A 137,118-nucleotide genomic window follows, 5' to 3' on the forward strand; every position below is an offset into this window, starting at 1 on the left:
GTGAATGCATGTTAATGGTAAGCAGAGCGCTTTTAAATGAGAGAAGTCAGTACTAGATAGTTTATCCTATGTAGATCATATAAAGAACGAGGGGGAACGTTGTGAGTTGCTGCGGACACCGCAACTCTACAGTTATACCCGATACTAAGTCAGTATGGCTTTCCTCCGGCAGACGCCGCTAATATTAAACGACACGACAAAGAGTGCGTGCGAGAGAGACAGAAAATCAGTCTGAGCGTGACGTCGGGCGCTGCGTAGCCACTGCAAATTGATTTGTTCCTTTTGGCTACAAAAATTATCTGATCTGATCCAGATTCAGCAATCTGATAGATATGGTCGTTATCTATGATTCTCCGTTTTTAGTTTTTCTCGAATCTGCAATATTGTGGATGCAACAGATTTTCGTCCTTTGTGTGGGCGGAAGGGGGTGGGGCGAAATTTTGAGATACACGTTTTATAGTGAGATCTAAGAGAAGTGCGGATTCCAAATTTGGTTACTCTAGCGTTAATAGTCTTTGAGATTTGTGAATATCCCCAGATTTGCATCCTTTGCGGGGGCGGAAGGGGGTGTGGCGAAATTTTGAAACAAACTCGTCTCGGTCTGATATATTAGGAGTGTGGATACCAAATTTGGTTGCTCTAGCTTTTATAGTCTCTGAGATCTAGGCGCTAATGTTTTACTCTAAGCAAAGCCGCCTATGCTACCTGTGTGTTAGAGAGAGACAGGGCGAGAAAAAATGAAATTGTTTTCTTGATGCTGGCTATAATAGTAATACGATCCAATTCAGATTCTGCAGTCTAAAAGATATGGTCATTCTCTACGATTCTGCGTTTTTTGTTTTCTCGTATCTTTAAAATTGTGGATGCCACAGATTTTCGCCCTTTGTGGGGGTGGAAGTGGGCGGGGCAAAGTTTTGAAATATTTTTGTAGCAGTGACATATCACAGAAGTCTGGATCCAAAACATCGTTGCTCTAGCTCTTATAGTCTTTGAGCATTAGGCGCTGAAGGGGACGGACAGACGGACAGACGGACAGACGGACGGACGGACAGACGGACAGACAGACATGGCTCAATCGACTCGGCTATTGATGCTGATCAAGAATATATATACTTTATGGGGTCGGAAACGATTCCTTCTGGACGTTACACACATCCACTTTTACCACAAATCTAATATACCCCAATACTCATTTTGAGTATCGGGTATAAAAATATAAATATCCCAGCTAAATCGACAGAATATTAAATTTGGGCAAACTCTTAAACTTACCATTCGCTCTAACAATTAGTTGCAACAAATTCAATCTGCAAGCAATTCACAAAGCAATAGATTTCAGTTTAGGTCCATATAATAAGAGCACGACACCTGCAATAGGTCTTCAAGAACCATCAGGTTTTCCATTTAAAAAAAGCCAAACTCTCTATCTGCAACAAAATCCCTTACCAACCATAGCAACCATGCTACTACACCCTACTAACGAGAAACATAATTACTAAATATTACAGAAAAATATCAAAGGCAACGAAAAGAGAGATCAAACTGCCAAGCACACCTATAAATCGCCTCTCATTTATACCCCATTATATATATATATATATATATTTATACTAATAACAACAAATACATAACTTACTGCTTTAGGATGCACCTCAATAAAGAACACAAAAAACTAAAAGAAAAACTTCCTTCCTTTCTGTATCCCAAAAACAATATCCCCAGAAGACATCATTTACTAATAAACAGAATCCGGCTGGGACACACTTAACTAACAAATGCCCATTACTTAGACAAAATCCTAATCAGCTGCTGTCCTTTCCGCAATAGACCAAACACTAGCTTTATAAAATACTGTCTATCTTTCTCCCATAACAGATCTTCCACCCTTGCCAATTATAATCCAGTGCCTCTTCTTGCAAACTCCACTATTCCCATTCATAATCTTATATTAGATTTCTCAAGCATAGAAAAAATATATATATGGATATTAAATAACAGTAATAAAATTTAAAAATGCAAAATAAATTGTCTGTAAATATGCCATGTAAATTAAAAAAAAAAAAAAAAAAAAAAAACACCAATCGCTTCAGCTCGAAGTAGTAGTGCCCAAATAACTACTGTTAAAGAAATCCCAAGTTAGCTCATAGTTATACACTTTAATTAGCTCCATATAAATAAATTAAATAAATTTTTGCATACACATACATGTTTCCTTTGAATGACTGACACTTTGATAATATTTAAAATCAGCCAGTCTCTGTTTTTCACATGCACAAAAGTTTCCGATTTACTTTTAAATAAATATAAATTTATATAAATTGGGACTCCCGTTTTCACATTCCGCAGATTTATTCGTTTTCAAAACGAAATTAAAATGACGAAATTAAAAGTAAACGGCTCTTTATACATCGAAACGAACATTAAATGCAAAAAGAAAAAATAGATGACTTATTAACATAACATAAACTTGACACCTATATCAGGGTAATTTAATTTTTGCTTTCTTTATAAATAATTTTATGGCCAGGGCAACAACAACAACACTTTAAAACGAAAATTAAACGTTTTGGCTGAAAAAGTAATCCGCAAAAGTAAGTGAAAAACAGAGCCGCCTGAATGTCCTTAATTGTTGAAAAGGTGCTTTGAGTTTCTGATTTTAGAAGACAAGAAACACTTCAATAAATTGCATTGGGCTTTGGCAACACCTGGGCAAGCCCTAGTGCACAGTTCTTTTCTTGTCCTTATCTAACCAGTTTCCCTTTTGGATGCCCAACAAATATTCAGAGTTCCTCCTTTGAAACAGCATCCTCATCCAGCCGCCTCATTTAAAAGACAAATCATGATTAGCGTGGTCACATTTCCCATTTTTGGCCAACAAAAATCGAAAGAGCTAGATACATATATATGGAGTAAGAGAGAGAATGAGGCAAACCCACAGCAGTATACAAAAATTTTCTGCCACGTTGCCGTTGAAATCCTGCCATAAATTATTGCAACTAAACGCAGCCAAACAATGCTCCATGCTTCAGAGTCCCCGAAAATACCCAAAATTATGATGTTAGAGAGAGGATGAGAGTAGGGGGCCGGTGACTGCTCTGCCAACTCGGGATCCCGGTGCGGCGCCTGCTCCTGCTGCAGCTCTTCATTGTCCTGGGAGATGGTCGTATAATAGGGCCAGCCATAATGTCCATTAAGTGAGAACAAATGAAGGAATGTCCGGCTCCAGCTACGACTATGGACCCGAGTAAGAGCTCCTCTGTCAGCAGACGATAAGGAACGCCGACTGCAGCATCTCTTTCGGACACCAGTTGCTCGCTCTGCCACAGTCTCTGCTCCTGCTCCTGTATCTGCCTCTATTCCGACTCCTGCTCCAGCTCTAGCGCAGTGCTTCTTCTATTCTCCTTTGTTTTGGCCCTGTCTGGGATGGCTTTTGGCCAATAAAATGCATTCCATTCGCATGCAAAACAAAAACGATAAAAAGCACGTCGCCATTGAGAACGCTTCTAAGCAGCCGCCCGCCCCCCAAGGTCCACGACACACACCCATCCCCCGCCCAAGGGGACCGAGCATTGTCTCCGCCATTGGTCCAAAGGCAACTTCAGAGAACAGGCATCGACATGCGCGCAGACACAAGGGTGGAGCGGGGTCCAGGTGGGGGGCTCCGAGCGCTGCCATTTTTATTGTTGCGCGGCTTTGACTGAGCGGGAGGGGAAGAAATGCGGCTGTAGCCGCCAAATGGGTTTCCTATTTAACATTCGTTCTGTTGAATGTTGAATGGAGTGGCGGGTGCCGGGGGAAACTATTTGACGACCAGAGACTCTCCAAAAAGAGCGACTCTCCAAAAAGAGCGACGCCTGCGCAGAAGGCACTCAATGAAAGGGCGCCAAAAATATATTTTTGTTTGAAAGGCGCCACGAAGACAGAAAGCCAATGTCAGATCAGTTAGAACCCAATTATTTATAATTAGAAAAAATTTTAAAATAATTTACAGAAACTCCAATTGGAAGATGGTAACTATTTATGTACATAAAGACCTACACCACAGTACCCTCTAGTCTATTTACATTACAAAATAAATAGATGTAAGCCTGCACAAGTTCTCAGTACTCGGCAAGGGAGCTTCCTAAACTCAACAATTGAATCGCCGAAACCCCGATTATAAAGAGGGTCATTTATAAGGAGTTCCATCGGCAAGTCCCTTCGAAGGTGTCTCTTCTTAGGGCAATTTATGGTTCCAATTATACAGATACATATATCGGTTATATTGGAACAACAACAACTCATTTTGGAATTTCCTGTGCAATTTGTGAGACATACAAGGAAGGCAATGAACCTCCCCCCAGTCAACAATGAGGGACAACCTAACGCGAACATCGACTGCAGCTAAGGTTTGTGGCAAACAAAAATATATGTATCTGGGACCCAATCGATCGATTGCGGGAGCAAACATGCCTCAGCACTGATAGTGCAAGAACCAAGACATTTTTCGGCTCGAAGATAATTGTGTGGAAGTGCAGATACTATTACCTATCACCTGGCAGGGTAAGAGAAGCAAGAGCAGCAGCACCACATAGGCAAACACATAAACCAAACCGAATGAAATCCTAGAGAACTGGGAAGACGACTGCAAGATACCTCGTACTCATGGAAAACGCGATCAGAATGCAGATACACAACAGCCCAATGTATGTATAGGAACTCGTTTTCATCATTCTAGCTATAGTGGATAGTGGATAGTGGATACCAAATCGCAGTATTTACATATCAGAATGAAGGGGTATTCTACATTTACTGGGAACATCTTCTGATCAAAAACAATTCGAGTATACCCCTACGTTTCCTTAGTACCTGGTGTCGTAAGACAATTGTCAGCAAGCACAAGATACAGATACAATATGCAGATACAACGATACAAAGCGTGGTGGCAGCGAACTGTTTATCACTTAGCCGCCACGTTGACGCGTCTCCTTTTTGTTGGTGTCCTCGCGAATGTGTAAAAAACTCTACAAAGCACTTTCTATCTCGCTCTCTCTCTCTCTCTCTACCACTCTCCAGATTACTCTACTCTCTCTCTCTTTCTCTTTCTAACGCACCCACACAGGTTAGCTCGCTCTCTTTCCCTCACCCACGCACTCGGTCCTGTCTTTGGCCAACCGAACATGCAACCACTACAAACGCACTCACACTCGCACACATAAGCACACACACCCCTCTGCCACGGCCGCTGCCTCTTGTGCTTCTTCTTCCCCGTCGTTTTTTGTCGTGTTTGTTTGCCGTTTTTGTCGCAAGTTTTCGAATACCCATAGAATGTGTTTTCAAATCTAAATTGTCGCGCACTCGACACGGACGCGCAGCGCTTCCTCGCTCGAAACGGTAAACTGTTCACTTTAACGGCCACCGACTCCGACTCGGCTTAAATCCGGCACGGCCATTAATGCAGTGTTCAAGTATCTCAAATCGAACTTAAAATATTTTTATTGAGTACGATATTTTTTTTTATCAGTGTTTGTGTTTGAAAAAAATGATAAACGATAATCTTTGGCAACGATCAAATCTGAAATAAATTAGCGAATGGAACACTCGTTGAACTTATCCTAAGCCCTGACTTATCATAAACTTTATCCTGAACCCAAGACGAGAATCAAATTTCAGTAGAGGTAAGTAAATCAAATCTTAACTTTAAACTGCACTGTCATTAAACAGATGGAGGAACTTTTGGACTTACTCTTTTAAACTCGCGATTTATATTTGAGGTCCCTCTCTTTTTAACTTTAAAAATGTAATATTTTTGCTAAAAATAGCTACAAAAATATAGCTATGAAGCTCGGATATTACGCATCTAATCATACATGATTATACAGCTTATGCTGGCATCTTTATACTAGTTGTAAGAACTTTGCGATCTAAACCTTTAAACTCGAGAGTTATGCAAAAAGTCCCTGTTTTTACCCTAAAAATGTCATATTTATGTTTGAATTAGCTTAGGACGTATTAGTCTTTATAGCCTCGAAGTGCAGATATCATATGTATTAAGCATATCATAAATATAATATATATATCATATCATATATAATTGTACAGCTAATGCTGGAATTGGATTTCCCTTCTGAATTGCAAGACCAAATGCAATATCCAATTAATTTAACTGATTTAAAAAATGGCTTCAAAATGTTATATTAACGATAGAAATAGATTTAAACATGTTAGTTTTTATAGATTTAAAGAGCAGATATCATGCCGCTAAAATATACGATTATAAGCTAACGCTGGACTTATATTCCACTCTGAGTTGCAACTTCAAATGTAATATTCAATTGATTTAACTGATTTAAGAAACGATCAAACTTTTCCAGTCGGTGATGTTCTTATGTTAGAAGTTTGGATAATAAAACAAAACCAATACTTTAGCATTTTTGAAAAAAGCCGCAATAGATTTCGAACGATAGTCTGAAAACTTATATTGAACTGTGATATTGAAGTGTGTACATTGATTACTCATTGACCAAACCCGTTTTCAAGCGATTCTTTAGCAACCCTCTTTGGACATTTCGGATTTCCTTGAAAGATACTCCATTCTGCTGAATTTTGAGCGAACTCTTTACATAGGCATTAGAATTAGTCCCCAGCAGTCCCCCCTGGGAAGGTTCAAGCAAATGACTCATGCGAAGAGTGCTAAGGAACAGACAACCCCCTAGCTAACAAGGGATATCTATTGAATACCATTTCCGTTGGCATTGCAGAGCGCCCACCTGAAAATTACCACCTGCACGCACAAGCACACGCATCCCCACCGAATCATGACGAGCATCTCGACGCTACTACACCGGAGCCACAGCAACGGGTACACGAGCAGTGGGAGCAGCAATCACAGCCACAGCAGTAGCCTCTCACCGCAGTTGCCCGGCCTGGCCCTGGGCCTGGGCATGGGAATGGGAATGGGAGTGGGAGTGGGCCTGGGAGCCACCACAGCGCCAACACCACCACCGCCGCCAACTGACCTCGCCATGCCCCCAGCAGCACCAGCTCCCGCTCCAGCACCGAAGCTGCAGCATCATCAGCAACATCATCATAGCCACTCCAATTCCCACTCCACAGCCACTTCCAATTCCCATTCAAATTCTGGATCCCATCACAGCAGTCATGACCACATTAAGCGACCAATGAACGCTTTCATGGTCTGGTCGCGGGGACAGCGTCGCAAAATGGCCCAGGACAATCCCAAAATGCACAATTCCGAAATATCCAAGCGCCTCGGTGCCGAGTGGAAATTGCTCACCGAAGGACAGAAGCGTCCATTCATCGACGAGGCAAAACGATTGCGGTAAGTACATTTCTCTGGGGGGAAGAGGTGTATGGGAGGTGGTAGTGGGAGTCCGAGTGCGACTGCGACTGCGAGGGCGAGGGCGAGGGCGAGTGGAGCTTCTGGCTGGGTTTCAGTTACAGTTTTTCCCAGTTCTCTCTGTCTGGCCACAAAATTTGATCGATTAGCTAAGACAAAGGCTCACTATTGTGAGAGTCTCCCCAGCATTGGGGAGCTCCAGAGCCCCGGATTGTGCTCGCTCTGCTTAGTCAGAATTCCATTGGCACTGGGCATATCTTGGGCAAACATTTCATTTCAAATTGTCACACAAAAGCGAGACACAACGCATGAAATGCTTCAATCATTTTGCATTTCTATTCACCCTTTTTGTTCACCCTCTTAAAGCGTACCCTATCCTACCACCTAAAAGTAAAATGTTTAGGAGGCTCATATATTTATTGGCTTTACATTGCGATCTATAATAATATTTATGCTCCTATTATTAAGGATTGGAGGGACCTTTGAGCTTAAAGCGCTGATTTTTTACCAGAGTAGAATTTTTGAAACAATCAACATCACTTCAAGATTTACCGTCCCGGAAAATACAACCAAGATATCAGGCGACAGTCAAAATTGTGTGGACAATGTATAGTTTATCCCCAAAAATTTAATCTATTCAAATTAAATTTCCATAAAACTTGTTTCGTATGAATTTCGTTACAAAACTATTCAATAATGTTCTATTTACCTTAAAAAACTTAATTGAGGTACCAAAAATACAAAAATAATATTTATTATTGGCTTCATACTTTTTAAAAAAAATTGGTTACCTTTCTTATGCCCTGCACTATCGATGATATTGGGTTCGTGACACTGACATGCCCTAATGTTTGCACTGTCATAATCCTTTTATTGATTGGATTTGACTGCCAAAACGGTAATGTAAAATGTATATTTTGTGGCGACAGTTATAAATGAGCAGAGCTCGTTTGAAGGGGCTTAAACTAATGGCCATTCGGGGTTTTCGAGGGAACAAATTGAAAGAAAAGAAGCAAGAATGTTGTTCAAATATTTGCCAATGCGCGGTGATAAGGAATACAAAATTTTTTTGGGTAGAAGATAACGCAAGGAGGAATAACTGACCAATTAGGGTAGTGGAGGAGAAAAGAAAACTAAATAAAGGAACGGAGAGCGAAATCGAAAGTACAACAAGAAGAAAAGAACACACCTTTTATCGGATTTTATCGTTTTGTCCAACAAATGTCAACAATTGCGCATTGTTGCAGCTGGAACTGAGACTGGGACTGGGAATAATAATGATAATGGGAAAGGTAGAGGGAATCCGTCGGGGTCTTCGCTAAATTGAGATAAGCAGACAAGAAAAGTCATACATACATTTGTACGAGCATATATACTTTTATGGAAGGGTTCCATTCGGTTGGGAGTTTATGGCCAGAGAGAGAAAAAGAGAGAGAGAGAACTCCGCCAGACATTTGGTTGACTTAGTGATATCATCGAAGTTTAAATCGTTCGATCTGTTGATCAATGCTCCAACGTTTACTCAATTTACAGCGCCCTGCACATGAAAGAACATCCCGACTACAAGTATCGACCACGTCGCAAGCCCAAGACGCTCAACAAGTCGCCAGTGCCGGGTGGTGCTAATGGTGGTGCCGCTTCTGGTGGTTCCAGTAATAACAGCAATGGCGGAGCCCCTGGAGGATCGTCCGCGCCTAAGGACATACAGTCACAGCTATCGCCGCTGGGCCAGACGTTGCCCCATCTGCATGGACATGGACACCACCACCATCACCACCACCTCACGCACCCGCACCACCCCCACCACCAGCACCCCCATCCGCACCACGTCCAGCTGGCGGCCGCCGCAGCAGCCAACACCCTGAGCGCCAAGTACGGCTTTGGGTCCCCCTTAGAGCTCTCCCTGCCCCGCCTGCCCAACGCCTTTCCCGGCCTCGCCCACTACCCGTTGGACCCGACCCTGGCCCTCGATCTGCAGGCCCGTCTTCAGGCCATGTACGCCGGCAGCCTCTACCAGCCGTGGCGCTACCTGCCATTGATCAGTCCCGAGACGCCTCCCTCCCCGCCCAGCAGCAGCGGCACTGGCATCTCATCCTACGGCTGCGTGAAGTCGGCAAAATCCTCGCCAGTCGCGGGAGTGGTTCCTCCCAACGTGGCCACCACACCGCCGAACATCATTTGACCGACTCCTCTGCGCTTCGGCGCCGGCACCGCCGCAGAGCACGCGGTGTAGACCTGGAAAAGATGATACTGAGTAGATGGACGCTTACGGTCCCAGCACATTCACCCACTGGTCATGTGGTCACCCAGGACCCCACAAAACTGAAGATAATTGTTAGATCCTAGTGCTAGTTGAATCCTTGTGAGTTTTGTGTGTGCTTTGCTTTGAGTTTTGCCTCTCGTTTTACGTTCCGATTCTGTTGCGGGTCACATTTGATGGAGGTAGCAGGAAAGAAGCCTATTAAATCTTTAGAATTGAATAAAAATAATTTATTTGTTATTATGGAATATTTTATGATCGTTAATTTTGTAACTGCTCTGCAAAGTGTTTTTTAGTGGATACATGTATCGAAATTCAACTAAATAATACCATATTGAATTCCTTCGAAACGGTTTTACTTTTGCAAAACTTCAGTTGTTTACTATTTGAAAGTATTTTTTTTTAATTTTTTCAGGGTTTCAAACAAATTCCGAGATATGTACCTTTTTTCAACCAGATCAGACCGTTCCAAATCGAATTAATCGAATTAGTGATTATTTGGAGCTCATAGAATGTGTAAAATATACCCATTGATGGCATAATAACCAAATGTATTTGGAGCAAAACTGAAGATAATGTGACTCCTCAAAATCATTTGAATCATTTTCATTTATTATTATCTGACCTTTCGAAATATCAGCAAATTAATATACATTACTTTAAAGAATCTTTGAATTGATTTTTAGGTTTTAGTGCTTTAATTTGGTTGAGGCGCCATAGAATGCCCACAATTTTTTTGGATAATATATATACATGTATTAAAAAAAACTACATTTTTTTGTGATAAAAATAAAACGAGTAAAACCCTAATTAAAAAACAAAACTGTAAGAAAATAAACGATTTTCAAATGGTTAACAAACACACACACGCTCGTATCAAGCAGTTCCCTGATTGACGATTTCATTTCCACTTTTACCCCGTAGCTCTTCAGAATGAACGAAACTGAACGCCGACGAGAACGAGGACGAATATGCAATCTGTCAAGAGTCAGTGGCAATCGCCTGTGGGCGACACAGGGGTCTGAATAATAACGACAATGTTTGGTGATGCGTTGATTATTAGTTTAAATTTCCGCAGATCGCAGCGGGGGCTGGATCGGGTTGTCTGCCGTGTCGGGTGGGTGTGGACAGTGTTTCGGGATGGTTCACAGTCTGTTAATGGGATTCCCGTACGCCCACTTGTTAATGCGACCAACTGTGAATCCTTCGGCGATGAGGCGTGTCAATAAATGCGCTCAGGCACAAAAACAATTGACACTTTATTCGGTGGCACAACAAAACAAAGAAAGCAACCACCACTAGGACGGGGTGGCTGTTTCAGTGTGGGTGGAGTGGTTCGGAATGGTTGGGTCGGTTGGATGGGCTGGATGGGTAGCAGGGAATCGCGACAACATCGTAACCAGCTGAAAAGCCGCACATAAAAGTCACCGAAATGCCACGCTGCAACGCAACCAAACTGCTGATAAGGAGGACCAAAGAAGAAGACGACCTCGTCCAACCCAAAAACCCAACTCGGGCAGGTCCTCATCCCCTCTACCCCTCCCTGGCAGGCAAAAGTCGTGCAATGATTGTCTGCGCCCACAGACACAGGGCAGGGACAGAGAGAGACAGAGATAGAGAGACAGAGACAGATAGAGAGAGGCAGAGACAGAGGCAGAGAGAGAAAGTGGGAGAAAGAGGGTAGTGTCTGTCTGCCTTTTGTTGCCCGCAAGGTCGTTTTTATAGTGTCCTGGTCCTAGTCACAGTCCTCGATAGAGCTGGAATACGCATTTAATGTTTGCATTCTGACCTCTCACCTCCGCAGACAATGAACCAGGCAGCCGGGCTGCCAGGCTGCCAGGCAGCAGAGCAGCTTCCACACTGTACTGTCGAAAACACTGTGGAATGCTACAACAATATTTACCCAATGAAATGGGGAGTACTTGTACGCATAGCAACCCCCAAGAGAGCAATGAATGAAATCGTTCAACTGTGGGAACGTACATACAGCATATTGAGACGTTTCCGAGATCATGCCGAAATAATTGAAGCTAATTGAATAATAAAATACTTATTCGTTTGATAGACCCCAAAAAGTAGACAACATTTTCACTGAAATATTATTAGAAATAAAGTCTAGAGTGACTTCGATATTGAAACGGTAACATAAATGAGTTAATCGAACCCAGAATTATATCTCATTAAATTTCATCGATTCCAACTAGTCTCAAAACTACTTATCTTGCACTTTTCCTCCGAAACTTTCGCGCGATTGTCTTCTGCAGCAATTATCAAAATTTCACGGGTCAACTGCTCGGTTGGTCCCGGACCACCCTCCTTGGCAAAGTCAATAGCTATCAAAACTAACAGACACGCGTAGACACGTGCGACCAGACCCCCCTACCTTATTCCACCCATCGTCAAACCACACCATACCACATCCCAGCAATCACTTGTTTCAAGACAAACAAGAAAGACAGGCGAATTGCTGCAGGAGCCGAAGTTATATATACCCTTCCAGATACACACTCTTACCCCGACTGCAGTAAGAAAAATTCAGCGCAATGTTGCACAGAAACGGACAGACCGGTGGAATATTAAAGACGTATAAGAATACTATAGCCCTGCATGAATCCACAGTATATTTACAGATATATTCATGCCTCTTCAAGGGTTTCGATCATTACGAATACTGCCTTCATTGAGATTCAGTTCGAGCGAGTCACTTAAAACCGAGTGCAAGCACTGCGGATGAAAGTCAGTAAATTTCGTTAACAGTCTCTGTAATGACTCAAAACATACATATGTACGATGGAGTTTGTGTGCGCTATTGCCAATTATTGCGTTACTTGCTTATTCTTTCTGCCAGAAAATTAAATGGAGAGTGAGCGCGAACAAAAATTCGAAATTTTCAGATCTAACACAGTAAAAATGACGATGATGGGTTCAGTCCGTTTCTATGCGATGTAATGAGAAAGCTGAGAGGCTGTTCATGCAGGGCTCTAATATATGCCTATATACATTTACGTATGATACGTATGATTTAATGATACGTTGCACAGGTATGGAAAAAATCTGAATATCCGCTGGAAGGGTATAAGACAAACATTTGCGGGAGAGAAGTGGATAGTAGAGCGAGAAACGTGTGAAATAAAAGTTTGTTTGATTTGCTTTGTATAGAGGAGGGGTCTGTGGGAGGGGAAGGACAGGCAGGGCAGGCAGCGCTGGTGACAAAAGTAGCAATGAGCCAGGCAGGGTATTCCCCGTTCCCCGAACCTTCCTTTCCGCTCCTTTCCTTTTCCTGTCACTACTCGAGGCGGGGAATTTTTTGTTTTATTTGGAAGGATGCTGGCCGCTCCTTCTCCACCTCCAGCTCTATCACCCACTCCAGCACTCGAACACTCGAACAACCTCCGCCTCCCCCTCCGTTGCTATTTCTCTCGTGGCACACTCACATCCGCTCTGATAAAAAGAAATATTTTCTTTTGGCTTTCGACTTTTCTTTTTCCCCCAATGCTTCATTATTACTATATTTATATTTATTTGCTGTACTTTTTCTTTCTTTGGCAAGGTTTCCCTCTCATCTCATCTCATCTCATTTCGATTCGTTTCTTTTGGTTTCGTTTTAGTTCATTTCATTCTGCTGACTGCTCTGCTGTTTAAGGTGGCCCTGAGAGGCCGAGAACCATTACGCAAAGGATATTGTGGGGCCATGAATCAATTGGGCAATGTCCACAGAAAAATAAATATGCCCGGAAATATGTTGAAGCGCCAAACCGATGACATTCCATTTGCATTTTCTTCTTTTGGGGTGGAGCTGTGAAAGGCATCCAAGGCCCCAAGGCATCCAACATAATCGCTTGTAATAAATTTTAATTTTTTAAGCATTTGTAAGCAGTTTTATCAACCCAACAAAGGACGACAAAATATTTTTTAATGTCGAAAAAAGCAAAATAGCGAAAAAGCGAAAAAAAGCAAAAAGGATATAAGATTAAGACGCCCGGGCCAAGTTAAGACATAAAAAAAAACAACGTCAGGCAAATTAGCGACCCAGTGACGGGGGATGAAGACCGGGGAGGAGTCTGCCGGCCTGCCTGCGGTTTATCACGCCCACAGTGCGAACGTCGAACGGATATCCGACGCATGGAAGACAAACAAAAAAGGCATTAAATCGCATTTAAGTCAAAGCGCCCGAGCAGCGACAAAGCCAAAATCCGAAAACCGAAGTGAAGCCAGAAACCATCCACCACCTTGAGTTGGCTGCGGCTCTGACTCCGGCTCCGGCTCCGGCTCCTGCTCCGGGTCTGTCTCTGGCTGTGCCTGGGAGAACAAGGACAACTGGCACGTCTTGGGTGCTGACAATCCACTTGAGACAAGGATATGTCGTCGAGCTTATCACGTTGGGCTTGCTCTGTGTTGGGGGTTGATGAAAGCCCTCTTTAAATCCATGGGATAATCGCAAGGGGAGGGGATAGATAGAGACAACCAATTGGATATTCATTTCGATGGGTTATTCGAAGAACAGCTTTCGAATAAGTACTCGATTATCACACAAAGAAAGTTTCATTCATGGACTATAGAGTGTTGAATCATAGGTTTTCGCCAAGGCCAACTTCCACTGTGTGTTCAAAGCGTGAACTCTAATGCGATAAGAGCTCTGTACACAATTTAATAGCTCAAACACCTAAAAGATTACTTTAATCGCTTGTTTCCAAGCCAACTTGAAACAAATTTACATATATGTACATATGTATGTACAGGTGTGTGTATGTAGATGCACTCTTTTGGAACTGGGATTAAGGGGATTAAATATTCAATGTGTATGTAGGAGTATCGATTGATCCCGAGCAGCACGAATAAATACCGACAGGAAGGAACTCAAAAGAGCCCGAAAACGACTCCAAAAAATCATGAAACAGAGTGTGGTTTTTATCGCCGAAGCGAATAAAATTGCATATTGAAATAATGCAAATTGTTGCACAGTTGATGGCATTACCATGCACAGAAAGAGGATTCCTGGACTGGACCCCGAGATTCCAACGAGTGTCCAAGACCAGGAGCAATTAAAATGAGCACCAGCTGACGGTCCGGCCTCATAAATGGTGGAGCGGAACAATGACGGATGGTTTTTTTTCCAGAGCTTACACAAGCGATACAAAAAAATAGGGACCCATACCCGCTCCGACGAGACTGCAACGCCGGCGCGCCCGGACCGGACGAGCGGGCAGCACAAAGGAGCAATTAATGCGAAATTGTAGCTGCATAATTGCTGAACATGCAGCAGGGGGGGTGGGGTGGAGGGACGGCCGCGTTATAAAGAAGCAATTACTGCCGCACAAATGCGCTTGGCATGCACAAAAGTGGCAAGTCGAAAAAAGTGCAAAGCGTATACGTAAAGTGCAGCTAGGGCAAATCAAAGGCGCCTTTTACTGGCCATTTGCTGTCCGAGATGAATGCCGAACGGCAGGACAGGGCCGGTGCTGGCAAACAATTGCAATTACATTAGAAAAGGCACAGCAGTTGCAGAGTCAGAATCAGAAGCAGGAGCAGTCGCAGTGGAAGTAGCAGCAGCAGCAACAGCAGCAGCAGCAGCAACAATGACATCAGTTAGGACAAGCCACGGCCACCCACGTAGCGCGCTCGGCTTCCGTTGCATGCCAGGCACGTTGCAAAATTGTCGCAACGCAAAGAGTCACAGAAAAAAACGGGCCATAAAAATGCTCGCCGCACACAAAAGCCAGGGCCAAACGAATTGCCAATTTAAATGTGAATAGAAAATTGCAATGACGTAGCGCCAGCACCCACCAGCACCCGCCATCGCCCTTTCGTCGGGAGCCATAGAGGTCTGTCATCGCCATCCTTTTATGCATCTTTTCACAATCGCCAATCACTCACTCGCGCAAACAATGGCGCTGCCACATGCCACCCAGTCAGTACCCAGGCGCCCGGGCGCCCAACCGAAACTTGACTCAATGTCGAACACGGCCACAGCAAAAGCAAAAATTGCACTCGAAGACTGTGTACATTAGCATCACCATGTGCACCATGAGCACCATGAGCACCATGAGCATTTGTTGTATAACCAAGAGCACATGCTCGCGCTTTAAGCAGTTCGATCACACATAATAAACTTCAATGAAGAGCGCACAGAACTGTAAGGGATCCATTGCCGCTCTCAAGCACTTAGCAAAAGGGTATCAAACCCATGCGAGTGTATACAAAGAAATACCAAGGCAAAGAAATAAGTCTAGCTTATAAATAAATACAAATGTTTCTAAACAAAACTGACTCAACATACGTACATACAATTAGCGAAAACATGCAGAAAATTAATTTTGAGCGGCATTACCAGTAAAATAGGTCGTTTGAATGATTCATTCATTCTATGCTTATCACTTTATACATATATAAATACCTACTAATTCTTATCAGCTTTTGGACAAATTATTCCATTCTTGGGCTATTTTTGGGCCGTTCTGAGAACTTGGTAAAGGTACGAAAAGGTACCTGAAACTAAGCGATTCCTACTGCAGTTGCGATAGCTTAAAGTTCGATGTTCGATTTGGCAGTATTCAAATTGAAATTGAATTGTTCGCAAACACGGACAGCCTGCAAGGGTCAGAGATCATGTTGGGACTGGGAGGGCAACAAACCAATTAAGATAGATCTGCGATCATGTGACCCACAGCAAACCACAGGCCGCCACAGCAAACAACAGCCATATCGAGCCCGAGACTAGGTCTCAGACTGAGTCTCAGTTTCCAGTACAATCTGTGCATGGGTGACCTTATGCCTTACAAAAAACAACAAAATTTTAATTGCATAATGAACGTGCGGATTTCACAGCTTCTGGACCGGACTGATAAACATATTTTCGCCCCGCGAAAGGCATTCAACCCAACCGAAAGTCCAGCGATAGGCCTATGGATGCACTGCCGGTAGATAGGAATTTTGGGTATAAAAGAGGCACCGAATTCCGATGGAGTATGCAGTCACCTTCTGGTCTGTGTTTTAGCATCGTGCCAAGTGCCAAGCCTACAGAAGTGAACAACACTCGTAATCCAGAGACCAATCTGAGAAGCCAGCAAGATGAACAAAATCCTGCTACTGATGGCCTGTGCGGTCACTCTGGTCGCCGCTGGACGTATTGCTGTGAATCCAGGCACGGCTCAGGGTATAGGTAACGTCTGATTCCGCTGAGTCCTCCCCAGATTCCACTCTCCTTCCTTTCACATCCATTTGCTTTACAGGACGCATGTCTCTTGGGGATGTGCAACGTCAAAGGTTTATCCTGGATATTGTGCAGAACATCCATGAGCCACTGCAGAATGATGAACTCATCCGACTGGATCAGGGTTTGATTGTGGAACCTCAGCGTTACCGCGGCGGTATTGATGGAGAGATGCAGCACGTTATTGACTTGGATCGCCAGCGGCGTCTCCTGGACGAGCATCAGATCTGCTCGGTTGTCCGCGTGGAGGACGTGCAGCAGCTTCGTGGCATTTATCGCCTGCTGGTCAGGGCCGTGGACTTCGAGACTCTGCAGCGCAATGTCGTCTACCTACGGAGGAACATCAATCCCGTCCTGCTGATTAATGCCTTGGTTCGAGCCATACGCGATCGCGAGGACACCCAGTCCCTGATCGTGCCCGCTGTCCAAGAGCTGCTGCCCGAACTGTACCTGGATCCCCAGGTTATTGAGCGTGTTCAGCGCATTCAACTGGAGCAGACCCAGCGCCCCACACTCATCGATGTCGTCGGCTTGGGTCAGCATCCCATGAATCCCATGATGAACATTTTCAATCCATTGCGGCAAATGCGTATGCAGATGGCGTTGGCTAGGCAGCAAGCACAAAAGTCGCGTCTGTCCTTGCTTGGAAAGAACCGTGTGGTGATCCCCATTGAGGGACAGGAGCAGGGCCAAGGCATTTCCCTCCTGACCGACGATATCGGCCTGCGCAACTTTGTCCAGAACCTGATTCAGGAATTGGCCCTTGTAGAGGGTGAGTCGCAAGAGGTTCCGCAGCAACGCATTCCCCAAGAGTTGGAACAGGATCAAGATATGGATATCAATACTGGACGATTGCTCTATGTGAACCGTCGTCGCCTCCAGCAACAGCAGCAGGAAGAGGATCAGGATCAGCAGGAGAACATCTATGGCAGCGAGAGGGCGCGCTTTATGCGTGTTCTGCGTCGTGACAACAACGATGATGATGATGAGGACGATGATGAAGACGTGATTAAGATGGGTCGTGTGCCTCTGCACCGTGTAATCGGGCAGCGAAACATTAACTTGGGTGGCCGCAACGATTTGCCCACTGTGAATGCTAACAGCGATCGCCTCTTGCACGTCAACCGCCGCCGAATGAACAGCATCCAGCAGGAACAAGTGCAGCAGTCAGGAGGTCAGCGTTTGCCAGGATTGATGCGCGGTAGCCGGTACAGCGAAGGACGTCGAGTAGTTGAAGAGCAGGATCAGGATCAGGATCAGATCCAACATCGGTATGGAAATCAGGTGGAAAGCTATGCAGATCAACTGGAGAGCGTCAGCCGCGACGATGAGCGTCTGGTGCACATCAATCGTCGTCGCCTCAACCATGCCGGCGTCAGCCAGCAGCAGAAAATGGTCCCCCGTCGTGTGGCCTCCATCGGTGAGGTACGTCAAGTGCTCGATCGGCCCATCCAAGATGAGGACATCCTGAAGCTGATACGCAGCGATCATCGTCTGTCCATCATGAGTGACGACGAGATCTTGGCCATGCTGCAGCGAAACCGTGAGAAGCGTCTACATAATTTGACGGACAACGACGTCGATGACGAGCAGTTGCAAGGTTTGAATGAAGAGGAGAAGCTGGAGCAGCGCGTCAGACAGGGCGAACGCTTCCGCCGAAGCCTCACCAGCCATCGCCAGGAGCAGCAGGGTCAGGACTCCCGTCGGAGCGAGATTCTTCTGCACAATCTGCGCCAGTTGGTGGCTCGCCTGAACCAGGAGAGCATTGGGCAGGGGCAGACCATTGATAAAATGAATGTGTGGCTCAACAATCCACACCAGACCACATCCGACCGGTATGCCCTTCGCTTGAACCAGATCCGCATCGATTCCCTGCGCAATCGTCAGCTTTTGGAGCAGATCAACCAAATCAAACAGCACATGCAGCAGGCCATTGACCAGCTCAACATTCACTCGATCCGCGGTCAGTTCCAGGAGCAGCGCCAAGTGGAAGCTCTCATTGCTGATGTCCTGTTGGGCCACCTCGGCCAAGTCGGCATCCTGCGAATTGTGCGTGAGTTGATCCAGGAAAACAGCCAGCAAATCGATCGCTCTGGCCTGGGTATTCGCCTCAGCGATCCTCTGATCCGGTACACACTGCGCCGGATTGTCAACATCGTGGATGATCTGCGCGAGCAGCTCTTGGATGGGTACAGGAGGGACCAGCTGGGCATGCACGGTGTGTCCATCAATGATGTGCGCGTTGACAAGCTGCGCACCCGCATCGAGGAAGTCGACATGGACCTGACGAACCTGATTGGACAGCAGCAGCAGCAGCAAGGTCGACAAATACAGCAGCAGCAGATTATCGTGGGCCGACAGCGCCGCCTGAACAACAAGCCCTTCCTCATCGACATGGACATCAGCTCGGAGCGAGCCCAGGATGTCATCATTCGTGTGTTCTTGGGTCCCAGCCTAGACTCCCAGGGTCGTGAGGCAACCTTGGACGAGCGCCGACGTGATTTCCTCCTGCTGGACGTCATCAACGTGGAGCTGCAGTCGGGCACCAATCGCATACAGCATCGTTCTATCGACATTCCGTGGACCAGCCGAGATGTCACGCCCCTCAGTGAGATCTATCGCCGTGTGATGATGCACCTGCGTGGTCAGCAGGAGTTGGATATCCAGGAGTTGGTCGGCGAGAATGGTCGTTTCCCACAGCGTCTTCTCCTGCCCCGTGGCCGCCCTGAGGGCCTGCCCATGCAGCTCCTTATGATTGTCTCCCCAGTTCTGGAACAGCAGGAAAGGAGGATCATTCCCAGCATCAGCTTGGGCATTGGCTCTGCCTCGCTGCAGGACGTCCGTCCCCTCGGCTACCCCCTGGATCGTCCCATCACTAACGAGCAGGAGCTGCTCCAGCTGCCGAATGTCCACCTGCAGGATGTGGTTATTGTCCAGGAGAACTAAGCTTGAACGGATTACCAACCGACCGACCGACCACCCGCTCTGTACCCCACTTGGAAGCCCACGAAACGAACCTTAGCTTTTAGTTAAACGAACCTAAATCAATTTACTGTAGCAACAATTTTTTTTTTGTATAATCTTGTAATCGTTGTACATTTATAACTATATTAACTCTGAGTAAAATCTTTGCAATCGATGCAAAAAAGCATTAAAACTTCATGTGTTCCTAATCAAACCAATCAAAAGAGCAGGGCAAAACCATCAACTAAAAGACCCAACGATGTGGTTCACTCTACTTTTTTTATTTTGGGCACTATAAAAATCCAAAGAAGTTTGCCATGCCTTAAAGGAAGGCTTTTTGTCTCAAAATTAGAAGCCGTTATTTAATTTAATTAATAATTGAGTTATGAATATATAGCATTAAAGGCCAATAGAATTTCCCACACAAGCCGTAAATACTTATCAGATACTTTTCGGTCAAGTTCCAACTAACCATCACATTCCATTCTTGGCCTGTAGATATTTAAGCTGCCACAGAACTCTGTCCGCAAGAGTATTAGAAGCAACGGTGCCCGAAAGCAGCCTTTCACATCGTATCTGTTTGGAATTCAGTTTCTTTAATAGTCCTCAAAGTAGTTGTATGTATCATCGTTTTATCCTCCTCATACTCGTACTCTTTTCACGTACACTTGACTGGCTTTTCTAATTTCGGAAAACAATTTCAATGCAAATTGCATGTCCGTCGGGGCTGGTAGGGATTAAAGGCAGTCCCCACGCCCCCAAACAATGGCCGCCCACAAAACGTATCGATGTGGGGCTGGCCAGACAATGCAGCTACAAAATGGCTAGAAGGCAGTCAGCCAGCCCATCCTGGCACTATAATAGACTTTTCTTATTCTTGCCACACAACTCAATTTGCAACAACGACAGAGATCCCATCCTATCACATTGAATCCCGTTCCCCCTCACCTGTGCATATCTGCCATGGCGCAGACGCCCAGCGAAGCGTCAATTGCCAAATTAATTGGCCGTAAAAAATTGAAAATGAAAATATAATCACACTTTCCGTTGTCGAGCTCACGTTGTCACTGGCTGGCAACAGCTCCACACGGAGCTGTCAGCCCTTAACCCTCTGTTTGTGCGAGTGCCAGGCTATAGAAACGTTTTTCTCATCAGGGCAGACCCTGGATGCAGACCGAAGCGGTTAGCCAACCAAGGAAAGGCAGACGTATTTTGCTGGAGGCGGTCAAACGTTGCATTTTTCCTGCTCCCAATCCCCCCGTTCGGATGGGATATACCCTATGGAACGTAGCGGGCATGCTGCTATGGCACATTGAAAGCTCAGTGATGGTAATAATAGGTATATAATAATATATAGAAACCAGCTGATCCGGCGAACCATTTGTCACATTTGTGAACTATTTATGTTACTTCCAACGATGTCAGAAGGTTGAATGGAATGTACGAATGGTCTACAGAACAGGCCTAAATGTGTATTCGTGCCGATGAGCAAACCATTTAATGGTTCTGTTTCTGGTGTCTCAATTTCAGGTAGTTGCACTTCTCCTTATGCGCAACACATATCATCTGACTAATGTTTGAATTTAAGCGCATGACATTTTTATCCATGGCACCAATCAGCACTTTTGGATGAGCGGAATGTTCAATATTCAATAATTTACATACGATTAATGTAAGGATGGAATGCGTCTTACCTAGCTCTTTTTTACTCCGGATCTTACAATTTGTGGCGATTTTCTCTGATCCATTTCGATAGGTTTATATTTTCCTTTGCAATTAGGGTACCGCACAGTCGATCACGTTCTCCATGCCGTCATTTGCTGTTGTTCCTTTTAAGGGCACAGAATGTGGCACGAAGCATAATGGAAAAATGTTCGCACTCGACCTGACACTGTTCCCGACTCCTGCCGCCTCAATGCACTTTCATTATCTTCGAGTGGTTTGTCGTTCGTTTTATTTCACTTTACGTTGTAGCTGCCTCTTTTTTGTATTCTGTATTTTGCAATTTTGAATTTTATTTTATTTTCTCTCGTTTTTTTGTGTCTGATGAGCTGATTAGAGCCCAGAACAAGTATGGGATTACACGGGCTATTAGCCAGCCGCTTAATGCAAAAATAATTATGTCTTGTTAATCAGTCTGAGGCTGGGTCTCGGGGCCAAAGTGTATTTAACCCATAAGTTGATCGCCCCGCCCCAAGAAACCCTTTCCTCCAAGGAAACCGCATTGAAGGTAGCTGAAAACCAAAAACTTTTGTGATTAGCGAGCTCTCCTCGCCCGGCACTGATAGCGTCTTCAGAGGAACAGGAGCTGAAGCAGGAGCAGCTGAGGCGGAAATACTCCCATAATTTATGTTGTGCCTTGCCACTCTGGCAACGGAAATGCCGTCGCGTAGTTTTGCCGCGCCTACACTCTATCCCCCTCTCCCTCTCCCCATCCCCATCCCCATCCCCATCTCCATTCCGGCTGAAATGCCATAGCATACCATTCAGCGATGGGAGACGCTGCAAAAGTTTTTGGCACGCAAATTAGCGGCCACGTTTGTTTCGCTCTGGGAAGTGGGGAGACGGGCGGACTCGAACCATTCCTGGAAGCAAAACTTTTTCAGTTATGAATATAAAGTTTATTTATTAAGCAAACAAGTTGGCAGCCTTATCTCTACGGTGTTCGTCGAGGCTCCTTTCTCTCCTTTCCCTGTCTGTCAGTTCTTTTTTGTGGCTGGCAAACAATTTCGCAGTTAGTTGAGCTCTGCTCTCCAGTGGAAACTGCAAATATTCGGTTGAACGGTGAGGGGCATTAACTGAAGGACTCTTCCGGCAAGTTTGGATGAATGGAACGTGAAGGATTTTGTGCCATTTGCTGATAATTTGGGCAACACCAAAGAAGGCGAACAAGAACGACAAATGGAGATGGAATAGAACAAGACATTAAATAAGTAAGACTTAAGATTTTTCAATTTTTTTTGGGTGTAAATCTTTCAACAACCAACGCTACGATTTCATAGATGGGGCTATCAAAATTATTGGTTTATTGACCGATAGAAGCATAGAAATTCCATTATTGTCGTTGTATTGTCATTCGGCATGGTCTTGAGAAGATACGTTACACGACTATGTGGCTCATTTAGCTATATCTTAAACCGTCTGAAATGCAGGGTTTTTTCGTTTTAATCATCAAAGAATGCGAACAAATCTTTGCAAATTAAAAAGAAATCATGAAAGTAAATGCTGCCCAAAATCCTTTGTTGCATATCAAAACATTTGGATAGCTGTCTAAGGGGAACCCCATGTGGATGTGGGCCAAATCAAAGCAAAAGGGTTTGTCCCTTGGCCACCTTTTCTTCTGGGTAGACGTGTGGAAAATATTGGACGGAAAGGAGGCGTGAGCTGCCTGCCAAATCAAGTCAGGGAGAATGAGAATCCTTGCTTCTATACGCAAGACATCCCCCACCCGGGTATTCAAAACTGTACAATAAATATTTTTACATGAACAGAACGGGGACTGGGACAGGAACTTGGGAATGGGGCTATCAAGTTGAGCAGAAAACTTCTCGCTATTCATGCAGATGTACACAAAAAATTGCTAACAAACGGAAATGTGATATACGCGAGGCAACCGAAACACACACAAAGGCTAATGGAGGATGGTAGACGGGTAGGGGGATGGGGATTGGAAGAGGGAGCGGGAGCGGGAGGTCCTGCCAATTGCTTCTATGAAATGTATTCAGAACATCTCCATTTATATATAGGTGAGATCTTGTATTCTTGTCGCTCTCTCGCTCGTCTATTCAATTTGTTGTGAATTAAAAAGGAGGAGGAAAAAAGGAAAACCTGGCTAAAGAAAATACATTCATGCATTGCATTGTCAAAAGGATTTTCGTCTCTTCTTCAGCTATTGTATGATTGGAAGACGCACTTTCCCGCACTCCCCCAGCACTCCCCGACTCGACTCTGACACGCTTTGGCGCTTCGTCTGATAAGAAGAGAGAAAGAAGGGAAAGGAGTTCTTACTGGAGGCTTTGCTTCGAGTGGGATTAAAAAATCCTTATATACAGAAGCGGAAAACATTTTAATACCCACAAAGTCTAGGATAGCAAGGGTATGCATAGATTAAGCGAACAGGTGTTATATGTAGGGGAGACTCAAGTGGAATCCTTACCACAAAGGCAGACATTATTTCTTTCGTTCTCTTTATTGGAATACCAAAGTGTTTTGTATGGCTACCAAATACTCGTAATTTTACAACAATTTTTACAGCATAATTCAGATAATATGTACGGTATATGCACTTACAAATAAGGAATAAGGACCAAGCAATTCAAGTGGTATTCCTATAGGTTTATCTATAACTGTGGGAAAATTTCTGATGGAAATACCCTTCACCAAAATAAACTTAAGATCAAAAATCTCAATAATAACTTAGAATATACTCGTATTTGATATTACTGATTCAATGATATTAATGATTCAATTTGAAGAGCGATCCAATTAAAACAGATCATTATAGGGTATCCACGAGTAGTACTTCATCACCGACAATACCCACGATACCTACGCACCTGTCATAGCTAGGTGGCTGGCAGATCCGGCTACATTCTGAGGGGTATCCTCTGAGAGTGTTGGGAGATTACGGAAACAGGAAGGGACCCTGCCCTGACACAGGTGAAAAGCATGGTGTTCCCGCATCGACTTGTCAGATCCTGCTGGCAAACTAATAGTTTACGAAGAATATTTTCAATTACTGTTGCTGTCACAGCAAAATCAATCAACTAGCAGCCACAGACACGAAAGCCATTTAATTTCTATCCCCACAAACAGCCCTCTCGGAGCTCATCGCCTTCCGTTTGGTGGGATATATTTTAAACGCAAATTGATTTTGTGGCCACAGATTGCAGCGGTAAATGCATTTTAGCCTGCATTTCTATTAAGGTTTTTCCGTATATTTTTATTTTTTTTTTTTCAGCTCCCTCGCACTCTGATTTTGTCAACTAATGAAGTGTGAAAATGTGGGAATATGCGTATAATTTCTGCTGCGTTCGCTCAATGCATTGCAATTAGAATACTCTTGTGGGCGAGGAGTATGTGTGTGTTGGCTGACGTGGGAGTGCTGGTGTTTAGGAATCAGAGCAGGGAGACGAGACGCTGCAAAGTATGCTATAAAAGTGGGATTTCGCCCGAATTGGTTGCCGCTTATTTGCTATTCTCACCACAACAATGTAAACAATGTCCGGCCAAAGGACCCTGGACCCAAGAAACCACCACCCACCACCCCGGGCAAAGCCTGGACCCCTTCCTCGTCTCCAGCCCACAGGCGACAGCAAAAAGCAATAAAACGCTCAGCCCACACACTGCGAAGCAGAGGGAATCTCCACAATGCTGAAGCAAATTTGTTCCAAATCAAAACAAATTCCAAGCAGTCGACACCCGACACACAAAAAAAAGAGTGTCACAATGTGATTAGGATATATTCCCCCCACGACGACTAAATACCCTTGTCTTGATATTATAATTAATAGCAAATTTCTGCGGAAGATACGAGTATATTGCATGAAAATAGTTATAAAAATTACTTTGCCTAAGAATAAATATAACTACAACCGAAACTCAAGGCACACTCACAACTCACGTTCAATTTGTAGAGCATCGGTTAGTGACTACGAAAAAGAACCAAAAAACAATACGAGTACAACAATAGTCTCACAGAATAACCGCATCACACCCGGCAGCCCACCCCTAATAAAGAGGTATTGGTCCATCAACTGCGAGTATATGAAAATTCCACAAGTAGAAAACAAAAAATAATACAGAACACAATAAAAAAGTGTCCACTGAAGGGGACGAAAACTGTTAACTGTTTCACGCTGCACTGAAGCACAGAAGCACCCTCATCACATCCCAGCCCATCCCATCCCATCCCAACCCATCGTAGTCGCAGTCGCAGTCGCAGTCCCATCGCAATCCAAGCACAATCCCTCTTAAGCCTTTTTGAATATTTTTGACACGTGCGCTGCAATTATTTTATTACAAAATCCATTCCCCTGTCATCGTCCTCTGCAGCCCTCCATTGGGTCGTGTGCAGCGTGCCACGCCCACGCAATTGCAAATAGAACGACAAAAACAGGAGTCATACTCGTATAAAAATGAGGAGGAATCACACTGAGGGACTGCCAACAATGGACCGGCAATTGATGCAATTCATTGAAAATTTTGCTACCAACTGTTTAGACTAAAATTGCATTAGGTCTCTGAATGCTTTTGTTGCTAGATGGATGATAAGTGGAAATGGAAATGGAACGGGAATGGGAACGGGAACGGCAACGGCAACTAGAACTGGCATTGGCATTAGATCTCCTCCGTATGAATGACTGAATGACTGAATGAATGAATGCCGGGCCAAACAATTGCCAATCATTTTCGCTTTCGCGCAATTGCATTCGAAATTTCTGAACGTGCCCGCTGAAAAAAATGGAAACCAAACCAAAAATGTTGTTTTAAACTCGAGGCGAGGAGGTGAGGCGATTCCGAGCGATTCCTATTCCTATTCCACGCTCAAACAATCTATGGAAATTATGGCTGGTTTATGCAAATTAAACAACTGCGGTAGCGGATTGTGTTTTTAAAAAGTTTTTATTTTACTTCGAACTTCACTGATATAGATTTAAGTAGAGGGTCACAAAGGAATTCCGGGCCAAGGGATTGCGCGATCTTAATATTTAGCTAGACTTTGCGGTGTCGCTGCTGGATCAAGACTGATTTGAACTTTCTGATCTTTGCATCGTTGATCCCTTTCGGGAATCGTTTTTCTATAAACATTTCAATTGATTTCGCCATCCCGAGTATTAGATTTCGTCATCCAAAGAGAGAACTGTAAAAGGCCTAAAGTGCAGGATCTGCAGAAAGCCGGGAGTGAGATTGTTTATGAGAAGCCGGGTGTGGGCAAACATTGGTTTTCCATTTAGGCGAGTGTCAAAGAATGGGATTGCGGCGGGGGCGCTTGAGATTGTACATCTTAGAAATCAATTAGGCGGAGGCCCAAGATTGAAATTGTTTTCGTTTTGGAAAACCAAAGATTGTTTACAACTCGTATAAGAGCTCAATGGAATTGGGTACGTTAACTCCCCCCATTCTTAAATGTTTCGTCCCGATACATTTTGAAGTTCTGATAGAGCTCTAATTTCTTCTGACAGTATTTGAATGTTGCTTTCCACTATTTCTTCTGACGGTATTCTTATTGATTTAATAAGTACAAATTTGGTTAATTTATAGCAGAAGTAAAATAACATTAACAATATCAAAATGATTAAAAATAATGTTGTTAATGGTAAGGCCGTATTACCTAATGTTATAAGGGGATTTAAAATATTAACATTATCAAAAGAAAATTGCTTATCATTTGATTGTATATAATCAACTAATTCAAAATCGCTATATCTATGATGCGATATATATTTTAGAATTTTACCCTTATCATTTATGTGGCTTATATTATTTATTACAATTGTGTTGTTGAATATAAGGAGATACGATCCTAACAAAGTAGTATTGTCTACGATATTTTTGCCTGAAACTAATATGGCACCATCCTGAATGATGTCTATTTCTTTGTTTTTTTTCCCTTTTTTTAGTGCAGTTGGCTTTAAAGCCATTAAGTAAATTGGTGAAACAGGTACTCTTTAAATTTATTTGTGCGTAATTGTTAAAAGTTTCACTTTTAAAATTATTCATTAAATAGTATTTCTCCTTACATTCACAAACTTTTTCACTTATAACTAACATTCCATCATTTTGTGAGATGGCTCTTGCATGGTAAAACTTGCAAATATCTTTAATTTGAGGATATTTTATGTAAATGATTATTAAATCTGCATTTCGAATTATTTTAACCGTTGCAATGTCCAACAGATCAGACAGTTCAACATTATGTTTTTCATGCTTATAAATGTCCTCTATTTCGTTTTTATTTAAAATTTTTGTATTGAAAATGTTTACTTTTAAGAGGGTTATGGTATCAACTAAATTTAGTAGGTCAAAAGTTATTAATTTTAAACGATGCTTTCTCAGTATCGTTTCTTCATTGAAGATGACATTCTTTAATGAATTTGATAGCAATTCAATTTCTTTGAAAAATTTGGAATTTATTACAAATTGTTTATTATTATTTTCAGTTAATTCATTTACTTTATTTTGTATTTTCAAAAAGTCGTCATGATCAGGGCTGCCTGCTATCCATTTCCAAATGGTACCTAATTCATTTATTCCCCTTTCTTTCCGTTTTGGAACTAATTCTGAAATCATTAATTTTAATAGACTTAAGTCCATTGATATTTCCCACTCATCGTCTGAATTAATTGATTTGTTGACATATTTGGATTCTTTATCAATTATCTCTCTATAAAAACTCAAATTAGTAATATGGAAAAGTTCAGCGTATGTTTCATAAGTGTAAACGTCTCTGTCGTCTTTGAGCAATAGATAGTCACTATGCGTATAGTCAATTACTTCCGCAGTCGTCAATATAACAAAAGTCAGTATTAGTATATTCGCATACATTTTCTGGAAAAAATATTTAATATTTGATGTTATCTTTATGTATAATTCTGTTTCTATTGTTGATTATAATTTTATTCGGTCGATTTTCCTTAACTACCTGCTTTTTGTATCGGGATTGAAGTTTATTTCTTTCCCCGAATTTCTTTTCATAGACTACTTCTCCTATTTTATAATCTTTTTCTCTTCTATCTTTGTTATGTATCTTAAGCATTTTGGTCTGAGCTTCCTTAAGTAATATTGGATTATGTTTGTGTTCTATTTTGTTATACAATATGTCATATGGCATTTGATTGGTCGTTGAATGTATCGTCAGGTTATATTTCAGTGCCGCCCTTATTATTATTTCTGAATAATCTGTTAGATTTAGTTCATCCTTGATGCACCGCGCTATTTCTGTTAGTGTGGAATGTACCCTTTCTACCTGACCATTTGAGGTGCTGTGTCTGGGATCAGCATAATAAATAGTTAAGTTACTTCTTTGTATGAATGATCTAAATTGTGCTGAAGTAAAGCTTGGTTCGTTGTCAGTCATTAATGATGTTGCTAACGGAAAGTGTTGTAAAATTTCCATTACCTTATTTTCAATGTTTAATTTACTTTGAATTTCCTTGACCACCAAGTATTTGGAATAAGAATCTATACAAGTTATGAATGTTAGGTTTTGGGCATAGTATATGTCTAAGTGTAATTGATCTCCTTCTTTTGCTGGAATGGGAGCTTCCCCAATTGGAATTTTTACAGGGTGTCTCCGATATTTGTTTTTGTTACAGATCTCACAATTTTTTATATATTCTTTTAATTTTTTGTGCAGGTTTGGCCAATAATACAGCTTAGTTATTTGTTTGTAATTTTCGTCTAGTCCTCTATGGGCTCTGCAATGTGTTTCTTCTATAATTATAGCTTTATCTTCTGAATTTACTACATCTTGGAGGAACTTTCTTGTGAAGAGAAATTTATTTATGAAGTTTTCCTTTAGCTTATTTTGGATAAGGTATAAATCTTCTAAAGTGCAGTGTATTCCTGTGGTTAAGTGAGGCTGAATAAATTCTTTTAAAATGATTAGCAGATTGTCAACCGTATCAAATTCAATAATATGTCGGGTATTTTCATAAACTCTTACTAACTCATGAACTGTGAATCTCCCTTGCGCTAATAGTAGCTGCTGTTTAAATTGGTTTAGAGGCTTGCTAGTCTCTTGAATGACGTTTTCGAAACTACTCTCTGCTGAATGCTGAGTATTTATGTCTGATTCTGATTCTGTCTGGTCGACATCACTATCTGTCATATGATTTATTTTAATCCGAGATAACGCGTCCGCTACTACGTTAGTTGAGCCTGGCTTATAAATGATTTTTGGTGTGAAACTTTCTATGAAGTAATACCAACGTTTCATTTCAACATTTGGATTTTTTTGCGACATTGCAAAGGACAAAGGTTGGTGATCTGTATGTATTTCAATTCCACTCACTCCGTATAAATAATTTCGCAAATTTTTTAATGCCCATACAATAGCTAATAATTCTTTTTTATTAGTAGCATATAATTGCTCGGTTTTACTTAAAGTTTTAGAAATAAATGTTATGGGATTCCCATCTTGCGACAAAACTGCACCTATTGCTATGTCCGATGCATCTGTGGTTAATGTGAATTTTTTATTGTAATCTGGTTGTACTAATTCAATATGTGCTATTAAACTGTCCTTTAAATTATTAAATGCTCCAATTGCTGGTTCATCCAGCTGTATTAATGCTTTCTTGGATGCCCTTCGTGAAACTTTCCCATTTACTCCGCTCAGATATTTTGTTAAAGGTTTGGCAATTGTGGCATAATTTCGGACAAATTTTCTGTAATACCCTGTTAGTCCTAAGAAGCTACGTAGCTCTCTGATATTTTTAGGAATTGGATAGTTTTGTATTGTGGAGATTTTGTCTGGATCTGTTTTAATGATATTTTGGGAAACAATGTATCCCAGAAATTTGGTTTCCAATTGAAAGAATTTAGACTTTTCAAGTGAAATTTTCATGTTAGCGTTTTGCAATATCTGAATTATATGAATTAGATCTTTATAATGTTGTTCTATAGTTTTTGAAAATATTATTATATCGTCCATATAAACGTGACAAGTTTTCCCAACTTGTTCTCTAAGTATATCGTCCATTGCCCTTTGGAAAATTCTGGGAGCGTTCGTCAATCCCATAGGCATTCTTAGAAATTCATATTTGCCGTTATTTATGGAAAAAGATGTTTTTTCAATATCTGATTCCCTCATTAAAATCTGATAGAAACCTGACTCTAAGTCAATGGCCGAGAAATATTTCGCTTTACCTAAATTGGCAAGGATTACTGAAGGATCTTGCATAGGGTATCTATCCGGTATAGTGTTTTCATTAAGTTTCTTAAAGTCTATTACTAATCTATGCTTAGGAGTTCCGTCCTCATTTACTCCCTTCTTTGGTACTACTATTACCGGTGAATTATATGGGCTTTTACTAGGTCTGATTATACCTTCATCTAACATTTTACTTATTTCGTTATTAACGAAATCGTTAACCGAATAAGCGTATGGATACTGCTTGCCATATACCGGTCTATCGTGTTCAGTGTTAATCTCTCCTTTTATATCCGTTCTGAACGGTAACTGTAAATTTATATTGGCATGGTCTTCTTCGATGATAGATACCATTTTCTCTCTGAGATTTTCTAAATTGTCCTCTTTGTAGGTTATTGTGTTATACAATTTCATTTTTTTCAATTCAGAATTTGCATAATTTTGAATGTCGGATATTTCTACGACGGCGCGTTCAGGATTTTTGCATCCCAAACTTTTAAATTGTTTATTGTCGGATAATTCAACGACGGCGTGTTCAGGATTCTTTAATCCCAAACTATTCGAACTTTTAGTGTCGGATAATTCAACGACGGCGTGCTCAGGATATTTTAATCCCAAACTATTAAAACTTTGGATGTCGGATAATTCAACGACGGCGGGCTCAGGATATTTGAATCCCAAACTATTGACGGATAATTCTTCGTCGGCGTGCTCAGGATTTTTTGATCCCAAGCTATATAAACTTCCTTCTACCTTTACTGAATCGCTTTTCATTTCTTTTTCTTCTTCAAAATATTTTTTTATTATATATTCCTTCAACGGAAGGATGGTTTTTCCTTCTATAAAGGTTAATTTGTTTAAAGAAAGGACCTCGTCATATATTAGTTTCTCCTCATTGTCTTTATAACTTAAAGTCCCCTTTCCTGTATCAATAACCGCTCCGATTTTCTTTAATAGGTTAAATCCTATTAGTAAATCTGCCTCCATTCCATCTATTTCATAAAACACTTGCTTTGTGTTGAAAATTGTTATATTATGGAAATATTTAATTATTGAAAACCCATTCACTGTAGCAACTTTCTTATAGATTGGTAATTCATTTTTATTGTCGTAAATTCCTTTTTTTATATAACAGGAAGTTGCTCCCGTATCTATCAAAACTTTTAATTCTCTGTTTATTTTTTTGTCTACTCTTTTTAGGTAGGGCAGACCTACTTCGGGGGCTGATCTAAAAAATGATCCTCCTCAATGTTATTTATCCTCATTGCTTTATTAGCCGGTTGTTCCGACATTTCGTTTAGTTTTCGTTTCTTCTGCGCTGGATTGTCGTTAGACTGATTATTCGGGACTACGTTTGCCCTAAAATGCTGGGCTTGGCTATAATTGTTATTATTTCTCCTAAAATAACCGTTAGTATTCTCCCGATAATTTCTATTGTTATTATTTCCCCTGAATTGATTGCTGTTCTGTCGGTTCCGGATTTGTATAGATTCGTCTACCTCCATTGGTTCTGGGGCCTGATTTTGTTGTCTATTACCCAAGAAATAGGGTTGTCCCCAAGACATGTTATTCCTCTGCAAATCCCTTTTTTGGTCGAATGGTGAACTGTTAGTCCTAGGTTGTCGTTGGTTGAATCTTAAGGTATTAAAATTATTATTCCCTGAATTTCTGGGACCGCTGAATTGGTAGGCAAATTGGGCCCGAATGTTATTAGATTGCAATTCCTGTACCTTTGCTAAGGCATTCGGTAAATCTGGGGGATTCAATGAAAATAGGATTTCAGCAATGCCGCCGTTTAGGCCAGTGACAAAAATGCGTAAGGCATTGTCTCTAATTTTTTTATTTGATTCCTTGGTGATCTCACTGTCCTTTCCGTGAGTCATTATTGTCTTATTTATTAACAAGGTCATTTTCTTGTTAACCTCGTTATAGAAATCTATAATTGAAAGGTTCCCTTGTCGGAGAACGCTTAATTCCTGTTCTATTATGTAAATAGGTCTCTTGTCACTGTAAACAAAGTCAAGCCGTGAAAGTATGGCATCAAAATTTAGAACTGTCCCGTGGTTGGTCAGTGCGTCATGTGCTGGTCCTGTTATTTTGTTTCTCAAAATTGTTAATGCAATATAATATTGCTTACTTCCTTTCTTATATAACTTCACTGCAGTTTCTGCAGCTTCCCTCCATCCTACATATTGGTTTAATCCACCATTAAAAATTGGTAGGGATTCTATTACCTTCAATGTGGTGTCGTCTCTTATTGTCTCGTCTATTGTTTCTGCCTGATAATCCGATACCTGATCGGATTTAGTTTCTATTTGCTGTTTTAAATTTACAATTTGCTCTTGTACTTGTGAAATTTGAAGTGCTATCAATTGTTTGACCAGATCTGCTGTGAGATCGGTCCTTGCTTGAGAGTTAATCATTTTTAGTTTTTCAAAATCTAAAGTTAGCTGATCCACTTTTAATTTTTCTTATATGTTAGTTTTTATAATCTTATATATCCTAATTGAACTTATATATTTATTAATACAACTCTTGCTCACGAAATATCCGGTAGGGGTCGTCCTTCTTAGTTTGGCAGATCTTCGAACGGGTCTTCCTTCTTAAATTTCTTTGCTCAGCTGGGTCTTCTGGGGGTCTTCCTTCTTTGGCTTCGCTAATCGTTTCACTTTCTTTGTATTTTGGTTTTGTCGGTTTTGTTGGTTTTGTTTTTTAAAAACTTTGGGTTTCTTTGGTTTTTTTTGTATTTACGAATTGCCTTGATTAGCTTTTTGTTTTATTTGTATTTTGCGTTGTATTTGTATTTGTATTTGTATTTGTATTTGTATTTGTATTTGTTTTTGCACACCCTAAGCTCCGGTTTGTTTCCTTTTTATCTCACTTTTTTTTATCTATATCACACAGTCACTCCGCGTTTTTAATTTTGAAGGATTTATTCCATTAATTAATTGTCCTTCGGGTTTCGGCACGACGCAACACTTTTATCATTCGGTGTTTTTTATACAACGTTGCCCCACGTTGGGCGCCAATTAAACAACTGCGGTAGCGGATTGTGTTTTTAAAAAGTTTTTATTTTACTTCGAACTTCACTGATATAGATTTAAGTAGAGGGTCACAAAGGAATTCCGGGCCAAGGGATTGCGCGATCTTAATATTTAGCTAGACTTTGCGGTGTCGCTGCTGGATCAAGACTGATTTGAACTTTCTGATCTTTGCATCGTTGATCCCTTTCGGGAATCGTTTTTCTATAAACATTTCAATTGATTTCGCCATCCCGAGTATTAGATTTCGTCATCCAAAGAGAGAACTGTAAAAGGCCTAAAGTGCAGGATCTGCAGAAAGCCGGGAGTGAGATTGTTTATGAGAAGCCGGGTGTGGGCAAACATTGGTTTTCCATTTAGGCGAGTGTCAAAGAATGGGATTGCGGCGGGGGCGCTTGAGATTGTACATCTTAGAAATCAATTAGGCGGAGGCCCAAGATTGAAATTGTTTTCGTTTTGGAAAACCAAAGATTGTTTACAACTCGTATAAGAGCTCAATGGAATTGGGTACGTTAACTTGCATACAATATATACTCGTATATAATATTTTAATAATGATGCCATTTGTTTGGCCATAGAATTGTTGTCGCTGTGTATGTGTGGCGTGTGTGTGTGTGTGTGTGTGTTTTGGCAATAAAATTTGGCTTTGCCACATAATTCAAATTGTTAATCGCGTTTAATGGCGGGCATTTATCAATATTTTGCCTTCATGTTGTTGTGGAATGCAAATTTCTGGTTTCTGGCCTAGCGGGATGCCCTTTGGCCTTTGGGAAGGTGTGAGAGAGAGAGAGAGAGAGCGATAAGAACAGGGCGGGGGGGATGGGTGACGTTAAAGAGAGGGAATGCTCCTAAAGCAACCCCATAATGTAGCGGTCCCAACTTCAATCCAAATGTCGCTTTCACGTTGTCTTCAATATTCTGTGGACAAAGCAAAAATGGCGTCTAATAGCCGTATTGGCTAGAGCAGTAAAGCAACACACGAATTGTTGGCCAAGAATGGGGCGGAAATAAAAGCGCAATGGTCAAAGCTGCAACAGCGATATTCGGGGGCAGCCCCCATTCCGTGACTCTCCACAAAACCCGCCCTTAGTTATGGAGTTTCCCCTGACTCCTGACTCCGGACTCCTGACTCCTCCTCCCTCTCCATCATGGTTTTAATGCGCACCATTGTGTCAAGATAAAGAAACGGAAATTAGCACGATAGCAGGATGTTGGCATCGTCGTTGACGTTGTTCTTGATTCTCTTCTCCGTTCGCTCCACAAAAAGCCAAGGAAGAAGACGGACACGGAGACGGAGAAGGAGAAGGAGAAGCAGCGATAATAAAAAAAGGGGGCAGTGGAGACACCAGCTGAAGAGGCAGTGTTGCAGCTGAGAGGCCAGGCGTGTGCGGAGCGAGTCGGATACGGAATTGGAGTCAAAGTCGGACAGCCACAAATAATAATGAAAACGGAAATGAAATACAATACCCAAGGAGTGCCATGAGAGAGTGCTGAATGCTGAGTATGGGTCCGATGGCCAGCTTTTGCGTCTGGCCTTTAGCGAGAAAAACAGAAAGAAGGCAAGAACATATCTCTAGGTGCTGAAGGAGGATACACTCATATGCAACGTTGGGCAAGGAAATCGGACTCAAAGATTAAAGACTTTTTAAATATGTTAAGTAAGTACTTTCTGCCGCCCCTAACAGTTTGCCAGGTCAGCAATTTGGCAACATTTTCCAAGTACCCGCCGCGCTTCCCGGTCCCCGCACTCCATCTGGTTGTAACAATTGCAAAAATTAATAAGCCCTGCAGTGTTATCCAAGTTTTAATTTTTCCATTTTTTCATTTGTGGGAATTTGGGAGGAGCTTTCGTTTTCTTTTTTTTATAAACCGCATACAAATTAGAGAAGAAGAGAAAAGAACCCAAGAAAAGCAAACGCTGATTGTCGTCTATTCAGTTTATTTTTTCTTTATTACCATTTTTCGGAGGGAAATGGCTGAAAGGGAAGGCAAGGCATGGCAAGGCGTGGCACAAAGTCAATTAGGCAAAGCGACGAAGGCAACAAAGTGAAAACAATTCGCATTTAAATTTGCGCATTCTTAGAAAATGCTCACTTCACCGAGGGGGAGGTTGATGATGAAAGCAAGGACTCTGATGGGATGGATGGGAATATGAATGGGGGAGCGGGGCGGTGTGTGTAAGTTGGCGTAAAATACGTGCATATTATTGCGCTTATCTAGGAACAAACACGCCCAGGACTCTCCTCTCCGGGCAAACCATTTCCATACCCAGACCGACCACCCACCCACAACCAGACCAAACACAGACCGAAGGCCTTCCTTCTAGTTGATGAGAACGAGCATGTCTCTCTCTCTCTCTCCCTCTCTGCTTTTGCCAGCTTTTTGTAGAGGGAATTGAATGAAATCGTTGCCTCTGTTGTTGCTGGTATTGTGTGCATTTGTTTTTATGCGTATACGTACGGGTACGGGTAGGGGTATACGGTTATGTGCCACCGACAAACCATCCGCAGGAACAGCCTCGCCCCCAAACCACTTGGTCTTGGTTCCTCTAAGCAACACATCCTTCCTTAAACGCTTCTTGTCTGCCAAATGATTGTGTGGCTCCTGGGAGAGTACGAGTATGGTTGTGGGTGTGTGTGTGTGTGTGTGTGTGTGTGAATCTGTGCGAGTGCGGTTTTATGTGTGCATTGTATTGGCTGGCATAATAGACACATTTAATTTTACTATTATGCCTTTTTGTTGTCATCGCATTCACACGCGTATAATAAACCGTTCTCATTCTAGTTCCGAGTCTATCTTTGGGCCCTCTTCCTCCACTTATTGCACCATTTTGTCAGACATTTTATTTGATTTTCGAACTGTAAGGATAGCGGATATTTGTGTGTAGCATGTGTGTGTGTGTGTTTTGTTTACTGAACAAATTGGAGATCATCATGGGAGAAGGTTAAATAAATATTTTCAACTTTTGCGGATGTTTCGATGCTTTGAAACCAGTTAACTGAATGACATGTCTGACATTTTGTGTTTAGGCCGAGGAGGTTTTCACTCTACCCATGTTCATTTAAATATGCTTGTATCGAATAGTTATTGTCTCCCGCCATCACCCAATTTTAATTCGAAACGTGTGCGTGCCCGGAAAACTACATTAATACGCCTCAGTCCCATTGTCCTTACATGTAGATCCGTTTGGCCTCAAATAGGTGTGAGATGGAGTTTATTTGGCATTCAATTCATTAACAAACACTTAGCATATATTACAGATTAATCGTTGATTGCTTAATGATGAAAGATTACCACATCCCTGGCCGCCTTGTGCAGCATAGCCCCAGACCACTCATTTTCTAGGCCTGGTTCAGTAAGCTCTATGATCAATTGAAGTTTCAGGCCCTCTCTTGTTCCCCGTGGCACCCGGAGATGTGAAGGAAGCCCATAAGAGCGGGTACCATCTGAAGTTCGGAAATTGGTCTCATAGAGCTCACTGACTGTGGGACTACTTCCATACGAGGATGATGAAAAATTTCGTTGGAATACGTTGATTCCCTTTCTCAAAGAGCTGACAAACCCATCCAGATGCAGTCGTGGCCTTGACTGATTCCGAAGAGCCAGATAGAGGTCTGTTTGTACCAACATCTCGGCTGGAGCCGACACCTCAAGGGCTATATGAAAGTTGCCATGATTGAGACGACGTTGACGGGCCACAAGACGACGTCGTAAAGATTTCAAGTTATTACGCTGCGTTTGGAGCAGCTGTTGGTCCATTAGATTGATGAGATCCGTGTCGACAATCTGTTCAAATGTGTTCATCCGGCTGAAAGAAATCGCTTCCAATGATGGCTTCTGCAACGGACTGCCGGAGGGCGCTGGCACTTCATAGCTAGACACCAGCCTATTCAGGCGAAAGAGCAGTGATCGAAAGATGGGATCTCTCAGGTTGGCTGTGGCCAACCCCAGCATGTTGGGTTGACTTGTCGCACGTTCATTTATGGCCAGACTCAAGTCCCGACAGATAGATAGATACCTCGAGGCCATCAAATGCTGAGCAACAAAGATATTGTCAGAAGAGTTGAAGTCGTTGCTCACTGCATCGTTGATCTGTGCCTGCAGATTTTCAATAATTAGGCTAAGCATACGGCTCACACCTTCTTTGTCCATGGAAGTGGCTTTAAAGGGAACACCCCCAGTTGTGATTAGCGGAGGATCAATCAGCTCCATTGATCTTTGGCCGGTGGCAACGTCTTCCATCATTGAGGCCGCCACGAATTGCTCGATACTGTAGTAAAATAACTGAGGGAACTTAGAATATAATCCATTTTGCAATTGATATCCAAATCGGAGTTCATCGGTTGCTCCCCTAAATGCCATCAGCCGATCCCCGTCTATAATCCGCTCATGCCCTTCCGACTCCTTCCACTCCTCCATTGAGATAATCAACCGATTAACCAGATTGTTCCAGTAAGAGTTCAGCTGCACATCAAAGCTGAGATGGGCCACTTTCCTCTCATCGTCGATGACTACTGGATCCGCCGGCATTAGTTCCTCTTTGTCCAAAGGTCGCCTGTAACTGTGACACCCCCGGAGGATGTCCATCCAACTGCACTTGGGACTGACAGTCCTAGTGGGAATTAATTGCTGCCAGACCACCTCCTCGGCAGCCAGTATCACCTCCTTCTCGAAGTACAGTTGCGGCAGCACTTCATACATGGCTGGCAGTCTCAAGTCCTTAGTGTCCTCCCGTTCCTCCACTGCCAATTGCAAGGCATTCACAAAGAGAATGGGATGAAAGTGTATTCTGGCATAGCATGCGTTTCGCTGGAATGAGTACCAATCCGTGGCGAGGGCCAGAAACCGATAGACGCCCAACAGGTGCTCGGGCATCTTCTTATCCAGCTGACTGAAGATTCCAAAGGGCCGCGGGACTTTATTCTCATGTACACTATCCAGGAAGTCTTTGAGACGCAGCATGGCACCCTGTAGGAGAAGTTAACTTGTGACTTTTGACTTCATTACTTCTGACTTTCGTACTCGCCTCTTGGTAATCACTTGGTTCCTGGTTGAGACGACTACCCATGGCTATCAGCTCTTGATGGAGCAAAGGTTTGTGCACTTGCAGCAGCAAATCGAGCAGGAAACGTTGACGCTCCCCCTGTTGAGTCGGTTTCTCTATGAGATCTTCAGGCTCTCGATTCCGCCACAGTGGCAGGCTGCGGCTCCAGCCACCACAGAGGGCGAGACAACAGAGCCAAACGAGTGTCAAACGCAGCATTTCGCTCCTTACTGATCATTCGGTTGGAATCTGCACTCAAAATATACACGAGAATGTTCTTTCTATATATTTAAAGCCGAGCCAATGTCAGCGACAGATAAGATTGCCCCAGACGAGATTCATTGACCTTTCAGAGCTGGCTTGTTCCAATTCTCGACACTGCGGGCATGCGGGGAATAATAAATGTCGTGGATGGATCCTTTCTCATTCTTTAAACAAAATTCGTTTTATTGCCTCAACAACAAGAAGAAAAAAAAATGTGTTAAATATACAAAACCCAAATACTTGCGCCTCACTCCATGTACAAAGATACAAAAAAATACAGTTAAAGATAAACAGAGTTCTATGCTAATTTAGTCTTTGTCTTTAAGCCAAAGTAGCGCGCTTAGCCACAAACTCCCTCGAGCTTTTCTCCTTATTGGTGAAACGGGTATAACTATAAAGGATTGAAACATTAACTAATGTTGAGGTGACAAAATGATGCAAAAGCTACTCACGTTTTGTGATATTTGGCCACATCGGAGGCGCTTAGTGAGGGCCGAGTGGTTTGGAAGGACTCGATCAGATGCTTCTGCTTCAGCGATATTTTCTTTGGCAATTTCTATGGGTAGGAGGGAATGAAAGTTGATTAATCCTGCGGGAAGTACTCGATGGGATAGGATGGGTAATATCGATGGGATTTTATTGACTCGCTGGAAGTTCTTGGTTGCGGTTGTGCCTACGAGTATTTCTAGCTCTAGTTCTAGTTCTAGTTCTAGTTAAACTTATACGTATATTGATATCTAAGCGGTAAAGTCTCTCGGAATGTTTCTGTTTCAGAGCTATCGTCCTCATCCCCTGACGAGGGCGGTGTCTCCAGCATGGACATGGATACATCCAGGTAAGCATCGTTGGGATTGCTGCTCGCCTGCTGCAGTATTCCATCGAAGCTCTCCACCAGCTCCGAGAACGTGGGCCTGGCACACGACTCAAAGTGCCAGCACTGCCGCATCACCACGTAGATGTTGAGCGAACACTTGGACGGCTTCTCCATGCGCTGCCCCGTGATCAGATAGCTGTAGAGCTCCTCGGCGGACATGATTTGCGGATAGGGCTGCTCTCCGTAGGTCATGATCTCCCACAGCAGCACACCATAGCTCCACACATCGCTCTGTGAGTCGTACTTCTTTTCTTGCAGCGACTCGGGAGCCATCCACTTGATGGGCAGTCGTCCGTTGGTGTTCTTCCTGTAGTAGTCTGTGTCCTGAATGTCTCTGGCCAGGCCAAAGTCGGCTATCTTCATTACATAGCCATCGCTGACGAGCACATTTCGGGCTGCCAGATCGCGATGAATGCACTACAAAAGGGAGTTCCAAATGAAATGTACGACAATCTCTCTACGAAGACAATCAACCTACCCGTCGCGAGGCCAGATACTCCATGCCGCGGGCGATTTGAAAGGCGAACTTGGTCAGCTCCTTCTCCCCCAGATGCTGCTGCGGCATCAGCGGCTTATCATCCAGATACCCATCGCTGTCGCTGCGTCGCTGCGGTGCTCCCGGCCGATTCTGCTTGAGGAAATCCTTGAGATTGCCGTGGGGCGCGAACTCGACGATGACCCAGAGGGGCCCTCCCTGGCTGCAGCAGCCGAGCAGATTAATGATGTTGATGTGCTTGCCAATCATCTTCATGACCTCCATTTCCCGCACCAGGCTGGCCATGTCCGCGTCCGTGTGCTCCTCCTTTACCATCTTGACGGCCACGATGGTCTCGGCCATGTTGGGGCTACGTGGCAGGCCCTCGGCCTCGGCCATCACCACCCGGCCGAAGGCGCCCTCGCCCAGTATGGAACCCAACGACAATTGTTGCCTGGGAATCTCCCAGTTGGAGTCCAGCGGGAACTCGTACTCGTTGAAGCCCTGCGAGGAATCGGCACTGCCCGGACCGGTTGTGGAGAAGGTGGTTCTCTGCTTCTCGATCTTGATCACCGGCATCTGAAGATTGCCAGCGGAACAGGAGCTGCCCTCCGCGCTGGCCGGCCGATAGATAATAACCTTTTTGGTCCACTGATGCACCGTCTCGATGCGATGCTTCAGCAGCTTCTCGCGCCTCAGGCGGCGCAGCATGTACACGATGAAGGCGCTGCCTAGCAGGAACAAGGCCACGATCATGACGGCGGCCACAGTGAAGCCCAAGGGATGGCTGTGCAGCAGGGCGTACACCTTCATGTGCGGCGAATAGTCCACCACGCGCAGATACACGCTGGAGTTGCTGGTCCCCAGAGTAGTGGAGGAGGTACAGGTGTACCATCCCTCATGATCGTGGGTGACATTGTTCAGCTGCAGGATATGCTCCTGGTCCAGTGTGGTGTTCAATGGGATCTGCACAACGTCCGCATCTTCCGACGCAGCCGTCGCCGACTCCACGCGACTCCCCGCCTCCGATCGATTCCTGGGCACTACTCGGATCCATCGAACGGTGGGGTTCAGATCGGACAGTACCGAGCACTCCATAGTCACGCTCCCATTCACCTGCACTGTCTGGTTCTGGGGCACCATGATGATCGGAGGGGCGCGGAAGCGATCGTTGATCTCGACACTGAAATCGAACTTGATGCAGCCGCGGCCGTTGCACACCTGGCAAGTGTAGATCCCCGAGTCGTCGGAGGTGGCATCGTCGATAAGCAGCTTCCACTTCTTCAGGACATAGCTGCCTTCGCGCCGCTTCAGGGGCTTGTTGTCCCGAGTCCAGGTGATGCTGGCATTTCCGGCCACTGGACAGGAGAGGGTGATCGTCTTGCCGGCCACCGAGTGCTGCAGGCGCTCTAGCTGCTTCTTGAACACCGGCGGACGCTCCCCGGCTGTCGCATCACCGGCAGCATCATCCGCCTCATCGTCTGTGTCCAGGGTGTTGGCGCGCAAGGACGTTGTGGTGGTGGTGCTCGCTGTGGTGTCCACCCGCATCGTGCTAGTGCTCAGGGCGGTGTGCAGTTCCAGATAGGCCGCGCCCACAGTGCGTCCAACTTGGTTCTCGGCGATGCAGATGTACCAGCCGGCATCCTCAAACTGGACATGCCCCAGGCGCAGCACCTCCGGCTCGTCCTTGATGGTGGGCAATTGCTGCACATCCGGCGGCAGATCCTGCGACTGCTCCTTAATGCGCTCCACCAACAGCTGTATGCTGCCACCGATCTCCTGGTGGAGCCACTTGATTTGCGGCTGCAGCTGGGAGTCCTCCAGCGGGCACTGGAAGTTGACTGTGTCGCTCAGGGCGGTGCTGACATTCCGGGGATAGCCCGGTCGCAGGACTGGGGCCGTGTGGATACGACTCGTCACCTCCAGCTGGGTGGGATTGCTGCCGGTACAGCCCTGGGCGGAGCACAGCTGGCAGCGATAGGTGCCGGCATCCTCGGGCTGCAGCAGACCCACAGTCAGGGACCATCTCTTGAGCTTGATGCGGCCCCGACCGCCAAGCACCTGCGTGTCGTTGTGCAGCCAGGATATGTTCACTCCCACGGCATCCGGCTTCAAGGGGCTGCAGCTTAACTGGAAGAGGCCGCCCGCCGTGCGCTGGACGGAATCGGGCAATCTCTGGGCCATTTGTGGAAGGGTCAGGCTCACATTCAGTGGTTGGAAAAAGAGATCCGTGTCCGAGCTGCCGCTGGGAATTTGTTGGGGTATCGGATGTGGATCCACCTTGGCGAAGCTGGCAATGTCGTTGTCAGCCTGCTCCTTGGGGGAGCCAATTTTCAAAGTGACATTCAGCCACCGATTCAGGCTGTCTACACAGCCGTAGCTCCCCGATTGTCTGGACTGGACCCGCTCCAGTCGTAGGAAGGTGCCGTTGTACAGGGGCCTGTCCTGAAAGAACCATCTGGCCTGCTGACGGAAGCACTGCAGGGTTATGTCGACATCGGAGGGCACATGCCACAGCCTTGTGCCGCCCCCCTCCGCGGTAACATCGATGAGGCAGCGATGCTGGCTGAGATCGCAGGCATTCGGCGGCGCTGCATAGCCGATCCCAATGATCATCAGCGTGATCAGCACTTTTGCCATGGCCTCAAGTGGATTCTCTTGAGTTCAACAGCAGCTAAACGAGTGTACAAGTACATATGTAAGTGGTATATATAAGTGGATCGGATCGAAGAGTATTGCCAAATCTCTCCATCCTCTCGCTCGCTCTCTCTCTCTCTCTCTCTCCCTCTCTGTGTCATTTTATTTATTTATTATTATTGTTTAATATTTTATTGCCCGCGCGGCGCACACTCGAGACTCAATATGCAAAAATCCAAAGGGGAGAAGCATCAGCAAAAAACAACGAAGATTATGTGCCATGCCTCCGTAATGAGCTCAAAGACGACGTGGTCTTGGTATCCAACTGAATTGCCGGACACAGTCGCTCATTCCCTCCCACTCGCACTCGCACTCCTACTCCCAAGTCCCAAGTCCCACTCCCATGTCCCACTCCCAAAGAGAGCCCCCATTATAGCTTGTCTATATTCGACATTGGCCAAATGCGCTTCGACTGGCTGACTGGTACCCCGTTGCTGTGGTACATGTAATGGTTTTGGCGTGCGCTTCTTTCATTTCCATTCAACAAAAGGCGAACGGTTAGAAAAGCAGCCCACAAATTTGTTGAGCTCATTCAGCACCAACTAGACACAGTGGTTCCAGCTATATCTATCTATCAACACATAGTATATTTCTGTATACTATCTATCTCTCTCTCTATTTCTATTTATTGTGCATGCATTTGCAAATCAAACAATAAAGGTGCTAAAGATTCGCAAACTTCAATTGAGAAATTCCCAAATGATGCCATGGAATCAACAGGAATCGACGACTGCAGCGACTGGGGAATGCTCTGCAGATCAAGTGCATGTTATGGTACTTTAAATAGCACAAGTTATTGGCAACTACAAACGAAGTCTGCTTAACAAAATATACCATATATGTATATATTGATTCGAAATTGCATTCGCTTGCATGTTTATCTGTCATATGCTCTTTCAAAAAAATGAATACATCATATTTAATGATTCCAAAATGACATGCTAAACATCATAACATTTTTCAAAATACTGTACTGTACTTTACTGTAATGCATAATATTTAGATGCCGAAGTCAGCGGAATTCCGATTCGTTTATCCAATCAATGAACAATGAACGATTATTGAACCTTTGAAGCAATTAAATCGTCAAAAATATTCGCATGTGTTCATATTGGATTTAGGCCAGATAATTATAATGTGCTATAAGGTTCAGTCCTTGCGTCTAAATATCTTTTAGCGGCAAGCAATATCCCACCTTTGTAGAGGTAATCCTAGGGAGTAGATCTTACAATAGCGAGATATTATAGATCAGAGCTTACAGCTTAATCATTTTTCGATATCGACTATATACCATTTTATATGATCATGAATCTGTGATAAAATATACATTAAACAAGTGAATCCCGAGCCACTGTGCCTTTAATGAAATGCGACAACCGTTGTTGCTACTGTCATTGTCATCGTAGTGGCATTTGTTTCTATTATTGGTAGTGCTACCAGTAATTGTGGCTGTTTTCTTAGCTGCTTCGGCAACGGATCGTGTCCGACCGAGTATAGTATGTATGTACTCGCATGTGTATGCACACGCGTCGCAGATTTTAATTTATTCAATTCCTTTTTCTCCCATTTGTTGCCAAATACGCGTTCGATGTGTTTGAAGTATTTCTGATTATTTCTCTTATTTCGTTGTTTTTTTTCTCTACTCAGTTTGTCAGTCATTCAATATTGTTCGATTGGAAGCCGCCGCCACACACATGGCCAAAAACGTTTTGCTAACACCTTTTTATCGTATGAATTATTATCAAGCGCATGAATCTCGCGCATTCCCCACTTGACATTTCGATGGGGTCTCTCTGTGGGCCAGGGGAAGAACAGATTAAGGTGGCTTGGCCGATTTGTCACTTGACATTTCGCATATTAATATTATGTATTTCTTTTTGCAAAAGTCTCAATTTGGAAATAGTTGGCAAATGGAAATGGAAATGTGTTGTTTAAAAACTATTCAGATTTTGAATTGATAATTGATTTGCTTTTGATGAAGATGTCCATGCGGAAACTTTTTATATTATTACAACATATTGTTTCTACTATTTTGTTTTCTTATTTCTTCTTCATTTATGTATTGTTTGTTTTATTTTATATTTTTTAATGATATAAATAGCAGCAAAAAAAAAGATGTTTCAAAATTGATTTCTTTACTTCAAAAACTCATCTCGAATATATTCTCTTTTTTTTTTGGTAGGAACTTTTTTTTTGTCTTTATGCCTTTGGGTGAATTCGCTTATGTTTGGTTTTAATTATTTTTGGTGCACTTGACATATGATTTGCATTTATCCCACTGCTGGAACACTTCTCCTTCAAAATGTTATTTACTTTTTATCATTTCAGTTTTTGTTTCTGTTTTGCTGACATGTCAGAAAGATTGGGCATACACTCGTACAAATCTTTTCCTCCTTTTTTGACCAAAAAATCACGTTCTTTGTCTTTTATTTGCGAGCGAGGGGGAGAAACAAAAAAAAAATTAACTCGACGAAAGATATTGTCACAATATTTTTGCTGCGTTTTATTTGGCTGTCAATCGCGGGTAAACATCTCCGGCCTGGCGGGACCGGGACCTGGGGCGGGGCGGGAGCGGAGGCGAGTACCAGGCGCCTTGCATTTCCGCTTCGTTGCCAACTTTATGTCCCTTCCAAGGCACGGGAGCGGCACGGAAGCCCAGCACAGAGAGAGGAGAAGAGGAGGGGTGGGCAGGCAGAGGGGCAAGGCACAGAGAGGCCGCACTTCCGTTGCACTAACCGTATTCCGTGGCTCGATGTCCGTTGTCCGTTGTTCGTTGTCCGAGTGGGAGTAAGAGGAAGCCGAAGCCAACCGATTTGCTTGAATGTGCTCGAAGAACTGAAAGTAACGATCGAGCGGAGGAGCCCGCCACAGAAAGAGAAACTTTTGCCCGGACGGCGCGGAGCGGCGTGGCGCACCGAGTCAGAGTGTGTTAATACAAGGTGAGGCCTTCCCAGAGAGCTCTCCGCGAGCGAATGAGGATGGCAATCGGTACCAAACCTCGTATCGATAGACCTTGGGCAATGTTTGCTAGGATCCTTTGCGGTAGGGGAGAGGTCTCGGCTACCTGTTCGAGGTGGTCGCACACGCACGCGCTCTCCCGCTTCCTCCCGCATAGTGCACATTGTTTGTGCTAAGGGTATTCCACAAACAGATTTCTATCTGCTTTACAATATTCCAAAGAATATTTCTTCTTCCTTCGAACAGTTGTTTAGTTAGGCAACAATTTTCGGAATGGCAGCCAAGATTCCGTTAAGCCAAGCTAACTTCTAATTTTGTTTATTTTGTTTTACAGAAGTGGTTCGCTCAAACACTTCCCAAAGGATATATCGTCATTTGAGAAACCAAATCTGAGGCTATTCTAAGCCAATCTGAGCCAATTGCGAGTCTCTTCCAGCACTACCGTAGTTGTCTCCTTCTCCTTCGGGACACTCTCTCACTCTTTCTTGTTATTTTTGTCTTATTCTAAGCATGTTTGAGGTGGCTTCGTCTTTTTGAAATTCTTTATTATCTCTGCCCTTTGGTTCCTTTGTGTGTGTTGGTGGCGGGTCGAGTGTTTGCTTGGCGGCTTAATTTATGCAAAAGAAAAATGTTTCCATTGTCTTACGGCCTGCACTGCGCTGGCTGTTGCTATTGCTATTGCTGTTGCTGTTGCAGTACGTGCGCATGCGCGATAATCGCATATCAATAAGGAAATATCCGTTACGTGACTGATATCCCAAAATCCCATCCGAAGACTCGCGATCCCGCTGGGGTACCCGCATAGATCCTGATCCAGATGCCAGTCACGTAAGAAACCCAAAAATAGTTGAAAACATTTCGTTGCACTTGCTGCCGCGCGATGGGAAGCGAACCGAAACCGAAACGAATCCGAGAAACGGAAGGTCTCCACGACCACGACTAGCCTTAGCTCTAGCCCTAGCCCAAGACGGCAACCAAGAACTAGCCATAACTTAAGGGCCATTTCCGGCCAATGGAATTCCATGTAAATAATCCACTTACCTCGTGTCCGAACTGTGCCAGCGCCTCCTTAACCGCTGCCATGTTCGCCGAGGTCAGGATGCTCTGGATATCGGCGCCAGTATAATTGGCCGTCCTGCCCGCAAACCAGTCAAAGTCCACGCACTCGTCCAGGCTCAAGGTGGAGCTGAGGGCCTCGAAGATGCGCACCCGGGCCACGGCATCCGGCAGCGGGCACTCCACCAGACGATCGATGCGTCCCGATCTCAGCAAGGCTGGGTCCAGCAGCTCGGGTCTGGAGGTGGCAGCTATAACGGTGACCCCCTGGAGGCCCTCCACGCCATCCAGTTCGGTTAGCAGCTGGTTGACCACGCGGTCCGTCACCCCGGTGGAGTCGTGGCCACGCTTGGGGGCCAGGCTGTCGAACTCGTCGAAGAAGAGCACACAGGGCCGGGCGCTGCGGGCGCGATTAAACAGATTCCTAACATTCTCTTCGCTCTGGCCAATGTATTTGGCCAGCAATTCGGGGCCCTTGACGGATATAATGCGCAGATTCCACGAGGTGGCCAGCTGGGACACCAGGTAGGTCTTACCCGTGCCCGGCGGCCCGTACAGCAGCACTCCGGCCTGGTTGCGCAACGGCGAAGCATTGAAGATGGTTGGATACTGCAATATGCATACAAGATATAATAATATTTACAGATTTGGAACAGCTTTCTGATGCATTACCCTTGATGGCCACATAAGCACCTCCTCGAGCACACCAACAACCGACTCCAGGCCCGGCAGCTCCTCCACGCGCATCTCATTGGCCTCCGGATCGCTACCAGTCTTCTGATTGCTCTGGATGCCCTGCAGGCAGTAGGAATTGGTGTGCTCCAGGGACTCTATCAGCTGGTCGTTGGTCAGCAGGGGCTTTGTTTTGCCTGAAAGTGAAGGAGATCATCAATTGGAGCTTCCGGATTAGAGATAAGCGATTCGAGATTAGGCACTCACTGATTCGATAGGCGTAGAAGATGGCACGCTCCACAAACTGCACTAGATCACATTTGCGATAGCCCTCCGTCAGATTGGAGAACTTTACCAGATCGAGCTCCTGGGATATGTTAATGTGGCTGCACAGCTCCCGCAGTATAATCTCGCGATCGGGACGTTCCAGGCTGGGCAGGCGGGCAACCGTTTGAAAGACATGCCGACCCCGGGGCGAGCTGAGGCGCTTGTTGAGCGTCTGGAGTTCACTCACGGTGGCTATGACGGCAATGGCATTGCTGCTGGTGTACTGGACAATCAGTTGGTGCACGGTATCCGCCATGCGGTTGTAGTACTCGCCGTCCTGGCTGGACTGCTCGCCGGCGGCATGGGCCAGCACATCGAGATTCTCGAGGACCACGATGGCGGGGGCATGCTGCAGGCAGCTGGTGAATATGTTGCGTAGATCCTTCTGTATGGACTCGGTCTTGCGGCCCTTGCTGCGCGACCCGTAGAATATGTCGAAGTAGCAGTAGTCCGGCTTGCGGGACAACTGGTCCAAGATTCGCTCGACCAGAACCGTTTTGCCCGTGCCAGCGGCCCCGGTCAGTAGAACATTGCACTGCCGCATCACGGAATTGTCTGCATTCAGGCACAGATTCATGCGCAGCTCTCGCACCACCTGATCCACAATCTTGTCGTATTCTGGCAGTCGTATGAGATCCTTGACACTCAGCGGCGAGATGACCGGCGGCTGCTCCTTGATGATCTCGTTGACAGGACGCACCAAGTCGGCCGCATAAATCTTGGACTCCTTCAAGAACTGGGCATCGACCACGCAATAGCGGAAATGCTCTGGCAATATGCCAACGGTGACCAGCAGGTCGTCCTCCAGCCGCACAACCTCTTCTTGGTTGAAGAGCATAGGCTTTACTTGGGTACGCTCAATCACAAATCGCTTAAATGCATTCTCGATGATCTTGTAGTGCGTCTTCTTGTGGGCAAACAGCTCGATCTTCTCGACAAAGTTCACCACGATGGACTTGGGCCGCAGCACAACCCGCTCCAGTTCCTTGATCCCCAGCAGCTTCATCAAGTTGGCGTTCAGTTCAATGGAGGGATGAATGGTTCCGGGCAGATCGCCCTGCTGTTCCTCCTCAATTGTGCGCACCCTCACATAGTAGTCCTTGTCGCCAGCCGTGTGCATGCAGTAGAACTGCTCCAGATCCATGAACTCGGGCAAGTGCTTGCCATTCACATACACATCCGACTCTTGGGCCTGCTCCCGCCATAGACCGCGTATCACACGAAACTCGAAGCTGCGCGAGCTCTCCCTGCGCAGATCCTTCTTGAGACGCTCCATGTGATCCTGCCGCTTGTTGCGCTGCAAAGTATTCTTCACGTTGTACGCCGTGGCGGAATGACTGAGGGGCGTCGGCTTGCCATTCATGGATTCATCCCTGACCTGGGCACTCGTCTTGCTGCGCGCGAGTTTTGGGCTCTCCTCTTTGGTGTTGCCATTGGACGTGCCATTGGTCAGTCCTTTGTACAGATTGGGGGCAACTACCAACTCCGTGTTGTGGTCCATTCTGCCATAGCTAGTGTGAGGTTTCAGGCGATCTGCAAAGTGGATACTTAAGCAAAATGTTGTGTGCTTCATCGATGATATTTACCCACTGTCAGCGCCACCTGCATGGACTTGTTGATCCAAACAATCAGAATTTGCGTGGAGTTGACGATGCGCGTCTGCTCGAGGACGCTGCCCGAGATCTTCTCACTGCTCAGCTCCTGCCACAGAGAAAAGATTTCAGGTCAATAAGGAATCATGGAAGAATCACTTTGCATGCTAGGGTCAAGGATGCTTCTCTGGTCGGACCAGTGGGGTCAATGGCAATGCCGGCCAAACAATGCCCACACAAATGTGAACACTGCAATCACACGCCCGCGCCAAATGCTAAGATATAAATTGCCTATCTATTTTTAAGCTGGCCATACACACTCCCAGACCAGCCAACGAGAGAAGCACACCAGAGCACACCGCAGCACATCACATCACTCACAATGATCTCCCAGTCTTTGGCGGAGACGGGGGTAACGTGGACGCTGCGCAGATTGAGAACGTCAGCGATGAGCGCACACTTGACCATACTTGACTCATGCAGACCTACGACAAAAAGAGACCAATTTATGCACCGCACAGATATAGAGAGCGATAAATAGAATATCCAATTTTACGGCATTTTGGCAACCGATGCACTCGCACATCAAATCACATCCGCCTGTTAAGTAACTGCTTACCGATCTCCTTGGCCGCTCTGGCATTGATCCCAATTTCGTTGTCTTTGATGCCGCCGCCGCCCGCGTGCGGTGCCCAAGAGGCGTAGTGGACGCGCCCATTGTACTGCAAACTGAGGCAGCCCGTGTCCTAGTAGTATTAACGAATCGGATTAATCTCATCTCCCACTCACTGACCGACTGGCTGGCTTATCTAATCTGGACGCCCGGCCGCACGGGTGGACTTTTGGACACTTACATAGGTCGATACGACGCCGTAGTACTGGTCCGGCAGCAGCACAAAGTTGCTCTTTATTGGCCGATAAACCACCGTAAATGTGCGTTTGAACATTCTCGCGTCCGTCGTCCGTCGTGTGCAAAATCATTAATTTAAATCATTTTTAAACATTTACGTTTTGTCCCCCTCGATTTCCACCACCCCTCACGAATTTCCCAATCAGCTGTTGTGCTAAAGATGGGCGATATCCACCGGGCTGGAGAGGCAATTGCAACAGGTTGCTGAAATCCTGACAGAATACATTTACGGTGGCTTTTATCAATAAAACCCGATTAGAAAATGTTTATATTAACTATTTCCTGAGCAAGCAGTATTTGACTTGGGATTTACTTACTAAAAGCTGTCTGTAATATTCACAATCAATGAAAGTATCCCAGGTATCGCTCATCTCTAGTTTTCATCGCTGATGGCGTTGCCAGACTGGAGCATAGGAACAGCTGGCCTGCAGAACGTAACGCTATTTTAAATTCAAAAACAAACTATTTTTCTTTTGGCTAGTTTATTTGGTTAATAATATGTTTAAAATAGCTCGCGTGTTCAATATATTTATGTAGGTCTGTGTGTGTGTGTGTTTGTGTGTGAGTGTACATAAAATCCGACATTTCGATAATCGTGTTGCTGGCTTATCAAATTAAATAACATAATATTTTTAAGAACTATGCAGAGCGCGTGCTAATCGTGTATGTCGCCGCGTGTTCTAGAACGCTTCCAGTTTTTTGCTAATATTTTTTTGTTTTGGCATTGGCAAATGAAAGAGAATGTCTACTCTACTCAAAGGATATGCATAAGGATGCCAATGGCACTTGTAAAACTGTGCTTAAAGTTCAACTAAATTCGTTATTGCGTTTTTGCATTTTGCTTTTAAATGTATATAAATGTATATCTATGTTGAGAGAAGACACTATTCGAAAAAGATTGTTACAAAAGCTTTTCAATAATTGTTTATGTATAGTATGAATGTATATCCGAGTGTTTGTTTTTTCTTTTCTTTTTTTTTGTCTTTTAGTAAACTGCTCCATTTTCAGTCTTCAACAATTTGTTGTGGCTTGTGAGAATAAATTGGCGTATAAATGGAATACATATATATAAATGTATATTCTTATAGTGTGTATATCGTTCATATAAAAATTCCAATAAAATTGTATAAAATGTGTATTTCTGTAAAAAATTCCTAAAAATTAATTATTTCTTGCATGCAATATTTTGGCGCTTCTCTTAATAAAAGTATTGGGGCTTTGTGTGTGTGGAGTGGAGGAAAGGCGTAAAAAAAAATTAAAAATTTTAATGCATTTTACTCTCTCAGGTATTTATTTCTTAAATATAGTTGGAAGAGTTTCCATATTCATGCGGATAGAAATAATTTTAAATTGTTTACAACTTAAGCATCGACAACTAAATGATAAACTAAACATCATGTATACATGGATAAATGTATGTGTATACGCATATATATATGTATATACATACATACATATACATATGTATACATATATATATATATATATGTACACAGTTTAAAAGGTAAACCATTATTTAACAATTATATAAATGATAAATACACCGCTCGAATCAGTTCGTTCATCTTAAGCGCTAGCCAATAACAAATTAAACCAAACTAAAATGTGTTTTTATAAACAGCATTTTGGCGAAAAAACATTTCCCACAAAACAAGGCGAGATTCACGGATAGGGCGGGATGCCCTATCGACTGAAAATATTCGAGTCGAGGCACAGCATCAATCGTGCCTGTGGGAGGGAATGTGAGTGTGTGTGTCTGTTGCATGTGTCCAAAACAATTTAATCGCCCAATCACATATTGCAGTATCTCTATATATTTTTTTGTTTATATTCGTTTTGGAATTTTGATTCTCGATTCGTTTCTACTGCTGCTACCGTTGCCCAGTGTCGTGGTCGTCGCGTCTAGCAATCCATCTCCTCCAGGGTGCGCGACAGTCGATTATTGTCGATCCTCCGGCGCTGCGATCGCCGCACCGCATCCGCCCGCCGATACGGCTCGCTCTTCAGCCCCAGCAGTATGTCCTCCAGGGCCCCGTTGTAGACCTCGTCCTGCTGCAGCAGCTTCTTCTCGCGCACCGAATGCGTCTTGCTCTTCAGCTCGTTGATGACGGCATCCTGCAAGGAGAGCGCGCACGTTGTAGGCAACTGTTAAACGTGTTGTGGAGCAAACAGAAGCGAAGCCAGGTTGGGGTTGGGGAGAGGAATAAGAGAAAATAAACAGAGATAGCCATTAGTCAAAGAGAACCATCACCAGGACGACATAAAGACACTGATCTATTCTAAGTAGGGTTAGTTGAGGTTAGTATTAGCTTTTTTTGTTCGATGAGATCTAAAGTATAATCGGAGACTTTTGCTTGAGAGTCTAAATAAATTTTATATTCATCGATATTGTGTTAAGAGCTAACCGATATTAGCTATCCTTATAAAAGGTAGAAGTATTTTGTCCCACTTTCGCTTAAACTTTAAACGTTTTTCGATGAGGGTTTCGTGGTTTTTGGCAACTGCAACGTGCAACGACGAGAGTTGTAGCGTTTTAAAAGGTGGCGTAGACAAAGAGGGACAAAATTCCTAACCGTTTTAGACCGAATTCCTGTTAAAAGAGTCTGTGGTTAAGTGTTAAAATGAAATATGTATTAGCTTTTGGAATTTTGTTTAAACCTGCCACACAACGGTTAAAGCAGCCAAGCAGCAACGTTTTTAGTGATACATTTCTGGCAAGAATCCAATGGGCTTGTCATGGATGGATTTGGATTTGGATTAGCAATGGAATTAGCGAGGATTAGGCCACACAACGTGGGGATTAGAGTGGCTGCCAAGAGAAAGGCGGCACTGGATACTAGGTACTGGGTTAGACAAAAGTTGACACAAGCCACGCGACTTACACTAATGCGGGAGGGAGCCCAGCCCCATACACAAATCACAGGACAAATCTTGCCACATGCCATATGCCACATGCCGTCTTGTCCCGTCCCGTCCCGTCCCCCAAGAAGATGGTGCTAGTGGTGGATGGTGTTGGATTTGTGGGGGGAGCCTAGCGGGCAGCCAAAACCAAATGTCTGACCAATTGTTTCTGAGTTTTGTGTGTGTGTGTGTGTTTCGAGTTGTTAACCAAATGACCAAGTAGTTAACGTGACGTGCTAGGGTGGATTGGAGAGGAGGTTGAGGTGATGGTAGGTTGTTGGTGGTTGGTGGTAGTTGGTGGTGCCCCTGGGGATGGAGTTATGGAAGGCAAGTGTCCATAGTGATGTGCTGCTTGGCAAAGTCGAGCAGACAATGTATTTGCTGCATAAATCAGATCAGAATGAAAGCGTAACAGATTACGAGAGCATTGGCAAGATCAGCAGAAGTTAGATATCCGAGTCAGAGGATTTTTAGGCCACCCTGGGAGGGGGTGCGGCCGCTGTACAGCACTCACCTGTTGCTTCTTCTGGTTGTGCTTGTTGCGCATCAGGACCTGTGCATTGTTCTCCTTCTTGGAGGCAGCCAAGGCCGCCGCCTGCTCCAGTCGACGACGCTGCTCGTTCTCCTGGTCGTGTTGCTGCAAAAAGGATACAAATGTAAAGGAATCTCAATGCTCAGAGGCGACGGCACCAACCTTAAAGGCACGAGTGAAGCGGACAATCAGCGAAAAGAAGGCCGCCGCATCGGCAGTCCGCGAGGACTCGCCAAAGTACTCGACACACTCCTTGAAGGCCTCCTGGGCGTGCCGCAGGTCGCTCTTGATCTTCTTCAGCTTGTCCTCGGTGTTATTGAGGAAGTCCCGCAGGATGTGCGTCTGCGTGCCCTTCACCCGCAGCTCGGCTTCCTTGCGCACCTGATCCATTCCCTTGTCCAGCTCGTGGACATCGGCCACCACATTCTCGAGCGCCACCAGAGCGGCCTTATCCGTGCACTGCAGCTCCGTCTCGTAGTTCAGCAGATCCGGAAACTTGGCCCGTATTGTGGCCACAATGTAGTGCAGCAGCGACGACCGCTTGTCCGTCGATTTGGTGTCGATGAGCGTGTCCAGTGATTGCAGCTTGAAGCCATAGGCCGGTCCCCGCTTGTTGCTGTTCAGATAGTTCCCAAAGGCCAGGACTATCTCCAGCACCGCCCTGAACTTGCGCGACTCCTTCAGTGAGTTGGAGGCAGCGGCTATAGACTGCACTTGCTGCAAGAGAAAGGGCAAGGGTTCAAATTAGACGGTCAGCACAGCTCCAGCGCAGACTACTGGTCCATACCGGACTGATCAGATGAACGTTATCGAAAAAGTTGCCCATGTAACTCATGATCGAGAGCTTGAAGGAGTTGCGCTCGACGCGCGACAACTGGAGCATGAACCTGTCCTCCTCGGTGAGCAGCTGGGGGTCCTTGCGCGCTATGATGTACTCCTTGTAGGCCTTGATCTCGACATCGGTGGGCACCATCTTCTGCAGCAGCTCCACATTCTCCAGCAACAGCTTCTTCAGATCCAACGCCTGTATGGCAGCCACAACATCGTCGATGGGCATGCCCAGCTTGCGACGGGAGATTGCTAACGAAACAATCAATCAAGACTCAGTCAGTAAATGGCTATAGTTTTTGGCTCTCCTGCCCACTCACCAATGTTTCTTAACCTCGTGTGCTCCAGCAACGAGACATTGTCGGGCCTCTTGAAGCGCTTGCTGGACTGCAGCGAACCATCCACCTCCGAGCCAGCGGTGCCGTTGTGCAGGGCACCACCAATGCTGCCAATCTTGAAACGCTCCTCGAACTCGTTGAAGTCGATCTGCTTGAAGATCTTCTCGTCGTCCAGCTCATTGAAGATGGTGCCACGCACCTGGAAAAGGACACAGAGAGACATGAGTAGGGGCAGATCTAGGCACAGCCTTGTGCAGCCTGAGTAGCCTGATCCACTCACCTGATTGGGCTTCAGCGGGATCCAGTTAAGAGTCGGAAGCTTGTATTTGGTGGGCACCTTCCGCTTGATGGTCATGGCGCCGTCGGGGGCTGGCATGAAGCCGGCCACTGGGGGCGGCGGGGGCGGAAAGGAGCAGAGCATGGGCGGGGCATGCGGCGGCGAGGGCGCCGTCGAGGCGATGCTGCCATTGGGGCTGCCCAGCGGACTGAGGCCCATGCCCGGCATCATGGGCGGTGGCGGCGGTATGGGTGGTGCCGGTGGGGGCGGCGGTGGCGGAGCTGCTGCTGCCGCTGGCATCGGTGGAGGCAGCGGCGGTGGCAGTGGCGAGGCAGCGCCCAATGTGGAGCCAGCCTGGAGCCCGCCATTCGTCAGGCCCCCATCGCCGCTAGAGGCGGAACGGGGCAGGGAGCGGGACAGGGTCTGCAGCTCCTGGTTCTTGGTGCGGAGCAGCGTGTCGCGCTTCTGCAGCTCCTGCTCATTTTGCTGCAGCATTCGCTGGAGGGCCGTCAGCTCCTCCTCGAGATTCTGGCGGGCCACCGTCAGCTGGTCGCGGTCCGCCTTCAGGTTGATGTTCTCCGACTCCAGCTCGGCGAATTTGTAGAGGAACTCGGAGTTGCGGTCGATCTCACGCTCCAGCTGATCGTCCAGCTCCTGGACGCGCTCCAAGGCCGACGTCTTCGTCTCGGAGTCCTCCATGAGGGCGGCCACATCGAAGACGTTATCGAGGTAGGCGGAGATCTGGACCTTAAGCTCCTCGGACTCGGTCAGCCGAATCCGCTCGAGGTACTTGTCCAACCCCAGCGCCGTGAACTCGTACTGCAGATGGACGCGGTAGTTCATGTCCTCAACGGAGTGGACCACGATGTTCATGAACTGCATGCAGGCGACCATGAAGTCGATGTTGAAGGCCTCGAAGTTCATGAAGTACTCCATGAGGGTCTGGAAGCGCCGCTTCTCCTGGCACACGTCCTTGAAGTTATCAAAGGAGCCCAGGATGATCTCATGACCGCCTTTGACCAGACAGATGGCCGCCAACAGCTCCAGCACCAGCGCCTTCGTCCTCAGCGACTTGTGGATGAGGCTCAGGGCAATGCAGTTGATCGCCTCCCGATGCTGGATGACCATGTTGAAGCCGTACTTGTTGTTCATGATGGCCCTTAGGCACATGATCGACACGTGGATGTCGTCGGTGGCCGCGCCCATGTTCAGCTTGGCAATGTGCCGTGAGCGCCGCTTGAGGCTGGGACTGTCCATGGCATCGGCAATGGTCGGACGCAGGAAGCCGTAGGACGCGTGCTGCTGCTGCCTCGCGCTGTCCAGCAGAAGGAGAGAGCCATTGGCCATTCCCAGGCCTCCGTTGTGGGGCTGGCTCTGGGGTGGACTGAGCGAGCTGTTCTGGCCGAGTACCAAGTCCACGCCATCCCCGCCGCTGGTTATGTTCAGGCGCTCCTCGGAGGCGCAGTGGGCGCCCTGGAGACGCTGCTCGTGCTGCATCATCTGCTGCCGAAAGCTGAGATAGTCCACCAGGGCGTCCAGGCCCTGGTTGCTGTCGTCGAGGAACTCCTTCACCCACTCAATGTGGTTCGTTCGCAGCGAGATCTCGAGGTCCCGCAGCACCTGCGTGGACGTCGACTCGCCTACCATTTTCCGTTTCTGGCAAAAAAAGTACAAGAGGTAAAGCTGTAAGTGTACAAGGAGAGAGAGAGAGAGAGAGAAAGAGAGAGTAGTGGTTGGGTAGGAGGATGCAGGATTCGAGAGCAGGATACATGGATACGGGATTTGGTGGTGCAGGTGCAGCGGGAGACCATAAAGAGAGAGAGAGAGAGAGAGAGAGAGGAAGAGAGAGAGGAAGAAAAGAGATGGGATTTTCGTGGTGGATCGTGGCGTGTGTATGTGTGTGTGTGTGTGTGTTTGTCAGTGTTTTGTGAGTAGAGAAATGAGAAATTTACACATTAATTAATGGAACAACAACAACAGATTTTGGTTTAAAATTTAATGGCTTTAGTCTACAATTTGAGCTTTAGCCTAACGGCTGGTTAAAGTTTCAAGGTTAAAGGTTTAAGGTTAAATGGTAAAGGTTAAAGGACAAACAGACAACCAGACACCAAAACAACCAGAGACCCAAACACCAATCGGATGGATTTTGTACAAGTACTACAAGTAAATGTGTATCTTACCCGATGACTGCGCGACGCCTTCGGGTCCAAATATGTCCGCAATCTGCTCAAGTAATGTGAGGGGGGATCCTTCGCCTGCACCATTTCCTACAGAGAAATTAAACGGATTCGATAAATGGAGATTAGTTTGAGGAAAGGATTAATGTATATATGTATATATTGGGATTTGCAGCTTGACTTTTATTCATCAGATACGCGTGCTGCCGGAAGAACAGATAAGGCAACATCATTATGTTTTGTACACCCATTAAAAACAGAAATGTTTCGCGAATCCACTAATCTATACTAATCCAAGCTATACCCATGTCTCTTTTTGGGTTTCGATCGTTACGAATCCTGCCTTCAGTCAGATTCGGATCACCCCGAATCGCTAAAAAAAAAACGTTTGCGAGCACTGCGGAGGTCTCTCTCTGAGTTCGTGTGCCCTTCGGCTCTGTTCGTGTGCTGCTTTCTCGTTACCTCTGCTCGAAGAACAAAAGGAGAGTGAGCGTGAAAAACAAACGAAATTTTCGGATCATATATGTATATTCAGCCAGGCTCCGTTCTTCGCTTACTTTTGAGGATTACGCTTTCAGCCAATACGTTTACTTTTCGTTTTAAGGGGCTCCCGGTTTGTGGTATCGATATGTTTCGTTTTCTCATCGTTTCTGGCTTGAAAATATACAGCGTGATAAAAATGCCTTTCTAATTTCAATCTATTGATTTGAAGCAACGTTCCGATAACCAAATCGGACTGCGTCAGCTGTTTGCACCAAAACAAAAAACGTGCTTGCCCTGATCAATTATTTCCGAGCCAAATTTGAGATTGGGCTAAGAAAAAATTATTTATAAACAAAGCACAAGTTCATTTGCCCTGATATAGGTGTCAAGCTTATGTTAATGCATCAATAAGTCATCTATTTTTTCCTTTTGCACTTAAAAAAATCAGTTTACTTTTTATTTAGTCGAGGAAAATGTTTTTCTTTTAAAAAGTAAGAAATCTTGCGGGAGCCGCAATTTAGTGAAAAACGGAGCCTGGCTGATTAAGACAGAATTATATGCGTACAAAAATATGTGTTTATTGCTTTTTAAGTTGTTGACCTCTGGGGAAATATTTTGGTGGAAATGTCCATATACATATCTCTTTCAAACAGTCAATGTTTTGTTTCTATGACATCCTATCTTTATGATCTTGCAACTTGTTCGAAAAATGTACAAAGCTGCTAATCTAAAACTGATAACTCCAACTCTATCTTTGGTTCGAGCATAAGAGGACAATGGTAGGAAATCAGATCACAATGCCATCATCTTCAGTGGAAATGGATGTGGCAGTGGCAGTAGCTGTGGCAGTTACCCAAGCCCCGCTGTTCAATGAACTGAGCTCTGGATTGGCTCTTCCGGGGGGTAATTTTTATGGGCTGGAGGTAGACCAGAAAGAGTGAGAGAGAGAGAGAGAGAGAGCGAGAGAGATCTCCTCAAGCATTAACACCAGGCGGAGGCTTAGCGGCTTTTACTTTTGTTTCTTTTGTATTTGTATTTTTACTGGCGGCAGTAACTGCATATTTCTGTAGTACGATGATGTGTACGGTTCCGCACATCGATCCCCATACCCATACCCGTACCCGTAGCCGTACCCATCCCCTCCCGATCGGATCCAATCCGATCTGAGGCTGAGGCTGGGTCTGGGGCCGGGGAAGAGGGAGATCACATAGGCATCGATGGGTGCTTGTGCTTGTGCTTGTGCTTGCCTAACGTTCAACATTTTTGAACATTTTTGAGCATTTTTGAGCATGAAGCGTGGTATACTTGTTTAAGCTTTCTGTGTGGCTTGGCATGGCTCGGCTTGGCTTGGCTTGTGTTTTGTTTAACTATGCCAACCACTAAGGCACCAACAACCACAGCCAAAACCCCAAACCCAAACCACAGCAACAACGACAGCTACAGCTACAGCAACAAATGCGATCCCAGAGATCCAACCAACGCATGACTACAACCTAAACTATGTGTGGGTTTTGGTTGGGGTTTCGGATCGGGGAGTTGCAGTCAAAGAAAAACCAGTTTCGATTCTTTTTCCTAGTCGAAGAGACCCCAAGAAATATCAACATGCATACCAGGTACATCTACACATACATATACTATATATATATGTTTATATGTATATCTATAGATGGATAAAGATATATGTAAATGTATAGGTATGGAAGCGGCTCCAACAACGATTAAAAACTGCAATTTATCGCAGTCATAATAATTTGCATTTTGTCACTGTGAGCCTCGAAAGCGAGAGAGACAGAGACAGAGAGCAAGAGAGAGAGATAGAGAGAGAGAGATAGACACAAAGAGAGCTCCGTGGGATTGGCTTCCCTCGAGGAGTCACTTCGGAGTCGGAGGAGTGAGTCTCTCAGTCTCAGTCGTCCTCGAGTGGCAAGCTTCGCCTCCACCATCATCATCGTCGGTCGGACTTGTCCCATTCTCTGTATCGCTTGTCTGTCTGTGGGCTGCGTTTTCATTCATTTTCATGACTAGACTTACTCTTGAGAGTGGGTTTTACAGTGGGCTAATGGGAAGATAATGCTTTCAAATTATTGATATGGATATGGATACATTTGAAAACTGTTCAATACTATCAATAAATTGTAGCCAATGTAACCTTTGAGGTACCCAAAAAGATACAATAGATACAATTTGGACAGTCCTCAAGAGTCATCGGTGGCACGCCCAAGCGAATGCTGCAAAAACTATATACATGTCGTGTGCATGACAATGTTCATGCATCATGTATCAGGTGTTATCTAGCATGTCTCGAGTGCCTATGATACATCCCGTACTATCGCGCCGCTTCACTTTATTTATTTATTCCTTTTCGCGATTGAGTGCCTCCATTTCTGAAGATCTGATGAGTAGATTAGGACTATCACTGATCCCTGGTCAAGGTGTAATGGTTGATGCTCGACTCGAGTTTCGCTCATAGCGGTTGCAAAGTTATAGAGAAGTCCAATCCAACCAAAGGGGTTATTTTTGTATTCACCAGCTTGGACGCCTCATCCACGGTGCCGTGGTATCGTCTGAATTATGGAAAACAGGTCTCTGTCTGTCGCTGTGCGGCAGGCGGGCGGTTCGGTTAGGTTCGGTTCGGTCGTTCAGGAACCGGCGACGACGTGGACAAGAAACAACAACACCAATGTGTAGCCATGTTGGGTGTTTATGACATTTTATCGTATGGCAGAAAATGTTTGACGCGAGTCCCAGGTCCGAGCGAGGCGTTCCTTCTTCCTGGTCTACGAAATATGCCTATGGCGAGTATACTCGTATTTACAGCAGTATAGCAGCAGCATATTCTCTTTGTTGTGCACCACACCGTTGTTTTCAGTTTCTGGGTGCAGCTCTTGAAAATTCAGTGACCCAGTTACAAGCGAGATAGATGGATAGTTGGATGGTTGGATGGTTGGATGGATGGATAGATACGAGTAGAATCCACCGAAAATGGTGCACGCTCTGGCGCAGACGTTAAATAGTTTCGTCATAACCTCCAACAGTCCCAGTCCCAGTCGCAGTCCCCCAGCCCATCATTCAGAAGCACGCAATCTACATGGATTTGTCCTATATGGTATACACATGCATGTATATGGATCTCGTATTTCGAGTCGCCTTCGTGGCCAAAATGTTTCGTATTTGGATTCAGCCAGCGAGTGTGCCATTTGAATGAAACACATTTGTGCGAGGCGGCAAAAAGCGACATCACAAAACATCAGAAGACATGCGAGCGACAAACAGCACGCACTGCATAATGGATTGACAAAAAGCTGTACTCGGACGAGTGAACTGAGAGACTTAAACACATGTTCTACACTCGATTTGCAACGACAGTCATGACTGTAAGAGCACGTGTTTAAATCAGTTAAAAGGTTGACTTTGAAGTTCAAGTTTAGGTAAATGTCAGGCAAGAAAACAACTGGGAAATGGGAAACCAAAAAAGGTTTATCTCAGAGCCAAAACAATCCTTCGATTGGGATTGATGCAAATCAAAAATGTGGCATTTTCCAACCTTAACATCAAGATTTTCCATCGTGCAGGCCATTTGCTAATTGAAAGGGAAATTCGTTTCGTAAACGCCTTCGGAATTCCAACACAATTCCAACTCATGTACACATGTATGTAGTATTGCGCAAAGCCATTTGCTGTGGGGTTTAATTGGAGCGGCGGCCACTCCACTTCTAGACGGCCTAAAGGTCAGCGCGTTCAAGGTGTCGCCGTTAATGGAGGAGAGACATCAACCGAATACTTAACCCCCAAAGAGCCAATCCCATCGCCAACCCCCTGTGACCAGCGATCAAGGGAGAGTCGGTCAGAGTCCAAAAGAGCTGCTGAAATCTATGAACGGAAGCCGCTGATAGTAGTAGTAGTAGTGGTGGTAGTGGTGGTGGTAGCAGCCTTTTTCAGCAAACAAATATAATCATGTTTATGCACGCTTTAAAGGCATGAAAACCCATTCGATATGGCACTCACTTGATCGCATATCATGTCCCACTTCTTCTCGTCATCGTAGTTACGCAGCAGCTTTGCCTTGTCCGGTGGCAAGTCCATGGAGGCCTGGAAAACGAAAGAAAAAAAAGCGTTGATGGTTTATTGAACCTGTGTTTATACATATATGCAGATGTGCAGATATAGGGGTAATCAAAAGGCTAAATGTTCTTACAGATGGGCCCTTAAGGCCGGCCCATTGTGATGGCAGTGGAGTATCTTTCTAGAGGCCTTAACCAGAGGCCTATTTGCCTGCTCATGCAAATATTGAAATATCACAGCAGCTGCTGCAGACAGGGGTACTCAGAGTTAATAATCCATAAAGTAGGGAGACAAAGATATGCTCCATTTCCCAAAAAAACAAAGTTTGCTCGCATCTCGGAAATTTCACAATTCTAAAAAATCATAATTTTCTTCTCCGGGGGATCCGAATGTGTGTAGTATATGTAATTTATTCCGACCACTGTGCGGTGGCATCATTCTCTGACTTTTAATGAACGCACTGAACCAACAAGTAGCAAATCAAACAAATCAACAAAACAGAACCCATTTTTACCTGGACGATTGTGTAAAATGGTTAAATGCACAATTTAACGGGAGGGAATGCACCATAATGAAATCGGCAAATATGCTTACGTGACTTCAATTTGATGTTCCTCTTTATTTTTTCTGGGTGCAGCTGCAGTTGCAGTTGCAGTTGCAAGTTCTAATTAGACACACAGACACACACACACACACACACATAGATACATATGCATGCAGCGGCACAGACACACCTGATGATGATGGAGGCAGGAAGAGGGAGTGCCGAGGACAGAGGACAGAGGATGGGGACAAAGGAATAAAGCCATTATAATGGATGATCACACAATGAAGCTGGAAATCGGTTGACAATAACAAAATAAATGCATATGAACGAAGATTTCAGAGAGAGATTGAAATGCAGATGAGAACGAGAGTCCCAATGCAATGTATTCCGAATTGGAGTATAGGATTATGAATTAGATATGAGATATGTCGAGATATGTATGCTGGCTGTGCCTTCTTTTTGCTACTCTTCTGGCCGTTACTCTTGTCATTTCCCTATTGAGACCCTCTTTCAGCAAGCTGACGAGAGTCGGCATCGAACGTGCGGCTTTGGTGTTGGTTCCTAGAGAATATTTGGCACAGAGAGAAGTCTTCGCCAGGCTTGGAAGTCAGTTTTTTGGAGTTCTGAGAGTAACACCAAGCACCGTTTCTCTCTGGGAAAGAGAACTGAGTAGCATCATACAAATGAAAGCCTGGCAAATAGTAATAGCAATAAGGGAAACCCCCCTTTTTTAACCCACGAAATTGCAGCAAAAGTAACAAACCGAAAATACGCTCTGAAATTAACTACTGGTTCTAATTTTGGAGAGTTCAGTGCAAAAAACGGTCGGTTCTAATACCTGGAAGATTCTATTTCTGAGATTTCCAATTTGTTAAGTTAAGAATGAATTTAGTCGAAGAGTTAAACCTATTACCAGTCCTCTTTGTTTTAAACTCAAGTTCATCTCCCACCACAGTCCCCTGTAAAACGTTTCAAGATGTTTTATTGAATGATAATTTTTCTCATTTTTTTTTCCCATTCAATTAGTGGAAATTTACATGCATTTCTCGCAGCTTTGGCTGTGTGTTAATTAAGCTAAACAATTAATAAATTATCTTTATTTTTGCCTCTGCTCTGTTGACTTTTTGTTCGACTTTTTTGCAAAACGTGCTGAATGTTAAATATACACATACATATTTTTGTGTAAAACATTTCCCATATAATAAGCACTACATGGGGAAATGATTGCGAAATATATTGATTAATTAATTGTTATGTTATGGGTGAACCCATTGCCCTTCCTCCATTCAATAACCATTCCATTCGATCCCCCTCCCCTCTTTCCTACTCCACTGTTCCACCGTTCCACTGTTCCGCACCCCGTTCCGCTCTGAGATCATCATTGAGGCTGAGTGATTTGCCTCGACGCGCGCTTTTCGTAATAAAAAAAACAGTCAACAGAAATAAAACAATAAATATGCGAATAAAAGAGTGCATAAAAAGGGAGAGAGAGAGAATAATATAAGTAAACAAGGTGACAAAGAGACGGCGTCGCACTCCTCACTCCCACACATATTTATGCCAGAGCAGGCGAAACTTTTACTGTATACAAATTGGACTTCATCATATAATATATGTACCCATGTACATATGCTTGTTCGAGTATATCTCTCCGTTCCGTTCCGTTCCGAATCCATGCTATATCTTTGTGTGTGTGTGTGTCCACTCGTACATAATGAATTACTTGACCGTCACACCGGATACGCATTTTAAATTTTTCCCTCAATGTGTGTTCTCGATCCGATCCGATCCCCCCGGCACAAAACGCACCTCGAATCTGTCTACGCCCATGCGAGATGAGTAATAGATACATAGGTGGCTCCATACGCCATAGGACGCGGCATCGTCTCGATAGCGGAAATACCAAATAAATACTCTTCAATTGACCGATTTTTCTTTATAAAAAATTAGCTCTGAATCGCATGCAAAAATCCGCTTCTCAAGCCACTCGTACTGTCCGCGTTCCTTTTGAATCCTTACCGATCTATTTTTAAAGTCGGTTTTTATTAGATATGAATATTTAGGTACTCGACAAAAGAACCTTTTGAGTCTAAAAGGACTTGAGCAATAGGAACGAAACTGTAAGCGGATGCCTTCCCTTCCTGTTCTTAAATTTCCTTCAGTCTCAAACATTCCCGTATGGATTTCCCGTTATTTAAACTCTTTATTCTTTAGAATTATAATCTATACATACATACATATTGCCGAAGAGCTTCTGTCAAGTGATAATTAGAAGCGATGCGAACAGTCTTTAGTTTATTTTATTTCGGAATATAAACCATAGATACTTTATGTCGTATATTCTATACGGTATACCCTATTTGGCATTTTTCAACAGAATTCTGGTTTGTATGATACACTTTTTTCCGATTAATAGCCCACATGCGGCACTTAATCTAAAGCGATTTTCCTGCGTATCTTGAACACCAACAACCGCAACAGATCGTAAATAAACAAATGTGTTCAGTGTGTCGATTACCGCATCAGTCACTTGATACAATAAAAAATGCATTTGTTTATAATCTTGAATAAATAAATATTGAACACAACATGCGAATATTCGCATGAAATTAAATTATTCATTCGGTAACTCACAAAAGTTGCAATATTCAAAGCCGGGAAGACATACTCTCTTGGCCGATCAGCCAGAAATATTTGAACCCTATTGAAGGTTTATAGTCGTAAACTTATACTTTCATTAGGGGATGTACAGTGAAACCCGTCATTAAAGATGTTTCCGTAGTCTCCGAACTCTGGGGTCAGATGATCTTACGCATCCCATTCAAGTCCAAAGTCGTTTACCGTTTATCATCAATGTTTGCCATATACATACATATGTATGTATTTATGTATGTAGTAAAAAACCAGATGTCTTTATGTTCTTATCATTATGTGTGGTTTTCTTTTTTGCAGACCGCGAAGGAAGTCCACAGCAAAGATAAACAAATGACCGGCCCTAGAATTCCGATAAAGGGCGATCCGATCCACGCGAAGGGAAAGCAACTCCGTCAATCTCTTTTCGCAGTACTAAAGCAGCCGCTAGATAAAGCCAAGAAAAACAGACAAAACGGATGGACATCCCGGCATCAGCTTGGTTCCATCGATTCCATTCGGTCTGGTCTCAAAAAATTCAGACGTTTCCCATGTTTGGGTCAATGTATGATCGCCGGTTCTTTTCGAATTAACTTCCGAGGAGCTCACAAATTTACCACGTTTCTACGCTTAACTTCTCGACCTCCTCTCGCAATGTGCCAATGGGTATTTAAAAATATTAACCACATTAACTGCTGTTGTGGTTCATTGGCTTGTGGTTTGTCAGCCATTGAAAATGTCATTAGGCGGCTGCGGCTGCCCCTTTTCACACTCCCCCTTCGGGCAATTGTTTATAGATTTCAGATTCTAGGCCCCACAATGATGACGAGTGAAAGTCGGTTGGGTTGGGAAAGCGAATGGGAATGGAGATGGGGATGGGGTTGAGGATTTTGTGCGGTTTAATCTCTCTGTCTGTGTCTTTCTTCTTGTTTGACGGTTTTGTGGTAATGACACCCACTATATGTATGAGACAGGAGATACACACATACATATAATGCCTAATAATGCCATCAAATAAATATACTTTTACTTTTAATTGTTGAATCGATGAATGGCTGAAGAGTCTATGGAAATGACAGATACATTTTCCACTGCCATCCTTGTGGTTAGCTCTTTCTTAGTCCGTATGTATCTCTTATATCTCTCTCTCTCTCTTAGTCCGTATGTATCTCTCATATCACTCTCTCTCTCTCTGATCAATTGTTTGATCAGCTTGGATGATCTTCCCTCGAACATCGACAGACTGCACTCCACCCTTGTCCCAATAGAAGATTCCCCTGCCCCACCCACCACATACATACATACAAAGTTCAGTAAACGCTCGCGATGGAGTCCGTATTTAACCGGAAACATCTGCAGCGAATGCCTCCGATTAGATCCCACAAAACGCAAATTATTAGTAGCGAAAAACGGCATTTGTTGTTATTTATAAACCATGAATCAGACAAACAATCGCTTTTAGTCGGAAGGCGAAGGGGACTGCATGGATCCCACTGGAGGAATCGAGACGGACCGTACCGTACGGGACCGGAACGGAACGGAACAGAGTCTCGCCACTTCAATTGGCAATTGGCAATTGGCAAACAGCACTTTTGACTAAAGTTTTTGTAGTTTACACACGAATTAGCCGATCCAAGGAGACTGATTCAAGGTAAAGGCGAGGCCAGTGCTAGGGATTGGATTCGGGAGTGCGAGCGAGAGAGGGAGCGGGAACTACCGAAATGGCAAACAAACAAACAAACAAACAGAAACGTTGGGGGGCAAATTTCGAGTAAGAAACGAAGGAAAAAAATATAACAGAAGCCGAGACACACAGAAAAACACACTCAAAGAGTGCGAAAAAGAGGCAATGTGTTTTAGACAAACAATAGAGAAGAATAAATAACAGCAGATAGCATACAAAATGTGGTATCTATGGTCTGTCAATGTTTTGGATACCCTTGAAGTAGTACATGCTTATGTATTATATATATTTTATATTTTAAATGTACACACAAGCGTGCTTCCCAATAAACAACCGACCGTCTTTACATCCGTAATCCCAAATCAAGATGCCCAGGACCATATTTACAACCCTGAGATGAAAACAAAAGATCGGATCCCCAATATGGAATAATGCCAACGTACATACATATGTACATACGTAAAAAAGGGAAGCCCCGCACGGAACCCGTCGGAGGAGCATATTTCTCAGTCAGTATAACATGACTTACGATAACCGACAAGTAGGGCCGTGCATATGAGTATAAATAAAGATTTTTGTTTTTTTCTTTGCTCGTCTCCCCTTTCTGTTTCGTTCCGTTCCAGTGGGAGATAAGCCGAGCCGAGCCGAGCCAGGCCGAGCCGCGCCGATGAGCCTCCAGCAGCCACAAAGAGTCATACGGAGGGAGAGAGGGGGAGAGACAGAGAGAGAGGAACTTAGCGCGGAGTGAGTCAGCATTGGCGCAGAGCAATGTCATAGTAACGGCATTAAGAGGGACAGAGAGGGCAACAATCGATCAATTTGCTTTAATTGCCATTAGCATGCCGAATTGGAGAGGCTGAGAGAACGACAGAGGCACAAAGGGGGGAGGGGATCCAATGGCTGGTTCACTCTCATTTGTTATAGTTTTATGACGGTCAAAGCTGAGAGCTTTTTTTCCTCTGTTTTTGTTACTATTTTGGTGAATTTTTTTTGGCAATACAAAATCTTAATTACGTTGTCTTGTTCCGACCGAGAGCCAGAAAGAGAAAGAGAGAGAGAGAGAGATTTACAGACAACAAACTGTGTATAGAGGCTGAGATGACAAGCGAATTTAAAAGTAGTTGAGGCACACGCCTCGGGAACAATGGGACAATATTAAGAATCGTCATAGAATTAGTTAAGGTAGACTTTGAAAACTAGGAACTATCATCAGTTTCGGGAACTCCACCCACAATAACATACAGTTTTCCAAATAATTCTGCTCCCATCCCACTGTGCCCTGCATTTGGAGTTAGAGTGCAAGCCAGAGAGAGATCAGAGCACACGAGAAGCGAGGGAGAACACTGGCGCAGTGGCGGGTAAACATTTTCAGAGGGGTGTGGTGTCCAAAGAGTTTACACCGTACACATGTTTAAGATCGGAAAACATGGAAGATTCTTGTTTTTCGAGGGATGGGGCAATCTGATTAACATAAACTCTCCTCTTTCGTACGCCTCTGAACACACAAAAACACACACACACACGCATGCACATGAAGAGAGTGTCTGACAAAATTCAAGCGAAAAGTCGATGAGGTCATCAATCACAAGCAACAACCGCGAGGGAGGGTAGAAGAGGAGAGTGTGTGTGTGTGCGTGTGCTTGAGCGGAGAGAGAGGAGCTTGAGGAAGCCAATCCTTGGATTAGAACCCTCTAGTACCGGCGGTGGCGATGGACCATGCATGAACTACTTATTTGGCTGGTTCCTACATGGGTACCTTCCGAACTCAAAGAAGATACAACAAATGTTGCTCTGTATACTCTACAGCCCACCAGGCACCAGCCACCGAACTAATTCGTTTCGGATGCAACGTCTCGCCAGTAGACGAATGAACGAAAAAGCATGAGAGAAAAATGAAGACAGGTAGCTAAAAATGAGGCTGTCCTGCTCTTTTTCCTTTCCTTTTCTGTTTTCGGATATTGCATTGTGAGAAGTACAAAAAGTTCCGCTTCAAAAGTGTCTATAATTATTCAAACTTTAAAGGTAAGAAAAAAAACTATTCAATTCATTATTTACTGCAAACGGTATTTACGTAGGCTCAATGAAGAAGTAGAGGAGGAATGAGCACCCTAACTTAATCGTGTTAGTGAAGAAACAGTGTTATCCAGGGAATACAGTTTCAAATAGAAAACGGACAGGGGCAAAAAGTCGCAAAATTGTTCACTGCATTAACAGTCTAGGAACTAATACAGCTAGATAAGGAAATAAGCAGCTCCAATAGAGATTTATACGTAAATATGTGGTGTTGCTTTTACAGATTGATGCAATCAAAAATAAGGAAAATCGGCGTTTTATTTATTTATTATATTTATGTTTTATAGATGAAGTACAATTAAGGAAAGCACTTCAACTGCAAAAAAAAAGAGGCTTTTTTCAAGATGATCGAATTCCTAACAAAAATAACACCAAATTAATACTGATACAGAATGAAAGACAAAATATATAAATTTAGTAACCTACTGTAACATTTCACTGACAACTAAGTGGGTACCGATTTCACTAGCTACAAGCTGGGTACCCATTTCACTGCCTATTAGATGGGTTAAAATGTAAATGATGAAAATCATTGTTAAGAGTTAGTAAATAAAGTAATCCTGGTCTGTTACGGAATGGTGATATCTGCTGGGAAGTACTGCCCATTCACTAGACATATTCAATGCTTTCAATGTTTCCCATTTGGCGATAAACCGCACTCAAGACTCACCAGAACTTTGGCGAACCGCCGATCCAGCTCATCTGTGGTGGGCATCGGCTGCTGGCTGCGACTCCGCACGCTCGGCTGCCGGATGTGATGGTACTCGGAGCTGGAGCCGATGTCGTAGCGCAGGTCTTGCTTCTGCAGCGTGCCGCCCCCGGATGCAGGACCGTTGTAATTGTGGTGTCCATTGCGCAGCATGGAGTGGGAGCTGTGGTGTGGATGGTGCTGCTGATCATCTGTATCCACATCGGCAGTGGTGATGTGGCGGGACTTGACTGCACCCATTATTGTGGCAAAGCGACTGCTGCCGCCTGCTGATGCTGACGCTGCGCCGCCACCTCCGCCTGGTCCGGCCCCTCTGCCTGGTCCTGCTCCTGCGCCACCGTCGTCGCCGGCTTCGATGGTCGCTGCAGTGAGCGCTGTGCTAAGGGATAGGGAAAGGGTCCCCCATACAGTGCGACAGAGTGCGCGGGTGCGTTCGGGGCAACTTGAAAGTTGCTCTTTGATTTCGTTAAAGATATCCAAAGCGGCTGCCTTTTCTTCTTTTGTTTTCTCCTCCTGGTGGTGCTTCTGCTGCAGTTGCTGCTGTTAGCGGCCTGCGACTTTTTGTTTCTGTTGTGTCGACCGAACGAGTGAGTTTTCCAAACTTCAATTTTTTTTTCCTAAATAAACTTGCTCATTTTAAATTTTGATAATTACATTAATTTTTTCTTTAAATCCAAGCAAAAGTAATAAACCACAATTTATTAAGTGGCGGCTGCTGCTGAAGAAATAAACACACACACACAAATACAGACAAAGCCAGATTTCAATGAAAGGCTCCTTTGGAAGGCGACGCCTTTTGTGCTTTGTTCGCGTCGCACTCCGCTTTCGTTTTGACTAAATGGTTCAACGCGAATTGCGGAGATGTTTGATTTTTAAAAAGCTAACTTTACTTGCACTTCAACAACTAGAAAAAAAAATTGTAAACTAAATGCCACTGCAGTTGTATGCACTTTTGACCGACCGCGCGACCGTCTGCATTTGACACCAACGCACACACACACACACACACACCAAAACACGGCTCCTCGACTGCTGTTATTTTGATTCTCGCTATTAATTTTTCGCTCGTTCTAAATTTTGATTCACTAATATATTTTATTATTTAAAAAAAAACAAATCGCTCCAATGTAATATGCACGCGTGAACTATGTTCGACAAAAAATACGTCTGTTGTTGTTCGAAGAAATGACGGTAGGTAGTGTTAAATATATATTGATAAACCATATATCGATATATATGTGGGCGATAGTATTTTATGATCGTACGACACTACCAAAAACTACCTCACGCATCTGAAAGACATAGATAGCACAAGAAACAAATAAATTAGGCGAAAAGTGTGCCGCCCTCCGTTGCCACCAGATCGACTAAAAATCCAAGAAACGTCTCTATATCTCTCGCTCTCACTGCAAGCTTTTCCCGTAAGGCTAAGTGTAGTCTCATACGAGCACTATCGAAGCCCAATAATCGGTATTTTTGTGCGATAATCGACACTTATCGGGGTTTGATTTAAAAAAAAATATTCATACACCTATATCTGTTGTTACACGGTAGATTAGCTCCAGAAAAAAACCGTGTTAAAGACGACATTGATCGTATGCCAAAATAGATGATTTCTAAAACATAGAATATACATAGTTCAAAGTACCATTTTTGTTGGCTTAATTATGAAACTGATCCTAGAGGCCTAAAGGTGTTTACATTAGATAGTCTATTCTATACCGGATCTGATCTTCCTTCTATCCTGTTACGTTCATCGAGTGATCGAATTCAATCATATCTAAATATTTTTTTTAATTTTCTTTTGTTTTTGAGCAGTTCAGGTTGCTTTGTATCTGTAATAGGTATTTTTGTGTCCATGTCCCATGTCATCCATCTATCCAGTCATGTCCTTCTCGAATTTACCATCCAGCATCCATCCTCGGCAGGATAGCTAAGACAGGCTAAATTCCGTGCTGCTAGCGTACGAAGAAGCTCCCCATTGAGCCTGCTGAAGGACAACGAACAACGATTGGTACGAGTCCCGAATCCGTTTGAATGTGGTGTACAATTAAAAAATCAGCATTGGGTACAGGCACGCCCACGCACATCCTTTAAGGATAAACAAAAAGTGGTGAAAAAGGCGAAGAAAGGAAGAAAATCATATCTTCTATTAAAATTTAACACGCCCATCCGCCGTTGAGGAGGCAGAAAACTTTAACATTTCATTTGATAATAATACATTTTAGCCAACAACTTAGTTGGCCATTCTCTCAATCTATCTCTCATCCACTCTATATCTCTCTCGGGTATAAAAAGTTGTCCACATTTTGCGCCGCTTCGTATTAAAACTGCACAACAAACGATATTAATATCGACGGTAATTTGGAAAACTGCAAGTGTGACCAGAGGCTTAGATGAGAAAACCACAACAAGAGATATATCGATGATTTCCCACCTCTATAAAACAAGCAGAAAAGGGAATATATTAAATTGCTGCTTAAAGATCCGTAATTTGACATAGTTAATTAGTAAGAACCAGCAGGATGGGTACACCTCGCAGGGGATTCAACAATTTACCGCCATACTCCCAGGGAATGAGACAATATCCGTCCCAGGGCTCGGAGTATATGTCGCAGCATGCTGGCGGACTGCAAGCACCACAACAACCCAATTTTGGCTTCTACGAGGACAAACAGAGTTTCGCTCAGCCAAAGCCAAACACTCCACATTTCTATCAAAACACGGCGCCCCAGGAGCAAATGCACCGACCCCGGCAGCAGCAACAAATGCCGTTTGGACAGGGCCGTGGTAGGAACTTTGGTCGAGGTGGAGGGGGCTTCAATCGCAGGCCCCACCACCACTTCAAAGATCACGGCTCCCAATACTTCCATCCCTCCATGCTGGAGGATCCTTGGCGCGACTTAATGGCCCGTCACAATGCCATCCACGGGCCCAGCGTTGATGAGGAACAAGTCGGGGTATAATGTAGCTAGTTTGTAACATTTTATATATTAGGCAACAGTTTCCAATAAAAAGAAACTCGTTTTTACAGTACGTGTTTAAATTAGAAAGCACACATGCAAGATGACCCGAGAGCAGGCATCAGAAGCGTTGCTGCTGGAGCTGCTTCTTCTCCAGGTGCTTCTCCCAGTCGGCGGCAATGCGATTGTATATGCCCATGGCAGAGCGGGCATCCTCCACGGAGTTGTGTTCGCCGGTTTGGATTTCCTGGCCGAGCACGGCCATGGTGAGACGCTTGAGACTTGGAGTATGGCCGTTGGAGACGAGCTTGCATAGTGGCTTGTAGCGCGAAGTGTCGCGAATATGTTCGAAGGGATGCTTGATGTTCAGGACGGCGAGATCGTGGCGCAGGGCGTGGCCGACGAGAATTTTGCCGTGTAGCAGCTTTACAACCTCGTCCTGGACGGTGGCAAAGTCTTCGGCGTTCTCTATATCATGCGGGCGAATGCCGGAGACGCTGGTGCGATAGTCTGTAACCGTTTGGCGCGGCTTTACGTACTTGTCCATTAGAACATGGCCCACACTATTCACAATCGATACTCGGGCCAGCATGTCCTCCTGCCCATTGTGGCCCACTCCAACCATCTCGCAGTCCATGGACAAATAACGATTGCGCTGGGCCATTTTCCTCTGGCGTGTGCGTGCCGATTTGGTCAGGGGCTCGGACTCAGGTGCGGATCCTTCCTCAGTCGCTTTCGCCACCTGCACCTTGTTCTCGCTTCCCGAGGCAGTGGCAGCCAGCCAATTGGATCCGGCAGCGCGTCTGTGTACATTTGGCTGCTGCATCTCCAATGAGGTTTGAAGCTTGCAACTCTTCGGACTCACATTTTTTTCGCCGCTGTTGTTGCTGGTCCTGGTGGTATTGGCCTTGTTGCGGTGCAAGTCAAACTGCTTCTGGCGCTGCTCTGACGACGACATCGCAACGCTTGTGCATCAATAAATTCCGTAGGTCCTCAACGAAAAATGTGTTATTTTTTTTGATCCAGCTCGAATTTGACGGACAGAAAGGTGTGCCCGTTTCTATCTAAATATTTACTGTCCACATGCAGGTTCGCATATCGATTTACATCGATATATTAGGTTGGATTTTTATTGGATTCGATAGGCGGCGGTCACATAAAAAACTATTTATTCTCTGTTTATTGTTGCAATTTTTGAATATGTATGCATAATTATGCAAAGACATAGCAACAAATATATTCAGTGGTTGTCAAACAACCCCACGACCTGTGCAAGTGCATCATCATAAGCCCATGGCCCGCTTTTCACCTGTGTGCCCATTCCGATTGAAAATTGATTTGTACTGGGCCTCCGGCTGCGGGTATGCGAACGGGAGAACAGAAAAGCAGAGCTGAATGACAATGGCCGGCCACCAAATGCAGATGCAATCCTTTCATACGCGCTGCGGCCGCTCCATCAGATTGTACAATGGCAACCGTTCGGCGCAGCGCTCGATGCGAGATTTCAGCCATGCTCTGGTCTTCAGTGCCGAGCCACTGGAGGACGATGTCCTCTTTGAAGTGGTCATTGAGAAGAAGGTGAGTAGAAAGCGACTTGGCAGACATGATGGTTTTTATATACCCTGAAATTATTTCTTAAAGAACACTTCTTGGGGCGGCAGCATCGAGATTGGAGTTACAGCCGAATCTCCCGACAATCTCGAGCTGGTGGCCTGCGCCACAGCCATGAGAAACGGCACCTGGGTCATGTCCGGCATCGATGTCCGCAAGGATGGTCGCCGGCTGTTTGAATTCTATGGCACGGACCTGGAAACTCTCAACGAGAGCGATCGCGTGGGTGTTATGCGCACCTCCAGCAATGATCTCGTATTTTATGTGAACGGTGAATCTCAAGGCGTGGCCGCCAAGAACATGCCCAAGCCCCTCTGGGCCCTCGTCGATCTCTATGGGCGTTGTGTACAGGTTTCATTGTGTCCCCGCGATGCCCACGGATCAGGAGAGGTTCGAATGAAGCAAGTCATTGATTTTTATCGGCAATACCATTACCGTTACTATTTTGCATAGCTACTGGACTCCCCATTGCAGCAACCGCTGCAGCAGGTTGTGCAGAATCTGGATGTGGCCATGAACGTAGACGTCAGTGTGGATGGCACCAATATGACGGCCCTGGCCATGCTCAATCTGAATGGGGGTGCTACTTCGGGATCCGACTACTATGATGTCAACGATCGCCTTCGTTTCCACACCCGATGTGGATCGCTGGTCAAGCTTTCGCCCAACTTTCGTTCCGCGGAGCGCCGTCGTCCCCTGGACGAGTTCAACAATGGCGTGGTGATGACACACCGTCCGCTGCGGGACAACGAACTCTTTGAGATACGCATCGACAAGCTTGTGGACAAGTGGTCGGGCTCCATAGAGGTGGGCGTGACCACCCATAATCCCACGGTGCTGCACTTCCCGGCCACCATGACGAACATGCGATCGGGCACCATCATGATGTCCGGCTGTGGCATTCTCACCAACGGCAAGGGCACTCGTCGCCAGTACGGGGAGTTCAACCTGGACGAGCTGCGCGAGGGCGATCGCGTGGGGATGATGCGCAAGGCCAATGGCAACCTGCACTACTACATCAATGGCCAGGATCAGGGCGTGGCTGCCACGCGAGTGGCCTCCACTTTGTGGGGCGTCATCGATCTGTATGGCATGACCATCAAGGTGACCATTGTCGATCGCGATGAGCGCGAGCAGCAAAACCTCGTCACCAGGCGCAACAACATCGTGGCCGGCATGAGCTCCTGCTCTGGCAGCAGCACTCTTCAGCAGCAGCAGCAGCTCCAGCAGCAATCATCGGGCACTCCCACTCTGAGTCTGCTCAGTCCGGAGAGTGAAATGATTGTGGCTGGGGCCGCTGGTGGGCTGAGCGAGACCATATCGAGCTCACGGGCCATTGCCCGGAACGATGACCGCCTGACATTCCATCACATATGCGGCACTCATGCCACAGTCACTCAGAGCGGCCGCACAGCTCTGCGTCCCAAGTAAGTAATAAGTGATTTTCATTGAGTTTCCCCCCAACTATTCTTCTTTACCTATTTTACCTTCGCTTTGGCAGTGCCGCTGATGACTTCAACAATGGAGTGGTCCTCACGCGACGTCCGTTGCGGCCGAACGAACTCTTTCAGGTGCGTCTCGAGCGTGTAGTCACCAAGTGGGCTGGGTCTGTGGAAATGGGCGTGACCACGCACACCGCCGACGAGCTGGACTTTCCCTTTACCATGACCAATGTTCGGTGAGTCTTCCATTCCATTCCGCTATAGAAGCGTCCAATACAAAGTATTCCCTTTAATAAGTAGATCCGGCACGTGGATGATGACTGGCAATGGGGTCATGCAGAATGGAGTTACTGTAATCGAGCAATATGGCCAGAATCTGGACCGCCTGCAGGTGGGCGATCGCGTGGGCGTGGTGCGCAAGGACGATGGCACTTTGCACTTTTGGGTGAACGGCGTGGACCAGGGGCCTGCCGCCAGCAATGTCCCCGAGCGTGTTTACGGGGTAATCGATCTGTACGGCCAGGCGGCCCAGGCGAGCATTGTGGACACCTCGGAGTGCGGCAGCCCGGACACGGGCAACTCGACCATCTCGAACACGACGCTGTACAGCGAGGTGCCCCTGCGCTTCCACAGCATTCATGGCGCGAATGCGGGCATCTCGAACAGCGGCCTGACCGCCTCGCGCCCCAATTCGCTGGCCGAGTTCAATGATGCGATTGTGTTCAGCAATCGGCCGCTGCGGCAGCGCGAGCTCTTCGAAGTGGAGCTGGAGACGATGGTGCGGCATTGGTCGGGCAACATAGAGATTGGGGTGACGGGCACGCGCCCGGAGGACATCCAACTGGCGCCTAATGCCACCGATCTGGAGGCCAACGATACGATCATCCTGTGCGGGCCCATGATCTTTCACAATCGCAAGACAATACGCACGAATATCCTCCTGGATCTGGACACCCTGGGACCCAGCACCCGGGTGGGCGTGATGCGCAACGGGGACTTTATCCACTTCTTTGTGGATGGCATGGACCAGGGCCCGGCCTGCGAGTGCCATGCCCCCAACATCTGGGCCATCATCGACCTGTACGGGCAGTGTGCGCAGGTCAGTCTGACACAGAACCAGCTGGACATCCGTGCCCCGTATGCCACCAGTGAGAATTCGCAGAGCTGCCAGGCCACCTCGGTTATTCAGCACCCCGCCATGGAGACGAAGCACCGCTGGACCTGTGTCTCCGGCAACGTGAGCCTGACCAAGGACTGGACCGAGGCTTCCCGTTTCACTGGCTCCACGGCCGCCCTTTCCCACTGCCTGGTCTTTTCCGAGCATCCGCTGAGCGTGGGCTCGCCCTTTGAGATCAAGCTGACGTCCATTAATCCCATTTTTGCGGGCTGCCTCAGCATTGGGGTCACGGATCTGAACCTCAGCGATGAGAGCGTGCGCAAGAAGCTGCCCACGAGCCTGAAGCGCATTCCGGCCAACGTTTGGTATGTGACTGGGAACGAGGTTAGCTTCAACTCGAGCTGCCTGCAGCGGTCGCTGGCCTCGCTCGAGTGGCTGCGTGTGGACGATCGCATCACGCTGGAGCGCGTCGAGAACTCCTCCTTGAACATGCTGCTCAACTCGGAGAACGTGAACATACAATTCCAGAACATACCCAACGATGTGTACGTGGTGGCCGAGCTGCGTGGCTCGACAATGGGGGTCCAGGTGATCTCCGCCCAGGGGCCGGCCTCTCCACTGCGGCCCTGCAGTCTGCGGCTGCAGGACTCGATGGACTTTGGCATCGACCCGCTCAATAAGCAGGACAGCTCCATGCTCGAGTCGATCGACTCTGAGGCTCAGAACTACGAGTTCGTGGACATAACTCAGAAGAATGCGCGTCTCAGCGAGGATCGTCGCAGTGCGGCGAGATCAAAGTCTTACAATCAGGCCATGGTGTGCCTGAACAAGCCACTGTGCAAGGGCGATAGCATCAGCATCAAGGTGGATGCCCTGAACAACAAGTGGAAGGGCACCCTGGGACTGGGCGTGCTCTCGGCCTGCCCCTCCACCCTGCCCATCTCCCTGCTGGACTTCAAGCGCAGCTGCTGGCTGGCCACCCACGACTATGTGAACATCAATGGCCAGGTGCTAGCCTCCAAGTACGGCGAGGCTCTGGACCAAATCCAAGTGGGAACAGTCATCACATTGACCCTCACCCATGCGGGAATGTTGAGTGAGTGCGCCAGTCAAGTCGTTTGCAGGGATTTTGGGATATATTTATTTGTATTTTTTTTAGTCATTATGGTTGGGTCAACGAACCTGGAGGATTTGGCCAGCGGTTTGCCCAATCATGTGTATCCCGTGTTTGATGTGTATGGAAAATGCGAGAAGATCACCTTGATAACGGGAAGCGATGCCGCGCGCAATGGCAACGCCAATGGCACCCCCATACTGGAGGCACCCGAGGCCCTGGAGCTGGACAATGCTGGCATGCCGCAGCAGTGCGAGAAGGCGCACCTGGAGATGCACGAAAAGGAGAAGGATACGGAGCAGATGAGCGAATCTGCCCGAGATGGTCCGTCCACATCGGCTGCTCCCTCGAATGCCATGTGAGTGGCAGGCTATATGCGATCTACATGGATTCAATTTTGATTTATTTTTATTTTTTGCATGCAGGACACGTTCGGTTATGGAGAGCGTATCCGAGAATCTACTTCTGAACATTTCCATCAAGAATCGCACTTTGGAGCAGCAGAGAAACGAAATGGGTGGATCCTCATCGACTTGGTGAGAAAAATCCGGTTTTTGTTGTCTATTTCTCATTATATTTACTCTGGACAGCTGCCTGCGCGAGTCTCTTCAGCTCCAGCACAACACCAACTTGAATATTCAACGCAGTCAGAGCACTCAACGCTTTCAGAACTCACTGAATAGCTCCACGACCGCAGCAACAGCAGGCAGTGGGGGGGCCAGTGGCTCCGCGGGCAATGCCCAGCACCTGAGCAACTCAAGTGTGTACGATACCAATAAGGAGTACGACGAGCTGCCGAATCCCGCCTTGACGAATTCGACCTCTGTCGATGAAGGGTCGACAGCGGCGGTAGCGACGACATCAACAACGTCGGCCACAGAGCAGAGCGAGAACAATGCCGAGGCGGTGGAAATAGTCGGCAGCCATGAGAGGGAACTGAGAGAACTGTCGGGGGAGCCAGCGGGATCAATCGATAATGTGTTGGAAGACGACGAGATTGACTACATGAACCATTTGTTGTTGCTGCAACAGTTGCAACAGAACGAGTACACGCGCCACCACCTGATGCCGGATCAGACATCGCTGTTGAACTTGGATCTGAATCTGCCTTCCCTCAATTCGCTAGAGTCGGATACGAACTCGTCCGCCCAACTTCGAGCCGAGTCTCTGCGCTCCGCAAACGCAGCGAGCCTGGAGCAGAACGATTGCGAGTATCTGCGGCAGGTGAGGCGCTTCTGTGCCTCGCTGGTGCTGCCGCAGGCCTTTTTCGACAGCCGCCTGGAGCCGATTTGCTTTTGTCTGAAGTGCAGTGGACCCAGCAATGGGAACGGCGACAAACTGGAGGGCTGGGTCTACTTCAAGCTCAACCAGCAGACGGTGAACGTATTGAGCACCTCCGTGACAGCAGCTTCGGCGAGCGGCGGCTCTTCGTCGACAGCCGCCCAGGTTCATTTCGATCTCAACGGGGACTGGCTGCCATTCTATTACATGACGCGAGTGGACAAGATACGGGCCATCTTGGATCGCGGCCAACCGCTGCCGCTGGAAACAGATGCCGACGAGGAAACGGCCGCTGCAGCAGCTGCGGGCACGCACAAGGATGAGCCGGGCACACGGCTGGAGCTGTACTACTCCCCCAACGCCACGGTCATTGAGCCCGTGCTGCCGCAGCACCACTATGTGTCCGAGCAGGGACTGCACCGCATTTCCACCTCCTTCGAAGTATATGTCCGTCGCCAGTCCATTTCTGGAGTGACCACCGGCAGGGCGGCGGCCGAGGCCAAGCGTCGCAGCATGGGCTCTGCCGATCACGAGTCAGGATCGGGTTCGGTCCAGGGCCAAGCCCACGATAGCGGCGCCTCGCCACCTGCCCCCAGCGAATCGTCGGTGCATCTGCTAAACGATCTCTGCTGGTTCACCAAAGAGGCTGGTGCCTGCATAATCAACGCTTTGATAATTAAATTGGATCGAATCGAAGAGCAGGAGCACTGAGCACGAGCTCTCCACACACTAGTCATAGCCGACTTGCATATATGTATGCCTAATTCCTATTAGATACTATCCATTGTATTCACGCCAAGCTTCGAACACCAAACCGCATTCGCATTCCTCTTTGTAAACGAGTTTTTATCGTCTTGTAAGCGCCAATAAAGTTAATAGCAAAGTTAAGCAGTACATCTTTGTACTTCGCGCAGCTGCCAGAGATGCAGGCGTCAAATGGCGGACTCGCCAACAAGTTGGAGGAGATACTGGCTACCAATTGGCAACGCTCGTTCGTGAGTGCTGCTAAAGACACTCAGCCCCCTCAGCCAAAGACGACGATGAATCCCTGACGCCCAGAAAGCCAACATGAATGAAGTGTCCCAGAGACATCTGATTGTGGCCCTGATCGAACGCAGCGACAAGAACATGACGATGACGGCAACGCAGTGGAAGCTTGGGGACCGAGCACTGAAGCAGCTGCAATTGCAGAACAAGGACCAACGAGGCGGATTACCTGCTTGCGGATTGCTTCCTCCCAAAGGCAGGAAGTGTGGCCATATGAGCCACTAGTTTGCCAGACCGATAAGCCTTACCTTAAATTTGAGAAAATCGGTTTTGTCTTTTTTTACGCCTTTGTTAACGTCGCGGAGCAGTGTTGAAGGACGATGTCCCCAGAACACCGAGCCCGGTATCGTCGGTCCGACTATCGATCTGCAAGCTCCATAGCACCGATTAGGCAAGCCTGCTTTAGACAGTAGGACAGCTGGACTGTGGCATGAAGCGTAAAAGTAAGCGCAGCTGGGGCAAGCCTATGCGCAGGTAGTCCGCTTGCAAGAAAGGCAAAAGCCGGAAGTCCAAGAAAAGCTGGTCAAAGACAGGCAGCAAGTCCCGCAAGTCGAAGTGCAAGAAGGGTGGTGATCCCCACTAAAGCCGTATTTGACCAAATTTGTTGGTTGTGCCCGTCGGTCTATTTCGTTATCCTCTGTGGGGTATTCTTCATGCCTGAGGTGAAGAATTATACGAAGAAACCTGAACTCTGGAGAACCTGCTTGCGGATTGTCTTCCTCCAAAACGGCCGAAGAGTGCCACAAGGTCTCTACCCCGATAACATTGGAAAAGCTGCTGGACAGCCTAAATGCGACCAAAGCACGCAGCAATCAAACTCTGGATAAAATCTTTTAATTTGTAAACGGATTCAATCAGAGTTGGACACCGAATTCGGTGCCGCAGCCGAGACCATGGCCAGTGATGGTTTTGCGGGTGGTGCTGGAGCTGGGCTGCTCGATTGGGTGGCTTTGCGGGTGCTGTTCGATTAGATGGTTTTGTGGGAACTGCTGGTTCGGATGATCGGCTTCGTGCTACTCCGAGAAAAAGTTGAACTGGAAGGTTACAGAATTGGGATCGGCACGTCCATCGAAACTTTCCGCATCTTTGGCTGATCTGGTAAGAACTTTCCATCCCAGTGATATACAACCGCCGGCGACTTATTCATATTCGCTTCTAAATATTTTACAGCAATCTCACCTGTTCTAGATGGGGTGGATCTCTTGGCCATGGTGTGGGCGTGCTCTCGGCCTATGTGAACATCAATGGCCGGGTGCTAGCCTCCAAGTACGGCGAGGCGGGTCATCACATTGACCCTCACCCATTTGTTTGTATTTGGGTATCCCGCAGCAGCAGCAGCGCAGCACAACAACAATTTCAATATTTAAAGTTTTCAGATCTTACTGAATAGCTCCACGACCTCCAAGGCCTCGGGTGCCTCCAGTATGGGGGTGCCATATCAAAATAAATTAAGAAAAACAAAAAAACCAAAGAATATTTAAAGTTTGGAAGGCGCCACTACTAGTCATGGGACATGCAGTAGCACACAGAAAACGTTCAGCGCATATTTGTGGGACTCCCCAAAAAAAAAAACATTGAAAACCATTTAGCATGAAAAATTAAAGCTCGCTGCTTTGACTAGTTGGGCCAGTGTTTTCCCCTGGTCCTGCCGGAGCTCCCGGCTGTGTACTCAGGTACTGCGCCGAGACTCTGTGTGCACTCTTAAATAAACTATTCACCCTATCGTAAGTAAGACTTTATAAGAAATGTGGCAAGTCTGATTAAAAAAATTATAAAAGCACATCTACGTTATCCGGTATTCGTAAAATGTTTGAGACAGCTAAAATCTACATTTGCAACCGCTCTGCAAATCCCTAATATCTCCATAACAGCATGGATTATTTTCTTCATTAAAGGCTTTCAAGGCAACTTACAGACGAATGTTATATACAAGACACTAGGTTATAACACGAAAACTAGACATTTTAGATAGAGCTCGCAAGTGGTCCCTCTTTGCAGGCAGTCATAAGAAACTGTTGCCCTCGGACACGATTAAAACCAGAGTCGAAAAGAAACTTGAACTTCGTTTGTTGTCAACGTGGTCTTTGCTCCACCAACGAGGGTATTTTTGGGCAAATCTTGCAAATGTATGTGTTGTGTGTGTCTCTTCCTCCCTTCTTTTTTCACGCTTTACACTTGTGCTTCCACTTGGCTCGTTTTGCTCAGTTGCAGATTCTCAGCTGCTGAGCGCCGAAGGACACTGTCTTCGTAGGAGAGCTGCTTGTGTTTCTCCCGACGATTAGCATGAATAAGAAAACACGAGACTAAGAAAAATGTGTGTTCTATTAAGAGTGAGCGGCTCTGCTTAATTTGTCTCTGTCCTTTCGGTGAGCAGACAGTATGGAAAAAATTGATTGAGCATATTTTTTGGGCTCTGCTTTCTGCTCCGCCGAAGCTCTACTGAGACGGATTTTACTAAGAGAAAGAAAACCGTGTTGGTTATTTGGAATCATCATTGTTTTATTTGATTATTTAAATTCCATCCATTTAGTGTCGCTTGGTTGTTGTTGTTATTCAAGTATATGAAAAATGGTCGATTAGAAATTGTTTTATGTTAATTTTTGTGTTGTGTTGCAATACCCACACATCATGCAGCAGATTGTTCTTATATATTTATATTGGATGTTTTGGTTGTTTTTTTTTTCTGTTTCTGTTTCTGTTCCTTGATTGTGTAGATTTTTCGTGGCTTGTATTGTATTGTATTGTATTGTATGCTAGTCCTGAAGCGCGTGCATATACAATGTTCTCTCATATATGTTGACAGTTAAATTATCGTTATTATTATTATTATTATTGTTAGCCAATACCGTTGATAGGCGGACAGCCACAGGTTGGTGTGGCCCACACATCAGTCCACATCCATATTGTGATCGGACGCACTCTGTGCGTTGTTGTCCATGTCCATCTTGCCGCCGGCCTTGCCAGTGGGCTCGCCTCCGTTCTGCTCTGCATTCGCCTCGGCATCCTTGGGCGGTGTCGCCGTCTTGGTCGGAGCCGGCTTCGGTTTCGCACGGTTGACCACCGAGCTGACGCAGGCATTCAGAGACTGCACCTCAAAGCGAACGGCTGCCAGCTGGACGGGACTGTCTGCCGTGCGTGGCGACTGCGTGAACTTGGCCAAGTTGACATCAAGCCATTTTTGGGCCTTTTCCGCAGTCTCCGAGATATTGATGAACTCGGTCTCCGTCAGGTGATCGTATTTGGGCAGACCCTTGCGGAACTCGGCCACCGCCAGGCGGGCAATGGCAATGCTGCCCTTCAGCTCCTCAAACACGGCCGGACACTGATCGTAGTCGTTGGCCCTCTGCTTGATGGGGTCCGTTTTCTTACGCAGCGCGTCCAGACGGTTGGCATAAGTCTCACGTTCGCAGTTCTCGCCATCTTCGTACAGCCAGTTCTCGAGATCATTCAGCTGCGACACAATAGCCTCGCGCTCCGTCTCCAGCACAAACCGTTCCAAGGGTCCCCCCTAAATTGAATAGCATAGAAAATAATATAGAAATGTTAGCCTAGAGCTGAGTGCCACTGATTAAGCTACATACCTGCAGCTTATTGCGCATATCGTAGACAAACTCCTCTAATGCATTTCTGGCGTCGATGCGCTCGGTCTCCTTCAGGTCGCTGCCAATCATTTTGGCCTCCTGCTGTGTGTAGTTGCTCAGATCCACGGGGCTGAAACCGTGTGTGGACACCTCCAGAGGCAGCTCAGTGGCTTTTCCGGCCTTCTTCTTCTTATCGGAGCCCTAAGCACCAAAAGGAGAGCATCAATTAATCAAAATGTCAATCCAAATGAAAGAGATTGCATTGATTGCATAGAGGGAAAGTTCAATTCAAGTTTTCAATTCAAGTTCAAATAGAAAGAGGAAATCGAATCGCAGCAGCAACAAGAAAACATCAACAATAAAGCGAAGAGGAAAAAAACAGCTCCAAGCAACAGCCTACAATATGGGCAGCAGAGTTCTTTTGGTATTTATAGGGTGTATTGTATAGCATATTGGTTTTATATGACACTCGGTTCGGTTCGGTTCGCTTCGGTTCGGTTCGGTTCGGCTCGGGGATCGATTGGATTGAATTTCTGGGCGAGTAATTAACAAATAATAAAATCAATCGGTATGTATGTATGTAGATCGGTTCGGTGCATGTAGAAGCAACAAATAAATTGGCAAATTGTGTAAGCATGTTTAGAGATACTTTGCAGATATTTTTTTTTTTTTTTTTTCAGTTGGGAGCACAAAGGGTAGGCGGCTTATGAGCGGTCTTCTTCATTCGTTTCATTATCGATTGGAAAGGATAAAGGACACAAAAACTTCAAAGGCAATCAATGTTTTTGTGCTTTAGCTTTCTTTTAATTTTTTTCTTTCTTTTCTTGTTTTTGTTTACTTTCGTTATTTCCAATTTCTTGACACACAAAATATAGGGAAGAAGAACATTTATTTTTAACATTATTATTTGGTGTGTGGTTTTTTTCTTTGGTTGTTTTTTATTTTTTAAATTGAAATTTGAGGAAATTTGAGGAAAACGTACCGAACTAAACCAGCCCTTGACCCGCTGTGCCCACCCTTGTCCGCCAGGTGATGAGGCTGTTGATGCATTATTATCATCGTCATTCTCATAATATGCCTACGAGAGAGCAAAAGCACGCGCGCGTTCGCAAACATATCCAAAACAAACAAACAAAATCAAATATTGGAGTGGTTGTTTATACATCTATATAGATATATATATATACTATAATGGGTGATATACATCAGAAAACACATTCAAATTTGTATGTCTACACAATTTTAAAAAAAAAAAAAAAAAAAAAAAAAAAAGTTTCAAAGTAAAATTAAGTTTATTCTACAGAAGTGGAATATCGTTAACCGGATCTTAAAACACCGACCCCAGATCAATCAACACCAATAACAAGAACATTAATAGGATTTCGATTTAGTATTATCAAGCAATCAATTATCATTTTACGGGTATATGAAGGGGGGGCTTTGATAGAGCTGCAACAAAATACATTATCGATGTTTAAACAAATAAAGTCGATCAAAAAAAGCATTTAACATTTTTAGCCTTTATGGAGGCTCGCTTGTCTGAATCGAGACTCGCAATACTAGGAACGCATAGATATCCCAAAGCCCACAGTCCTTCAAAACTGTGTTGCCAAAAGAAGTCTTCAGAAAAGAGAAAAGAGTCGTGTTTGGGGCGTTTTCAAGAGGCTTACGACGGCTGCGTCGCATACATATAAGACATATATTTTATAAATGGAACATCGATTATAGCCTTATGATATTCAACTTTGCTAACTAATTAACTGCCAAAAAACAGAGACAGCCTGCAGTGAGAGCAAGAGAGGTGTATGCGTCCAGCTGGCTTTCTTGAAGCAGCGCTGCGACTGAAATTATCGATTGTTACACTTTCCAGATCCAATTGTTCTGGCCGACTGGCCCTGTGTGTTGGACCAATAGCCGGGGGGCTTGCCTGCCTCACATGCTATCTCTCTCTCTCTCTTCGCAGCAAAGTTAGCAATCGTCTAATGCTATAAGGTTATTTGCAACTCTCAAAATGGAGCTTTATCTAATTGAAGACAAAAAACAAGAAAACTAGACACTGTTTATGGAGTTTATGCCACAAACAAAACGAATCAATCAATCAAAAAACAATTTGAACAAAAGTTAAGGAAATTTAAGAAAATCTTAAAATCGGCAGGCCGAATCGCAAAGAACCCTTGGAAAAAAAGCAGAACAGAAACTGGTAAATTGATATGATGGAAGGATGGAACGATATATGCATGATAAATCTGTATATCAACAGTAGAGCATAGGTAAAACGGACATAAAGTGGAATACTTGGAAAATAAAATGCCGGTTGAATGGATACAACACTGTAATTGAATTATTTGCAATCCAGTTCTACCTACCTACCGCCCTAAATCTACCTACAACTTTCAGCCAACAAAATGAGCGCAAAATGTACAAAAGAAAGTGGGTTGAGTGAGATGGAAAGGAGGTTGGAGGATAAGTAAAAACGAAAATGGAAACTGCGGAACAACTCCTAGCCACAACAGAAGATGATGACGATGAGCTTGCGAACCGAGGAGTAGATGGCACACTCACCTCCTGCTGGCCGTCGGCGTTCTCGCCCAAATTGCTGGCTCCTCCGGCCTGTTCGCCGAGTTTCTCTTCGCTGGCAGCCTGCTCTGCGGCGGCGGCAGCAGCAGCAGCCTCTTCCGCTTCCTTCTTCTCCACCAGAGTGGCTGAGGAGATCAGCACAATGCCGTTGTTGTTGATGCGCACCTTGAGCTTGACCTCCTGGCCCTCGCCGCGCTCGTTGGGCTTGACATCCTTGACCTTCCACACGCCAATGGTCTGATCGGGATATGGGATCTGTTGCCCATAAACTATCGACACATTGAAGGGTCCCTTGCGGTTGATGGTCAGCAGGCGGCTGAATGGCGAGGCATGGAACTGTGGGAAGATCTCAATCTCTCCCGGTCCGGCCGTGCCCTCGCTGTCCCACAGGACCTTCACGGCATAGTTCTGTATGTCGGTCACTCCGAATTCCCGGACACGCACAGCTGGCGACATGATGGCGCACTGGAGGGCGGCACCGCGCGACACGGCCTCATCCTGGTTGAGGGTGGTGCTGGCCGGCTTGTTGAACACCTGCAATGGAGAAGCGAGAGGCCAGGGTTAAAGAGGAAATGCGGATAGGAAGGCGGGAGCCAAGACATCACCTGCTCGATCAGCTGCTTGACGGATGGAATGCGCGAGCTGCCGCCAACAATTTCCACGGAGTGTATATCATCGAGCTGCAGCTTCGATTCGGCCAGCAGACGCTTGAAGGTCTGTTCAACGCGCTGCAAAACGGGAGCGCAGAGCTCCTCCATTTGGGAGCGCTGCATAGACGAGGAGACGTCGATGTCCTCCCAGAAGCATTCAATGTTCAAGGGCAGTTTAGTGCTGTTAGCGGACATCTGCTTCTTCAGCTTCTCAATCTCCGTGAGTAGGCGGAGAGTGGCTCGGGCATTGGTCTTGGCATTGATCTTATAGCGCTCCTGGAACTCCTTGGAAAAGTACTCGGCCATGGCCAGGTCGAAGTCTCGTCCACCGATTTGGTCCCAGGTGCTAGCCAACATCTTCAGCTTGCTCTTGGTGAACGAACAGGCACTGACCTGCAGTGCCGAGTGGCCAAAGTCAATGAATATGACGTTCTTTGGCTTTTCCTCGAACAGATCGTTCTTGTAGAAGCCATACGCTAGAGCGGTGGCCGTCGTCTCGTTCAACAGACGCAGCACGTTCAGTCCGGCAATCTGGGCAGCGTCCAGCAGGGCCCTACGCTCGGCGTTCGTGAAGAAGATGGGACAGGCGATGACACAGTCGTTCACCTGTGTCTGCATAGCGGCTGCCGAGGTCTCCTTCAGCTTAGTGAACAGCATGGCTGTCAGCTGCTCGGGACTGAAATGCTGATCCTCCTCCAAGTAGTTGACCTTGAAGCCGATGCTGCCATCGGGGCGCGCCTCCACGCGCGCTGGAATGCTCGTGAGTTCGTGTTGTACATGTGGATCGTTGAATTTGCGTCCGAGCAGACGCTTGAAGCCGCCGACTGTGTTTTTCATATTTGTCACCTGTTGATTTTTGGCGGCTACGCCAATGATTCGCTTCTTTCCATCGAAGGCCACAGCGGAGCTGTCGGATGAGAGGTAAGACGGCTCAGATTAGTTCAAGACAACGAGTCGTATATGGTTAAAATCAAAGCAAAATCAATTTTCGATTTAAGTACAGTCGAAACCATGCAAAAGCGACTAAACTCAATCAATCAATATTGTACTTTTTCTCTTGAGAATTGTTTTCCATGGTCACCCTGTTTCTACAGTGCTACAAGCCTATGTATGTACATATATCCCTGTCCTACAATGTGTTTCCACCCCTTCCAACCCAACGCATATGTAGATGTGCTCGTGCACACACACGTGGGCTCCACTGTATAAATGCGTCAGTGTGCTGTCTGTGTTTGCCGGCTTTGGGTTTATTTTTGACAGCTAGCTTTGCACACGTTTTTTTTCTCTCTCTATCTCTATCTCTCTCTCTCCTCCATCTTCTTCTTATTGCTCTAACGCTCTCACAACAGCTGCTGCTGGCTGGCGCTCGTTCTCTGCGTCTCGTCTCTTACCTTTGATGCTGCCTTTCTTGACCGCATGACGCATGCATTGCCTTGTGCGATGTGTGTATGTGTGTGCCAAAAAAAGTAAATTCAAATAAGCACAGAAGAGTGGAAATTGGGCCCACGCAATCCACATTTAAATTAAAAACATATATCCACGAGCACATATAAATATGTTAAGGAAAGGCAATAAATAAGCAGACAGACATACGTTGCGTTGTGTTCTTTTTGTGGCATGACAGCGCTTGCTCCTCATTAAAATTGCAATTTGCAAAACTTTTTATGGAAGTGCAGCCAGCCAAATTTAGGCCTTTGCAATCAGTCACAATTGCACATATAAATACACATATATGTATGTTTACATGTGACACATGTGCATATGCCTATACAAGAGTATGTTTTCTATATGAGCGTTACCCACAACAACCATGGAAATTTCTAGGCGCGCTCTTACACACGCACACTCGCAAACGCACACACATGCGGGTTGGGAGGCATGACTTACAAATTCTACCTAACCTCAAAGCATGAAAGTCGAACGATTATGCACGGAAAGCTTATCAATAAATTGGGCTATTGTAGCACTCAATGTAACCAAATAAAGAATTATGGATTATGGTACTTACGGCGTTGCGCGTAGACTGTAGTCGTTGGCCAGCGTTTCGATGCCGCCAGACCTGGCTGCCGCAACATAGCAGCTCTCGTTGCCAAAATCGATGCCAATCACAGACATTTTTGTATTCTTCGTTTGGGCCTTTTTGATTAATTGGTTTAGTTATATTACTTGTATTTGATTTATTTGGATTTTCTGCTTCTGAACAGAACGGGGCGGATCGCACTCTCAATTTTTCTTTATTTTCAAGCTCGGACAAACACCAATACTGCAAAATAGATACGCAGAGAAGCCAGGAATTAGATAAAATATACAACACGAAAGTTTCGTTTCAGTTTCAACATTTCGTTGACAAATAAATCCAGAAATTTCTACTCGATGTACACTTTTCACATCAATTATGGATTTGGTTTTCGCTCGTGAATCGAACTTTCTAGCGTCCGGCCTTCGGTTCTCTCACTTGCTCCAATTTGCAAAACATATATTGAAGCGATTGAAAGAGGAGTTTTTCTGTTAGTTCCTTTTATTTTTACAATACGTTTTGTTCACTAATCTACTGTACTTTTGGGGTATCCGGTACGCACGTTTTTTCTAATTTGTCAAAAAAATTAAATTTACCAAAATTTATCAAATCGCCAGTGTGACCGCGGATTTATCGATCAAATATACCGTCCGACCATCAGAAATGTAACAAAATATACCGTCACATTTTCAAAATATACCGTAAATATACTGACGAAGTCAAGTTCTATTTTACATATTCCTCGTTTTTGATTTTCCGTCGAATATTACTAGCTATATAGAACATTTAGCCATGCCCACATAATTTTATGCGATTGGTGAATATATTTCGTACTTGACTGGCTTGTTTTAAATACTTTACTTGTTTTTCTGCTACTGCGACTGCCTCAAAATATACAAATCGAACTTTGCCCATATAACGCCTTTCTACTATATATGTGGTGCACATCAAATACATATGTATATACGCCAAATATACTCCCACAAGAGCTCAGCCTGAATGGAATGCCATCCAGATCCTTTTCGGAGAACCTCTCGAAAATGACATCACGTACATATCCTGGTGGGTTCACTTTTGCAATGGTTGGGAAATGCAGTTCCAATCATTACCATATGTCGATCCAAGTAAATAATTAAAGTACATAATTTAAAAGTATGGAATGACACTCATTGTTGCTACCGATTGAGTACCCGATTTGGTACGCGCCAAATAGAAATTGTTTAAAAGTGAATGAGCGACAAGGATTTAAATGCAATCCATTAAAATAAATGATGCACGGAAGCACGATTTAAGATAGCGAAAATTTAAAAAATTTGCGTTTGGATGTTTTTGTCTTTTGTTCTTAAATACATCTTTAAAAATGTAATATAATAGATTGATTATATTGTTAAAATATACCATTATATAGCGATATATCGTCGGCAGAATTTTAACCTAAAAAAATGCCGAAAAGTATTAAAAATACCGTAAGCGGTACACTCGAAAAAACGTTTTTCTGCTTTCAATTGATGAATAAGTGTGACCACAGCGGACTTTTAGAATACACCTTTAGTTATCAGCAATATACCAAAAAAAGAACATAAATATACCAGTGCTAATTTTAAGACCAAATGTAGATTCACTGTTATAAATATAATCTGTTAAAAATTCAAATTTAAAAAAAAAACCGGAACCCTTCCGCTAGAAGGGGATGATGAACGGGAAGAAATTCCTGTTTATTATGATATTTATTAAATGGATGAAAGGACTCGAAGTGTAGAATATATATAGAATATAAGGAAGGATCGGTCGATAATATGTATCTCTTTGGGAAATTCTTTGTATTCAAATGTTAACATAGCACTTCTTCATAGTGCACAGAATGTTCTGCTAGGTACTACAGGGCTGCTAGAACCCATCGACTATCGACTAGACATCAGATTCACCAAACAACTGGTTTTTAGGCTTGTCGGACTAACGACCATCCATCATTTACCATCCATTTCGGGGATGGCCCGTAAGGTTTTACCGTTCCGACAATTTACCAATTAGTCCACCATCCATTTCGGATGCTCGTAACCCGCACTTTTCTATGCGATAATTAGCCAAATGCAACCCTAAAGAGCAATGAATGGCAATACAAAAATAGTTCGCGCCTAGACATATTTCAAATCTTAACTCAAATTTTAAAACGTTGAAGACTAAAAAAATAAAACAATACAACAGAGACAATACAGAATGGAGAGACCTGAAATTGGTGGTAATAAGTAAACATATGTACATATGTATGTATGTATTTGCTTTATTTTTTTGTGATTAGTATTTTGTAGCCATTAAATAAACACCTTTTCACCAAGGAAGCGGTGCCCCACTCCGATTGCATCCGTATACGACTTGGGAGGTTCTTTATCCAAAGGTTGATTGCTGTCGCTTCTAGGCGGTTTGTTATAGCGTTCGTAGCCACGCTATTACATAAATGCTCCGGAGATGCCAACAAATACTCCCAGTGCATACTTTTTATTGTGAAGGGCGTTCTCGATGGTAGCTACTAACGAGTGTAGTGCCGTTGATTTCCCTTTGGTATAAGAATTTTAGTTAGTTGACATCAGTCCTTCTACCTCATTCCTGATATGTAAATCCAACAGCTTTTCCAGTGTTCTTAGTAGAAAGGAGATGAGGCTTATGCATACTTTTAAAATTTAGAATTCATCTGATAGCGACGTTGCAAGATTCAATGCAAATAAACAATGAAATGAATACGAGAAACAGTGCTGCGCACTATATATTAAGGCAAAATCGAATTAATGAGTTGCAAAAATGGTCTTGACCCCTACGGTTTAAAAATAGGTGTCGAATCTGTACATAGATTCTTCTAAATTAATTGAATTGACTGGCCTCGCTCCCTTTGCCGCCCCATTTCAGGATATTCCATCTGATGGACGTTCCGATGGAAGTATGAATTTTACTGAGGGCTCGTATAGGGATGGCTTTGGTTCCATAGCTGGAGAGTTTTAAACAAATATTACTCTTCATGTGCTATACATTTTACTCGTTGATTTCGATTATTATAAATGGTACGCAGAATATCCCCACTTCGTTGCTGGCAAAAATGAGTGCTACATTTTAGATAGCCTGAAGAATTACAATTTTAATTTGAAGCTTTCAACAGAAATTTTTATTACACATTCGTCAGAATCATATAAGTATGTGTATAGTTTTTGAACAGTACGTTTCGCAATTGTAAGACACTTGTGCTGGAAAGGCAAGCGACCGAGTTTCGAGCCGATGTTTTAAACATATTTAACAGGATTGGTCAAATATTGAATAATTTGTCGAGGAAGTCCGCTTATAAAAAAGGCATTAAGAAATAAAGTCTCTAAAGAGGGGATCACACAAGTGTCTTATGGTCTGGAAGCGCACTGCTCATGCAGTGCATATTTTTGAGCTTGAAACCAAGTGCGCAAAACAAATTGTAAGTAGGAATGAATGGTTCACAATATCAAAAAGTGTCGAATCACTGACTAACAAATTTAGGACTAGGTTGGTTTTTTTTCTTCCGATTATTAGCATTATGCAGGAGGAATAATTTGAAACACAATTTACGGGGGGAGGGTAATGAGTTGGAGAAGGATTAGTAGTACTTTACGAATCTAGTCTAGTCTAAAGAGATCTCTCTTTTAGTCCTCCCTTCCTTTGCAAAACTCATCCTAGATATGTTATCAAAATTGGTTGTCGATGTTATCGTGCCGCTCTCTTGGGCATTTCGTCAAAATTGTGTGAAGGTAACGCGTTTCTAAGGTCACTAAGGTGCTAAATATGCTGAGTACTATATCTAAGTCCATCCAACGGGGGAATGCATCGTGTGTTTGGGTTTGAGTCCATGTTTTTCTATTCGAGTCTTGGATTGCAGGTTTCTAGGTAAATACTAAGCAGTCTTGCCGGTCCCATCGTTTTCACTGTCATCGTGGTAATACGTTTAAGGTTATACATTACAGCTGCGCTGCCAGGCCAGAGGCAGATATGTTATCCCCTGCGCCGGCCGTTTTCCTGGCCTCGCGACAGACTAGGACGGGGGCCACACAGATCTCCACCTTGATGCGCTCCAGATCGCGACCATATTGTACGTGCTCCTTCCAGCAGGGCACCGGACTGGCCGCACTTATTCGCATGCGAGGCGCATTCTCCTGCATGGATGTGGCAAAACTGTCGTCCAGCACCTGGAGCACGGACTCCGGATTGATCTGAAGAGAAATATAACGCTTTAATTTCAGGCAGAATCGAACTTAATGGGAACGACTCACAAACTGCGACTTGCAGACGTAGCGATGAGCGGTCAGGGCCGCCTTGGCGGCCGCAGCCTGCGTGTTCTTCCACTGGGAGTCGACGATGGTGAAGATTGCCTGATAGGCCAGTGTGTGTACATGAAGCCGCGAGACCCGGCGTCGCTTAGGATCGCTACGACTCTCAACGCTGTAATCCTCCAGCAAGTGGATGAAAACCTGTCGCATTTGATCCAGTGTGTGGGCAATGCGTGGATTGCAGTCGGTTGCCAGGGTGGTGCGGCCATGGGTCAGGACCTGCTGCAAATTGGACAGCTCTTGTTCGTTCATGCCCAGTGAGTCCACATAGGGAAGCACAAACTGACGCAGCTCTTGCAGCAGTTTCAGCTCGACATAGGAGGCCATCTCAAAATGATTCCGTGTATCGCTGGGCTGGCTGATCAGCTGCATTTTTACTTGTTGCAGGCGCTTCTCTCGCTCTCCTGGATTAAAGCTAAACATATCCATCATCTGGAGGCCACTTACCACCAGCAATTGGGGGTGGTAAAGTTTTAAGGCATTTGTCATCTCCTCCACTGCTCTGATATGCGGATTGTTCTTGTCGTTGTGCAGTATATAGCGATTGGCACGTGGTGCCACATAAGGACCCCAGACATCGCCAGCCATGTACTCCAGTATTATATGTATGTCATCGTCGGGGATCTCCACGCCTGCCAGCCGAATCTCCTTGGGCAGCAGGGGACGCATTCTAACAGAGAAAGAATGTTAGCTACTTGAGGAGCTATTTTGGAGGGGTACAATATACTTTTTGGACATGTGTGCGCCCAGCAAGACTTCGGCTCCCTCCATGAAAAATCGCATAGCCATCAGGGGAGCATTGCCGCCCATGTACCAATGGATACGCTCCTTGTCCATCACCTTAGCAAACTCAATCAATTGCTTGAACAACGTGCCGTTCGCCATCACCCGCCTGCAGGGAAGTCGGTTTAGGAAAAATTCTCTCTATTGGATGAATATACCACTTACTCCGCGGCAGCACCGTTCTGAAAATAATATGCAAACGATTGCAGCAGCTCGTCTTCGTTTTTGACGACGTCCCTGGCAGATGTGGTCACTGTGGGGATCTTGTAGTCTTTGTAGTACCTGTTTAGGAACTCCGTGGCGTTGATTTGCAGATCAGTGCACGCTCCATAGCCAATGGCCACCTTGGGAGGCGTCTCGTAGGCGGGTCTCTTTAGCGAGCTTTCGATGGCCAGGAGACCGGTGAGCAACACTGTGGTTCTACTTAGGGTCTGCAGCGTGAGGAATGTCTGCCAGATAATCGACACAAACACCGTTAACACCGAGCAGCCCGTCATCCAGCCCATGTACCGCATAGGTGACATATTTTGGCCGTAAAACTCGCTTTTGTTTTAACCGAAAATGATTGCCGGCTTTTCCGACCTACGGCGTTTATTTTCACACGAATGGATGTGGTGTTCTCTCAGCAACTTTACTTGGATGCTGAAGCAGTTTTCTCGTAAGCTACTGCTTATGTTTCTGTCCTTAAATTCTGTGCTTAATATTTTATTTTCCCAGTTGGCCGATGAACAGCTGTATATCTACGTCTCTGTTTATTTCTGTTTTTTTTTTTAAAGCAAGCAAATAAAGTATACGGTCTGATGAAAAAGCGAACTTAGCCCACTTAAGCCCCTTCCATTTAAATAGTTCAACTACTTGAGGTAAATGGCGAAAAAAAATTAACGATTGTAAATTCTTCTTGTAGATTCATGCTATCTTTTCTCTGGACTTAAACAAAACCGCTATATCTTTCACCTGAACTGCACTAACATTATTAAATTTTCATTATTTTCGGTGGAAAATTGATATACCCCCTTGGCTTATAATAGGTTAATTGCTCTCCGTCAAGGATTGGATACCACATTGCTCAATTTTGATGTTCCGTCGAATATAATTAGCTAGATAGAACATTTAGCCATGCCCACTTAGTTTTATACGATTGATGAATCAATTTTCTACTTAATTGGTTTATTCTTAATTGGATTTTGCTTAAAAAAGGTTATAAAAAAAGGTTTAGGCAAAAATGGGCAAACAAAAGCAACAAAGAGGATAGTCGTTCATATTGCTCAAATTTTATATTCCGTCGAATATTACTAGCTAGAAAGAACGCCCAGCTATGCCCACATAGTTTTATACAATTAATGAATCTATTATCCCCATGACTGGTTTATTTTAAACTCTTGCTTTTGTTGGATTTAGTCTAAAAAGGTTAAAAAGTCAAAGAAGGTAAAAAAAAACTTAACAAGACATATGTACGAGAAAAATCGTCCCTATTGCTCAATTTTGATATTCCGTTGAATAATGCTGAGTAACTAAGACTTTCAGCCCTGCCCACATAGTTGTATTCCATTGATGAGATTCTACAAGATTAGCTTATTTTAATTACTCCCAATTATTGTATTTTGACTAAATGTTGTCACGTCAATGTTGCTGCTAATTGAAGACTTGTTGCTTATCAGCCGGTGTATGAGCATAAGTATACCCTATGTCGTAAATATAATATTAAAATAGTTTTTTCCAAACTGTTTGGTTTCCTGTATATCCTGATCCCGATACTCAATTCTCTGTAAGAAGCCACTAACTGCAAATTATCGTTGAAATACCTTTACAACAGAGACTGACTAGTTTCTGCCTTAATTAGAGCCTCGGATGACAAACATTTTCGCAATCCCATAATATCCTTTTCCCTAGGGTATGTAGAATGTTGTCTACGTCGCGGTACATGCTGCTCGTTTTCTCGGCACATGAGTCTGGCCCATACAAATTAATGTTGCCGCAACATTTTTGCATGGAATGGGACTCAAGCTTGGGGACGCGCCTAAGTTTAAAAGGGAATACCCTATGTTTTTTAATATACCTCTAAAAATGAAATTTAATAGATAGATCAAATTGATTAAATATACCACTATATATCGATATAACGTAAATATACCTTCAACTCAACATCTTTTGTCTTTGTACATATATGGCCCGACAGAAAAAAACTATAAAAATCGATAATCTCTGCTGCAACTGGAAATACAAGGTGAAGCATGTATGTCATACGGACATTACTATAACGCCGTCGATATTGGTTTTGAACCTTCGCGATTCGCACCAAAAACAGTCACGTCAAATTGGAACAATTCTTCGTAACACTGAAGTATTCACCCAGGCTAAATTCATGATATTTTATTATTTTGGATTTGTTTATTTCTTTATTTTCTTCGTGATTTAGGGCGTATTCTAATCGATATGACAGCTATCTATATAAGCTATTGGATCGTACTTTTTTTACGCTCCATTTCTGAAAATCTGATGCATATATTTCACTTGTTTACACATCAATTGAAGTGTAGTGGAATACGACCATAACTAGGCTATTAAAAGTGTAACATCGATATGTCGGTGCAATCGATGTAGGATTTGGAGTTGGGCGCAAATATAATAGAATTCGAATCAATAGATGTGTTTTTGGAAGGCGATTATATAGGCACTGGAGGAAGCTATAGGCTAACTACGGTCGAACATCCATATAGCGAATCTCAAGGGGAATTCGATATACGGAAAATTCGTAGTATAAAATTCGTTTTTGCAGAATATAGAATTGCAGTGTTCTACAAATAAATACGTTATATAGAAAACTTATGTGGTGTACGGTAATTTGTAATAGAAAAGTTCGACTGTAAAATGGTTTCTTTCCAAGATAAGTTTTACCATCAGGGGTTCCTTCCAGCTCATTGGGAATACTCCTAACATTGTATCCAGCTTTGAGAAATCGCTCCAAGTCGAGTAAAACCTTACTAACGAAATGCCGCAACTGAAAGCTATCATGTTCAAGAAGATGCGCTATGAGACTAAAGTCGGCGGGTACTCGAAGAGGTTCGATTTCATCTCATTAAATTTTGAAGAGACAATGCTTCAACGAGCTGTCTTCCTGCGTCACAGACCACCAAAATCTTTGCTGCTGTTGCTGTTTTATACCCTTGCAGAGGGTACCCTTACCTTACCCTCATGTTTGCAAATAATAGAAAGATTGTCAGAGTGTCTGAAGTACGAGTTTATAACGTTACATTGCTTAAAATTTACACAGTTCTTTTTTATTGCTGAAGTACAAGGAAACGGACAAGATGGGATCTTCGTATCATTAGATTGCAATATAATCAGTAGGTCGCAACCAAAAGTTATCAAACCTCGCCAGTTGGGACCACTGATGATTAGGTCTTTGATTGGAAGGGTATTTAAAGATACGGCGCTTGAGGCTCTGGCCTTTCTCTCTGGTTTTTACGGTTCCTTCTTGTTGCTTGGGCCTGACGACTTATAACAAGTTGTTGCTTGTAGCTGGTGCTTCTTCTTCTTGTTCGTTGTTTCCATGCCGTTATTATTGGATTGACACAAGGTTAATCAATTGCACTAGGCATGGATGGTCCGGGGGGGAGATTGTATAGATGTCTTGTATAGGAAGTGTTATATCCGCTTGTTTGATGCGGGGTGGAGATCGGGGAGCTCTGGATTTATCGGTGGATATTAAGTACAAAGTAACCCGTAGTTTCCCCATCATTGGGCCTCCCCAACGCAAGTGCAATTTTATTACGATATAAATATACTTTTTTATAGCCCCACATAGAGATCCTATCTAGTTTCATTCCCCATTACTTCTTCCTTTGCCCTGTCTTGCCGCTAATGCAAGTGCAAATTTATTCTTTTCTGTTTTATAGCCCTACGGCTTATATGTATACAAATCCCCATCCCCATCTCCATTCTCATACCCATTCCCCACCACATGAGCAAATTAGCGTCTATAAATTGCTTCTGAGACCTGGACCAAAGTCTGCCCGCTTGCCCGTTTCTATTTATAACAGTTTCGCTACCAAGCTTCAAGTCTTAAATGCCCGATTTTATCCCGTAACTCGAAGAAGAAGACACCAGACACACGATGACTTGTCGTTTGGAGTTTAGAATCGGAACCCCTTGGCGGGGACCGGTCAGAGGCCATCACGCATGACAAGTGTATTGCCCGAGTCTATCTCTGTCTGGTCTGGACACTATTTTTATCAGCCTGAACGAAAGTGAATATCACAAATTTAACGCTTCTCAGTCGGTCTCAGCCGTAACCGGCTGGGCTGGGCTAGGCTGGGCTGGGCCTGGGCGGTCTGTCTGTCTGTCCTCTGTCCTTTCGTCTGCCTGTGTTCTCGTCTGTCTATCAGTCTGTCTGTCTGTCTGTCGAGTGTGTTGAAGCTCAGACAGCGCCAATACTTGTTGTTGCTGTCCGGGGATACCTGGGGCTCGTACGGGACCAGGGTATATTCTGTTCGTGCGCGTCTATGCAACACACCAGCCGAAAAGATGTTAGAAGGTACGGGGACCGAAATGATTACGAATGAGATTCAAGAATCCAAATTGGATCATTTTCACAATCAGAATACACTCCTTCTCCGCGAATTTGTAAATTGTTTTACTCGTAGAGCGCGACTCTATTAGGCGTAGAGTAGCGGGGGTATTTGATAGTCGGAATACTCGAGTACGGCGTTCTTACTTGTTTTACTTTGCTTTTGTTCTTTTTCGCGTGTTTCGTATGCGATTCGATTGTTGTTGCTGTTTTGTTTTTAGTTGTATTTCATTTTATTCTATGCGTAGTCCGCCGTCTACCGTCGGCAGACGGCCGTCCGTTGGGGACTTGTGGGCTCTATCCATATAAAATCAACATAATCGGAAATTCTACCAAGCAGTTGATTCTAAGCAATTGACGGAGCCGGACGCTCACTCCGCCTCTGGCCTGGAATATTGATCAATTTCTTTTTGGGCGCTCTCTTGTGTAATTGTGCAACTCGTGTTCGTGTGACAGTTGCAAGATTTACCCAAAGCACTCGAAGTACTCGTTAGCCCGATATCGGTATTGGGATCTTCAAAAAAGTGAAAAGTGATCGCGACAACGATTGCACTTAAAAGGTAAAGCCCGTGGTGATAGCTATAGGTTGTGGTTTTCGGATACTAATATATGTATGTATGTACATATATATAGATACATATGTAGGTAAATATATCTCTTCTCATGTTGTTCTATTTGTCTGCGTTTGTTTCCTAAGTCTTTTGTTTCGTTTTCTGCTCGCTTTGTGCTGAAAGGAAGCAGTTTCGCTTAGTTAAATGAAATCAAAATTTAAATCAATCTTTATCACAACTGGATTTGGCACGCTCTCTAGCGTCTGTCGTATGTGGTTCTGTTTCGGTTCTGTTTCGGTTCGGTTAAACTCGGTTTCCCTATTCCTCGACACTTCCGCCTGCAGTCCAACATAATTTTGATAATTTGTTGGTAAACCTTTGCATGGAATGAAATTTAAATAAATGACACTTAATAGTTCTGCGCGTGAGAGATGAAAGATACGTATGCATATAAGTCAAGATGAATGGAACCCAGATAATTCGAGTAGACAGAAGAAGACGGCACAAATTCACGAAATGAATCCATCTTAAGAAAATAATTGTCATCGCCAAGCGGTTTTCGTTAAGACACCATTCGCACCTATTCAACTATTCGGCTGCCCAAATATCCAAATGCCCAAATGGATTACTCATATCATTATTGATTGCTGGTTTTCACAGATTTTTTACGAAAGTCAATCAATTAGCATAATTTTGTGAATATTATTTAAGTCCAAAATGCTAAAATTTGTCGGTCCAGCTGAACTGCTGAGCAGCTGAGCCGCAAACTTATTCCAAAGAAGACAAAACAAAATACACAAATCACAAAGGTGAATAAACTGAAGACGCCTGACTTCTGTGTAATGTCGCGGCTCAGACGGGGAACTGGTTCAGAGTCGAGGACGACGTCACCAAAGAAATCGAGAGTAAAACAGAGACTATACACGAACGAACCCGAGCCCTACAGACCTCATTAGTGACTTACCATTTACTGATCTCGTATAGCCCATTGTTTTCCATCCCCCTTCTCTCTGTGTAGCTGTTCGGTAAGATGTCATCGCATGGGGCTCCAGTTTTGGCTGTGATCTTCCTGATCTCTCTTGGGTGTGTGACGTCACAGCGCACGTCATTGGATGTGGCTCTGAGGAATGTCTACCGTCCGTTGCGTCTACTTGGCCTGGCCTTCACAGGGAGGTCTGGTGACGATCTACAAAACGTGCAGCGCGTGCAAAATGCAGGGGTAAGTCCAGCCAACGGATCCGGGATGAATTAAAGTTCGTGGTGGATCAGCACTCGCTTTGCAGCACTAACGGATTGCTCTTCGTTCTTTTCCGACTCCGATTTCGATTCCGTTAGAAAACCCAAAAATCGAATCCGCGGACTCGGGCCTTGCTCCAGTTCTGTGATGCGGAGAACGGGCCCGGCAGACGCAGCGAGGATCGACCGACGAGCGTGCATCGTTTGCGACCTGGTGATATCGATGTAATCGGAGCAATGGGCGACTCTCTGACAGCTGGCAACGGGATCTTTGCCACCAATCTGCTGCACGTGACCGTGGAGAATCGGGGCGTGGTGTGGTCCATTGGGGGCCAGTACAACTGGCGAAAGTACCTCACCTTGCCCAACATCCTCAAGGAGTTCAATCCGAACCTGTACGGGTACGCGATCAAGGATGGCATCTCCACCGATCGGACGTCCCGCTTCGATGTGGCAGAGCTGGCAGCCATGTCCAGGGACATGCCGTACATGGCCACGGTTCTGGTGAAGCGCATGCAGCGGGATCCCAATGTGAACATGACCAGGGACTGGAAGCTGATCACCCTCTTCATTGGGAACAACGACTTCTGCACCGACATCTGCTACTATCCGGAGCCGGAGATGACGGTGAAGTGGCATGAGCAGAACATGCTGAAGACCTATCGCTATCTCCGGGACAATGTGCCCCGTCTCATGCTGAATGTGGTGCCGGCACCGAATCTCCGTTTTCTCACCAGCCTGTCGGGCCTCCCACCCGCCTGCTACAGCACTCTGCGGTTCGAGTGCCCCTGCCTGATGGGGAAGGGCAAGAGGCGCTTGGACTACCTGGAAGGCATCATGAAACGTTGGATCGCCAAGGACTCGGAGATTGCCAACAGAGAGGAGTTCAATACGGAGGTGAGGCAAGGGCATGAAAAAGCCTTCAAGCTTCTCTTTGACTTTAGTTTCAACGGATGGTTGTGTTATCACTTTCCCTTTCCCTTTCCCTCTCCCTTTCAGACCTTCACAATCAACGTGCAGCCGTTCTCACAGTTTCGGGACTTCCCGCGCACCCGCTCTGGAATGACGGACACGCGTTTCTTCTCCGAGGACTGCTTCCATCTCAGTCAACGGGGCCACGCCGCTGCCGCCAACTCCATTTGGAACAACATGCTCGAGCTGCCGGGCGAGAAGAGCGGCTTTGCCACACAACTGTTTGAGACCTTCCACTGTCCCAGCGAGCAGCGTCCCTTCCTCATAACCCGGGAGAACAGTCGCCCGGACTTTGTGATCTAGCCTCAATGGGACCTCCAAATGGGACCTGCTTTCCTCTGTGAATTCCCTGTGATATCTTGCCTAAGTCTTCTTTCCATATTCTTATATACTTTAAACTTATATAATATATACTTTTTTTTTAGCCATAATTAGCGCCATGTTAAAATGTAATTACGTTTGCTCGATGATAAATTGCACTTCTTTGTGAATCACAAAATCAAACAAAATAGATATTAATAATCTATGATCGGACGATCGATGCTATGGGAATGGCGATGGGCACGGGGATGGGTATATGAGCGTGGCAGTGTTCTGATTACCATATCGCAAATGGCAAGCACGTGGATCTCTTTTGGCAGAAGTAGCGGCACCAGCTCCGATGGGAGTTTCCTATCGATTTCATTGGATCCATAATAATGAGACATTAGGGTGTTTTTGGTTTTGCGGATTCTTTTGAAAGCACTTTTTCGACTTCAATTCCTTCCCCTATCGGACTGCCTCCTCCCTCAAGTGCTGTACTGTTCGAGGTGTCACCCTACTGACGAGCGATTCCAGCAGAGCGGCGCGCGTGGATGACACACGCACGCACGCACCACATATGCCTCTACACACGGCCGCACTGTGGGGCGCGTCACGAAACCTGTTACAATTTATTTCGCATGGAACATCAATAAAGCTCCGGCATAATTGCTGCTTCATTTTTGTGAGCCGGTGTCGGCGCTGACTGCTGTTTATTAAACGTTGAAATTTCTCAATTCTGTACGTGTTTTTGCGCGCGAATTGCCCCCTGCGCCGTCCCTATTAACCCATCCGTACCGTTCAACGGTTTCGCTGGGAAGTGCCGAAAAGCAATAACAATTATCACTGCTAAAATGGGGAAAAGCGTGAGAGAGAAAATGAGAGACAAGCAGTAGCAGAGGGTGATGATGAGCTAAAGGTCAAGCAGTTGCATTGTCATTGACTTTGAACTTGAGTCGGGGGGGGCGGGAGGCGTGTGTGCATGTGCTGCGGTTTAGTATGGCATTCAATTCGCACATTTTTGTGCCCCAACTTTGGTTCTCCACATGAGATTCTGTACGTTATTGCCTATAGTTGAAGCGAGACATGGCCGGCTAGTTTCTCAAGTTCTACGTTATCTATCTAAATTTGTATAGTATTTGTACAGGCTTTACTAATTAACTATACAGTATAGCTGCGGTTGCATTTCCATAAATTCAATTTCAGCTGTTCTCGATGAGATCCAATTCAAATTGTATCAATTAAATGCGGGGCCTGGTGACCCATTTTAATGAACGCCACTGTCAAGCCGTGATTCACCTGGAATCCGGACATTGTTTCTATTTTTAGCACGAATCTATTCAATTGATACGCGTTTGATCGAGTCCAAGAAACAGAAAATTAGCTCATTCAAAAATTTAAAAATTTTTGCTTTGGCGCCAATTGCGTGGGGGCGCCACCTGTGGGGTTTGGGCTTAACTAAGTATCGATAAGTAAATATCGATAGAGAATAGCAAAGAGCCATTCACTGCGAAGAACACGTAACTGAATTAATTCAAAAAGTGTTTCTTATCGTATTTTATACGATATTTGTTGAAATATATACATTTAATACAAATTAGTTAATCCTTATTAATCGGATATAGCTATATGTTCTTAAAAAATGTCGATGGATAAGCTCTTAAAATCTTTCAACGTTTGCGGAAAACCTAAATTTAATTAAAACTAATTGTTAATCAAATGAGAATTCTGGTGTCGCCTCGCTTTTCTTCAATTTCAATCTGAGATTTCTTTTCTTCAGCAATAACATTGGTTATGCAAAGTTTTTTTTCTTTGAATAATTTTGTTGTTGTGCGAACCTCAGCGCGAACCGAGAGAAGCCCGAAGCGAAATGAAAATCAGTCGACAAAAAGTTCTTGAAATTTTCTGCTTACCGCGCAGACCAAAATGTTATAAATGACGATGTCGTTTTCTCGGAGTTGCACATTTGCGGAAAATTCTTCGCCATGAGAGACGACGACAAGCAACGATATCAAGCAGCTGCAATCGCCTTCGTGTTGGGTAAGGTTCAGTACATTATGAATATAAAAAAGAATATAAATTTATATTTATGAACTTCTTTCTAACAGTTTTGCAGCAATGCAGTGCCCTACCTTATACATCTTCCATTGGGGGGAATGAGATCGATTCGGATGGAAATTACCAACACTCTGGCGGTGGAAGATCGGTGGATTATCACACGGTTGTTGGCCACTTCAAAGACTTCTTCATGTATCTGCCTGTGATGATGACCACCATAAAAGAGACCATGTCCGGCTTCCCAAAATTCGCCGAGGGCGTGCGTATTCTAACCTCTGGGAAGGGAGGCGTCGACGGCGGCGAGGACTGCAAATGCAGTAAAAATGCCCTGGGAACGGGCGACAGCAGCGAAATGTCGGACGGTAATGGTCGCTTTGGTTAATAGTTGATAGTTCTTATCAAAGCATCGACAATAAAATGATTGGAAACTGTAATTTGGCTCTGGTACACTATACTCTAGGAATAAAATTGAACAAATATCCCTGTGAGAGGTCTGAATGGATTTGTACCCACTCTCTGCGATAATCTGCTAAGAAAATTACATATACATATTATACAATGTGGTGTATAGATAGATTATAATTTGTAGATGGCCATTGAATAATGCATTGATTTTGTATTCTATGGAATCTAGAAAATCGATTCGAGCCAGTCGATTGGGGACAAGAAGTACCTTAACATGTCCTTGAACACGTAAGTGGACTTAGACAATGGCTATATAATCCATAACCCATTTTGGCTGGACTTGAACTATATTTCCACACACAATATTTTCTTAAGCTGGTGGCGTTGGCTGGCTCATGCTCATTAGCTTGATTCGTGTCAATATGGGACCCCTGGGAATGCCCACATGACTCCTTCCGCGAGCAATGAGCGGAAGGTAGGAAGGAAGGACGGAAGGAGGCCTAATCAAAACTTATAATCTGCATACAATGTATAGGGGCGGTGGAGGTTGAGTGGTTACTGCTGACTGTCATGTTTGCACTTGTCATTATTGTTAATTGTATTTGCTGTGGGTCGATGCCGATGCATGCACCGGCTAGGGCTATATTTACATACCAATCCACTGCTCGTGACAGAAAATTGTGATTCACGGTGCCCATAGCGAAGCACTCTCCATTTCAGTGAGGTCCACGGCGTCGGGACGAACGCAACTGTAGCCGAACAGCATGCCCAGGAAGCGCAAAAAGCTGGGAAACTAGAAAAGCAACGAACAGCACCAGGAAATTTCCATCACCATCTCCATCTCCATCGCTTCTCGCATCTCGCATCGATGGCCACAGGAATTGAGCTCCTCGTGGCAGCAGCCCTGTGCGTTGCCTGCCCGGCTCTGAACGAATCCCTGCCAGCGAATTTGATCCAGCTGAGCGGTGATGGCAACATGAGCATGTCCACCGAAATGCCCATTGATATTGATGCCTCTGATGTCGGCCTGGACAACGATACGCCCGTGGAGACCTTGGATACGATAATCAACAAGAAGCTCAGGCTACGCGAGATGCGTGACTGGATCAAAGGCAAGCACCTGCGCATCGCCACCCTCGAGGACTATCCGCTGAGCTATACGGAGGTACTGGAGAATGGCACGCGCATCGGTCACGGGGTCTCTTTTCAGATCATCGATTTCCTCAAGAAGAAGTTCAACTTTACGTACGAGGTATTCGTGCCGCAGGACAATATTATCGGTTCGCCCACCGACTTTGATCGCAGTCTCATCGAGATGGTCAACAACAGTGTGAGTATCTGGCAGGGATTCACCTTGATACACTTGACCCCCATTCCTTCCTCAGCTTGTGGATCTGGCAGCTGCCTTCATTCCCTCCCTTTCGGACCAAAGAACCTTCGTTTCCTATTCAACAACTACCTTGGACGAGGGCGAATGGATAATGGTGATGCAGCGGCCCAGGGAATCGGCTAGTGGTTCTGGCCTGCTGGCACCGTTTGAGTTTTGGGTCTGGATACTGATTCTAGTATCTCTGCTGGCCGTAGGACCCATCATCTATGTGCTGATCATTCTGAGGAATCGCCTGACGGGCGACGGAGTTCAACATCCCTACTCGTTGGGCCATTGCGCTTGGTTCGTATATGGAGCGCTAATGAAACAGGGCAGCACCCTGTCGCCCATTGCCGGTGAGTGTTTGGCTGTTCAGTTTAGCTGCAATTAGGCCAAAGTGCAGGTGAAGACCGATATGAATCGCTTCGACCTAATGGGGACTGGGAGATTGCATGCCTGGGTCACGTTTGTCGTTTCATTGAATTCATTAAAAAGCATTGCAGACTCGACCCGGCTGCTCTTCGCCACCTGGTGGATATTCATCACGATACTGACGTCCTTCTATACGGCCAACCTGACGGCTTTCCTTACCCTCTCCAAGTTCACGCTGCCGTACAACACGGTCAACGATATCTTGGTGAAGAACAAACACTTTGTCTCGATGCGGGGTGGTGGCGTTGAGTATGCCATACGAACGGTAATTGATTGGATCAAATACGTGTTAGGCCATTTTCCATATTCCATATACGATATACCTTTTACCTTGCAGACTAACGAATCGCTGTCCATGCTGAATCGGATGATACAGAACAACTATGCGGTTTTCTCTGATGAGACGAACGACACGTACAATCTCCAAAATTATGTGGAGAGGAATGGATATGTGTTTGTTCGGGATCGTCCTGCGATCAATATAATGCTGTATCAGGACTATCTGTATCGTAAGACAATCAGCTACAGCGATGAAAAGATCCACTGTCCCTTTGCCATGGCCAGGGAGCCGTTCCTCAAGAAGAAGCGGACCTTCGCCTATCCCATTGGCTCGAATTTGAGCCAGCTTTTTGATCCGGAGTGAGTAGGATATAGCCAGACCATGTACCACCGATTGTAGCAATCTAATATTTCCAGACTACTCAATCTGGTGGAATCGGGTATTGTGAAGCATTTGTCGGCCAAGGATTTGCCCAGCGCCGAGATATGTCCCCAGGACCTGGGCGGCACTGAGCGGCAGCTGAGGAATGGCGACCTGATGATGACCTACTACATAATGCTGGCCGGATTCGCCACATCTCTGGCTGTTTTCAGCACTGAGCTCATCTTCCGGTACGTGAATAGTCGCCACGAGGCCAATAAGTGGGCTCGTCATGGCATCGGACGCACTCCCAATGGCCAGTCCATAAAACCATCGCGCTGGTTGCGGGGCTGGCAGCGCTTGGATAGTGGACAAAAGCAGTTGCTGGGAACCTCCACCCTGGGCCAGAATGTCACTCCTCCACCGCCCTATCAGAGCATTTTCAACGGGGGCCATGGCAATGCTGCTGGGGCTGCAGATCCTCGCCATCGCTGGAGACGTGCCATGGGCCAGGGCAACGGGGTTCTTCTCGGCAACGATCCATCGACCGATGGCGGGGTTCGACGACTGATTAACGGCCGTGATTACATCGTCTTTCGCAATCCAGACGGCCAGAATCAGTTGGTTCCCGTTCGATCGCCATCGGCTGCGCTCTTTCAATATACCTACACCGAATAGGAAAGGTTATATATGAATATATTTAATACGATCTTGTTAACTGCACCATTAACTTTCGCACACAAATTGCTAGACATCAGATGTTGTGCCGTTTTACAGAGTTCTCCAATAAAGTGCACTTATTGAGTATAATTTTAATTTGCGGACAATCTAGGTGAACAAATATATACATATAACCAAGTAACTTACCATCCTTATCCTTAACCTTATCCTTTTCGAAACTGGCAGAAACCAATTTAAAATCATGGGCATTTGATTTTTTATTATTGGGTTCCATCGGTATCCTAATTTTTACTTTGACATATCCGAAAATTTCAGCTTATAGAAGCTGTTGAGCCAGATACACAATACATTTGACCCATCTGTAGACAAGACTTCAAGAATCACGTAAAATAAACTTTTATTTATGTAGCTAAGCAATTTACGACTGGGAACAGCAGTTAGTCCACTGTGGAGTGTGGAGTGAATGCATAGGTCGACTGCACGTCCAGACTGCTGTTGGAAGAGCAAGAGCTCCTCGAGGGGGCCCGAGAGGCAATGGACGACGAAGCGGAGGACGAACCACTGGAGGAACTGACCCAGGCGTGGCCCATGTGGCGACGACGTTGCCGCACTAGACCCAGAACCGAGCCAGCCACCGGAGTGGAAGTGGATGCCACTGATAACTGCCGCCGTATGCCGGCATTGAGCGAGATCTGTGCAGGAGCTGGAGCCGTTGCCGGACGTCCCAATGGCGGAGGCGGTGACGATGACTCGTTGCTCCCTGCGGATGCCTCACTGGAAAGTGAGGACGGAGCCTCATCGTTTTCTACTATTTGGGTAGGAACTACCGCTGCCGAGTTGAGCGTGTTTCCGTCCAGAAGCTGCAAAGTGGGCACGCTGCGACTGAGCATGTCGCGATAGAGGGGCAGGCGACAGACAGGATTCCCCAGAAACTCCACCTCCATCAGCAGCGGACACATGCCCAGAAACGAGAGTAGGCCCAGCTCGCTGATTCGATTGTTGCGAGCCCTAAGCACCCGCAGCTGTACCAGCTCGACGAGGGGATCCACCCGTTGGATCATATTGCCGTCTGCTATGAGGACCCTGATGGCGGGCAGGCCACTGGTGCCATCGAAGCTGTTGAGGCCGCAGTTGCTAATATTCAAGTGGGTCAGCTGAAGCAGCCCGTAGCCCAAGTCCCGCAGAGAGCTCAGTACACTGCCGCTCAGGTCTAGGTTTTGGAGTCGTGGCAAGAACAACGACAGCCGGGACAGACTGATCGTATAGGAGATCACTCTGAGACGCACCGTCTCAACCGCCTCCAGGTCCGTTCGCTGGGTTACTCTCCGCTAAAAGGGAATGGTGGATTACCAGTTGGTGCCGAAAATGCACTTTGATTCGTCGTGACCTACCAGGAGTTCATCCAGGGTCGGCTCTGGGGCCTGCTGGGGCAGCACTACGGGCAGCAGGTGCACAAAGGCCGGGAAATGCTGCGTTTCCTCGGCAATTGCCACATCCCGATCAAACGAGTTCCGGCGAGCCAACTGCCGTCGATGGTTCCGTGGTGGCTGCTGATGGACTTGCTGTGGATGATGATGCACCTCGGGCAGTGGCAGGCGCACTTGGACCAAGGCCGCCGGTCCCGCTGGGGCTGCCAACAGAAGCGGCAGCTCCGCCTGCAGGGAATGCTCTGGCGAGGATTCCAGATACTCGGCAGGCGCCTCCAGAAGGGGCATAGTCAGCAATGGAATGTTCTCTACTCTCTGCGTTGACCGGCTGTATTGTGACTGACTTTATTGATGTAACAAGCTCCAGGTTGCCATGGTTAATCCTGTACATACATATGTACAAATATATGTGTTTACGTTAACTGATTTATGGACAGGGTTGTCGAGTGCTCTCCATTCTATGTAGCACTCATTGTGTGGATGTATGGCTGACAAAGAAATTCATTCATAAATCTACTTAAAAAAAAAAATCATTTTACAGATAAAATTAAGGAATAGCTTTGACCTTTGTGGTTTCTTTCTGTCAACCAGAAAACAAGGCATAAGGCAGAATTAATTAAAGATCTTGTGTCGCCCCGTTTTCTGTATCGACCTGAGAGCGGTACTTGAAGATGTTTTTGCAGCCTGACTGCGAACATTTCGACGTTGCTGGAAGCCGCCTTGGCCTCACTCCTTAGCCGATTATTTTTTGGCAATGTGCCCACTGACGTCATTGTGACGTCATGGTCATGACGTTTGCTCTTTTTTTTTCTCTCTCTCTCTCTTTCTCTCTCTGAGACTTTCTGTCTGTCTGTTCGCGTCGAAAGAGAGAGCACTAGGAGTTGGCCCACAGCATGTTGGTGTTGGCCAATTCCTCAGCGCCTTTTGCCATTTCAAGGGCCATTAGCTAACACCAACGCCAGAAGCCTCCGACTCCCTCTCCACTCCTGCCACCGCCAGAAGATGCCTCTGACATATGCCTCTCTTGGCCTCACGCTTTACGATAATCAAATTTTGCTGCGCCTGGCCCCCCTGAAAAGCTTTTGCCGGCTTTTGTGTGCTTCGTTGAGGTGGGTGTGGGGCTGCTGGTGGGTTGGCATTTGCTGTTGTTGCGGCGTGGTGTTTGAGGCGAGCTTTTTCCATTGACGTCATCAGAGGCGAAAGCTGCGCAGTAGTTCGACCCAAGCTGACATTCTACCACGCATTTATCGATTCCCAGTCATCGAGAGAGTGGGCGAGAGAGCGAGAGTGCAAAAGTGTGGGCGAATTCAGTTTTGCAAAAAAAGACAGGACAGCTGCTGCTGCGGCAGCGTCAGGATGCGACTCTTGGGCTGGGGGGGGGCGACTCACAAAAACCAATTTCAATGCACTGAAAAGAAAATCTTACACTTGTTAAGCAGCAGAAATTAATTCGATGCCAGCTTGTATATGTAAATATGTACATATGCATGCTTGTTATACAATTATTTTAACATTTGCAAAATTAGGTGAGCTCGATTTTTCTCAGTGTAACCACAGCTGCTTTGGAGCTTAGGCTATGGTGTTGCTCCCTACACTCCCTACTCCCTACTCCACACTCCCTAAACAGCCAAACGGAGAAATTAAATCCCATTCTGTGCTCAAACATTTTTATAGATGCCTAAAAATAGAATTTGTCAATAAAACACACACACACACACACACACACACGCAAACAGTTGGATCAGACACATGTTTGTGTGCTCGTGTGTGGGTGGACGCTCAGACACGCACTGTTGACGTCATTGTACGAAAGAAAAGCTTTCGCCGAAGCTCGTTACTACGTTACAGGAAGCGGGACACAAACAACCAACCAGCCAACCCCCCAAAACGAATCGAAACGAAACGACAAGTCGAAGCACGATTCGAAAGGAAGAGCATAGAATAGGCAAAGCTATTTCGTACACTGCTGGTGGAGCTTAGTTTCAGTCGTCAAGCAGCTGCGGCGACGGACACTACACACGGATCAATCGCAAATCTCGCTGTGAGTACGCGTTCGTTCGAGTCCTGTGGAGAGCTCTCTGTCACTCTTCCACATCGCCACGTTCTCCTCTGTGGCGCGCGCGTTCTTCTTCAGATTTTTTTTCAGTGCCTCATGCTGCTATATCCTAGAGAAATCCTCGAGGAAACGCCGTTGCAATTGCACCAAAAATAATATTCAAGAGAAGGCCTCGAGAACATGCCCAAAGTTCTCAGCCGAGCTGCCAAGTGTCCGCCAGTGTGTTGTTAGGGGGTTCTAGGGTTGTTTTGTGGGCGCAGCCCCGAGTGCATAATTATTTGGGTCAAAGCAGGCATCACAAAACAACAAGAACGTGCAAAAGCTGCATCTGAAAACAGCGAACTAAAAGTTGCCAGCATTCAGCCCATCATCCACCTGTTATGAAGCTTGCCTAGACCATCTCCAGAGAGCGACAGCGAGAGCGATAGGACGCAATGGAGGCCAGCCAGCAGCCAGCCAAGGTGCATCGCCAGCACCAGCGACAGCGACGGACGGAGGCGCGTCAGCGTCGACTGGAGCGCGAGGCAGCTGCCACTACCACAACAACCCCGGAGAGAGATGCTGGTCAGGAGGTGATAAGCACTATGGAGGACTGTGCAGCGGCTCTGAACGATTCCAGCTCGATGGGAGCAGCGGCTGAGGGAAGCACTACAGGAGCGGGGGGAACCACTAGCGCCGGTCGCATCAGTGCCCAGAGCTCGGCGGATAGCATTGAGATGGTAGGCTCCCCCAGTCAGACCTCACAGCAGACTGTGGTGCTGGTCAATGGCCACGCACCGCCCTCCGCGCACGACACCACCCAAGAGGAGAGCGCCTCCTTGGGGGCCGCAGAGCATCTGGATTCTCCGGCGCCGCCACCGTCACTGCCGTCGCAGCCAACGAAGCAGAGCGATGGCAGTCGCAACTCATCCGGAGATGCCATGAGCCTGAGGGAGACACTGCAGCAGCTGCCGGCCACCCATGGCCACCACAGGTCCAGGCGAAACCATTCGCCGCAGCCACAGGCCCTGGAAGCGGACTCCTCGTTTCATCGAGGCATCTTGGGCTACATGGATCGCGAGCTTAAGCAGAGCTCGCCCACACCCTCGGCCCTCAGCAGTGCGGGAGCAACTGCAGTCGGAAATGGCGCTGGAGGGCCTGGGACATCGCGCAAGCAGCAGTCACTGTCCGATCCGCAGGCCAGTCCCGCCCAGCGATCGCTGCGCTCTCGGAACAGCTTTGACAAGAGTCCGCGACGCAAACGTAGCAAGTCGGAGTCGCGGAGGAGGAGGGAGCGCAAGCTGATAGCTGCCGGGGAAGTGGAGGTGGTCCGCCAGGCCAACGAGACCCTGATGCGGTACCTCAAGCAGTGCTCCGACATGCACGACGCCTCGCTGTCCGGCGAGCTGGAAATCGATCAGAGCTACGAGGAGCGACGCGTGCAACGCAAGACGAAGTCGCAGCGGGACAAGCGGGGACAGCTAATCAGTGAGTAGCCAGAATTCCATTCAGTAAAATCCCATACGACGAGAAAGGAGGAGGAGGAGGAAAGCTCTGACCCACCTGAACACCCACTCCCCCTACGATTCTGCGCACTAATGCCCCAATATCTTTCTTTCGTTCTCTCTCCCAACCATCCCTTTCCTGCAGGCAAGCTGTACACGGCGGGGGGGATATCCTCCATACTAAAGGAGCTGGCTGATGACATTGCTCCGGCCGAGGGCGAGGAGATCTACAACCCATTCACACCGGTCGTCTCACCCACGGACGATGCGCCCGCGCACATCGACAAAATGTTTCTGCAGACGTCATCCGGGTATCGACCAGTGGAGCACAGCTACTACAAGCGCTCCTTCCTGGGAGCTGCCGCACGTGGCCCAGGTGGCACGGCTGGCGGGGGTCCTGCGGGCGCCATCAATGGCATCTCGGCTGCCGAGCTGGGTGGCGCCGGTCGTCTCTATCGCTCGCATGGCGGCCACTGCCTTGGCGGAGGTGGTAGTACTGGGGGCGGTGGTGGTTCAACCAGCGGACGTGGCAGCTATGCTGACACCCGCTGCCTGCTCGATGCCGACTTAAATCGGTGAGTGAATACCCGAAAATCGGGGAAATCCTTTAAAAATTATGATACTATAAGTGCAGGAGGTTCCTATGATATATTTATTCAGGAAAAATTAGTTACACTTGCAAAGGAAATATGTTAGACTAAGAAAAACAAGACGAACCGAGAATGGGATAAAATGGATATTTTTAGAGGTTGGGGGCTTGGGAATCTAGTTGGGGTTCTGTTAGATATTTAATAACCAATCCTGCAATCATTTCAGCAATGGCATCACCAGCAGTATACAACTAGCCTGTGTGGTTCAACGAATCTGGCTGCTCCTCTCGAATATATGCCACGGCCTGCTAGCTGGTCTAGCATTGGCCCATCTACTCTTTGTGCTGAGCAGCCATCCGATGGATTGGGCAAAGGTCATCAATGGCATTAGTCTTGCTGGCGAGACAATGCCATCCTCATCAACAACATCCACACCATTAGCGATGGACATGACCACAACAAGATCTAGCACCACAAATTTGGGCCTCAGTGCGGGTGGTACGGATCCCAGTGGAACAGCATCGTCGGGATCAGGAACATCGGCGACAAGCAGCAGCGACGCTTTGGCCCTGATCAGCGACTATGCGGGATTTGCGGAGATCTATTTGAATACCTTCTATTGCTTGGCCATCATATGTCTGGTTTCTGTATTCGATCGGTGAGTATTATCCTTCTGCTTTGCATACTATATTTGGTATTTTAGCTTTATTATTTCAACTATACCCACATTTACCGAGGTATACAATCGTATACAATCTCATTCGTCTTGTCTCCATGTCTGACACTGTCAGAGGGGTTTTCCTTGAAACTGTCTCAGACATTGAGTGAAAATCCACTCGACCATCCCGAAGGTATTCAGCGACTGTCCTTAGCAGTCCCTCGACGGCCTTGGCTTGATTAAAAGTCAGTTTAGGCGGAGCGGCGTGTAACCTTCGTTAGAAAGTTCGCTAAAAATATACCGAAAGCTGAAGGAGAGAGCCTCTTGACTCGAGGCGGGGTCGGTTCTCAAGAACACATTGACCTCAGAGTTGGGCCTTGCCAGTACTTCCATTGAGCTGAATATCAAAATGATGTGGGTAGCGAAATCCGTCTTGCCTCTCCTCAATGTGGTCTAGACTCTAGACTGAACCGTGCGTTTCATAGCACCACGAGACCGCTGAGAATGTAACATCTAATGTACATACTAGAAATGTGGCTGTAAAAAGGCACTGTATTGTAGTTTGAATTTGTGTGTGGCACTTGTTTGGTTTCGTGGGGCATGGAAATAATTTGTATGGCACTCATTGCGTGGTCGCTTTCATCAGCCGCAAAATATTTTAATGCCCTTAAACTTTGCTCTTTTTGCACGCCACTGTCGCTGCCCACACAACGATACCGACGCCAAAGTCGACGCCGACGTCTCTGCCTGCACTCTTGACCTTTAAAGGCTGCGCCGGCTGATTGTCTGAGTGGGTGGATGGGTAGCTGGTGGCTTCAGCTTCAGCTTTGGCTCTGGGTTCTGGGTTCTGGGCTATCCGTTCTCCGGGGCTCTGGGCTGTGGCTCAGGGGTTCGCCGGCCCCTTCTCCCGAAAAACGAGACCAGGAACGGAACTGTCTGCCGCTGTTTTTCTTTTCGGCTTGCAGAAGTGTGAAACTGTGCATGACATTTCGCTTTTCCCCAGTTGATTTATGTGCGTGTGTGTGTGTGCGAGGATGCCACGTGCAAAGTATCTGCGCTGGCACTCTGGCAGCGGAATCTCTGCTTTGACCTTTCCCAGTTGGCAAATGGTGTACATCGAGAGAATTTCCTCAATTAACAGAAGTGCACAAATATAAATGTCAGCCAGAGAACGCCCAACCTCATGGCGGCCCACCATCCAACGAATAATTTTTCAATGCAGCTAAGAAGCGAAAGAAGGGAAAGTGAAGTGAAAGCGAAGTGAAAGAAGCTGCAAGGCCAATCGTAACTTGCGTCCACCTTCTTTCATTCTTTCTTATATGAACTTCACTGCACTGCCGCACCAAATTTTTTCCTCGTAGTATTTTCTAGTTTCTAGTTTCTCAATGGAACTGTCATACCTATCAGTGTTTGATCTGTGTGCCTCCTTCAGATCGGCCATGAAACAACCGAGGTCGGATAAGCATGGAATTTCCAGTGCGTGTGGAGGCTTTCCCTTATTTTCTTTGGTGGCAGCAAAGCGTATGATATCTTTTATCTTTTCTTGTATGATATGATGACATGACTGTTATCCATCCCGTGGTTTTTTCTAAATAACTTCATATTAGTATATTTTTAATCGGTTATAATCATTATCCGATCAATTTTAGTAACCCGAATCCATCCATTTTCGCTTATAGCATGGACATTTGTCGCTGGAGCTTCTCGAGTGCCAGTGAACTTATATCATTCCGTTGGCTCATCATCACAATGATCTACGTTGCGACAATAATCCTAACGATCTGCTCTGATTCGATCGATGAAAAGCTGTACCTGTTCAATAACAATGCTAACATAACATTGACCCAACAGGAGTTGGTAGGTTCTTCATATAACATAATCTGATAATGATGTCTAATCCCTGATCGATCTCCCCGATTCCCTTACAGCTGAGCAACAGTGTGCGGGGCGTGTGGAGCAGTCTGTCGGTGACGAGGAGCATCGCCGCCATATCGGGCTGGATAATGATTGGGCTGACGCCACAGGAGGATATGCTGTATGAGCATCTGGTTGATCTTACCAAATATCAATTGACAAATAATTGAATTTAAGGCGTACGCATATTAGAACAATTTGTAAATATACTCGTACTCGTATTCGTACTTGTAGTTGAACATTTAGAAGCTGTTGTTCAGTTATTGGCTTTTTATATGACATAATCCGAGCGCATAGAAATCTTTTATGTATACCCAACATATTAAGCTTTAAAGTCGTCTACTGAAGATTCACGTGGATGCCCTTCACAGGCCGCTAGAACAAAATAAAACCCAATTAACTAACAAACACGAAAAGTGGCAAACAACTTAGTAAACTATGGGAATGTAGCAAGATCAGGATATAGATACAATATATGTACTTGCAAGTAGGAGGCAAATTATGAAATACCGACATATATTTATCATACGAGTATAGATTTACCCGTGTACTTATGCATACATATATAAAATATGTTACCTATATAGATATACAGATACTTGTACACATTATACAGATATATACATATATACTATATATATATATATATATATATATATACAATACTTGAAATACTTTTTCGTACACATATCGTCTAGAGAAACAAAAAAAGAATGCAATTCTTGCCCAAATTGTACAAGAAATGCTTTCCAAACCGAAGCTACAGTAGATGATTCTAGTATATCAAAGGATACGAAAGAACTTTTGTAAATATTATTAATCGCATATATGGGCGATATGTATGTACATAAATAGAAGCATTAGGAAATTATTTACGAATTGTAAGAGAAGAGAATGTTGAATTATATGCAATTATTATATACAATTATATTTAATTATGTACAACATTATCTTTATTTCAATTTGTAGGCCATTGGCAAACATTTGTTTTCTTAACAACATTTTTATGTTTAATCGAGCTGTACATAAACCGAGTGCAATAATATAACGAATATTACTGAATTACAATACAATTACCGTACATAAATATATACAAAGAAATTTGGAATTAAACCGAGAAACGATTTACCGAGCTAGCGAATCAATCGATCAAAGCAAAACGACGACATGGACATCAAATTGTAAACTTGTATATAAAAAGTACTTATATGAATGCAAATAAACAAAAAAAGTGTACAAAAGTCCTGCGAGTTGATCTTTATACTGTTTGGAAATATCTATAATGTCCATTATTTAAACTTGCCGGTTGGTTTTTCCAGTAGGTTTGTCGTCCTACTTCCTTATTGCCTTATGGCATTAGACTTTTGCTAATTTTGCTGCGACAAATCGTATCCGTCTCCAGAAACGCCTCCCGGCTGTCAGTCGAAGAACTGAGGCACTATTTGTGGCAATATGATGTTTTCTAACACACACGGCCAGCCAGCCAGCAAATTGGAATCGGAAAAGCGTAATAATCCCCCATTTCTGCCGCATCTTAAATGGAAAGCCAAACTGACGCATACATATGTACATATGTATATCGCTCTCGCTCTCACTGCTTGAGTTTCCCATAAGGCTGTCTCTCTTTTATCTATTAGTTGGTTTGCACAGTATAATGTCATAAGGCTATTGTATTACTATTAGCATTGTTTCACCACCTTTAATCGGAATATCAATACTTATTTTGCTGATCAAAATTCTTTAATTTGCATCCCTTTTTCAAGAAAATTGATTTATTTTCATACTGTTTAAAGGTAGCTTACAGAATAAAACTAGAAGTAAATTACATAGCATATGGATTATGAGGAATAGTAGCCGTCAGTTCATTTAAATCTTACCGGTTTGCGATCAGGAGAATAGATGGAATCGCTGTCACTCAAACCAAACTAACGAGATCTTATGTGATACATGCATACATACATACTGGTGCTCAAAATATTCTGCTGGGATGTTGCTTGAGCTGCCAAGATTTTTAGACAACGTTTCAGGTTTAACAACTTTATAATATTTATTTATAGCGGCGGCTTAGCTGACCAGCTAGTGCCTGACTATTCCTTGGCCTACGATCTCTTTAGGATGCTTAACCATTTCTTGGCCTGTGTGCCCAGTGTCACTAGCTTCTATTGGGTGATCTAGTGGAATAGGCCTGGGCGATGTCAGGGAAAGTTTCTGTGATAGTTCGCACAGACTCTCCATGGACGACATGGATGTTCTATCCTTCAATTCAGGCAGCACAAGGAGCGCCTAAGGCCTGCGAACCGCAGTGTACGTGTCGCAGAGGGTGCTCACAAAACCATGGGTTGTGACCTTTTCTTTACTCAGACAGAAACTCATGACAGAACTGCGCTGGAAGGTGGAAGAAGGGGAGTTGCTTTTGGAGGCTGGCATAACTGTACTTACGAATCTGATTTGAAGATTTGGTGTTTGACTATTTAAACAAGCATTTCTTCTTCTGCATCACATTCAAGAGAAGATAAGGATACGTCCATTCGAATCGATATCGAGTTATTTGTTCAAGATTATAGAATTTTCTCCTGAGTGAGCTGATTGTATCCTATTCGAAACGAACTGAAATTTGTATGACGTATAAGTACTATTGTAGATTAGATTAAAGGGATGTATTAGTTTTATGGTGGATGTGGATGTGTTTGTGTAACACAAAAAAGAAAGTATTTCCCATCCCACAAAGTATATATATTCTTAATCACCATCCATAGTCGGTTCGATATAGCTATTATTTAGTGTGAGAAGTGAATGAGAGAGACAGAGATATAGCAAAAAAATAGTACCGGGAAAATAGAAAGTGATAAAATATTTTTGCATTTTAATATAGAGGTAATTTAGGTGGAGAGGGTATAAAGAATTGAATTAACTACCGGTCGTGTTTTCTCTCTTTCTTCCTATGACAAGGGCGAGCATAATTGAGAGATCGTCGAGAGATCTCCGCTCACGCATAACCAAAAAGTAGAGCCGTGACCCTTGCCGCGACTCACAACGTTTCCGATTGTTTTTTTATTTCCGACATGCTAGCAAATAAGACTATTTTCATTTTCCATCGTTCGCTGGAATCAAACGCACAGTGTCGTCTGATGGCGTTACAACAATAGAGAGGGATGTTTGTCGAAGTTATGCCGACTGTTCCTACAGTTATTTTATTATCTATTTATTATTAATACATATTTAAAAATTGGTATATCAGGCATTCGTATGAAGAGGATCCAGAATATATTGAGACAATGTGATCCGTCTGCAATACCGTACACTTGTACTTTTGATGAAACTTTATGGTTTGTGTCTTGACTGAGTGAGAGTCCTTGCTGGCTTAAGCTCGGGTCAAAAGCTGCTAAGAGAAAAGCTTTTAATTGAAGTTTAAGCCAAATTGGAGTTTTGTTTATAATAAAAGTCTATGAAGCAATATGTACGACTATAAGCCAGTGCAGAAATGGGGGGCTAATGTAAGGAGCTACTTTTCAGGTTTTTCCCCATTAACAAGGGATATCGGTACAAGAGCAGCCTTAATATAATAATGCCAAGTATACTCAAGCCTGTTTGACCTTTATGCTCCGGCCAGCAGCAGACTGACATGCAATAAAAGTTTTAATGGCCCGTTTAATGGCTTCAAAGCGAAAACAAAGCAGTTAACGGGAAGGAAACCCTCTCTTCGTTCAAGCCATGCTTATCTAATTTCAAATTTAAATGTTCCACTTGATTTGCCATCAATTTGTTGTTCAATGTTGATCCAGCATTTTTTATGTCAGGAAATCTTTTGTGATGTAAATTCACATTTTTAAAATATCCTAATTAAGCAGATGCTCAAAATTGTGTCGAAATCAAGTATGTATAAAAAGGCGGCCCGTGTGGGAATTTACATAAATGATTTTTAAACAGTTTTCGTTGTGATGGGCGAGGAAAAAGTTTTCCTTGTTCGCCAAAGCAAGCGTATAATTTCCAAAAAAAAAAGCATAAATTTATGCTGTTCTCAGGCAAAGCCAGTTCCCCTCAACTATACTCGCCCATATACATATATATGTACATATGTATGTAGTATATATACGGGTATGTAAGTGTAATGTTAATGCCATGTTTAAAAATCTGCGCCCTTTCTCTTAAGTATTTTGTATGCATATACTTTTTTGAGAGAGGCCGCAGGCCAACTTTGGTCCATTTAGCATGCTAATGATGTTCTTTCTGTGAAAATTGAATGACTCGTAACTAGATGTAGCCTCGACGATGGTGGCACGGGATATGCCACAAGTCATCCTTATCGCTAATGCTGGATCTAAGGTTATCATGGTAAACGCATTATCATCATTAAGCACTTGCTGCAATTATGGCTCTAATTGAATTTCTAAATGAATATAATGAGTCGACAGCAAAACAGCAACATCAGCGGCGTGGACCAGGATATACGAAGCTCTGAGGCTGATCCCCACAACAATGGAAATTATATAATAATAATTGCCCAAGCTGCCCTAAACGACTTTTCAGTACCCTATATGGACGGCGGCTTCTTTCCCATGAAAGTGTGATACGAAAATAGCAAAGAATGGGTTTCAGGACCTAAAAATGTATACAAGTCTTAAGATATTTTTTAACGAAATGTGGCAGAGCTTATAATAATGTACATATGTATATATGTATACTCGTTTATATATACACACATATGTCCATTTATTCTTGATCAAGACAATATCGTTTCGTCTGTCTGTTTCTATAATTCTTCGCATAATTTGGAAGCTATGATTGGTTGTAACCTTGCACAGACCAGACCCCTCTTGATCTCTTGACTGCAATCTCCGATCTTGATTGCAGATCACTTCACATAAATATGAATAAATATATCTGTCAAACGAAGAGAAATTATATTCAGCAAAAAAAAAACCCGCTTTATGTGTATAGAAATGATTTTGTAAGAGTTATCTTTTGTGCTACGCTACAAGTGGGTCAACAGCAGTCTCAGAACTAATATTCCCCAAGCCCAAGGAGTTGGATTCCTTTGTGAGTGAAAAGGACGAGAGTCTCCTGTAATTAGGTTAAACACACACGTGGCTCCAAGTGCCTTACTTGTCTCTGTCTGTGTGTGTTTATGTGTGTGTGTGCGAGAGTGTGGGTGTTTGTGGGTGGCAGAGTGTTGTGGCCAGGCTGGAGATAAAACGTTACAAAAATGAGGTGAGAAAATGAAATAAAACAACCAACGGCTGGCACAACTAATAAAAATGGCGCGTAATTTGCACGTTTAACCGCATGACAGCGGAAAAATTACATACACAATCCATGCACACATAGACACAACAGAGAGGAACAGCTACACGTATACAACTGCAGCCCACACTCACACATGCACTCACACGCACAAGCACACGTGTGGTGTCTAAATGTGGTGTCTGAATTACAATTACATGGCCAGGCAGAGACAAAAGCAGACGGAGATGGAGAAGCACTCAAGTCCCCCACTGGACGGGCGGACTGTCCTTGTATTTGGGTAGTTGTGCGAGGGGGTGGGGGAGCGGAGGCTGCTGTGGAGGCTCCTGTGCTGGACATTTGAGCATATGGTGGCATAATTATCTTGTTGCCTTCGCCAGCATCTCGGCTTATCCATCCACCGTAGTGCCCTTACTCGTGCGGCGTTCCCTGGCCCGAGATGGGTTGATTAATTGAAATATTCGTGGGCCTGATATGTGGGGCTGGCGGGGGGACCTATGCAGGCGATGACTGACAATTTACAGCATATGCTGGAGAGTCAATAAGGATAATATGATCAGTAATAATACTCGTGTCTTACTTAATGAATTTTGAAAGAGTTTCATCCTCTCGATCCGCCACCAGAACTCTCTCGGGGCTCTATCCTGAGTTTGACCAGTAGGTTGATTCTCTAGGATATAGGAATACAATTTTGAAATATAATTGAGGTAAATACCTATTTTAAATAATATTGCTTTGTAACTGATATTGCTTAACTCTTTTATCTTGGGATACTTACCACTTAATTGCTTCAATCTTTGGGTATACATAAAGCTATAGTGCGAAGATCTGACTGACTTAGATCGATTTGGAATAGTTATATTAAACTTAACTTATTACCTATACAGAAGTGTATCCCATTGTCTCTATCAAGTCGGGGGTGCTGTGTAAAAACTTGTTGCCTGAACTTTTAATTAAGCCAAGAGTTTGTGTAATGTATCTGAGTGTGCCTGTCAGTCCTTGGAATGGGTGTGCAAAATTAACAAATAAGCGTATAAATTATGCCACACACGCTGACAACGCACACATACTCGTACTTGTAGAGAAGCCTATGCACGATTGTGCCTGCCCAGAAACAGGGAAATATGAGACCCATATGTCGACATGGTGCTGTGAGGGACGGGAATGGAATGGCGCCTCTGCAGCTCTGCCATTTGCTGCCATTGTCATCGATGTTCCTGCTCGGTCTTACGCTGGCCCAGTAGCTAGCAGTCCGGACTGTCCGTCTTCGTATTACATTGCCCTTAAAACGCACTGCGTTCGTTCTCGTTGTTGATGGTCATTGCTATGTTCCTGCTGGTCAAACATGACACTTCCCCAGACCCAACAGACAATCGAGGCAACGACTTTCTACTGCCCTTGTTTGTCGTTGTTTCCATTAAATTAAATCGATCCTACAGGAGGTTTTACATCCAGTATATAAAAATCTCGTGTCATGGTGTTTGTGTGAAAATTCCTCCCAAACGGCTCGACTCATTTTTATGAATTTTTTTTTGTTCATTTAGTAGGTATATGAATGGGTTATTAACTGTTTTCTCCTTGATACTCACAATTTTTAACGCATATAAACATGTGGCAATTGCGTGAATCAAATCCACAACGACAACAAGTACATCCAGCATTTATATCCGCTTCGTTTCTTTGCTTCGCATCAGAGAACGAGCCAAATATTGAATATTTCGCTCATCCGAAAGTGCGGATTGGTGTCATGGACAACGAATGTCCACTTTGTACAAAGATGAGTCAGATAGTATGTGTTCCGCATCAGGAAATTTGTAACTACTTGAAATCGAGACACCACAAGAACCATTGAACGGCTTGCTCATCGGCACGTACCCAGATTCAAACCTCTTCCCGAAGTCCATTCGCACATTCGATTTATGCTCGATAAATTGCGGGAAATGATTTGCAGCTATAAAATACTATCATTGACCTGCATATGTACATTTTACTCTTATATTCTGGTCGGTTTTTTTTAGTTTTGCTTGGACAGAGCTACTCCAGGAGGGGGCTTTTACCAGTTTTCGGAGGCTATCACTTTCCTACAAATACATCCCGCCGGGTAAGTTCTATGTGGCATATCCTGAATCGTGGACTTGGAAGCTTCTCCATGTGCCTGGCCGCGGCTGGACTGGCAGCGATAAGCCTCCGAGCAACTGAAAGCGTGGAAACGTTCCGCTTTATTGCTATGACTGCCGTTGAACTGGCCGTCATCAGTTTTTACGCAAAGATTTAACGATGGGGTGGCTACATGCTCAAAAGTAGATAATCCCCAACCGAAATACTTGTACCTTACGCCTGGCGTAAAATATAAAATAAAAGTGCAATAAACTGACCCAAAGGGCAGCAATTATTTTGTGAGCAGAAAAGACATTTCGAGCGAGGCTTTAAGCTAATGGAGGTCATACGGACAACGATCTAACACCAGGAAAAAGATCCGTGAAGTCACAGCAAGAACATATTGTTACCAATGTTTCCTCGCACTTAGCTGAACGTTTTAATACTTTAATTTATTTTAATTTTCAAATAAGTTTAGTATTCAATAAGAAGAAACATTTGCTTAGCTCAAGGCCAGCCACACGGCAGTGACAATCATTAAATTCACTACAACCAAAGTATAGCGAGTTCACCCCCTCGTTAGGGGTACCCCAACGATGACTTTGATGGCTCAACGTGTTTGTTTTTCATAATTTACGAGCCGAAATGTTTCATTTCATGTTTTATGGCAAATAAATTATGGACCATCTCCCCCTGCAAGGGAAGGCAGCTAAGCCACCGATAAGAACTTCTGGTTCGTTTATTGATTGCCAAAGGAAACACAACAGAAAAAAAAGGATGAAAACTTGTCCAGAAACCGAGTAGATTTTATGTAAATTTCACTTTGGTCCTCAACGCGACTTTTATGAAGACAAAGTGCAGCTGAGTCGTGGCTTATAAGGAAACGCCCAACTCAAGTCAAAGGGATTCTGGGCTTGGGCTCTCGACAATGGTTGGCGTGCAGTCAATGAGCCTTGAAAGAGGAAGTCATCGAGAGTGGTCCCTTAAAGTGGCCAGGCCAAGGACAACACTGAAGAGAAATTCGTCCTAGATCTGTGGTAGTGGAGTCATGGAGCGCCAAGAGTCGGGCTAGGCAGTAACGCCACATGTGGGATAGCCCGCCCATACTTACTCGTATGTACATATGTGGGTCATTTATATGCAAAGCATATAGCCAGGCTTCACAATATGCGGGCTCTAATAAGCTGAAGAGCCTGGAACTAGCACTGGGACTGGTTCTGGGAGTGGGTGAACACCGCAAGCACGTATTCCTACTGCACCCAGGTAGTCTGGACTATAATTTGGTCTCGCATCGAACTCAGCCCCAGCCTCTCGTAGCATCCTTCAGCAACAGCTGCTGCCATAAATATAATTTCAATAGAAAAAGTTGCCAATACCAAATATAAGGTCCAAGTGTGGTTCGTGCCCTGTAAGAACCTCTCAAACTCATAACAATAGTAGTTCCTCCCTCCCACGTCAAGCGGCAGGACCTACGAAAAATGTGTTTATTTTGAGATTTTCTCTCCATACTTTATTGCTTAATAATGTTTATCCGTGCCAAAAATAAGAACAAACTTTTTTACTTTAATGCTGAAATTGAGCTAAGGGGAAAAACTAGTTTAACAAACCGATAAAACAAAAACTTACTCGGAGAAATAACTAAAAAAAATAATAATAATTCTTTCGATAAATAAAAAGGGAAAAAAGCTGTTCACAATAGGAATATTAAGGTCTAAAGAGATTTGAACAAAAAAAAAATACTCCTAATTGTGTCCATAATAATACTTTATATTTATTTTGTATTTTTCAGTTAAGTTAATTCTCTTTTATGCTGAGTTCATTTAATATTTAGCATGTATCCTTCGAAATACGAATATTCACTCAAAAATTCAGGCAATGCCCCTTATGTGATGATTCTGTTACGAAGTTGCTACTAAATAGCATAAAGAAATAAATTAAATGCAAAAAAAACAAAGAAAAAACGTTCTATGTCTATGTAGTTGATATTGGGAGGATTATTTAAATTCCAATTAATTAATTTAAATTGGCTTTACATAAAAGGTCTTTCACCTATGAGTAAATATATATCTCCACACAAAGTCTAACAAAGATGATTTATTAAAACTGATAAATCGTCAGAAAAAAAAACAAGATTGGGATTGCTCATTTGTTGTTTCTAGGGCAACAAGCAAAAAGCATTATACTTCAGACCGAGTTGATTTTAAATTGAATGCTAAAAATAAATCAAAAAATATGCTCAAGAAAGCATCAGTCGTTGAATGAGATAAATATATGTAGCTATATATATATATATGTATATGTTTATACCTAAGATGTATGTACAGATAAATATGTGTATAAGTATTTATTTATGAACATGTAGATAAAAGTCAGCGACGAACCAGCGATAGTTGGACAGAAATAAAATTTGCTTGGGAGAGAAATTCAGTACAAAATTCGCTGATACGAATATTGGTAATGCGGCAAGACGAATATGGTTGGCAATGGTAATAAGGCAATGACGTCCGTGCTCTGCATGGAGAAGACATACTGATTCTCGGAATAGCCCATCTTAATCCCGGTATCCTGGCATAGCAAATCAAAGGTAAACGGCTGAAATCTATATAATCTCGTATTGAAATAATTTGTATTAATAATTGTGGAAATGGTTTGAGAGGAACTGAACGAAACGAAACGAAACGAAAGAGCAGACAGACTGAAATTGTTCATAAAATTAAGTGGAAACAATGGGAAAGTTTAGCTTAAGGTAAAATGCAAATAGTCGGCAGTTAACGGGTACCAAACACACAATCCAAATTACCGTCGTGATTTTGGCGAGCGTTGTCGTTTTCTGCTTTCGAAAAGTTGTCTGGCATATGCGGCGTATGCGCAACGCGGATTTATCTTACAATGTCAACAGGGCAGGGGGTTCGTCTGGATTATATATGTATGTCTTATGTAAGAGCGCACATATATGGGACACGTACTCAGTTACAATATGTACGGGTGGAGTTGCCTGTAAAGTAAGTAAAAATTCATGAAAGCATCACTGGAATACAAGTACGCTACACAAATTTCCCCAAAGAGTCTGAGCACCGACCGTCTCAGGTAGATGGTGGTCTTTGTTTATGGTAATCGGCTAAGGGAGGGAGCCACTATTCACTTTACTTCTGCCAGAGCACAATATATGTGTCAGGCGAAGAGGTGCTTAAAAAATATGAAACACACCTACACATACATACTCGTACTTGGCGGCAAGTGGCAACTCCATCAGATTGTGGCCCACCTGGCTTTAATACAGAAATCGCAGCTGCAGCAGTTGCCTGGAGCCTCTGTTGTTGCCTGATCACAATGCCCTTGACTGCTTGTGATTTCCTGCGGAAGTTCTTAGCGAGAGATAACCAAACAAATGAGAATATCCGCGTCGAGGGTTCCGATTCTTGGATACCCGCTTCTTGGAAATTATTGGAAGTTTAAGTTCTTGGAAATTGAATATGAAACCTCTCGCAACGGATTCTCACTCGATCGTCATGCAGTTTATATTATGAGAGGTTTAAAATCATCTTTTATCTTTATCTTTCATCTTTTAGCAACCCACATACACCATCCTCTGGGTATAGTCTAACCTTTCAACCAACGAATACAGGGTATGCAAAATTAAACACTGTATGGAGACGGATGAGCGGTGAGGTGAAGAGGATGAAGAGAGGTGTGTAGCGTGTGTCAAGGGGAAATCGAGTTAATGGATTGATTGGATGAGATACATTTATGGTCCATCTTCTCGGGTAGAGTAAATATCTTGAGTTTGGATTGGCTGATTGGTTCTGAGAATCAGGGCTATCCTTAAAGACTTGGTTACTAAATTACGGAGGGACTTGCATTTAATTTAACCATTTTGTTAAATTATCAACTTCCTCGTACAAAGCACTAATAATTCACTCATTTCGTTGAAATTCGTTGAAAAAAAGCTCAAACTTAACGGCGAAAATTGAGTGAATGCCAAAGACATACGAAGACTGCGTCGTTCGGCTCGGGACACGATGCCTTATCAGAAAGTAACCTGTTGGTCGGCGGCACGGCAGTGCTGCCCATCAGTTGCTTGTGTTTTCTCGTGGAAGTTGGACGCGAATCGGCAGAAGCGCACCCATTCAATTTCGATAGAGAAAGCACACAGGGAATTGTCTCCGGCAAAAGACAGAAATATTTTTATTTTGAAGTGAAGAACAGTGAGAGAGAGAAGGAAGTGAAGAGGAGGCCAAACAAGTGCCGGAACGTGCCCGAGTGTCTCCATTTTTGCGGTTTTCTTATGTGGACACCCGATTCCCTCATCAAATTGGCATACGCGTACCCTCCTCAGTGCTGACACGCCGCCGGTCGCCAATTTTCGGTTTTTGTTTTCATTTCAATACGAGACAAACTTTTCAACTTTTCGGTTTTGCTTAATGCATAACAATATTATTTGACTGCCGGTTAGCGTATAACTGGCAGCAATAAACTTGAAATTAAATAAATTTTCCCAAGTACGTGGAGAGAGAAAGGGAGGTGAGTGGATTAAACACAAAAATGTATTTGTTAATAAGTTGGACATGTTATTCGGGGGCCGGGAACTTGGCCCAAAGCCATACCCAAAGCCAGACCCAAAGCCAGACCGAAAGCCAGACCGAAAGCCAGACCCAAAGCCAAAGCCAAAGACTGAGTAAAAGCTAAAGTGTAACCCGGAGTATATTCATCGGCACAAATTGAATTCCATCCAACTTTTTCCTCGGCCTCTTTTCTTTTTTTTTTCCTTTCATCTCTTGCCCCCAAAGAAAAGTTTTATTTCACTGCCAAGCGAGAAAGTGAGAGATGGAGACAAGGAAGTCCCGAAAAAAACATTAAACTTTCACTTTGTTTTGCGACAAAACAAATAAGTTAGCAGGAAAAAAAGAAAAGAAAAAAAAAACGTACGGCTGGCTAAAATAGAAAAAAGAGATCCGTAAGAATGAAATGCTAAATGCATTCAAAGAACTCGAAACAGAGTGAGACACGTATTCCGTTTGCTTTTTATGGCACAATCGAATGACTTGGCCGTGACTGTTCCTTAATTAAAAATGCAAATTTCCCTTAATTTGAATAGAGCTCTTCGAAAAACAAGCGGAAGAAGAGCATCTACAAGACCAACTGCAAGAGAATGGTCCCCAACAACTGTAGATTGATTTTAATTGATCCCATCTGACACGGATGCCAGTCATCCATCCATCTATCCATCCATCTATCCAGCCATCCATCCATCAATTGTTTATTTGATAAGCAAACGCATTGATTGCTTTTGTCCATCTATGGTCGGCTCTCTCCGACTCCAACTCCAGCTCCGTCTTCGTCTCCGGCTCTGTTCCAATGAATGCTAATGAGTGTTCTGCTCAGGTGGGAATTGGACTGGTTTATGCGGCGTATGCGTAATGTTAATCAGAATTGTCCTGGGGCGTAATATGCATATGTGATTGGGAGTAGGAATAGGGAATAGGTAATGAATTATGGTTTCTTAGCCTGAACCAGAACCATGGTCCACATTGCGTATACATTATATGCGTATACGTAACGGAATAAAAGACTCTCCATATCTGGGAAAATGCTGAGCCCTGAAATTGCAGACAGTGCAGAGTCCAACCGCAATTCGCCAGCCATTTTCCGCTTAAAGAAGTTGGGCAGTGAGACGAGGAGACGCGGTGGGCAAACGCATTTCAATTTGCATATGCGGACACGCCAATGCCCGCTGATGGCCACTGAAATGGGTCCTTGAGGTAAGCCAGCTCGCCAAAATTTCGCAGTTAAGACCAAAATGGGGAAGATGTTCGCATGGACTGAGATAGCAACCGCAATGTCATCAGTCGATTAAGGTGGTTCTGCTTTCTCTCCGCTCCGCTCCGCTTCTCTCTTCTAACTCGCACTGCTCTGGCCGCCGTCCATTTGCATTTGAATCAGCATGTGGCCAGAGCGAGGGAGCCACGGAACACAGTTGGAGGCCACAACTTTTCAGCACTTTTCAGCACATTTCGGGCTCAAAACTTTTTATTTTTACTGTTGTCAAGTGCTCATTGGAAAGAAAGGGTATGCTCGTATTGTTAACATGATACTAGAATCGCTGAATCTGTAGAATCTGAATCTGTTCCTTTACCAAGCTGAATGAGTGAAGAATCTTCTGCATTAATGGATTGAATCTACGAAAGTCTGTCTGCTTGCCTTTAGGTATCCACCAGTCGAGTCTCCTCTATGCCCAAAATCGTCTCAACTTGTTTTCCCTGTGCTCGTGTATCGTTTTCCATTTTTATTGGTTACTAAGTTTTGCATAAATTATGCACGAGGCTGCATGTGCATGGGTTTGTGTGTGTGTTTATGGGGAAAATCGCTTGATAAGAAATGCGTATAGGTAGGGATGGGATGGAATGGAGAGCAGGCAGGGCATGGAATGGATGGCAGAAGGCGGAAGGTGGCCTGGATTCCAGCAGCTGCTTGAATTTATTTGATTTCTCACAGTCGCAAGTCACAGGTGACATTTTTATGGCCAATCTGAGCGACGGAGGCCCCTGGTCCGGACCCAGACCCGGACCCGGACTCGAGGACATCTCGAAACAGTCAACAGCAACCAGAACACGGCCTTCGAGTGCTGGGGACTGGCTCTGGGAACTCAGGCCACGGCATGGCCATAAAACGATTGGCATTCTCAAGGCCAGCAGCGGTTGCCATTGACATTGCCTTTGACTTGGTCTTTGGTCTTGGGTTCCTTTGAAAGCAGGCCCTGTAGCAGCAGCCACACAGCAACACCCACACCCTCATCCACACCCACAGCCACAATGTAATCTGGGCTCGTAGTCTGAGGGTCTGAGGGGTGGTCGAGCCAGATTCTTGTTTTCTATTGACAGTCACTCAGACGATTGCGACTAGGATTTTCAAATTTCTCCAGAGACCAACGAGACCGGCTTAGAGCTCCGACCATTCATTCCCCACTGCCCCGTGCGACCTTTCGGTGTACCTACCGACTAGTTTCATTTATGATTTCGGTTCATCCAGTTGCTCACTTAACTTTTGTCAATAATTCAGTTCCCAGTGGGAGAAACACACGCTGCCAGAGATTCAGAGTGGGGCCAGAGTTTCCTCCAGTGGAACCCAAAAAATTAATTGCTTTTCAATTAGACGCCCGACGGACAGAATATAAAAAAAAAAAAAATGCCCCGTTGAAGCTTCATGGATACAGAGAAACCGCAATTGGGGGCCCGGGGATTTGGATTGAAGTGAGGGCCATTACTGGCTGTGGGCTATAGGAAAAGGCCCATACCCTGCGGCCAGCAGCATAATTAATTCTCTATTCATGAAAGAGTCGCTTGGGCTGCGTCGCTGCGGATGGGTGAATTTTCAGAAATACTTGCGTGTAAAAGTATAACCAGATCTCGGGATTCATCCGATTTTGCGTACTCGTAGTGAATAAATTAAACCAAAAATCAAAAATCGATTTAGAAAACAACATCAGAGGTTGACAATTTCAGTTCATGTTAATTTATCTGTATTTCCAGAGAATCTCTTTCGTATTTATTGTATTTATTATAATATATTCTGTGCCAGAGTTGATGCTCACTTGAAGAGTATCCAATGATTCATTATCATACTAGGGCCATCATACTATACTCGCCATGGTCTCTACCATCGTCATCATCACAGCGCTTTATCCCCATTACCATTCCCATTCCCATCGCCACCCATGTTGACTCAACCCCATATCGTGTCGAGCAGACCGCGGCCGCACCGCGGTTCAAATATCATTAAAATGCAAAAATTGACGTACGGCAAAGAGGAGCTGGGCAGCGGAGTGGTACTCGTGGCAGGGACCAGGGTTATGCTCGGGGGCCACAAAATAGAGATAGCGCCATCCACATAGATAATACACGACGTGGGTGGCATAGGGAGCTGGCTGCCCGCTGCCCCGTGTCCCCGTTGCCCCGCTGTCCCGCTGTACCGTCTCTCAGTTCTTGGCTCTTGGCTCTTGGCACTGCTTTGTCGGATATCCCGTCCACGGAGTGAACATTTAATTAATTGCGTTTGCTGGCTTGGTGCGTTGATTAAAACTCCATTTACAATGTTTGGCTAACATTTAAGTCGGAGCCAAGGGAGTTAGTTGCTTATTAATTAGCATACTTAGACAGGGCCAGAAAGCTGCCACAGCCACTTTCTGGCTGCACTATCCCGTAGACTTCTTTATTCTGAGTGAACATATTACAGAGATAAATCAGCATAGCGATAAACCGAAATCGAGACGGGTAATTGGATGCTCGTAATGCCGAACCGAAGGTCAGCCGAAAAGACCCCCAAAGGATCCCCAGACTATGATAACTTAATCGCTTTAAAGCAGCTGGCAGGCCACAAAAAGGTCAAGTTCTCAATTTGTCTGAAATGGTGTGCTTTTTATACCCGATACTCAAAATGAGTATAGGGGTATATTAGATTTGTGGTAAAAGTGGATGTGCGTAACGTCCAGAAGGAATCGTTTCCGACCCTGTAAAGTATATATATTCTTGATCATCATCAATAGCCGAGACTATAGGAGCTAGAGCATACAAATTTGGTATCCACACTCCTGTGATATCGGACCTTGACAAGTTAGTTTCAAAATTTCGACACACCCCCTTCCGCCTTCGCAAAGGACTAAAATCTGGGGCATCCACAAATCTCAGAGACTATTAAGGGTAACCATATTTAGTATCCAATCTGGATCGGATCGGATTATTATTATGGCCAAAAAATGTAAGTCGCTACGCACCGCCCGACGACACGCTCAGACTGATTTTCTGTCTCTCTCGCACGCACTCTTTGTCGTGTCGTGCAATGTTAGCGCCGTCTGATGGAGGAGAGCCATACTGACTAAGTATCGGGTATAAATGTAGAGTTGCGGTCGCCGCAGCAACTCACAACGTTCCCCCTCGTTTAATATTATGAAGGATAACTTTTTATGAAAACAGCTAGGAAATTGTTTCAACCTGGAATAATACCTGGAGTAAATTAAATTTATTATTTGTTAAAAATATGTTCCCCTTTTGTCGTGTTCCACAGGAACACAGAATAATTTTCTGATTGTTTTCCAATCACACCAAAAATATGTAAAAATATTCAAAAAAGTGTGCCTTAGTATTATTTATAAAGTAAATGATTTGGAAGCTTTCTCCCACCCTTTCCACCAGCCATTTTCTTTCCATTCTCTATTAAAAATTGAAAGACGTTTGATTTGCCCGAACTTATGGAAAGGTTGAAGCGAAGGCTGAAGCTGAAACTGCCCCAAGAAAAAACTCGATTTGCTGGCACTGCCTTCTGACTGGCCACGCTACCCTCATTATGAGTGATGGGCGAAGACCTTTGCAAAGTGCACCGCCTTCTGATAAGGACAATGATAAAGACAAAGGAGCAAAAAAGGTTCGCGAGCAACGGCGGCAGTAGTATCGGCTCCAGAGACCAACAAACCCATCGAGCAGCACTCATCCGGTTGAGATTGCTCTACGGTATAAATTTATGAGGCCATTGTCTCCTGCTTAACCGCAGAATGCTTGCAATGGAAGCTGCACTAAATGGTCAATTAATTATGGTCGCTGGCCCTTGAACCAGCCCCACAATCACGCAGACACACACCACAAACCACACACGAAGTGCAGTCTTAAAGTGCGCCCTGGCGTGTGTGAGCAATGGAATCGCGTGAGCATAGGTTAAGGCTGAGGCAGGGTCCGGGGCCGGGTCCTGGGGGAGAGTCATGTATGTACAATATATTCGCCATAAAATTCATTGATTCTCATTCGATTCTAATATTGGTTTTGCCTGGTATTCTCGTACTCGAACTCGTGTGTGTTTGCCGGCCCGGGCGCCGATGTCGCCGCCCGTTATGCAAGGACACGGAACAGAGAGCAGGGACCGAGGACCGAGGACCAAGGACCAAGGTTGGGCAAACAAATGGCGTCAAAGACAAGGGAAATTGGTTTCATTTTTTCAGTTGTTGTTTTTTTTTGTTTTTTGGTGTGGGGCCATTGTTGCTGTGGCAGCCGGAAAAAGGTTAAACGCCCAAACAAGTGAGCAATGCCATCATGGAAAAGGCACAAAATGAGCCATACTTGTACAAACAGGGATAAGCGGATATGGGAAAAGGGTTCAAAGAGCGCGTAGAAAGGTGTGGGACTATGGAAAAGTTCCAAATCTTCAGATAAGACACACAAACACACACACACACACATATGTATACTTTAAGTAATTTGTATCTGTATTCGCCAAAGGACAAGATGACTATAGTGACTATAGAGGACACTGCCATTCAATGGCAAACGACAACAAAAATGGAATACCATTCCAAGACAATAGACAAACGATAGATGATATTGTCATACATCCCGAATCAATACACTTTAAATATAATCAAAAGACAGGCCTACAGGGCACTTACTATTTTGCGTTGGTAAAAGTAAGCTTTTCTAAGATATACTGTATCATTTACGCTGCATTTGTTAAAATTGACTCTGGTATTTACCAATACTTTTCCCTTTTTAGTTTCGAATAATATAAACACATATATCAATAATCTGAAAGACTCATTACATTATATAAAGCCTAATTGATGTTCTCTATCGGAAATTTTAGTTTGACTTGATCAATTGTATTATTTTTTTTTATTTACTCTTAAAAGTTGGAGAAATTTAAGAAATTGAAGAAACTTTTCAAATTTGTACTCCTATCGCTGAAATTTTTCAGCCCATTGAGGCCCAGATCTTTCTCTTTGATATTGTAATCGTAGGGCGAAACATTGACCTCGCGGATCTACTACCTACCTGGTAGGATCCTTCAAGCCTATGTACCCATTCTTGTCCCAATATAGAGCTCTTCGCCGTTACTTCCGCGCTATCAGCTGCGGATGCCTTCAGTGGGGATTTACTTGTTTCTGTAGAAAACTGTGCTAAATGAGCTCTATTTGGGGAGACCCTTCACAAGATCTTTTTCGAAAACATAATCTTTGTTGTAAAGAATGTTGGTTTTTATTATATCCTATTTTTCTTCGCTTAATCAAACTCGAAAAACTCTCAAGCTTCGAAATTTCCAAATAGTCATTATTCATTCAATGTTACTTTAATCATTCGTAATCTATAAAAGCCCCATCCAAGTGGACATATTCGAAGTCCCCAAAGATAATCTGCAAATGCGAATAGCCTTTATTTATTTAGTTGAACGGCAAATGGTAAATGAAATTATTGTCTTTGCATATGAAAAATGAAAATTGTGAGTAAACAACCCGAAGAAAGGAAAGTCTTACAGACAGACCCAACCAGACAGATAGAAGGACAGACAGACAGACAGACAGACAGACGGACAGACAGATAGGGAGAGACCACATCGAGTGTGTCCTCGTTAGGCACACCTCCTGTCAGGATTCTTCGGCCCCGGCTTCGGTTTCGGCCACACCCTCCGGCCAGAACGCCCCCATATGTCGCTCAATCGAAAGTTCATCGCTGCTGTGTCCTTGGCATTTGCATTTTTATTTAAGCCCCCCCACTGCTTTCTGGTTATTACCACTGAGAGGGGAACGATGACAACTACGAGTGCATATGTATATGTACGAATAATTCTAAAAAGTTTTGCTTAGTCGTGCTCGTCCTGGTAGGCATTGGCCTTTTAAAAGCTTATGGAAAATTATGAAACTTTTAACTCAAGGCAGCCAGAGAGGAATGTCCACCGAATCTTGGTCTTGTTATCCTTATCTTGTGGTTACAGGCAGGAACACGGCCTCGTTAGTTTACAGAAATTTGGGTATTTGGCATTTTGCGACGGCCATGACAAAGTGAGGGAAACTTTGCTGTAATTGGTCGCAGATTCCAGATTCCAAAGAAGCAAATATTATATATGTATTGCGTAGAAATGTGTCCTTCTAGAATGTTGATGAAGAATGTCGGTACAGACTACGGGTAATTAGAGCCTAGAAGCCGCATTAAAGGGGCAACCTGGAATCAAGAAATGTTAAACTATTCAAATATGCAGTCACACACTTTCAAGCCATATCCGAATGTGTTTTGAATGTACGAATTTAAGGGTTTGTTTTTTGTTTACTGTTCTATGAACATCAGTGGCGCTGGGTCTGTAATAAATGATTAAATCGCATGGCAGAGAGAGCTTCTCCACTCGAAACTACTAGATGGCTGGCAATAAAAGTGAATCACTTTATTGTATGTTTTTCTGTGGACAATTTTCGAGGGGATCATAATTGGGGCGACCACTCGGGCCACTCGTAATTGCCAGGTATATTCAAATTGTGTTTTCGAGGTACTTTAAAGCGCCTTGCTTTGGTGGAACGGAACCACTTACCACAAACACAAAACACAAAGCACAAAGCTCACACACAGGCAGGTCTGCGGGCCCCCTTGTCGGGTTGGGGCAGGGGCAGGGGAAGGGGCAGGGGCATTAGGAAAGGGCGAATGGGATTGTTCGTCTCTGGCTCTGATGGCTCTTTGGCTGCATGCCTCGTTGAGCTTTGGCCAAAAGTGGCCGTGTAATTTGTATGAAATTCGTTTTACTTTTTTTTATATTTCTTCCTATTTCTCATACATTTTTTCTTCGCTTTTGGGTTTGCGAACTTCGAGTGGCTCGTGTTAGCAAACATTTCAATTTCCAAATAGACTGTCAGCTATACGAGTGAGGAGTGGAGAATGGTACTGGGAATGGGGAAGGGGAAGGGGAGAGGGCGGAACAAGGAAAGCCATCGAAGTAGGGAAAACTGTGGGGCTGACTTGTTTACATTTTGGCTCGAATGCTTGTGTTTGCAAGGGGATCAGAGTGCGGAAGGAGGGGAAGCGGCTCCTACTCCGGCTCCGGCTTCGGCTCCGGCACTGCCACCGTGGGTCACTGGCGGGGCTGCGGCTGCCCTTCGGCCGTAAATTCATGCTAAAACAATCTTATTAATGGCTATAAGGGTCTCTTCCTGCCAGCCTGCCTCCCTATCTCCATCGCCCCCTAATAATGTTTAACTGCGATTTTTATACTATGCGATTTCTGTTTTCTGATAAAATATTGCCGCCTGGATTTCCTGTTGCTGTTGCCTGCCAATTTTAGCCATTTAGTTTGATTTCAGTGTTATCTTTATGCGAATGTCGCTGAGGCTTATCGCATCAGGCCGCTCTGTCTGTCCACTAGGGCCGTAATGGGCTTAGCCCGGCCCAAACGATGGCACTCGGCGGAGTATGGAGGATGGAGTGCGAGGACTCGTGTCGAAGTAATTTGCTGCTATTTTTGGTTGTTTTATTCAGCTGTTTGTATTATAATTTAGTCAGGCTATTTGCCGAGCATTGATTGGGCCCGCAAAGACATCAGTCAGGTTGAATATGAATAACAATTGTATGATTTTTGAAATATTTTAGTTACACTTATTATGCATTGGGCATATAATGGATAATAAGATGCAAGCTATGACGAATCACCTCTTGTTAAGGGTAGGGTATACAGATATCCCTGCAGCTCCGCAACGAATTTAATTTTGTCTGATTTGTGATATATGTATTTACATATGTATGTGTGTATGTATATATATTGCGCTTGTATATGTGGGTATACTCGTGCTCGTATTCGAATTCGTATTCGTATCTATAGATCTCGATATTCATGTGCATGTGCCCATCGTAAAAGAGGAAAATGCTCGTACTCTTACTGATGAGTGAGTGAGTCAGTTTTCTGAACGACGTGCCCTCGAATCGGGTGCAGTGAGAGCTTAAATGGGAATAAACTCTCTAATTAGTTGCTGCGAAAACTATAAATCATATAAGGCAAATAAGTAAGTGCGCCGCAACCTCCTATGCTATGAATATATATATATATATATATATACTGGCTGGATGTGTACATATCTGCATACGTACTCGCGTATCATCATCAGATACTTGTGTGAACGAATAATAATTCTCTCAGCTCTTGAACAATATGCAAAGTGGCTGCTTACGAGTCGGAGCAACAATTTTAAGTGCTCGCCATGGCAGCAGAAAGCAATCCAGCGAATTTTCATCGAAATTTTAATTAAATTCCGCGTCATCAATCGATCCATGGCACTGACATAGACATAGACATAGACATAGACAGTGAACACATGTTCTCATCTCGTCTC

At 44.8% G+C, this 137,118-nt stretch overlaps 16 protein-coding genes across 20 annotated transcripts; 8 read left to right on the forward strand and 8 right to left on the reverse strand.

Moving 5' to 3' along the window:
- Window positions 1–5,639: 5,639 nt before the first annotated feature.
- LOC113566013 (transcription factor SOX-2) lies at window positions 5,640–9,847 on the forward strand. Its single transcript, XM_026989695.1, has 3 exons — window positions 5,640–5,657; window positions 6,741–7,321; window positions 8,873–9,847. The coding sequence occupies exons 2-3, from the start codon at window positions 6,798–6,800 to the stop codon at window positions 9,519–9,521; spliced, it is 1,173 nt and encodes a 390-aa protein (XP_026845496.1). The 5' UTR covers window positions 5,640–5,657; window positions 6,741–6,797; the 3' UTR covers window positions 9,522–9,847.
- Window positions 9,848–16,600: 6,753 nt separating this feature from the next.
- LOC6595850 (fat-body protein 1) lies at window positions 16,601–19,966 on the forward strand. The gene is made up of 2 exons (XM_002021344.2): window positions 16,601–16,758; window positions 16,829–19,966. The coding sequence occupies exons 1-2, from the start codon at window positions 16,668–16,670 to the stop codon at window positions 19,753–19,755; spliced, it is 3,018 nt and encodes a 1,005-aa protein (XP_002021380.1). The 5' UTR covers window positions 16,601–16,667; the 3' UTR covers window positions 19,756–19,966.
- A 16,942-nt stretch (window positions 19,967–36,908) lies between these two features.
- Window positions 36,909–38,910, reverse strand: LOC6595849 (fat-body protein 1). Its single transcript, XM_002021343.2, has 2 exons — window positions 38,717–38,910; window positions 36,909–38,658 (listed from the first exon to the last, which is right to left on the reverse strand). Exons 1-2 carry the CDS (start codon window positions 38,756–38,758, stop codon window positions 36,967–36,969), a joined length of 1,734 nt encoding a protein of 577 aa, XP_002021379.2. The 5' UTR covers window positions 38,759–38,910; the 3' UTR covers window positions 36,909–36,966.
- Window positions 38,911–39,182: 272 nt separating this feature from the next.
- Window positions 39,183–50,690, reverse strand: LOC6595848 (peroxisome biogenesis factor 1). The gene is made up of 9 exons (XM_002021342.2): window positions 50,504–50,690; window positions 50,269–50,395; window positions 50,031–50,134; window positions 49,644–49,758; window positions 47,998–49,590; window positions 47,731–47,927; window positions 47,044–47,667; window positions 39,451–39,554; window positions 39,183–39,389 (listed from the first exon to the last, which is right to left on the reverse strand). The coding sequence occupies exons 1-9, from the start codon at window positions 50,594–50,596 to the stop codon at window positions 39,320–39,322; spliced, it is 3,027 nt and encodes a 1,008-aa protein (XP_002021378.1). The 5' UTR covers window positions 50,597–50,690; the 3' UTR covers window positions 39,183–39,319.
- LOC113565986 (fibroblast growth factor receptor homolog 2) lies at window positions 39,552–45,864 on the reverse strand. Its single transcript, XM_026989571.1, has 3 exons — window positions 45,781–45,864; window positions 40,351–43,021; window positions 39,552–40,289 (listed from the first exon to the last, which is right to left on the reverse strand). The coding sequence occupies exons 2-3, from the start codon at window positions 42,985–42,987 to the stop codon at window positions 39,708–39,710; spliced, it is 3,219 nt and encodes a 1,072-aa protein (XP_026845372.1). The 5' UTR covers window positions 42,988–43,021; window positions 45,781–45,864; the 3' UTR covers window positions 39,552–39,707.
- Window positions 50,691–52,355: 1,665 nt separating the features above from the next.
- Window positions 52,356–70,328, reverse strand: LOC6595847 (formin-like protein). Of its 3 annotated transcripts, none has more exons than XM_026989437.1 (9): window positions 69,763–70,328; window positions 62,101–62,184; window positions 57,616–57,702; window positions 55,439–57,091; window positions 55,141–55,357; window positions 54,780–55,072; window positions 54,155–54,709; window positions 53,975–54,097; window positions 52,356–52,704 (listed from the first exon to the last, which is right to left on the reverse strand). In XM_026989437.1, exons 1-9 carry the CDS (start codon window positions 70,039–70,041, stop codon window positions 52,462–52,464), a joined length of 3,534 nt encoding a protein of 1,177 aa, XP_026845238.1. In that variant the 5' UTR covers window positions 70,042–70,328; the 3' UTR covers window positions 52,356–52,461. The 3 variants fall into 3 exon arrangements, with proteins under 3 accessions (XP_026845238.1, XP_026845237.1, XP_026845236.1); XM_026989436.1 differs by having other exon boundaries at window positions 55,439–57,118; XM_026989435.1 differs by having other exon boundaries at window positions 52,356–52,674; window positions 69,763–70,090.
- A 1,937-nt stretch (window positions 70,329–72,265) lies between these two features.
- On the forward strand, window positions 72,266–72,832 carry LOC6595846 (M-phase-specific PLK1-interacting protein). Its single transcript, XM_002021340.2, has one exon. It carries the CDS (start codon window positions 72,327–72,329, stop codon window positions 72,765–72,767), a length of 441 nt encoding a protein of 146 aa, XP_002021376.1. The 5' UTR covers window positions 72,266–72,326; the 3' UTR covers window positions 72,768–72,832.
- On the reverse strand, window positions 72,768–73,773 carry LOC6595845 (RNA exonuclease 4). Its single transcript, XM_002021339.2, has one exon. It carries the CDS (start codon window positions 73,720–73,722, stop codon window positions 72,886–72,888), a length of 837 nt encoding a protein of 278 aa, XP_002021375.1. The 5' UTR covers window positions 73,723–73,773; the 3' UTR covers window positions 72,768–72,885.
- Window positions 73,774–73,963: 190 nt separating this feature from the next.
- LOC6595844 (neuralized-like protein 4) lies at window positions 73,964–80,217 on the forward strand. The gene is made up of 8 exons (XM_026989709.1): window positions 73,964–74,342; window positions 74,406–74,765; window positions 74,829–75,802; window positions 75,877–76,053; window positions 76,118–78,030; window positions 78,094–78,406; window positions 78,474–78,584; window positions 78,639–80,217. Exons 1-8 carry the CDS (start codon window positions 74,160–74,162, stop codon window positions 80,038–80,040), a joined length of 5,433 nt encoding a protein of 1,810 aa, XP_026845510.1. The 5' UTR covers window positions 73,964–74,159; the 3' UTR covers window positions 80,041–80,217.
- A 2,637-nt stretch (window positions 80,218–82,854) lies between these two features.
- On the reverse strand, window positions 82,855–89,445 carry LOC6595754 (heat shock 70 kDa protein 4). Of its 2 annotated transcripts, XM_026989418.1 has the most exons (6): window positions 89,193–89,445; window positions 87,140–88,091; window positions 86,520–87,068; window positions 84,940–85,035; window positions 83,958–84,158; window positions 82,855–83,884 (listed from the first exon to the last, which is right to left on the reverse strand). In XM_026989418.1, exons 1-6 carry the CDS (start codon window positions 89,297–89,299, stop codon window positions 83,264–83,266), a joined length of 2,526 nt encoding a protein of 841 aa, XP_026845219.1. In that variant the 5' UTR covers window positions 89,300–89,445; the 3' UTR covers window positions 82,855–83,263. The 2 variants fall into 2 exon arrangements, with proteins under 2 accessions (XP_026845219.1, XP_002021371.2); XM_002021335.2 differs by lacking the exon at window positions 84,940–85,035.
- A 2,886-nt stretch (window positions 89,446–92,331) lies between these two features.
- On the reverse strand, window positions 92,332–95,038 carry LOC6595753 (ADP-dependent glucokinase). The gene is made up of 4 exons (XM_002021334.2): window positions 94,487–95,038; window positions 94,266–94,430; window positions 93,482–94,208; window positions 92,332–93,421 (listed from the first exon to the last, which is right to left on the reverse strand). Exons 1-4 carry the CDS (start codon window positions 94,843–94,845, stop codon window positions 93,170–93,172), a joined length of 1,503 nt encoding a protein of 500 aa, XP_002021370.1. The 5' UTR covers window positions 94,846–95,038; the 3' UTR covers window positions 92,332–93,169.
- Window positions 95,039–99,249: 4,211 nt separating this feature from the next.
- Window positions 99,250–102,150, forward strand: LOC6595752 (phospholipase B1, membrane-associated). Of its 2 annotated transcripts, none has more exons than XM_026989573.1 (4): window positions 99,250–99,448; window positions 100,424–100,658; window positions 100,775–101,572; window positions 101,675–102,150. In XM_026989573.1, exons 2-4 carry the CDS (start codon window positions 100,470–100,472, stop codon window positions 101,948–101,950), a joined length of 1,263 nt encoding a protein of 420 aa, XP_026845374.1. In that variant the 5' UTR covers window positions 99,250–99,448; window positions 100,424–100,469; the 3' UTR covers window positions 101,951–102,150. The 2 variants fall into 2 exon arrangements, with proteins under 2 accessions (XP_026845374.1, XP_026845373.1); XM_026989572.1 differs by having other exon boundaries at window positions 100,458–100,658.
- Window positions 102,151–103,932: 1,782 nt separating this feature from the next.
- On the forward strand, window positions 103,933–104,425 carry LOC113565991. Its single transcript, XM_026989584.1, has 2 exons — window positions 103,933–103,987; window positions 104,056–104,425. Exons 1-2 carry the CDS (start codon window positions 103,933–103,935, stop codon window positions 104,385–104,387), a joined length of 387 nt encoding a protein of 128 aa, XP_026845385.1. The 3' UTR covers window positions 104,388–104,425.
- Window positions 104,426–105,153: 728 nt separating this feature from the next.
- On the forward strand, window positions 105,154–107,628 carry LOC6595751 (glutamate receptor 2). Its single transcript, XM_026989752.1, has 5 exons — window positions 105,154–105,740; window positions 105,796–106,135; window positions 106,283–106,476; window positions 106,549–106,850; window positions 106,908–107,628. The coding sequence occupies exons 1-5, from the start codon at window positions 105,279–105,281 to the stop codon at window positions 107,527–107,529; spliced, it is 1,920 nt and encodes a 639-aa protein (XP_026845553.1). The 5' UTR covers window positions 105,154–105,278; the 3' UTR covers window positions 107,530–107,628.
- Window positions 107,629–107,945: 317 nt separating this feature from the next.
- Window positions 107,946–109,290, reverse strand: LOC6595750 (leucine-rich repeat-containing protein 9). The gene is made up of 2 exons (XM_002021331.2): window positions 108,924–109,290; window positions 107,946–108,860 (listed from the first exon to the last, which is right to left on the reverse strand). The coding sequence occupies exons 1-2, from the start codon at window positions 109,245–109,247 to the stop codon at window positions 107,970–107,972; spliced, it is 1,215 nt and encodes a 404-aa protein (XP_002021367.1). The 5' UTR covers window positions 109,248–109,290; the 3' UTR covers window positions 107,946–107,969.
- Window positions 109,291–110,987: 1,697 nt separating this feature from the next.
- On the forward strand, window positions 110,988–116,272 carry LOC6595749. The gene is made up of 5 exons (XM_026989751.1): window positions 110,988–112,482; window positions 112,645–113,074; window positions 113,316–113,747; window positions 115,427–115,604; window positions 115,676–116,272. Exons 1-5 carry the CDS (start codon window positions 111,450–111,452, stop codon window positions 115,829–115,831), a joined length of 2,229 nt encoding a protein of 742 aa, XP_026845552.1. The 5' UTR covers window positions 110,988–111,449; the 3' UTR covers window positions 115,832–116,272.
- Window positions 116,273–137,118: the final 20,846 nt, after the last annotated feature.

This window comes from Drosophila persimilis, unplaced genomic scaffold, assembly GCF_003286085.1.
Source record: "Drosophila persimilis strain 14011-0111.01,24,50 unplaced genomic scaffold, DperRS2 tig00000431-arrow-pilon, whole genome shotgun sequence".
Lineage (NCBI taxonomy): Eukaryota > Metazoa > Arthropoda > Insecta > Diptera > Drosophilidae > Drosophila > Drosophila persimilis.

Excerpts from the sequence above, each read along its gene's own strand:
- LOC113566013 (XM_026989695.1), top strand. The coding sequence starts at position 6,798 with ATGACGAGCATCTCGACGCTACTACACCGGAGCCACAGCAACGGGTAC. Across the intron at positions 7,322-8,872 it reads GACGAGGCAAAACGATTGCG|CGCCCTGCACATGAAAGAAC; the intron begins GTAAGTACATTT and ends CTCAATTTACAG.
- LOC6595850 (XM_002021344.2), top strand. The coding sequence starts at position 16,668 with ATGAACAAAATCCTGCTACTGATGGCCTGTGCGGTCACTCTGGTCGCC. Across the intron at positions 16,759-16,828 it reads AGGCACGGCTCAGGGTATAG|GACGCATGTCTCTTGGGGAT; the intron begins GTAACGTCTGAT and ends TTTGCTTTACAG.
- LOC6595849 (XM_002021343.2), bottom strand. The coding sequence starts at position 38,758 with ATGGGTAGTCGTCTCAACCAGGAACCAAGTGATTACCAAGAG. Across the intron at positions 38,659-38,716 it reads AACCAAGTGATTACCAAGAG|GGTGCCATGCTGCGTCTCAA; the intron begins GCGAGTACGAAA and ends CTTCTCCTACAG.
- LOC113565986 (XM_026989571.1), bottom strand. The coding sequence starts at position 42,987 with ATGGCAAAAGTGCTGATCACGCTGATGATCATTGGGATCGGCTATGCA. Across the intron at positions 40,290-40,350 it reads AGTATCTGGCCTCGCGACGG|TGCATTCATCGCGATCTGGC; the intron begins GTAGGTTGATTG and ends TCCCTTTTGTAG.
- LOC6595848 (XM_002021342.2), bottom strand. The coding sequence starts at position 50,596 with ATGTTCAAACGCACATTTACGGTGGTTTATCGGCCAATAAAGAGCAAC. Across the intron at positions 47,668-47,730 it reads TGCTTATGTGGCCATCAAGG|TATCCAACCATCTTCAATGC; the intron begins GTAATGCATCAG and ends TGCATATTGCAG. Across the intron at positions 39,555-47,043 it reads TGGCACAGTTCGGACACGAG|AAATTGCCAAAGAAAATATC; the intron begins GTAAGTGGATTA and ends TCCTACCCATAG.
- LOC6595847 (XM_026989436.1), bottom strand. The coding sequence starts at position 70,041 with ATGGGTGCAGTCAAGTCCCGCCACATCACCACTGCCGATGTGGATACA. Across the intron at positions 57,703-62,100 it reads GGGACATGATATGCGATCAA|GAAATGGTGCAGGCGAAGGA; the intron begins GTGAGTGCCATA and ends ATTTCTCTGTAG. Across the intron at positions 55,073-55,140 it reads CACGAGGTTAAGAAACATTG|CAATCTCCCGTCGCAAGCTG; the intron begins GTGAGTGGGCAG and ends TTGTTTCGTTAG.
- LOC6595846 (XM_002021340.2), top strand. The coding sequence starts at position 72,327 with ATGGGTACACCTCGCAGGGGATTCAACAATTTACCGCCATACTCCCAG.
- LOC6595845 (XM_002021339.2), bottom strand. The coding sequence starts at position 73,722 with ATGTCGTCGTCAGAGCAGCGCCAGAAGCAGTTTGACTTGCACCGCAAC.
- LOC6595844 (XM_026989709.1), top strand. The coding sequence starts at position 74,160 with ATGACAATGGCCGGCCACCAAATGCAGATGCAATCCTTTCATACGCGC. Across the intron at positions 74,343-74,405 it reads AAGTGGTCATTGAGAAGAAG|AACACTTCTTGGGGCGGCAG; the intron begins GTGAGTAGAAAG and ends TATTTCTTAAAG. Across the intron at positions 75,803-75,876 it reads CGCACAGCTCTGCGTCCCAA|TGCCGCTGATGACTTCAACA; the intron begins GTAAGTAATAAG and ends TCGCTTTGGCAG.
- LOC6595754 (XM_026989418.1), bottom strand. The coding sequence starts at position 89,299 with ATGTCTGTGATTGGCATCGATTTTGGCAACGAGAGCTGCTATGTTGCG. Across the intron at positions 87,069-87,139 it reads TCAAGCAGCTGATCGAGCAG|GTGTTCAACAAGCCGGCCAG; the intron begins GTGATGTCTTGG and ends TCTCCATTGCAG. Across the intron at positions 83,885-83,957 it reads ATATGCGCAATAAGCTGCAG|GGGGGACCCTTGGAACGGTT; the intron begins GTATGTAGCTTA and ends TATTCAATTTAG.
- LOC6595753 (XM_002021334.2), bottom strand. The coding sequence starts at position 94,845 with ATGTCACCTATGCGGTACATGGGCTGGATGACGGGCTGCTCGGTGTTA. Across the intron at positions 94,431-94,486 it reads CAGAACGGTGCTGCCGCGGA|GCGGGTGATGGCGAACGGCA; the intron begins GTAAGTGGTATA and ends ACTTCCCTGCAG. Across the intron at positions 93,422-93,481 it reads ACGTCTGCAAGTCGCAGTTT|ATCAATCCGGAGTCCGTGCT; the intron begins GTGAGTCGTTCC and ends ATTTCTCTTCAG.
- LOC6595752 (XM_026989573.1), top strand. The coding sequence starts at position 100,470 with ATGTCATCGCATGGGGCTCCAGTTTTGGCTGTGATCTTCCTGATCTCT. Across the intron at positions 100,659-100,774 it reads AGCGCGTGCAAAATGCAGGG|AAAACCCAAAAATCGAATCC; the intron begins GTAAGTCCAGCC and ends CGATTCCGTTAG. Across the intron at positions 101,573-101,674 it reads GAGAGGAGTTCAATACGGAG|ACCTTCACAATCAACGTGCA; the intron begins GTGAGGCAAGGG and ends TCTCCCTTTCAG.
- LOC113565991 (XM_026989584.1), top strand. The coding sequence starts at position 103,933 with ATGAGAGACGACGACAAGCAACGATATCAAGCAGCTGCAATCGCCTTC. Across the intron at positions 103,988-104,055 it reads TGCAATCGCCTTCGTGTTGG|TTTTGCAGCAATGCAGTGCC; the intron begins GTAAGGTTCAGT and ends TCTTTCTAACAG.
- LOC6595751 (XM_026989752.1), top strand. The coding sequence starts at position 105,279 with ATGGCCACAGGAATTGAGCTCCTCGTGGCAGCAGCCCTGTGCGTTGCC. Across the intron at positions 106,136-106,282 it reads CACCCTGTCGCCCATTGCCG|ACTCGACCCGGCTGCTCTTC; the intron begins GTGAGTGTTTGG and ends AAAGCATTGCAG. Across the intron at positions 106,851-106,907 it reads AGCCAGCTTTTTGATCCGGA|ACTACTCAATCTGGTGGAAT; the intron begins GTGAGTAGGATA and ends TAATATTTCCAG.
- LOC6595750 (XM_002021331.2), bottom strand. The coding sequence starts at position 109,247 with ATGCCCCTTCTGGAGGCGCCTGCCGAGTATCTGGAATCCTCGCCAGAG. Across the intron at positions 108,861-108,923 it reads CGACCCTGGATGAACTCCTG|CGGAGAGTAACCCAGCGAAC; the intron begins GTAGGTCACGAC and ends ATTCCCTTTTAG.
- LOC6595749 (XM_026989751.1), top strand. The coding sequence starts at position 111,450 with ATGGAGGCCAGCCAGCAGCCAGCCAAGGTGCATCGCCAGCACCAGCGA. Across the intron at positions 112,483-112,644 it reads CAAGCGGGGACAGCTAATCA|GCAAGCTGTACACGGCGGGG; the intron begins GTGAGTAGCCAG and ends CCTTTCCTGCAG. Across the intron at positions 113,075-113,315 it reads CTCGATGCCGACTTAAATCG|CAATGGCATCACCAGCAGTA; the intron begins GTGAGTGAATAC and ends CAATCATTTCAG.